At 38.7% G+C, this 126443-nt stretch overlaps 3 protein-coding genes across 4 annotated transcripts; 2 read left to right on the forward strand and 1 right to left on the reverse strand.

Moving 5' to 3' along the window:
- The first annotated feature begins 29341 nt into the window (after positions 1–29341).
- On the forward strand, positions 29342–35313 carry LOC134498370 (galactosylgalactosylxylosylprotein 3-beta-glucuronosyltransferase 1-like). The gene is made up of 4 exons (XM_063304443.1): positions 29342–29481; positions 31752–32287; positions 33015–33311; positions 35207–35313. The coding sequence occupies exons 1-4, from the start codon at positions 29370–29372 to the stop codon at positions 35291–35293; spliced, it is 1032 nt and encodes a 343-aa protein (XP_063160513.1). The 5' UTR covers positions 29342–29369; the 3' UTR covers positions 35294–35313.
- Positions 35314–55919: 20606 nt separating this feature from the next.
- On the forward strand, positions 55920–72394 carry LOC134499122 (beta-1,4-galactosyltransferase 3-like). 2 transcript variants are annotated; one of them, XM_063305685.1, is made up of 8 exons: positions 55933–56006; positions 57015–57232; positions 58567–59044; positions 60717–60952; positions 62416–62606; positions 63560–63682; positions 69150–69254; positions 71198–72394. In XM_063305685.1, exons 3-8 carry the CDS (start codon positions 58798–58800, stop codon positions 71364–71366), a joined length of 1071 nt encoding a protein of 356 aa, XP_063161755.1. In that variant the 5' UTR covers positions 55933–56006; positions 57015–57232; positions 58567–58797; the 3' UTR covers positions 71367–72394. The 2 variants fall into 2 exon arrangements, with proteins under 2 accessions (XP_063161754.1, XP_063161755.1); XM_063305684.1 differs by lacking the exon at positions 57015–57232 and having other exon boundaries at positions 55920–56006.
- A 403-nt stretch (positions 72395–72797) lies between these two features.
- B4GALT4 (beta-1,4-galactosyltransferase 4) lies at positions 72798–103232 on the reverse strand. The gene is made up of 8 exons (XM_063305686.1): positions 103170–103232; positions 96389–96563; positions 93202–93655; positions 90937–91169; positions 86602–86789; positions 80612–80734; positions 73605–73709; positions 72798–73378 (listed from the first exon to the last, which is right to left on the reverse strand). The coding sequence occupies exons 3-8, from the start codon at positions 93470–93472 to the stop codon at positions 73237–73239; spliced, it is 1062 nt and encodes a 353-aa protein (XP_063161756.1). The 5' UTR covers positions 93473–93655; positions 96389–96563; positions 103170–103232; the 3' UTR covers positions 72798–73236.
- Positions 103233–126443: the final 23211 nt, after the last annotated feature.

Below are 126443 nucleotides of genomic sequence, written 5' to 3' on the forward strand. Positions count from 1 at the left end.
AAAAAGAGGTACATGACACAACTTTAAATCATGCAGCTTTTGCATTGCACATAAAGAAAACTGAAAGAAAGGAAGAACAACATCCAGTTCCAGATTAAACATGAATGTTGTGTGAATAATAAATAGTACTTTATTAGAACATTAAATAGGATGATTGTTGAATCACTCTAAATTATAGTGATACAACAGTCCCTTTTTGGCAGCCACCACTGGGATAGTGATTCAGAGCACAGAAGTGTTGACCAGCGGGTGCCTTCCAGATATTTTAGATTTTAACTCTCATGCCTCTGTCTTTCTTTATGTTCACTGGGAATTCTGAAGATGTAACCCAATACACCCAGAGATCATCAGGCTGGGAAGGGCTGTTCTAGAGAGTATGGTATGGGGATGTATAGTGCTCCAGGTGCTGAAGAAGAATTTGATCCCAAGTCAGCCATAGGCCATCTGAGTTAGAAACTTCAAACCTGGGATAGCTTTGTCATCTTAACATATTACCCCTGCTGCTTCTGGCAATGATTGTACTTGGGTTTTTTTTAATTACATTTTTTTTCTCCTGAGATACTTAAAGCAATGCAGATGATTCATCTCCCACTTTATCCTCAAAGCAATTTGCAAGATAAGGATAAACTAAAAGAGGTGGGGATGAACATTACAGTATCTAACCCATGGAAGTTTGGGACCCATGACACCACTAGATGGCATTCACTGACCAAAATCTCACCAAATAAATCTCACAAGATTTCTGTGGTCTGATATGATTTGGGCTGTTTGCTATTATATTTGTGCATTTGACTCAGTCTTAATTCTTGGCAACTACATGGACAAGTCCATGCAGTTTTCTAGACAACATTTTTGGAAGTGGCCTGCAATTACCTTCTTCCTATGACTGAGAGAAAGTGACTGGCTCGAAGTCATCCAGCTGGCTTCCATACCTAAGGCACGACTAGAAGAACTCATGTTTCTGTCTGTCTGTGTGTGTGTGTGTGTGTATGCACACACAAATACATATATAGTTTTTAATATTTTTAATTTCAATATATATTTATATTATTATTGTTAATATTTTAAAGTGTTCATTTTTTGCTGCCATTGTGTGATCTCATGAATCCCACTTCCTGAAAAGGTTGTTGATTCCTGAATTAGAGTCAAACAGATATAGGTTTGTTCAGCCACCATACCACAGTGGCTCCCATTTCTGTTAATTTCATCAGTAGAACCAGAAAAAAAAAATGAGCAGGCCAGCTTAGAAATTGTGGGAAGACAAAAGTGAATGGCATAGGGAATAGGCTACACAGCCATATTATTTCCCTTTCCCATATTTTTTCCCTTTCACGTGCAATGGGTCTTTTCTAGCTAGCAGTTCTTATAAATTGTACCTCTTCCTAGAATTCCATAGAGAATAGCACACACATATTCAGTTCCTTATTTTGCATACCCACAGTTTCATTGAAGTCCAATTCCATTTGTAAAGTTTAAAGAGATTCAGGTATATGACATGAATGATAAGTGTATATGGGATGCAGCCAATAAGGTGGAAATAGAGCAAGGTAGATTGCTGGATTGGTCCGGTATAATAATTTACAAGATTCTATCTTATATCAGTGATAAGCAACTGCTGGTTTAAACAATTATACAGAAAAAAAAACATCCCATGGAAAGTTTCCTGGCAGAACTGCAAGTGGTTGATTATTGTAAAATAAAATTGTAAGTTTCAATCAGTATTATCTGAAAAATAAGCATCATGAAATTAAAAACTGTTTGGGAGAGGAAATCTGCTGTTCACACTGATTGGTATTGGAAATTGCTGATTGTGAAAGTAATACAAATTTAACCAATTTTTGTGGCCACTTGTCATTTCTGCATAGAAACCAAACATATTTACGAAAGCTGTATGCATTCATCTCCAAAAGACACAGGTTTCCTGTAGTTTGAAAGCACAAATACTTGGTTAGAGTGGATTTGTCTGCTGAGGATGTAATTTGCATTGCCAGTGCTGATTTTTTAAAAATTACCTGCAAAGCTCATTTGACACATTATTTCATGAATCACACCAGAATATAAAGACCAGCTATACTCTTTTGCATTGCTATTTTTTAACATATTCAAGTCTTTTCACAGGCACTCTGATTCTATGTGCAATGAAGCATAATGGATTTTTTTTAAAAAAACTCACGTCTATAACATTTAAAAACTTGCTCCATGAGCTGGCTACTGAGCTTGGAGAGACACCAATTACAGAAAGTTAAAAAAAAAAAAGCAAAGCCCATTTTGTTAGGCACTGTAACAATCACAGGCTTTATTTGCATGGATGCATTTCAGTACCACTGCAGAAAATGACTTAACAGTGAGCCCTAATATACCCTAGCGGTGAATATTTCTTAAATGTGTACAGAGATGGTGATTATTACTACAGAGCCTCATGTGGGACACTAGTTTCAACAATATACATGCCATTTTACAGAGTAACGTAACAAAAACGTTCACCTTTTCACCCTGAGGGCCCAGCACTCTGAATTTCAATTCTGTGTACTGTCCAGAAGCATAGAAGATTTTTTGCATTAACTCTTGGGAGTCAGTGCACACAATCTTCTCTGTTTCTGGTAATACATACTAAGAAAACAGTATGAACAAAACCTTTAAACTTTTAGTGTATCCAGTGCATTTTGGGAAAGTGGGGTGAATAGGGCTAATACTGTTACTGAAGTCAAGAGTCAGGTTATTTCGGTCCCTTTTTTGGTAGGTATATACTTTTGCTACTCTTGTTGAACATGCATATTGTCTAACCATCTAATTCATTTCATGGCACTTGCCATGTATGAGATCTCCTTTTTCTAGTCTGGTTTCCATAGGGAAATGACCATTTCCATAAACCAGAATTACATAAGCCAAGCAAATCCTGGGCTTCTTCTTTATGTCTATGCTATAGCCCTATAGAGAGGGCTGTTTACCTCTGCTCAGGTGCCATTGCGTGGATACTAATCCATGTAGGTGTTACTGCATGTGATTTGCATCAACCTGGATGAACAATTTTGGGATGGAAGAATCTGACTATGTGAAGGCTCATATACACATCATGGTTCATTCTACAATGGTTAAACAGTGAATGTGTCATTTCACAGTTCCTGTCCCAAGTTCTATACAACGTAGGTTCCAAATCACTAATTCATGTAAAGTGTGTCACTGGAAAGAATAATGATATGTCTAAACTGACATATTAAATGAACATGAAACTGACATATTAAAATCCATAGATACATTGTGTATCTTATGAGAGCTGGAAGCAGCATGCGGCTTGAATTTGCATGATGCACAAGAACATCGGCAAACCAGATTAATGTCTCAGAGGCCATGATTCTTTGGCTTAAACAAAATTCAGTCACTACATATAGGGCAGGTCACATTCATGGTAAAACATATTATGATTACCACTAGGACTACCGTATCTGGACTGCAGAAAGTCAGATGACTACTAAGGGTACCAAACAATACAGAACAGTCTACTCCCAGCCATCGGCCAAATGAATTTTTGCACCCTAGATCTGTTAACCTAATTCTGAAATGCTAGGAGGATGGCGGGAAGTAACAGCATCCCTCTTGCTATCAAATGAGGAGTTTGTCACTAGCTATGCCTACCATGACAGCTATTTTATAAAAGTCCTTATAAGGTGCTCTCAGTATTCCAATTATGACCTACATTAATAAGCTGTGGTTCTCTAAGGAAGATTCTTTCCAGCTTCTGCATGGACATACCAAGGATTGAACTTGGGATCTTCTTCTACTGAGTTACAGCCACTGCATGATAGATTCAAACCAGGATAGTTAGATGATAGATGATAGATAGATAGATAGATAGATAGATAGATAGATAGATAGATAGATAGATAGATAGATAATAGATAGATACATTTTCCCATGGAGTTTCTCATCCATGCCCTAAGTAACTTATTAGCTTAGCCATATTTTGCCCTTATCATTTCATTCCTTTATTTCCTTTTCTTTGAGGTTTTGGCTGTTGCATCCTGGGCCTTCAAATGATAGCCTTTTTTCATATTAATTAAAAAGGTCTTGGCAGCTGTAAAACCCTAGCTAATATGATTAACAGTGGTGCACCTGCTGCTTAAAAAAGCCAACCAGCCCTGAGACCACTAACTAGAAAGGAGAAGGAGATGAAGTCATTTACTCCATTATGAAAGAGCTCCTTGAGTCAGGGGACAGCATGTGCAACAATATTGTTTTCAACTTGTCCTAGTCTGTGTTTTCAAATGTCTGAGATTTTGCTTAAAGATTTATTTCTGTTCTGTTTATGAATATCCCTGTCTTGCTTAAGATGCTTTCTCTCATTTATTCCCAGAACACAAGGTAGAAAAGACTCAAAGACTGATTGCTGTTTGGGATCCCTCCCCTGAGACTCTTGGAAGCTGTCCCAACTACTGACTCCTTCAGCCTGGCAATATTCCTAGGATGAGACTTCACATTTGCTGGCTGCTTCAAGCCAGAAGTCAATTAGCTAGGAAATTCCTTCTGTTTTCTGGCACTCAGAGAATTGGTGGCCTGTTTCTAACAAATTTTAAGGCAGGAGCAGATGACTTTGGGAGTTGCAAAGGAATTAGAGAAGGATGCCAAATATAGTAGCTAATAACCAGGACTCTCAGATCGGGGAGAGTCTAGATGCAAACATCTAAATGACCACTACATGGCAGCAAAGATCTTGATTTTCTGAGTCTCTTTCCTACCATCATCTAGTGGTCATCAGGACCTTTACAGCCCAAGTCTCAGAGTTCTATCAGAACATTTCTCAAAATTCCAAATCTGCTCAAAAAGGTTGAGGACTTCTGTTATATAGGCACATATGGAAAGAAATGTGGTTTTAGATAACACAAGCTCAACCTTAAAATGGGAGCTACTGAAGTTACTTTAGAATTAGTATGTTTTCTGCAGTCACACTTTGATTACTATTAATTATCATTTCTGAGAACTCTTCAGAGACAGCCTCTTGTAAAACATGTTATTATAATATAACCTGGATACAAGCAAAGCAAGATTTACTTTTTTCTTTCTAGAAAAATAGGACATTCAGGAAGCTGCTGTCCTCAAATGGCAGGTGAGATGAGCTCATGTTTCCACTCCCAACTCTTTTTCTCCCTCTCTGTAGGAAATGGTATAAACTATTATTTTTCCTGTAAAAGGAGAATCACATGGGAAGGAATGCTAGAAAGGAAGGAATAAAGTAGCTTGCATGTTCTCCATTTTAGGACTGTTTTTGTTTATGGAAGAAAAAAGGAGACAAAATCATGTAAGAGATGTAATATTTGAGGGGCTTCACATCTTCCAAGCCCTATAGTAGTTTACTATAGTGGTTCCTTTGTGTTTCTGCTATTGATGAATGTTAGCAGGGAAAGTAATCTCTCACAGCATTGATTTATAAGCACAATACAATGCACAACAAGCTTATCTATGTTTAATTGAAGCATGTTTACCTAACCCAGTTTTTTGAACTCAGATGGCATGCTAGAGGTAAACATAAGTTTACACTGCCTCATAGGTTAAAATGGTGGTCTGTTTTGTGCTCCAGTGTGTCATATTAATTCAATTATAGACTATATTCACACCTAATACTAAACCAGGATTTTTTAAACTCTAATTTCTTGAGCCTGGATAATGGTCTAGTTTGCACATAATGCTGAACCATAGTGGTGGACCTTATATATGACACTAAACAAGCAAAACACATTAAAGTTTAGTGATCCTAGACGTTGAGCAATGTTGGAACTGTACCCATTAAGCAACCATAGCTGGTGGTGGGGTATTAATTGTACCAAGGGCTACAGACCTGGGAGACGTATTGTTCAGATTATAAAAGAGGTTCAACTCGCTTCAGAAAAAGTTGAAGGAAAAGCAAAAATAGTACAGATACTATTTTTATCAAGATTGTGTTTTGGGTGGAAGCAAGATTTTAAGATAAGGCTAAAGTGCTTTGTGCCCAGGTCTGGGGCCCTGAGCGTGGGAACGGCCCCATTTCATGGTTATGTTAACACCATGGCTTTTACATCACTTGGCTTATTTATATTTATTTTTAATTTTTGTTACTGTTTTTATTGTTTTATATCATGACTGTTTTTATTGTTGTTAGCTGCCCAGAGTCACTAGTTTGAGATGGGTGGCGATATAAATTGAATATAAATAAATAAATAAATATCCTTGTTTTGCGCCTTGGATTAGCTTCCTGAGCTACAGTTGATCTCGTTTTCCTTTCTTTTGCTACATCACATCACCCCCTAGCTCTGTTCCCTCATTTTTCCCCACCCCTGCCTTGCTGCACAATCTGCACAAAGGTAATTAGGAAAAAGGAGAGAGTCAGGAATGGCTCTTCTGGTATCTGGTGCTTCTCTCCCCACCTCCAACATGAATAAGTCCCTTCATGTGTTCCTCTGGAAGAAACACTGATGCTTTTGTTTGGAGGATTTGTAGAGTAAGATGGAATTAATAAATCAGAGAGCTGATGTTGTGCTGTTACATTCCTGCAATTTTAAGGCAAGCTCATGAAATTAAAAAGGGGAGGAATTAGACCAAGTTAATTTGTTCTAAGAGGAGCTGCACATCTGCAACCAAATGTTTTATCCACTTTATTTTCTCATTCTATGCTTTTGTTTCCCCTTTTTTCTCCCCCTTCTCCTTTGTGCTGCTTTGCTATACAGTATAGCATTGAAAGTCTTCTGCCACATTATCTACACATTCTGCCACATTATCATCTTTTCCTCCCTCCCTCCTCCTCCTCCCAGCCTTTTATTTCTGAGCAGAATTCTACACTCATGATGATTTATGAAAGCTTATCAGTCTTGAAACCAGGCAGTTGAAAGCAGCATCCTCCATTTGAGCCTGGCTGAGTGACTGAATCTCTGGGAAAAGCCCTGCTTTCGATCTCTCTAGCATTAGAAGGATGTTTGATAAAAGAAAGGAAAGGCCCTTCTCAGTGGTGGCTCTAGTGTTTTGCAACTCCCTGGCAAGGGAATCAGGCTAGCGCCATGTATATCTCCCTTTGATAGGCCTTTGATATTTAAATTGTTTATCTGGAGATTTTATTTTTTTAAAAAAGATGTATATTGTGTCATACATTTTTTCAGAGGTGTCCACGACATTCAGCAGTTTAATCAGAATGACAAAATGAGCATTGTGATGTTGAGATGCAAGCTCTGCCCCTTATGGAGGTATTAGCAATGTCGCGATGCATGTACCAGTGAGACAAAGTTTGTGCTGCAACTTTCCAGTGGATCTTAACAGCCTCCAGGCACTGGTTAAGGGTTTCTACAGTCCCTGGTTCAGCATGAGGTGTCTAAATGCAGTTGAATGTTGTCAGCATACTGCTGATATCTCACCCCAAATAAACAAATGATCATCTCACTTGGCAGCTTCAAATATATGTTAAATAGCATAGGAAAAGAACAGAACCATATGGTAGCCCATACTGGAGCAGCCAAGGATTCGAGCACTGACACCCAATGACTGGAATTATCTGATGAAATAAAAATCAAACCACAGGAAGATAGTGTCCCCAACTCCCAACCCTTGCAGACAGTCCAGCAAGTTACCATAGTTGATGGCATCAAAAACTGTCACATGGTTTAATAGGAGCAAGAGGAATACACTCTTGCCATCCATGTTGATTTTAGAACAGCTTGTTTAGAAATGTGTATATCCTGACCATGTTGGCCAATTTGGTAGCATGTAAGATATCCTTCTGTAGGGGACGCGGTGGCGCTGCGGGTTAAACCGCTGAGCTGTCGATCGGAAGGTCGGCGGTTCGAAACCGCGCGGCGGGGTGAGCTCCCGTTGCTCGTCCCAGCGTCTGCACACCAAGCAGTTCGAAAACATGCAAATGTGAGTAGATTAATTGGTACCGCTTCGGCGGGAAGGTAACGGCGTTCCGAGTCGTCATGCTGGCCACATGACCCGGAAGTGTCTATGACAACGCCGGCTCCAAGGCTTTGAAACGGAGATGAGCACCGCCCCCTAGAGTCGGACACGACTGGACTTTACGTCAAGGGAAACCTTTACCTTTACCTAAGATATCCTTCTACAGTTGTTGCATTCACTTTTGCAAAATTTCCCTTGTTATAGGCCAAGTATAGCAGTATTCTTCCAGTAGCCAGGCACAGATACAGCCTTCATATACATAATAAGTACAGCAACTTCATAAGCAAACCACATCCATACTTTAAAATTTCTCCAGTGACACCATCTATACCTGCCACCTTCCAATTTTTTCAACATTCTTACAGTATTTGTGATATCGTTTTTTTTTCTTGAACACTAACATAACATTCATTTTGATACCACACATCAACATGTTACTGGCATTCCCAAAAGTTCAAATTCTCCTTCCAGCTTTCCCTCACTTTACCAGCATCCCAGATAATTTCATACTTTTTATTCTTAATTAGTCTGCTGAAGGCTTCATGTTTGTCCTCCATCAAAAAATATTTTTATCCAAATCACTACATTTTCTCTGCCATTTTAATCTTCAGTATTCCATGCTCTCTTTGACTGCGTTCTTTATACCTACAGTATATAGCTATGTTAATATTCATTAATTTGCCATGTGTACATATAAATAGATTTATACTTAATCAAAACAAACAAACAGATCTTCTAAGCAGATAGTCACTACTCAATATTTCCATTCATTCTTGGGTCTTTAAATGGCTTAGTCATTTTTACTGTAGTCTCTTATCTGATTTCCACATGTATTATCTAGCAGAATAAGTTATTTTCCCCCCCGATTACATTCTTTGAAAATGTTGCACAATTTTTCTCAAAACTATAACTGGTTCTTCCATGATCCCCATTTGCTGTAAGATAGCATACAACTGTTACCAACCTATGAATTCCAACTTTCATATGCACTCACAATAACATAGATGGTTCCAAGACATACCATCTGACATGCATTTTAGTCTTTTCATTCATAATTAATCCTACAACTTCATTCCCTACATCTATTCATCAACTCCACAAGATCTGAGCACCTCCTTCCAATCTATGATATTCTTTCCTTTTTCTTATTTTTATAGGTACATAACAGATCTATCTTCCTTTTATTTGTTTTATTTATATTCTATATCATTAACTCTTCTTACATCCCAAGGCACAATCTTGCATATGCCATGGATATCCCCAGATGGCCTCAGAATCTACTGACCACTATCTATCATGGCTTATACTATAGCTTTCACATAATGTTCTGTAGTGATATGAAGATGTAGATAAGGGCACCAGCCTTATTGGGACTCCTGCCACATGCAGCATCCCCTGCTATCAGGGTAGTATTTTGGTACATTTTGGCTACTAGCACAACCAGTTTTACTCCAAGCTTGTTAATGCTATTCTGTGCAAGCTAGGATCAGAGACTACTTTATAAGCCAATATATTATAGCATCCATCTCTCCAACTTAGAGATACATGTGCACACTCAGAATGCAAAATATAAAATCTATTGAAGTGAATATGTTCTATTGAAATATTTCCCCGAAAGCTCACCATTTATGTGAGACATTGATCTAAACTGTTCGTTTCAGGGACTTTGAAATTTAAATGGATTTCTATAATGTTGATTTTATTGATGGGAACTACATCTGAGAAACAGTAACTTATCCAAAACTGACTAAGTCCATTGTACAAGCATTCAATCAATGTTGCAGTATCACAATTTCTGCATAAAAATATTGGTATGTTTTATATCTTCGCAGTTTATATCATCTGATGTGGAAAAGTGGGAACTGGCAATACAAAGCAGTGTACCGATGGAGAAAAAGCTCAGAACATTCTGACTGTTCTCATTCCCCAAACGTGACATTTTTCTTTGTCCCTATCAGTAACATAGAATCTTGCTGCCTCTAGTTCCCAAACTGGCAAGTCTACTCCTTGAAATGAAACTAAAAATATGTCCAGGCTTTCCCTTAGTTTACGCAATTTTGTTCAGTCAGCATTACTAAGGGCTCCACATGCTGGAATGCCAGTGAAAGAGAGCTAAGGGAAATTGGGGAAAGACAACCCTCTACAGGATCTAATCAGGTGGAAGCTACACCAGACTGGGTAACATCAGTATATATGCTATGTATCTCTTAGTGTTGTGTCAAAAGATATGCATTCTTTTTTAGCCTACTGGATCATAATTTATTTTTGATATTTATAAAATAAGAACATTTTAGTTAAATTATCCTTGGTGGGATGCAAGATTCAAAGGTTTACCTTAATTATGAGCTAAGCTAGCATGTGTGTTGAGTCTCATTATGGAAGCAACTTGCTGCTGTTCTAGTTTCTCACCCTTCAGTTGAGCCTTCAAGGAAGGCATCATGAGGAATCTAGTATGATGGGGTATTATTGATCAGGAAAGAAGGGCAGCTAGTGAGGATTCAGAGCTCTGCAGTGGAAAACAAAGCAATAGCAATAGCATCCTGCTCCATGTCCCAGCAATTAAGTAATCTCAGAAACATAGCTAAATGAAATGAGAACAACTAGAGAATAAAGTAGAAAAACGAGTTTTTCCCCCCATGGGGAAGAAAGATCGGTGGAAGCCACTGGACAGATTTCAGCATAGTGTTAGTATTTATGCTTATCTCTTTCAATGGGTTTAAAATAATCTGATTGCATTTTTAACTCCCAAGACTAGGGAAGGTACTTTATAGTTTTCTTAATCAGTCTGTGATCTTTTTTTTAAGTCAACATTAAAATAAATAATATTTGCATTTCTCCCAATATATCCCCCCTCCCCCTGTCCCAGGCGCCATGCTGCTGTAACAGTAATTTGAACCATTTCAGAGTCATCAGCAGATGGAAGCCTCTGAGTGAAACTAAGCAGGGTTGGGCCTGATTAGTACCTTGATGGAGAGCTTCAGGGAACAGTAGACCATACTTGGAAGTCAAAAAGATGTCCAGAAGAAGACAATAGCAAACCATTTCTATGATGTTGCCAATAAAACTATTGTTTTTCATGAAGTCACCAGGAGCCCAGACTGACTTGAAGGAGACTTTTCTTAGATAAGTTGTAAAGAAATATGGAATCACAAGGTGTTTTGTTTTGTTTTGTTTTGTTTTGTTTGCAGTAGTAATTTAAATACAGTAATTAAAATACCCTGTGGAGAAGTCTTTCCATCAGGACTGGTTTTTACATTCAGTTAGAAATTGGTAAGGCACTATAATTGCCATGATAGGGAACCAGGGTTAAATGCTTCAGTACAGTAGGATATAAACTTTAAATACTTCAAGCAGCAGTAGTCCTCAGAGCTATTCAAACACATGTTTAGATTTTGTCTGTATGTGCTAAACTTATTCTCAGATACAATTTGCTATTCAAGTTCACTCTGACCTGAAAAAGGTCGTTATCCATGTAACTGTTCCAGTAAACTGAAACCATGTTGGTCTTTTTTGTTACTGTGAAAATTTAATTTAGCTTCTTCTCCAAACGCCAATTCTTCCACAGCATAATACACCAGGAGATGAACCTTGAAGTTGTCACCTTATTTGCACTGTCAGTGTTCATGGTCTTGATAAAGCACAGACCATGCACAGACACCATGCAGTTGAACATGCTCTTGGGCTGCCATGTTTCAAAAGTCCTTATAATTTGGGTGCCAGTGCAGACAAACTTGCTTTCGAGAGGAAACGGTCTGATAGGGTTGTGCAGAAAGTTCCATATACATATTATTCCATGCACAAAACAGCCAGTTTTAGTGGTCTTTGTCTGAACTGAAACATACATGTTTTGTCCAGGCACAGACACAAACAGATTTTCTTGGCAAAGGTGTTTTGAAGTAAGGGGAGCACAAAAGATGTAAAGTGGTGGCAGAGACTAATCAGAGATAAGGAAATGAAGCCATAAGCTATTTGTTTTGTTAAAAATAAAATATCTGTGCTGTGTTCTAGTAAAAGACAATTGGATCTTCTAGAGGCACAGATCCATAGTGAAAGAATCTTAAATGACTATCATAGTCCTTTTCATATCATATGCTCAAGGTACAATATGGAGGAAAAATCTGGATTGTTGTGGGTGATTGATTTACAACCATGACTTCCCAACCTGATATGGACCTCTGTTTTTAGTTGCCTGTGCAAAGCTCCTTTACTTTAAAAAGGTTTTGAAACTCTATATATGTTCTGTGAAGTTTGGAAGATATTCTGTTTAGTTCATAATAACTAGAAATGGCTGTACTACTGATACTTTTAAAATTTACTGTGTTTGATTTTTAAATTTTTAATCTAGGCTACCTTCCCCATTCTGTGGAGATCAGATTAACTAAGTAGGAATAGGTAGACTATTGAAGACTAAGCACTGACACTGTTCCTAACTCCATGCACATTGTGGTCATATGACAATTCCCACCCCCACCCCAACTTCCCCCTTCTTAAAATATGTAGCTTTCATTTTAGACATGATATAAAGCAGAACTCTGTCACGGTACAGATAGTGCAGATCAGTTGTGTAGCCATGCTGAACTATGTCTTAACTTATTTCTGTGCACCTACAGGCAGAAATCAGCATACTAAAGTAATAGTCGCAGGTATGCTTTTTAAGCAGACAGAAATCTGCTTCAAGAGCTATCCTTTGCTATCCATCACATAACGACAGGATAAAAACTGAGTTGTGATTAACCAAACTTCTACTCAGTAGTTTCCTGATTCAATCCCCTTATAATTCTTATAGTGATGCAATATATGCCTGATGACCAACTGCAGTATGAGCCTCCTTCAGCTGGGACCTGTTCCCATTATCAGTAGGCTGATAGGGATGAATCTCAATCCCAAACAATATATTCACCCTATTCTAATAAATCTCAGGTAGCTGATTAGATTCACCTGGATAACAGTGGATCATCTCCTCCATGCATAACTGGGGGCAATGTCTTTATATATATATTGCTTCCCATTGCAAAATATTGTCAGAAAAAAATGTTTTGTGGATTTTTATGTCAATTTGTACCTTCTGGTCCATTGCCTTTCTGAGAATGAATACTGTACTTAAATTTTAATTGCTATGTTCATTTGGGCATCCCCAGTCTAATCAAGAATTCAGAATGTTTGGATATATTCACATACTTTAATTTAATTTATGTATTAAGTTGTCAGAATTAGTATGAATACAATTTCTGTAGTATTATTGCTTATTCAGAAATGTTGAACTGTCTGGACTTGTCAATTAAGCTGCGAAACTGAACCTTCAACTTACACAGTTTGAATTAATTAAAAAACATAATTTTGTATCATGCCACCATCCTCTTTAAAACGTGCTATGAATATGTGATACCTGATAGAAGGGATTCTCAAAACTCCTTTTTCAGCTGGACCTGCCAACCAAGCCTATTCCCACCTATTCCACCTGTAATTCAAAATGCCATCCTGGAGATGCTAGGAAACTTAATTTTTTCTTTTAACTTGCGATTCTGTGGTAAAGGTCTCTGGTATAACAGATACTATAATGTTGCTAGGGAATTTGATACCATTGATCAAAGCATCTTTTGAAGCAACTATCTCATCATAAAGCACATACAAACACTCTATTTTTTTTTCTAGCAGGGCAGACTAGGCTACTTTTGTTCCAGTTTATCCCCTTCAGCTTGCATGGTACCACAACTTCTGTCTAATTCCTTATGCAAACCATTGGCAGTAGTCTCCTGATGGTCTGGGCTAAAGTGTCATCAGAACGAAGATCATGTATAGCATTTCCTCACCCTTTGATCTATTAATTAGAAAGTCACTTTGGAACTTCTGAACAATATCTGGATGTAGTTTTGGGATGGGCTAAACTAAAGCTTAATCCAAGTAAGACAGAGATAACTAGGATGGCCATTGCCCTTCATATATGAGTCTGATTCTGAATGATATTACATCTCTTCTGAAGAACCAAGTTCAAAGCTTCAGGATAGTTCTGGGCTTAGAGGTATCTGTGAAAGCACAGGTGGTGATAATGGTGAGGAGAGCATTTTAGCAGGTTAAACTGATGTGGCATGGTTACTGTCTAGGTCCTTGCTACAGTTCAGGGATTAAACAAGGTAAAACAAAATAGGGATCTAACAGCAACTTTCAGAGGTAAGCAACTGATTAGAATTGATCTAAACATTAATATGAAAACAGCACCTCTGCTTTCACAGATACTATGAAATCCAAAAGCATTATATATTATAATGAAATAACATTATAGTATATCATGTGCTGGCCATATCACTAAGTAAATCTAATTGAACAAATCAATCTTATTATGTAATGGATTTTCTCCCCCTAGTCCTTGTCAGTGATATTTGGTGACAAGAAGAGAGAATCCTCCATATAATTCATAGAATTCTTGTGAGTTTTACATAACAGTATGTCCAAGAGATAAGTTATGAGGATAATAAATTAATTCTCCCTATTGGGATATTATTAATCTGTATGGTGACTGAGGAAGAGAAGCACATGAGCTGTCTAAACGTGATGACTGGGGATTAAGGACCAGTTCATCTGGAGTGAACAGATTCTAGAATGCTTGTCAAGCATCTACAGATTAGTGATCTCTGAACTGTAAAAGCTATTTAATGATATGTATTAATATTCAGGTCCTCTAATTCTGAACAAGCTTTCCCTTCTTATTAGCCAAGGAATGCAGTGATTTACTACCCATGCCATGTGATATAGTGATAAGCATGTTAGACTGGGACTGGAGAGGATAGAGTTGGAAGGGATTTTCAGACTTCTAAATAAGCCCACTGCCCAGGGTAGGAAACTTCATACCATCCCAGAGAAATGGCTGTCCAGCCTTTGCTTGAAAACCTCAGTGATGGAGCAACTAAGACTCCAGGAGGCAGACTGTTGGTGTATGACTATGAAGCCCAGCTGAGGTCAGCCACTATCCCTCAGTCCAATATACATGACAAGTTGTTGTTAAGGTAAAATGAGCTCATTAGAAGGAAGTCAGGATTTTTTATTTCTTTATTTATTTAACAAATGTATATGACTGCCCAACTCACGCATGGTGTAAGAATCTGATACATTTGTCTTAATAATAGTCTGACTCATGCATCAATTGAAATGCAGAATTCAGATTTATTGAAGATGTGTACAGAATAGAGGAAAAAGCCACAATTAAAGATTCCCACTCAAACTACATAATTAAAAGCAAACAGGCAAGCCAGAACCCCACAACACATTCCTTCTCCCCTTGCACCAGCAGTCTGGCATTCCACTTCCAGATGTCTTCAGTGGACACGACCTTGACTTTCAACATTAGCCCAAACACCATTCTTTCACACTCCTGTTGAATCCCCCCTCCCTTCTGGTGCTTGACACGAGTTGGCTCAAAGTGGCAGATGAACATGATCAAACGATCTATCAGTTCTTTGATTGTGGATTCTTACACATGGTGACTCCGAGTAGCTTACAAAATTAAAATCCATAATACAGTTAAGATACACATCTAATTAATAAATAAAATACAAATAAGTTTTACTTTTTTCCCCTAGATTGGACTTCCACATACACCTTCACAAAATTTTAAAAACTTCAAAAAAAAATTGAACCAGTAAAAATAAAGAGAAACAGAAGAAACAGAAAATAAAATAACTAAAACCAATTTAATTTCAGATTTTTAACATTATTTTTAAACTAAGTCAGCAAAACTTTTAGTCTGCTACTAAAGAGAACATGGAGTGGACATCAATCTTACCTACTCAGTTCTTTTTTATTTATTTATTTTTCTTTTCCTGACTTTATATTAATTTGTATTAGTTTTTATCTTCCTTTTTAATTTTTTAAAATAAAATTATATTTTATCTTATCTACTCATAAGTGCATTCTAAAGTTTAGGCATCACCACAGATGCCAATGTACAATGCTCCTCAGGACAGTATTCAGAAAAGGACAGGCTCTGAAAATCTCAGCATGGGCAGGATGGTGCAGGAAGAAGCATTCTTTTACATATCTCAGGCCCCAGATGTTGAGAGCTTTCATAGCAGATATTTCAATGATGTATCATAATCCTTCCCTTGTATTATATGGGAAACAGCAGTAGAGACAAAGCCAGGTCAGTGATAAATCATCCACTGTACCTGCACATATCTATATAACAGGACCATTGCCCTGAGGAATGCAGTTATTATTATTAAGTATTTAATGTACAAAGCAACCACCTTTTTTTTTTTAATCTGAGCCTTTCAAACAGGAAGGCATTCTCCTAAGGTGGAAACAGATACTGCTGAACATTTCAAGTGAGTCCCATGTTTGGCTTCACATCACAGCAGATACCAGTGTTTCTAAGGGGGAAAAAAAAGATTGTGAAGATTTGAGGGAGTTGCAAGCAACTGCAAGGTCCTACTGATTTCAGAGAGCGGGAAGAATGGCTGCAGAATGCCACAGATACCACAGTTGGCATGAATTATGCATCCCTTGTTTAAAGAGAGGTCAGCATCATCAATAATGGAGGGAGGGCTTCTAGCTCTGCCTTCTGCATGTATCTTCCAGTGCCAGCAGTAATTCATGAAATCTGCATGGATTTCGTCAAGATTTTTCAGAACTGGAAAGAAGCTGTAGAACAGAAGGCAACAAGGTCAAGCTGCAGAAAATTCCAGTGCATATTTACTAGGCTCTGAATGAATATGGGATTAATTTGCAAGCATATGATTAGATGCTTTCTGGTACATGCCTGCAAATGCACCCTCTCTTCAAATGCAGCATGCTGCAGCTTGTACAGTGTTGTATAGAATTGTCTGTGAACTAGGCATGAGCACATGACCCATTTTGAGGAGGGCAAGGTGAGAGAGCAGATTCATTGTCTTCCTGATTGTCCTGATATTGTTGAAAAAGAAAAACAGCTGCTCCTAGTGAGTAGACCATAGGAACTGTTGTTTTGTGGTCAGCTTATGAGTTGAATGACTGGGAGTTGGGATTCCATCAAGCTCATGCTCATAACGTAGACTTTTAAGGACATAAAGCTCAAATGAGCCTTGTTTCTTAATCACTTTTTGGATTTTTTTTTTTGTACTGGAAATATTAAGACCCTTCAGATCAGCAAGGTTTTATTGGATTCATCAGGTGAGTTGCCTTCTCCTTGGAGAAAGATGTTTTAAATGTGATTTTAAAAGCTCTGGAAAATACTGTTTTTGGGTTTAAACAGCAAAAGGGTGCTTAGAATATGGATTTTGGAAAGTTAACAATGGATTACTTCAGCAAAGGATTGTTACCTTGTCAGGGTGCTGGAGCTTGAGCACCTCAATGATGCCATGAGCTAAACTGTGAAGGGCCACCCAAGATGGGAAGGTCATGACAGAGAGGTCAGACTAAATGCGATCCCTGGGGAAGGTAATGGCAACCCACTCCAGTATTCTTGCCGTGAAAACTAAATGGATCAGTACAACCAGAGACATGTCAGTATACCATCGGAAGATGAGACCCCCAGGTCGGAAGATGGTCAAAATGCTACTGGGGAGGAACAGAGGATGAGTTCAACTAGCCCCAGACATGATGACGCAGCTAGCTCAAAGCCGAAAGGATGGCTAGCAGCCGACGGTGGTGAATGGCGAATGCGATGTTCTAAGGATCAACACACCATTGGAACCTGGAATGTAAGATCTATGAGCCAGGGCAAATTGGATGTGGTTATTGGTGAGATGTCAAGATTAAAGATAGACATTTTGGGTGTCAGTGAACTGAAATGGACTGGAATGGGCCACTTCACATCAAATGACCACCAGATGTACTACTGTGGACAAGAGGACCGCAGACGGAATGGAGTAGCCTTCATAATTAATAGTAAAGTGGCTAAAGCAGTGCTTGGATACAATCCAAACAACGATAGAATGATCTCAATTCAAATTCAGGGCAAGCCATCTAACATCACAGTGATCCAAATATACGCCCCAACCACAGATGCTGAAGAAGGTAGAGCAGTTCTATGAGCATCTGCAGCACCTACTGGACAACGCGCCTAAAAGAGATGTTATTTTCATCACAGGAGACTGGAATGCTAAGGTGGGCAGTCAAATGACACCTGGAATTACAGATAAGCATGGCCTGGGAGAACAAAACGAAGCAGGACATAGGCTGATAGAATTTTGCCAAGACAACTCACTCAGCATAACAAACACTCTTCCAACAACCTAAGAGACGGCTTTATACATGGACTTCACCAGATGGACAACACCGAAATCAGATTGACTACATCCTTTGCAGCCAACGGTGGCGGACATCTATACAGTCGGTAAAAACAAGACCTGGAGCTGACTGTAGTTCAGATCACGAACTTCTTCTTGCACAATTTAGGATCAGACTAAAGAGATTAGGGAAGATCCACAGATCAGCTAGATATGAGCTCACTAATATTTCTAAGGAATATGCAGTGGAGGTGAAGAATAGATTTAAGGGACTAGATTTAGTAGATAGGGTCCCAGAAGAACTATGGACAGAAGTTTGCAACTGTCCTAACAGTCAGAAATCACGCTGAGATGAGGAGTAGGTCTCTAGTGTTTATTACTGCTACATAAAACAGAATCCTAACAAACCAAAGAAGCGTGGGAAAAACCCAGACAGATAAACCCCAAAAGTTAAGGCGGGTCTGATCTGTGTCTCTTTGAATGGCTGCTTAATTCCTCAGTACTACGCATGCGGTTTCCCCCCTGGATAGAGGCCCCTTCCAGCTCGCCATCAGTACTCATGACAGCAACATTGTTCAGGAGGTGGCAACAAAATACATCCCAAAGAAAGAAAAAACCAAGAAGGCAAAATGGCTGTCTGCTGAGACACTAGAAGTAACCCAAGAAAGAAGGAAAGCAAAAGGCAACAGTGATAGGGGGAAATATGCCCAATTAAATGCAAAATTCCAGAGGTTAGCCAGAAGAGATAAGGAATTATTTTTAAACAAGCAATGCGCGGAAGTGGAAGAAGACAATAGAATAGGAAGGACAAGAGACCTCTTCCAGAAAATTAGAAACATTGGAGGTAAATTCCAGGCAAAAATGGGTATGATCAAAAACGAAGAAGGCAAGGACCTAACAGAAGAAGAAGAGATCAAGAAAAGGTGGCAAGAATATACAGAAGACCTGTATAGAAAGGATAACAATATCGGGGATAGCTTTGACGGTGTGGTCAGTGAGCTAGAGCCAGACATCCTGAAGAGTGAGGTTGAGTGGGCCTTAAGAAGCATTGCTAATAACAAGGCAGCAGGAGACAATGGCATCCCAGCTGAATTGTTCAAAATCTTGCAAGATGATGCTGTCAAGGTAATGTATGCTATATGCCAGCAAATGTGGAAAACACAAGGATGGCCATCAGATTGGAAAAAATCAACTTATATCCCCATACCAAAAAAGGGGAACACTAAAGAATGTTCAAACTATCGAACAGTGGCACTCATTTCACATGCCAGTAAGGTAATGCTCAAGATCCTGCAAGGTAGACTTCAGCAATTCATGGAGCGAGAATTGCCAGATGTACAAGCTGGGTTTAGAAAAGGCAGAGTAACTAGGGACCAAATTGCCAATATCCGATGGATAATGGAAAAAGCCAGAGAGTTTCAGAAAAACATCTATTTCTGTTTGATTGACTATTCTAAAGCCTTTGACTGTGTGGACCATAACAAATTGTGGCAAGTTCTTAGTGGTATGGGGATACCAAGTCATCTTGTATGCCTCCTGAAGAATCTGTATAACGACCAAGTAGCAACGGTAAGAACAGACCACGGAACAACGGACTGGGTTAAGATTGGGAAAGGAGTACGGCAGGGCTGTATACTCTCACCCTACATATTCAACTTGTATGCAGAACACATCATGCAACAAGCTGGGCTTGAGGAATCCAAGGCTGGAGTTAAAATCTCTGGAAGAAACATTAACAATCTCAGATATGCAGATGATACCACTTTGATGGCTGAAAGCGAAGAGGAACTGAGGAGCCTTATGATGAAGGTGAAAGAAAAAAGTGCAAAAGCTGACTTGCAGCTAAACCTCAAAAAAAACCAAGATGATGGCAACCAGCTTGATTGATAACTGGCAAATAGAGGGAGAAAATGTAGAAGCAGTGAAAGACTTTGTATTTCTAGGTGCAAAGATTACTGCAGATGCTGACTGCAGTCATGAAATCAGAAGTCGCTTAATCCTTGGGAGAAGAGCAATGACAAATCTCAATAAAATAGTTAAGAGCAGAGACATCACGCTGACAACAAAGGTCCGCATAGTTAAAGCAATGGTGTTCCCCGTAGTAACGTATGGCTGTGAGAGCTGGACCATAAGGAAGGCTGAGAGAAGGAAGATAGATGCTTTTGAACTGTGGTGTTGGAGGAAAATTCTGAGAGTGCCTTGGACTGCAAGAAGATCAAACCAGTCCATCCTCCAGGAAATAAAGCCAGACTGCTCACTTGAGGGAATGATATTAAAGGCAAAACTGAAATACTTTGGCCACATAATGAGAAGACAGGACATGTCATGTTCACTGTTCTGGTGTTTGTCTACATCGTAACGGTTCGCTTGCCAAGGTGCTGATACGTGTCCGGGCTGGGAGGGTGCTGCTGAGAGCCTTATACAGGAGACATGCTGAACTGTGCCAGGAGGAATGTGTTTAGGCTATCTCTGAAATGTCAAGGTCTTTTTGCCCGTTGATCAGCAGAGCTCATTAGGAGCACCTGGGAATGTGGGGCGAACTGTATGTGAGGGAGGGGGTGGGGTGTTGTTTGCAAAGACGCTATTTAGTTTGAGTTTAGGCGCGCTTTTCTCATTCTCAGCTTTTTACCTGTTTGCACTCTTTTCTAAATAAATCCAGAACCTGAATTGACATTTTGAGTCTGAGAGTTTTATTTAGAGTAAGGCAATCATCACAGGACAGCCTGGAGAAGATGTTGATGCTAGGGAGAGTGGAAGGCAAAAGGAAGAGGGGCCGACCAAAGGCAAGATGGATGGATGATATTCTAGAGGTGATGGATTCATCCCTGGGGGAGCTGGGGGTGTTGACAACCGACAGGAAGCTCTGGCGTGGGCTGGTCCATGAAGTCACGAAGAGTCGTAAGTGACTAAACGAATAAACAACAACAACAATGGATTAAGCGTCTAGATGAACTTGGAATTACAGTTTTAATTAGAAGAATTCTTCCTGTGGGAAATGGCATTTGTTTGGGTTCCTTTAAGAGGAAATATGATGATGGGGCCTTGAAGATTTGACCCTAGAGGGAACAAAAGGACAATAAATTTGTTTAGTTAACGAAGAAATAAAGAATGGAGCAAACAACTTTAATGAACATTTTTGAATATTGGTCTTTAAAGTTACTTGATATGATAAGCAGATTGTATGTCGATGAAGTTACAGAAGAAGATCAAGCTACAATAGATACGTCTGAAATTAATTTGAATGTAGATTTAATTGTGTCAAGCAATGAGAAGGATATGGAGAAGGAGTCACTGGATTTTCAAATGAAACCGATAGATATTTCACTGCTTGAAGGAGATGTTCAATTACCAGACCAGACAAGCAGTTTGGATAACCTTTTCTGACTGGATTTACAAAAATGCTCTGTTAAAAGTCTTGAATGACTTTAGGAGAAGTGATTTAAAAAAGGACAAACTTTACTTACTGGAGGTACAAAAGAGATCCGTTAAAGTTTTGAAAGATTTGTGGTTTAAAGAGAAGATAAACAGAAAACAAGCTCTGGGACTATTTTGGAAGGGGTTGAAAATTAAGATGGTTAAAAAATTAAGGTAAGGAATATAGGTTCAGCTTATTTAATCAAGGTTAAAATAGAAAATTAGTTTTATCCGGTTTCCCTTACTGGACTTTTGCTGATAAAGAACAAATGACAGGGTTTTTGGACTTTTTTAGTTAGGAAATGAGTTATGGGGTGAAGAGAGTATATGTTGTATTAAGAAATGGTGATAAGCTATTAAAATTGTTTTTACTTGCTGGGATGAAGGGGGAAGTTACTTCTTTTTTTCTTTTTTTTTTCTTTTCTACATGTTTTTTCCTTTTTTATATTTTTCTTTTTGTATTCCTATATTTTTTGTAGTTTTTTATACTTTGTATTAGTTTTTATTCTTTCTATTTGTAATTCTTAATAAAATTATTTGAAAAAAATATATATACCTACAAAGATCAGAATCTTTGCAAACCATGGTATTGCCTGTGACACTCTATGGAAGTGAAAGATGGACTTTGAAGAAGCAGGATAGGAAGAGCATTGATGCCTTTAAACTTTAGTGTTGGAGAAGACTCCTGAGAATACTGTGGACAGCCAAGAAGACAAACTTATAGAACATTGGACAAATGAACCCAGAGTTCTCACTTGAGGCACAAATGACCAGGCTCAAATTATTCTACTTCAGACACATTATATGAAGACCTAGCTCTCTGGAAAAGACTCTGATGCTGGGAAAGGTGGAAAGAAAAAAAGAAGAGAATGACCAGCAGCAAGGTGGCTGGACTCAGTTACAGTGGCAATGAATGCACCATTGGGAGACCTGAAAGAACAGGTTAGGGATAGATTGCCATGGAGAAAATCTATCTATGTGGTCACTTAAGAGTCAAAAACAACTCAATGGCACATATTCAAATCAAGTATATTAGACCAAAAACAGAGAGTAAGAATGAAGGAAGGATTGTACATCAGCCCCAACTCAGTCAAGATATAAAGGTATAATAACTGTAATGGGGGTGGGGGGGAGACTAGGGGAAGAAGCATCTTGGATATGCATGTCCATGTAAACATTAATATGCCTCATGACCATAGAACTTACATTTAGCAATCTTATACTGTTCTAACATTTCAGGCCATTTCATGCTTGAGAATAAAAAAAATCACCTTTCAGCTCTTCTTTTTGTGTGGCTATTAATACAAAAGCTTTGGACAACTGTAAACAAATGCATTCCATTCACAATCAGATGTAAATCAACAATAATGAGAACATTTTCTATTACTTGCTTTTCTGAAAAAAATACACATCACAGTCATTGTTGACAAATAGTACTATGGCAAAGGTATTTAAATATGCTGGTAAAGCTAAACAGTGACTGAAACCAATAAATAACCAGGTAATTTTTTTAACCAAACATCTAGCAGATTTCCTATTTGTTTTAACGAGCATAACAAACTTTCATGAAGTTTTTATCAAAACGATTCATTGTCTCGTTTTCTCTTGCACTTTAAGTTTTGGTTACCCTTTAAGAAATATCAAAACCTTAGAAAGGTGAGCCTTCAGTGTATTCTGTTCTGGAGTTCCTGCTAAACAATCATTGAGGAAAATGATCACATATTTTTGCCACACACAAATATGTAGCTTTGGATCAACAAATCTCAAATCTTTATTACAGCATATTATGGTATCACTTGTCTCCCCCTCTGGATGTCATGCCAATACTTAACTGTTCATCATGAACTTGATAAGCTGTCCCATATACCATCATCTGGGACAGCATTTTACATGCTGCAGTTTCATCTTGTGTAATTTAAACATACCCAGTTTTAACTGATACAGATCTGGACTTAATATATATTTTACACCTGGATGATCATATTAAACAAATTTTTAAAAGACCTTATTTTTCAATATTTTCCCCTTACTTTAATCCTTTCTTATGTCTGTTATTAGTGAACACAACATTCTCGTGGATACATATTACCTAGATACATTGGCTGCAGGAGGCTTGGAGTTAAAATGAGGTTTCTGTTCTAAGGCTGAAATTCCAACTTTTAATTATCAAGCTCTGCCATAGAAAGCTCTGTGTAAAATATAATGAAAGATTGATGACTGAAATTAAGTAAGGACATGTTATAATCAGAAATTGGCTCAAGAATATACAACATATTGAAGGCATCCATCATGTGCTGGTGAATGCTATTAAAGGTTCTTAGCCATGAGGGGTGAAGCAACTATTTGTTTTCAGGGTTTTTTAAGAAAAAAAGGAGAAAAAAGGAATACTCAAAAAAGAGAAAAGTTGGTGAAAAGGAAGAAGTATTGGTAGTAACTTGTTTCTGGTTCTACATTTGCAAACCTCATCTAGCATTCAGAGTCTCCACCATCTCTTCCTCCCCTAGATCCATTTCAGTTCCACAATTACATTGATTATTGATCATTCATCTGTTTTTATTATGTATCACTATATTCACTGTTTTTTAAATCGGCTGAAAATAATTGAAACTAAAAGCATAATATAAAAACTTAGAAATGCAATTAAAGTTAGCAAAAACAAATTTAAATCTAATAATTAAAAGTCTGACAAAAAGTCTTTGCAGATTTCCTAAACGCCATTGAGATTGGGGTCTATATTTGCTTCCAAAGGAATTGCATTCTTTCTTCCACATGTTAAATAGATGGGCTTGTGACACCAGGGGTATCTTCGAAAGGTCTACCCTTGCAGCTTTTAAGACTGTACAGCTTCCAGCTGGAAGAGGCAGTCCATTGCTCACTGAGGCCCCAAGGTCATACCTGACCCATTTAATCAGCCACAAAGGGGAAGTAAGCAAGAAAAAGCCCTCATCTTTCCACAGATCCTGTCCACATCCTTGAATTCTACAAGTCCAAAAGAATCAAAACTAATAGGACAACTGATATACCCTAATGCTGGAGTCTCAGTCAAGGCAGATCTGACTGATCCCTATCCACACAGGTTGATGTAAATTGTTTTATAATGATCCCTGAGTGTTCTAGTTCCCTTCCTCTGACATCTTGGCATAAGAGATGGTCTCTTGCAGGAGCTGCATTGGTTGCTGATTTGCTTCCAGGTCCAGTTCAAGGTGCTAGTTATCACCTTTAAAGCCCTACATGGCTTGGGCCCAGGTTATTTGAAGGACTGTCTTTTCCCAGTTACATCTACCCAACCCACCAGATTGGGGAGGTGGGGTATGTTACGGCTCCCCCCCCCCATTAATGAGGTTGATCTAGTAGGACTGAGAAGAAAGGCCTTCTCTGTGGTGGCTCCCTCCCTGTGGAACATCATCCCCACAAAGATAAGATTGCCAAAGATGCCAAAAGGACCTGAAGACATAGTTTTGCAAGTGGGCCTGGGAATCCCAGGTTGATGCGGAGCCCATCAAGTGGTTTGTTTGAATGTATTGTTGCCACCAGGGGGTTGGGGTGTAGTGTGTTTTGTATTTGGGTTTTTATTTTTGTAAGCCACCTGGAGCCACCATGAATGAGTTGGGTAGCCATATAGATCTTTTAATAAATAATAAATAAATAGTGTGGAAAAGTATGAAGAATGTCTATTTGCTTGAAGTTACCAACAAGATCTTCTATAAAGAAAGGCTTGCACCAATAGCTTTACCAGGATACATTCGCCTTTATAAAATTAATATGCATGCACTCCAGAATGAAATACTGTTGTGCCTTTTTCAGGGATGTTGCATTGAAAAAGAAATGGTCTGACTCTTAACTCTAATCAACCCTACAGGATTATCCAAGTGCAAATAAAGGGAGATTTGAGGAAAGTCTATAAAATCATACAGGATGTGAAAAATACGAACAGAAAATTAGATTCCATGATCATCCATTGAAACAAAATGGAATGTACTGGTAGTCCTCACTTAATGATGGTGATTGGGACCGGAATTTCTATCACTAAGTGATGCAGTCATAAAGCACGATGTCATGTGACTGTGCTGCTTAGCAACTGCCGTTCTGGCAGTTCTGGTTGCTGTCATTAAGTGAATCCCATGCTGTCATTAATGGTGACATCACATAGTCGCCATTTGCGACCTCTTGCCGGCTTCTCCATTGACTTTGCTTGTCAGAAGCTGGCAGTGAAGGTCACAAACGGTGATTGCATGACCATGGGATGCTGCGACATTGTAATTACAAGCCAGTTGCCAAGCGCCCAAATCGTGATCACGTGACCATGGTGACACTGTGATGGCCTCAACTATGAGGATTGGCCGTAACTCCCCCTGGTCGTAAGTTTGAACAGTTGCTGAACAAGTGGTCATTAAGTGAGCACTAGCTGTATGTTCTTTTGCAATGCTTTTAATTGCTGAGCATTGTGAACAATCCAGGTTCCCCATTGGCAGAAACACTTCACCCTGCCTCTCAGCTCCTGGACTCAAGGCAACCATTGCTCTGTCCTGACCCCCAATGCCAGCTTCGGCTTAGAACGTATTTCCAGGGAACTTTTATTTCAAGGCACTTGCTGGGAAACAGAAACAGAAACAAAAGCAAGCAGCAACTTGGCACTTTGTATCTGCTGGTTGTCAAAGAAAAGGGGAAAACAAACTGAACTCTTGCTAATTTCACTCCTATGCCAGTTTCTATCATATTGCTGTGACTGGGCTACTACACACCCTTGAAGAGTTGCAAAAAAAGTGCAGGAGGTCAACACAACACAATTCTAGCAGTGTTCTTCCCATTCTTGCCACTGGAACAATGGTTAGACCTATGAAAAGTAGTTGCCAAAAGCCCAGCATGCTATCCTTGTGGCTTTACAATTCACTGGCTTTTTAATGGTAAAAGAAAGAAGAGTATCTTTGCGGTTGGGTGGGTTCCCTACCAAGTTTCCTACTCAGAGAGAATTAGTCCAGGAACTGCAACCATTCAAGGAAGAGGCACCAATCAAATTTGTTATTGTTGTTGTTGTTCGTTTGTTCGTTTGTTTTGTTTTCTGTACTCTTCCATTGATCAGCTGAAAAAAGCACTGAGGGTTTCATGGTGCTGTCAGTTAATCTAGCACAGTGTTTTTCAGACTTGGTAACTTTAAGATATGTGGACTTCAACTCCCAGAATTCTCCAGCCAGCATGGGGAATTCTAGCACAAGGAAATTGTGTTTAATTCATAATGAATGCATGCAGCATTAAGGCATCAGAACTCCATTTTATTTTTATAGCCATGATTTAATGGAGTTTAAAATATGAAATAGAATATGCTCATAGAACTATGAAGAACGCTGAGTTTACCATGTGAAGTTTATAACTAAAAAGATTGGTTTGCTCTGTTGGAAATACTGTGTTATTCCTAGTTTTAAAAAGCCTTCAATTGAAGATATGTGTTCATTCTCTATACAGTATATGAAGCAACTTTTAAATTGACATAGTGGGAAGTGTGATCAATATTACTTTGTGTGGTCAAGGTTTAATTTTGTGTTTAAGAAATGAGCTTTTGGTTTAACTCTTTTATGTGTATTTTTGTAATATTTTTTGTTTTCTTTCTTCCAGTTTATTTTGTGAGTGTATGTATGTATGTGTATATATATGTGTGTGTGTGTGTGTACAGTGTGTTTAGTTAATGCCTTTTTTTCCTGTGCTTCCATTTTAAAACAATAAAAATTGCATTTTCATCAGGGCTAGCAAATCATGTTTCTGTGTATATGATTATGCTCTTTTTTATTTCTGTTTTAGTCTATAATATCAAGAATGTTAAGTATTAATTAGTAATGGGTGAAGTAGCACACAAGAGAAATGTTAGCTGGGGCTTCACAATTGAAGTAATAGGCATGAAAGAGAACAATCATAATCTCATTAAATTCAGGTTCTAAGATTAACTAGCTGCCCCACAGAATGTAGAAAGCACTTTAATAGCAACTGTTTTCCTTTCTTTTACTAGAGTAGAATAGACTCTATTGTTCTGTAGGCTTTCACGGCTATAAAGCAGACCACCAGGAAGAAATACAGTAAATTTATGAATCTGCTGGAGAGAAATCAGCTGCAATATCCATAGTTTTGCACTTTGTGTAGGATGTCCGTATTTCTTCTAAGCATGATGAAAATTTTATTCTCTAGCTCATAAGAACTATGATTGCAGCCAGATTAACTCGGTTGAATTTATACAGAGGATTGTACTGTGTGTCTCTGTAGGCTTCCAGAAGCACAGCCTCTACTTGACAGGAATGTGGAAGACAGGCTGCAAAGAAGTTGCTAAATGTACATACTCAGCACCTGAGGAGATTCTCAGGGAACCTCAAATCCAAGGTGATTCGAAGAAAGCCAAGGGACTAAGTAACTGCCAGCCCCTCCTTGTTTCCCAGAGCAATTGGTGCCCTTTGCTGTGACAGATTATTGGTGAGTGTCAGTCGCAACAACACAGCACAGATGTGCTTGCCTTGCAAGGGGGAGAATGCTGTGGTTATGAATCAGATATTTTGCACATGGATTAAAGTTTAGTAGAATTACCAGGTTCTTCATCCCCATGCATTCACCCTGCATCTGGTATCATCTGCCCAACAGGAGAAACCGCCTGCCCCCCAAACACATTAAGCTTTTTGCTCATATAGCTTTTCAGCCAGAGGTATCCACAAAATCTGACGGTTTCATCAGAAACATAAGTGCACTTGATGTCACAATGCATTTACAAAATGGACAGAACTTGTATCACAATGTCACAATGCTCATTTTATCATTTTCCTCCCTTGCCTGCTTTTCATGCCCATGCTTTCAGAATTGGGAAAACACTGCATGAACCTAGGCCCCTTGGTCCAACACCTGAACCGCTATACCAGACTGTCTCTCTTAGTTTTTCAAAAAAAAAGGTGTGGTGGATTAACAACTTAAAATATTACTGCTATTATGCTACAGGCTCAAATCAAGTCACTGATTTTGTGGGGGAAGTGAGAATATATGTTCTGAGTGGGATGCAGAACAAATTATTTTAATTGAGTATCAACAGTGACTATTACTTTGGACATCCAGTTACTCAAGCATTTTTTTGATCCACCAACCCAAAATAATATCTTAATTCCAGGCATTGTTACTGTGATACAAAGCATACATACACAGAGTAGAGATGGGTGGAAAAGCTTTAATGTATACTACAAGGAATGATGGGAATGGGACTAAAACCTTTCATCTTCTCTTGGTTTTCCTACCTTCCATTGCTTTAGTATGTTTTCTGCCTGCCACTTCCATTCTGGTCTTGGAGCAGGGTTGAAAAAGATTATTTGAGACAATGGTTATTGCTCATAAAACAAGGCTGTTCATTTGCTCATTACTCCTGTATTACTTTTAAGCTATATTTATGCATAGTATTAAAGCTAGATGTTTTAAACTATGGCTTGTTTATACATCAAGCTAAGCCAAAAATACCTCAACCATATTTTGGCTTAATCTTATATATGTACCATGCAAAACCTGAATGCCACTTTATAGCTAAACCATTAGCATGTTTAAAATTATGTTTATTACTTTATTTTACTTTTTTACATTACTGTATTTTTTACTATTTTGATTAATTCAAAAGAAAACAAAAGTAGCATGTTGGATCATGATCATAGCAAAATCAAGTGCTTTGAGAAACCAGGGGCAAACTTGCAAATTCTGCTGTAGATCCTATTGGCCCAACCCAGTGAAAATTCTGTTTCATTTTGTATATTTTGTAATTATCTCACTTTTAAAAACCAAACCCTACTTTGCTCTGGAAGGTAGGGAAATGCCCGATCAGTGGAAGTTCTCTGCAGCATGCTGAGGAGACGTAACCTTCTCACCACCCTTCTGATTGCTTTGCCATGGGGACTTCTCCTAACTTTGTGGCATCAATATCCAACCACCCGCTATCTCAGCCTTCTAAGAAGTAAGTATACAAACCCTGGCTTGCAAAAGGTTTTGCAACATTCTTTCATAACAAATCTTTTGCAAAAAAAAAAAAAGTACGCAATTACATAAAAGTCAGGATATTTTAAAAATAACATTCATATAATTCTCTAAAAATTAAGACTTCATTGAGTCAGGCACAAGTCATAAGTGATTTGTGTTGGAGATATGAATTCAGGAGCCCTTGTTAGAGAATATGTCCCTTAACACAACCAGAGTGTTGAAAGAATACTGAGTAATTAAGTAGTAGAACATCCCATTTTTAAAAAATGCTCATAACCAGAAAAAGGGAATAGTTGTCTTAGAGGTAGAGTATAGCCCAGCTTCCAGTAAATATTAACAGATATTCATTGTATTTATATAAAAGCTAGATTTATTAAGAAGTACATGAAAATAGAAAATACAGTATATACTTTTATCTAAATTATATCTTGAAGACAGGGAAGGCTATGATTAAGTATGAAGCACAAAAGAAAGAGAAGAAGATTCCTTATCTCTTAAAAACAGAGATTCTTTTAATGCTAGTCTGGGTAAGAAACAGCACAGAGACCATTTTTCTCATCTATTTCTTGCCCTTTGCTCTAGGGGTGAGATAGGCTCATGAGGCCCTCATTGGGTGTGTTTTTGTTACTTTTGTTTTTGTCTATATATAGTGACCAGATCCCGTTCTGTTTTGGTTTGTATTGGATTTTTATGGGAATATATTGTAAACAGCCCAGAGTCAATTGGAGTTGGATAGAACCTAAATTGAATTAGACAGAGAGGCATACAGACAGACAGATGCAGAGAGATGATGCCATCTCCAACAGTTTGTTATTACCTTATTCCTGGATTCTTCTTTTTTTCTGCTTCCCAGGCTAGCTAAAAGTTTTGGAGTTTCTTAGCTGTCTTCACTCTAGGTACTAACTAGATTCGCCCCGCCTAACTTTTCTGAGATCAGCCAAGTTCAACTAGGTGTTGTTGCCTGCTCAGGTCTAATTCACGATTAGTCTGTAATATATAGCTATGGTAAGACCTCTTTTCTTTTTGATCATGTGTAGCCCATGCTCAGTGATAATTCATGGGCAATTTATACTAATCCAGGGCCGCAACTGGGGGGGGGGGCAAGCGGGGCATGTGCCCCGGGCACCATGCTGGGCAGTACCAAAATGAGCACTGGGGGGGCACCAAAATGGGCGTGGAATCCATGTTTGCCCCAGGTGACACAGACCCTAGTTGTGGGCCTGTACTAATCAACTTGTTTTCACTTCCTCAAAGGTTCTACCCCTTTTCACTTTTTGTTTCTAGACTATTATTTACTTTCCCTTCTACAGGCAAGTCCCCAGTTTAAATGACTGTTCCATATCTGAACCATTTGCACAAGTTGACTTCCATGTAGGTCAGTTGGCTCTTTTGCACATGCACAAACAGCTGGCCAATGTGTTTGGCTGTCCATAAACTCCAGGTCACTTGACACATTGGATAGGGAGGAAGAGGGAGAAGAGTGATGTCCATATTTAGGACATTACTCTTCTCCCTCTTCCTCCCTGTCCAATAAACTGGAGGCAGAGTTGGCTCTTGCCAGACATCTGAGCTGATCACATGAAGTGATCTTTTTTAGACTGAGAGCCAAGCTGCAATCCAGCTATATTTTTAATCTCTAATTTTCCTACAGCAGAGGAATACATAGCCAATGCCAGAGCCCAGCTTTTGGTTAGATTCTATTCCCATCACCCTATCCAGCACCGAATGTTGTGTGGGTGTTTTGCTTTCAAAGGTGAAAGCAGGATGAATCTTTGGACCTAAGAAGAAACTAAATTGGAATTATAAAGGTAGCAAGAACGCCCACAGCAGCAGGAGGGCCCAAAAGATTTCTGGGTTGCATAATGGCAACATTAATATATTATAACTCATCAGTGTTCAGAATATCTTCCTCCCATACACAACAGTCACTGTGACCTCACAGTGCACCCACTGAAAGAAAATTAAGCACTCTCCTGGATATTGTTTCCATGATTCATAGTTGCAAACTCTTAACAAGGATATTGTTATTACAATAAATACTTGGGCATGATGCAAACCCAATTTTTAATTTCTTGGGGTGTTCTCTTTTTTATTTAGCTTTTCCTTTATATTTTTTTAAAAGATGGTCCAAGTTCTAAGGATAGGGAAATAGAATGCCAGTATAAAATAAGAAACAGATGATATAAACTCAGAGAAGTACGTTAATGATTGCTTATACTTTATTCTCTTTTTTTTCTTTTGCCTTAGAGGAAACAGATGAAAATGGTACAGCCAAATCGCTCTTCAATGGCACATCTCTAGTGAGGGAGGATGGGGCTGCATCATGCACTCGGCAGCCAGCCGTTGGGACAGCTCCCAAAATAATCCGGAGCTATGTGTACTCCAGGCCTCCCCCATGGTCAGACACACTGCCTGCCATATTTGTGATCACACCTACCTACACTCGACCAGTACAGAAGGCTGAACTGACACGACTGGCCAATACTTTTCTTCACGTACAGAACCTCCACTGGGTAGTAGTAGAGGACTCTCCTAGAAGAACCAATCTAGTGTCCAATCTGCTGGAGAAAGCAGGGATTCATTTTACTCACCTGAATATTGAGTCTCCTAAGAGCCTGAAAGTAGGTTTGTCCTGGATCCCATCTCACACTCCCAGGGGCACATTCCAGAGGAACCTTGGACTGCATTGGCTGAGGGAAAGTTTTAGCACCGCACCGCCACCCGAAGGTGTAGTATACTTTGCAGATGATGATAACACCTATAGCCTGGAGCTGTTTGAAGAGGTGCGTTACTCAAGGTTGTGATGACTTCACTTTTGATCCATGATTCAGGCACATTCATTATTACATTCTGCTATCCTTTATTCTTTTGATATATAACATTTTGGTGGGTGGCTAGGGAGGTATACCAAGAAGGGATAAAGGTCAGTGGAAATGTTTATGCTTTGCATACAAAATATCACTGTTTCAGTCTCTGTTATTTTAGATAAGGTTGGAAAAGGTTTCTCAGTGAAACCCCGAGTAGCTATTGTACTAAATGTAGATTAGCCTTTCCCAGCCAGGTGCCCTGTACTTGTGCTGGACTATGATTGCCAGAGTTCCCAGCCAGTATGATAGGTGATTTGGTTAACTGCCACTACAACCTACCAGTAACTACAGCTAGATGAGTGAGAGTGTGAGAATGATGGTTGGGGTTGTAGTTGTGGCTCTGAAACAGGGAGAGGAGTTTTTGGAGACAAACAGGATATTTGCCTGGCATATCTAAAATTACCCCTGTTGCTGCATACCTCCTATCTGTACAGCAAATACTCTCTCAGGAAAGGTTGCCCAGAAGGGCAAGGTAGAAAGTAAGGCAGAAAGTTTGGCATGGAAGGGTAAAAATAGAACGAAAACAATGAACATAAGGGTACATGTAGAGAAAGAGAAATCCCAGGAGGGGCCCATAGTATATAATAAAAAGATCGGACATACTCATGTATTCATGTATGCTTGTTTTCTCTCTGACAAGCAGATGCGCTACACAAAGAAGGTATCTGTCTGGCCAGTTGCTTTTGTTGGTGGTCTCAGGTATGAATCCCCCAAAGTGAGCCCAACAGGCAAAGTTGTAGGTTGGAAGACTGTGTTTGATCCTAACCGGCCTTTTGCCATCGACATGGCTGGCTTTGCCATCAGCATCAAACTGATTTTGGAGAAACCCCAGGCCAGTTTCAAGTTGGATGGAGTGAAAGGAGGCTACCAAGAAACTAGTTTATTGAAGGATCTGGTGACAATGGATGGACTAGAGCCGAAAGCTGCCAACTGCACAAAGGTTAGCAAGGCTGGAAAAAATTCACAATAATCTCCCCCACCCAATCTCCCCATTACTGCCATGCTTATCTTGCATAATTATATGCACATACTGTATATATGTATGTGTACTCTACTGTTTTACAGCTAAGAACAGCAGATGGTTTAATCAAGTACTGGACATCATGAATTTTGCTGGAAAAAGAGTTCTGAAACTAAGGGGTAAAGGTAGAATAAGGAATAAATGAACCACCTTTTGTCACATTTATCCTTTTAGGGGTTCAGAGTTAAATCTTAGGACATTTACATCTACCTAGGCAACAACTGTATATGAGCATCTGCAGGGAGAGGGCAAATGATGACATGCTGGATGATGTTATCACATAAATGCCCTGACATATGCCTTGTGTCAGATGTGACACATGGTTATAACTGCAGTGTTTGCATGATGTCACACCCCTGTGATTTTGACGTCACGGTTTGTTACAGACATCACTGTTATAACTGTAGTTTCAGGAGCAAAAAGAAATCAAATATGTATCCGGATCAGCCTCTCTAGATTAAGCCAGAGGCTGGATTATCCCCACATTAAGCCTTCTTCAGTCCAACTATACAAAATCACAAATGTTCTACTGGCAGAGAGTAGGTGCCTTGAGAAACAATGCCCTGTATATAATATTAGATTATTCAAGTAAGTGTTAACAGTAACAAGCACCAGTGGAAGGTCATAAGAGAAAGACAGATAGACATAAAAACTACAAGCCTTATTTGAAGAAAGCTGCTTCTTTTCTCCATCCACCTAGATCAGATAGATATCAAATCATTGGGTTAATTCCAATACTGATTCCTCAGCTATGGTTGTACTACAAAGCTCATATTCCTTGACTATTGGATTTTCTTTCTGAAGATAATAGAATTTGTAGTCTGACAATGATGACAATCCCAAAGTCAAGACTGACTGACGTAAAAGAAAATGAGAACTGGAGGAAGAAAAGAATAAATAAAAATAAATAATAGTCCCATCTATGGAGATGGGGAGCCAAATGACCAGATCTAGATATGTTAAAATATTGGAGCTTTCTAATGATTTATATAAACAGCTATCACTTTTGTCCTTACGTAGAAAGAGAAGCAACCAATGAAGAGAGAGATGTAGTTCTTTAGTACACATGCAATTAAAATATAAAACACAAAAATATGTGTGCAGCTATCTTAGGGTGTATTTTTTTTAAAAAAAAAGAAATTATAATTTAGTGTATGGCTATGAGATCTTGGGTACAAAAATCCAGATGACTTCTCTGAATCTATTTGCTGCCATCTAAAGTTCATGCAGATTTTTGCAGCCCACACTTGGTTGCCTTCTATGGGGCCATTGGCAGATTTTTTTTTCAAGATAGCTAGATAGACAGATGATCGATCATAGCAAAAGAAATATTGTATTCTTGATCCAGAACAAATACCTTTCTGCATTTAAATTGACTGTTGCAAATGACACATGCGGTTAGACCAATGTGAACCTATGTGTTCAATTTCCACTCTCTTCCCTAACCCCATCTGTACCTTCTCCTCTATCTCAATTAGCCATTCTTACCTATTTTGAAGACCCCTGAATATAATGCAGCCTCATTCCCCCCTCCTCTTCCTCATTCAATGTAGGAATAAATGTTTTTGTTGTTTTTATAGCATACTGCTGTATCTATAATGAGTCTAAAAATAAACCAGGTGTCTGATTTTGTAAATAGATTTGGTGTCATATTGTGTATATATACCCTTTCAAGAAGGCTTAAAACTTCTTTTGAGTCCTATTCAGAGATTTCATATGCATAAACATATGTGTACTTATGCATCAGGCAGGTTTGCTGGTACCTACTACCTGCTCATTATATAATTTTAATAAAATGCACATTGTCTTGATAGATTTTGGTCTGGCACACAAGGACGGAAAGGCCAACACTGGTTAACGAAGGCAAACGTGGATTCACAGACCTTAGGGTAGAGGTGTAGATAACATGCTTTTTGCTGTAAGTACAAGATTTTTGCTGTCTCCCAAGATTTTTCTATAATCTTGCAAGTAGCTCTTCAAAAATCTTAAATGTAGGGTGCATCTAATATGCATCAAGGATGGTTTCTTTGTCTTTGATAAATGTATGAATGGTTCACTGGCTCAAGTTACAGTCCTGGTCTGCCTGTGATACTATATGAATGCTATCAAATTGCACTCCTGAATCCCACTCCTAGAGTCAGAGTTCAGGGCCAGGCATGGAACAGAAACTGCAGCTGCCATGCTGGTTGAACCTTTGTTGGGACTTGGATGTTAGATCTCTTGGCTGCCTTCAATACAATTGACTCTGGTAACTTCCTGGATGACTGTGGGAATTGAAGGTCAGGGGCACTGTGTTTCAGTGGCTCTACTTCTTCCTCAGTGGATATTTCTAATCAGTGGTTATAGGGTAGGAGAGATTTTGGATGTTGAGTCCACAGGGCTCAGCTCTTTTTCCCTTACTTTGCAATATCTACATGAAGTCCCTGGGAGAGGTCATCCATCAGTTTGGAGTTTATCAGTTTATTAATATCATGATAATACCAAACAAGCTTTTGAAGTCTTGTCTCAGTGAATGAAGACTGTTGGGGTCTGGCTGGGAAGAAAAAGGCTGTAACTAAACCCAAGCAAGACAGTTTGTTTGTTTGTTTAATCACATTTGTATAGCTGCCCATCTCACATAGTGACTCTGGGTGGTATACATAATAATAATCAAAATACATAAAACCATTAAAACAACCAGGTTAAATTAAAAATAAAAATAAGTAAAAAACAATGGTGGCAAAAAAATCCATTAATTGTTATACAGCCCTCTAGCAGGCTTCACTCTATCATGGGATCCCCAAGCTAGTTGACAGAGTTTTTGTTTGTTTGTTTCGTCAATTTATATAGACATCCATCTCACTTTTATGTGACTCTGTTTGTTGATATTTGTCCACTGAAGTTTTCTATGAACTCAGTGTTGTCTATCTAGCACTGGCACTGCCTCTGAAGAGCAGACCTATGACTTGAGGGTCCTTCTGGTCTCATGGCTATTGCTTAATGGGCAAGTAGAAGCCATAGCCAAGAAGTGCTTTGCCCAGCTATAACTGGCCCACCAGTTGCAGCCTCACTGGGAGGTTCAGCCTCACCCTCAACAGGAGGGTCTTACAGTAGTGATACTCTTATCACTACCCAGCTAGACCTCTGCAGTTTGCTCCAAAGGGATTTCTAGATTAGGGTTTTGTTTTCTGCTTGAATGTTTGCCTGGTGTTAATCCCTGCTTCTCTGGGTCTTGGCTGCTGGAGGGGATGTGCTCTGGTCTTTTGGTTTCCTTCTTAGCTTTTATATTGTCTCTTTTGAATGATTTGTAAATGTTGTTATTTCTATGTGTGTGTTGATGACTGATTTGTCTGAATGCCAAGCTTCCAGGAATTCCCTAGCGTTTTTGGATTTAGCTTGATCTAGGATGCTCACAGTTTCCCAGTTGAAACTATGGTTGAGTCTGTCCATGTGTTGTGTGATAAGGAGTTTAGAGGGACCAGGAGTTTCCTAGAGAGAAAACCAGTTTTCCTAGAGGGATCAATATTTGATTCAGCAGTCTTTAATTTGCAGCTGGCTATTTATACTGCAGATCACCCCATCACTGACTGTCAAATACTTCCAATGGCAAGTTCTGCTATTGGTGTCGTGGCTTATTAGATTCTGTACAAAAAAAAATAATATCTTAATGTGATACTTGTTGTAGGGTGACAAGTTAATTGGACTTACTTAGATTTCTAAAAAAAACTATCCTTCTCTGAAAGTGGTCAGGATCATATACAATACTTAACTACATGGTTTGCTTGCCATGTTTTTGGCTTAGTGTGCTTTTTTTTATCGTATGGCATAGCAGTTTGGTGTTCATGCTGCTTTTTTTTTTCTTGCTGGGAAATCCTTGTGAGGTCCAGCAGCCAGATGTGTAGACTATTTAGCCGTGACAAGTCACATTGCCCGGGATGCACCACGAGGAGGCTAGTCTACATTGCACCAAGCTGGGCTGAGAGAAAGTGACTGACCTAAGGTCACCCAGCCGGCTTTCATGCCTAAGGCGGGACTAGGACTCACAGGCTCCTGGTTTCTAGCCCAGCACCTTAGCCACTAGATCAAACTGGCTCTCAGTTTGGCTAAGATCTAGCGTAGTGTAGTGTGCCATGTGATTTCAGCCATTATCTACATTGCTTCTTGGCCTTTGGCTAAGATCAAGCGTGTGCATGTGTGTGTATACTGACTGAGTTACCAAGAGTCAACAGACTGCAGCAGATATAAATGCAATAAAGAAAAAGATTAAGCAGAGAGCTACAATCGACCATTTTTATTTCTTAAAAAAAGTTTAGGGGGGTTATGTGGAGGCTGGGGGGGGGCTCTCTAGAAAATAAAAATAATGATGAAGCCCGTACCTTACTTCACTTCATGCAGGTTCTCATTTTTTTAGTTACTATGAATGAAATCTAATGTTTCTAAAAACAAAATAATTTGGGACATAGAGCCTGGCAGGCATGCAGGAGGACCACACTTGGAGATCTAGTGTTTTTTCTATCACCAAGTTGTCTTCAGCATGCATTAGAATGCATTGAAGAATACCAAAATACCCTGAAGTACATTATTAATCTAGTTCCTCAGTTCACAGCTTGTTACTATAAGTTTTTCTTCAATTCTTTTAAAAATAGCCCTCTGATAAAAAAAAAAAGTGAATGTCTGATAGAGATGCTTAAAATGTTAAGGACAAGGGATAGCTAATGTGGAGTCAGGATACTTTCCAGTTAACATCCCTTAGTTAATCTAGCCTAATGTCTGTGCTGCCCACAATTTTTCTTGCAGCCCTTTATATCCTCTAACAGAAGGAGTCAATGGAGGGACACTAAAGGTAAAAAAGGGAATTGCTTTATTTTCTTTAATAGTCAAACCTATCTAAAACCCAGAATTTGAAACCACTTACCTGTGGCAGTACAACACAAGTGGTCTTTTGTTTTCCAGAATATTAGGTTTATTTTTCTTTCCTTTAAAAAAAAAATTAAAAAGAGGATTTGTGGAGAAAACCTGTATTTCAGTCTTTGAAAACTGAGCCAATAAAGCTCTGTTAGTCTGTATATTGCCAGGTTTGTTCTCCTTGGGCAATCTCATTGCTTGATGGAAGTAATTGATTATTAAGTTGAGCCTGACTCAGCACAATTTCAATGTTACAGAAAGGATATATTGCAAGCTTTAGGAATAACTTTAAAAGATTCAGGGAGTAGTTATTGGCTGGGAGCTCCAAAAACTAAGATGTCTTTCTGTTGAGAAAGATTTAAGGGGCTAAGGGTTCTGTTCTAGTTAATTGCAATAGGTATTGGTAATGCAATATTCTAAATGTGTGCAAAATAAAAATGGGTTGTGTTTATCTGCTCAACATGGGCTGTAGAATAGAGTGAAAGCAGCCTAAAACAATAACCCAAACCTATTAATGCCAAACATGGATCTTATCAAATAGACTTTTATCAAATGAAACTACTTGATCATCCAGCCCAGAATTATGTATTCTAGTTAGCGTAGTTAACAAGGACTCTCTGGCAGAATTCTTACTTATTACCTGTTGCTTTTAACTGAGATGCTAAAGAAAGTGCCTGAATTATCTGCATGCAGACCACATCCCGAGCTACTGAGCTATGGCTCCTCCATGAAAAGATTTGTCATGAGTTTAGTTCCTCTCCTGCTGGCTAAGCAGACAAAACTAAGAGAACATGCACAGTAACTCCCAATATGCCAGGCTTTACAGATGGAGAGGGAAAACTGCTTTTTCCAATAGCAGATATACAGTACAGTATGTCTGATATAACATCTCATTTGGCCCTGACTCAACTCAGTGTCTTTATGACTTGAAGTTATTTGAGATGTAATATGTAGCTTGAAATACTTATCCAGCTTTATTTACTTCATTAGTTGCATTTTTAGTCCCCCCCAAAACTAAAATTCTAAGGGTGGTGTATAGATAAACTAGTTCAAAGAATATTGCAGTAGGATGATGGAACAAAAGACATTTTTAGAATTGAACAGCTTCAGGTTTGCCTATGGCTGCTGTTTCTTAAACTACAGCTGGCACACGTGACTGTTCAATATTGTCCACCACACTGATGGGCACAAAAATTGGGTGAATGATTTCTTCCTCCCATGGGAGGGAGAAATTTTCCAACGATTTGTTAAGGAGAAGGCTCCCCCAAGTAATGAGAGATGAACCCACTACTAAAAAAGCTCTGTGGAAGAATTCCTCATTATGTCCTTACTTGTACTATCCTCTTTCTTCAGCAGTTTGAAGCCTACTTGGCAACAGATTGCTGGAGAGAAAGGATTGTACAATGAAAAACAGAACATTCACACATGACACTTGATTACTTCATACCTTAACAAATGCAAAAACACCATACATCAGCCTTGCAGATTTTTCCAGGAAGTCTCTTCACCTTTAAATGAATTTATAAAATGAATTCTCATTCATCAAATGAGAAGAAAGAAATAGAATAACTTTTCTGCTTGATCCTACATAAAACAATGGGATTATTAGCAGCTATTGTCCTAACAGTCAGGAACCATGCTGAGACAAGGAATAGGTCTCTAGTGTTTATTACTGCTACATTAAACAGAATCCTAACAAACTGAAGAAGCGTGGGAAAAACCCAGACAGATAAACCCCAAAGTCAAGGCGGGTCTGATCTGTGTCTCTTTGAATGGCTGCTTAACTCCTCAGTACTACGCATGCATTTTCCCCCCTGGATAGGGGTCCCCTCCTGCTCGCCATCAGCACTCATGACAGCTATCCTTTAAGGCCACTAGCACCTAAGCACTGCATAGATACATCTTGGCAAAACCCATTTTTCTGCATGCTGGAGGGGAGAAAAACTGGTTAATGGTAGGAACAACAACCTCATGGAAGTTACTATTCCTAACTGAGCTTTTTAAAAAATGAAATAAAACTTTGGTTACTGGGGAGGTTTTCTCTCTAGAATTCAAAGCAGAAATGGGCAGGGAGGCACATAGCCCAACGGACAGATGGGAGAGAGCAGTCTTGCAGCATACCAAGTAGAGCTGTCTAGATCACTAACCTCCCTCAGGCTCCTCCTCCATTCGAACCAGAATATTCACATAGGAAATTCCATAATGTTTTCTAATGGAAAGCACCTATTTCCTATCAGATCAGTTTGATCTTGCACCAGCCTGCCAAAGTGACAGGATGACACCATGCTGGAGGTTCAGCTCTGAAGACATGTTCTCAAAACCAGCTAACTCCATCTCCATCCCTCTTCTCACATTTTCCCCAGTTTCCTTAACTGACCCATACAGATACCTTAAGTAGAAAGGATATTTTCTCTATTCAACACTGAGTGAGTTGTCTTTTCTCAGTTTTGAAGGAGCAGAAACACTTCATCTTTGGAGCCACTATAAGCACTTGAGGGGAAAAAAGTCAATTTTAGATCTGCACCAAATCAGAGTAAACTTCTTGAGCAAGGGGAAAGGGGTGGGTTGAGAGCAAGAGCAAGCTTGGTAAGAAAGAAACAATCTGGATGGATCATATTTTATCTGCTCCCTGAACATCCAGAGTAAAACCTAATTCCAATTCCTCAAGTATTTTGGATGTAGTATCTGCTCCATTATAAAGGAACCTGCATTCCGTCGAAGGACGGTACTGTTTCAAAACCACTTCTAGATGAGGGAATGTCAGAAGCCCAGGAAGAGAGCTGCGATTGGCTACACGGTAACCTTGGACAAATTTCTCTCATTTCAATTATGCTGACTGAAAGTTTTGTTGTAATGATTTTTTTTAAAAAAAATGGATGTGCATAACCCTATGCTTCTTGGAAGAAGGGTGGGATTAAAATCTAATGATTAATATAACATCAGAAAAATTGTTGCAAATCAGCTTCAAACTTGCTCTCTGTTTTGTGTCAGGAAGAGGTTTGTGGTTTGGATGAAGACTGTACTGTTCTAGTGCAAGTCCTGGCATGAGCCCTATATAGTTCTTTGGACTCCAAATTTTGCTGAATCTGTCCAAGAATATATTGTATACTTTCATATGCTCTTTAAAAACTCCCTTTTTGTTGTTGTTTACTTTGCAGATAGTAACTTTTTGCACATCTGCCTATGATCAGCAGAATACTGATGCAACAATCAAGATTAACATCCACAGTTGTGTTTGCATTTACCAGCTTATAAGTTCCCTAAAATCAGGGAAGAAAGAAACAGAGTTAATATCATATCCAAGGCTATTTGTTCTATATTCTAGTCATTCACCACACAACTAAGAGGACCTGTTTTTTCATTGTTATTTATGTGTTGGAGGACATTTTCAAGAATCGAAGCATTTCTGTAACCATATCCAATTTGGGATACTGTTAAGAAAAGCCAAGTTGGAATAAGGGGCAACATTTCTTTTTGCTAGTCCACACTTTTGAAGCTTTGTTTTGCAATAAGCATTAAGACATCAGCTTCTGCAAATGTACTCCGAGGTATGGCAGTTCAAAATGAACAAAATCCTGCATATTATCAATGAAATATTTCACACTCTTTCAAGGAAGAGAGAGTTGCTCTCATAATTGCTTAAAACTTTATTTAGACTTAAGAGTTCTTGTTTGAAAGAATGTGGGTAGGCAATTCTTGCTTGGAAGATCATAAATAACCTTTTGGAGAGTGAGATCTGCACCAGTTCTTTTTAATATCCAAAAATGGAAGCAAAGACCAACTCTAGTTCCTCTTGTATCTGAAAGGCAAACTGAAGTAGGAAGTTTGAGAACTTCAGCATCAGCAACTCAACATCATGTCCTATGGTTTTGTAGATAAGCCTTTGTCATCAGAAATAGAGACAATATAAAGCCTTCAACTACTTAGTTCTTCTCAGTTTGTAGGCAATATATAGAACAAGAACTAGTTATGGTTTCACTTTTGGAACTAGGACACCTCACTTAATGAGAATTTCTTTGGTCCAGTCCAGCAGGATTTTCATTTAGTCTTTGTAGCTTTGTAGATATTTTGCATAGTCCTAAACTGTCAGTGCAGCTGCATGATCAATTTCAGCTCTACCTACGTGGAATGATCCAGACTCCAACCAAACCATGCTTGGAGTGAATAGACAATGTTTACCTATACTGAGCCATGGACTCCTACCTTAATACATGTGATGATAGCAAAAATAAAAGTGAAACTAAAAAGCAAACATTCACAAACAGTAGGGAAGAGTTACTACCCTAACCCCTAATTTTTGATTGCAAATATATTCATCAATTGTGAGCATCAGTTGGCAACAAAAGCGCTTATTAGCAATCAACAGTGATATCTGTGGATAACTAAGTATTGTTAGGTGATCAGCAAGTGTGGATTCAAATGGGAAAGGGGGTGGCGAGATTTATGGCCAAAAATGTAATGGCTGGTAAAAGCACAAATATTTGTTTTTATTAAGGTGGGCTATGCTCACTTTAAAAAAAGCATACTTCTGATGTTTTCTGATCTGTTAAGTTCTTGCAATTGAGGAAACTGAAGGAGAACATTTTCTAGCAACTGGGCCAATTCTGAGTATGATTCTGAGATGTGGCAGAACACATCTTTGTTTCTTGGCTTATTTATAACATAGGTCTTTCCTGCCTATTTCATTTGTATTAACCTGGATTGTCTGCTATTTTTATGGAGAATATTTTTATTTCCCTTCCACCCTGTGTTCTTCTGAAACTCAACAGGGAATTACAATTTTTCTACTCACTGCCGAAATGCCATATATATTTCATGCTCACTGCATAATGTGGGGAAGTGACTGGTGTCTTAAATTAGAAAAATAATTAGAAGCATAATAACAAGAAAAATGTGTAATTTAAAGGAGAAAGAGACTATGTGGGAGTTAAAGTTGGCAGAAACAGTTTGTCAAGCTTTTCAATTTTCTTATCATTTGCTTCCTTGAGGGAAACCAAGGATGTCATTTCATAATAGAACACAGTACCCAGTAGAATCCTCAGAAGCTTCTGAAAACATTATATGTTTTAAAGAAAAATAGTTGAAGACTAAAGATTAGATCCCACCTTGCACCTATTTATGTTGATAGTAAAAAATAAATAAAGTAAAAAATCAGTACTTCCAGAAAGGAAGCAGTTGGCCATTATCTTCTTCTGGGGTGTTTTGTTTTGTTTTTTACTTCTACTTAGCATAAAATGCCTTTATTTATTACTTGGTAAAAATTGCTAAATGACAGATTTACCTGAAGCAATATAACCACACCTGACAATGAAATATAAACTGTCAAAGACAGGAAGATCTTTTCAAGAACAATTTTAGCACCAAGTTGAAGCTGCCAGAACAGGCCAGCAATTTCAACCTACCCTGTTGGTGATATTAATACCTCACCTCTATGCACCCAACCTTCTGTGGATGCAAATATGTATACTAAAATCCAGTCCCTGACCAGAAGAAAGTTGTCCACCCTGATGATATAATCATGGTCTATATAGGCTAATGGTTTAATCTGGTATGTCCTTACTTTGAAGGGTTTAGGTTTGCCCAGAGAGCCCAGATATAGAAAGGCAGAATGTAAAACATTGAGAGGACAATGTGAAGGGAGTGAGATGGAGATACCATGAAGGCTAAGATTGGTGGAAGTCTTCTGCTGAGCCTCAGAGAAAAAGGAGCAGAACTTGAGAACAGAGCTTCCAGTCTTGTAGCTGGGTAAATACATCTCAAATTCCCAAAATTTATTTCTATCCTGCCCCTCCTTTCTGCATGCTGAGAGATTAGCCAGCTGGTACAAAATGAAAAATATGAATCCTGCAGCTGAGGACAAAACCCTCTTCACTTCTGTTACAACAAGAGAGCAAATGGGTTTGGTGCAGCGAGCAGAAAGTTACTGGAAGCCTGAGCTGTGGGATGCATGACTCCAGCAGCCACTGAAGAAGTATTTGGAAGGGTGTTTGTAGAATTGCCTGAGAAATGTGATGTAAGCGAATCAAGCTGTTTAACACGTACTGTACAGAAAAGCTCTGGGGTATCTCATGGGGCCAGTGTTCTGATCCCTGAGTTTCATGAATTGTTAATTCTCTGTACTGTCATAGCAAAAACACAACACAAAAAGCCCACAACATCAACTAAAATAAGAAAGAGTGTTACAAAGTCACTTTAATGCTTATTTATGTTGGCTATTGTTAAATATAGAATGAAAACATCACATGAAGATAATTGGTGTCTTGCATCTGTTTTTCTCACTACAACCCCCTGTCCCATTTGGCTTCTAAAAGGGAAATATATTGGTATTCCTCATTTCCAATAGTTCCAAGAACTATGTTTCACAAATAGTTTGTTGGAATACTGGAGACATGCACTGACTCCGTAATCATAGAGGTGGAAGGGGCCAGATAAGACATTAGGCTCAACCTTCTGCTCAACACAGGAATCCAAATTCAGGCATCACTGATGAATGTCTGTGGAAGCCTCAACACTTCCAGCAAAGGGGAGCTCACCATCACCCTTGGAAATTGGTTCTACTACGAAATTACTCTTATAGTTAAGAGGTTTTCCCCACTATTGAAATGGAATCTGCCTTTCGGTAACCTAAAGCCATTATTCCATGGTTTTGCACTCTGTGAAAGTACAAAACAGGGTTGGCCTTCTGTGTGCACTCTTTCAAGTATTTGAAGCATGCTCTCTCTCTCTCTCTCTCTCACACACACACACACTCTTCAATAAAAATCGTTTTTTTTACAGCGCTAAAGCTTCAAAATGCACATATATGCAGGCACAACACAGTTCTTCAAAAAAATCCTACTGCTTCTGCCCTACTGCTTCCAATGTCTTTTAGAACTACCTCTATCATGAGAGCTATATTACCACAACAGCTGTAACTCTTACCTTGAAAATAAAAGGTTGTGGTTTGACACCAAACCCAACCTTTTCTCTTTAAGTTTCCTACTTTTCTCTGTACTTTTTTTTTTATCCAGCAGTCAACATTTTTCCAATCACCTAAGGATTTAATCCTAGCTCTTAAATAGCTATTGGAAGTTGAGGATAAAACCCTTCTACTTTCAGTGATTGGAAGAATGATGAAACTGTATCACTGGACTTATTAAAAATTCACAGGGAAAAGTAGGAAACCTAGGGAAAGCAAAGAAATAATAATAATAATAATAATAATAATAATAATAATAATAATAATAATAGAAGATTCTTCCAGGTTTCATACCAGCAACCTGTTATTCATAATGCACATTGTGCTATTATAGCATTTAGCAGGAGAAAAGTAGTCCTAAAAGCTATCAGTGAGCATTATAAGCTTTGACTCAGTTGAAGGAGAAGCCCTGCCTTTGCAAGGTAGCCATTGAACTGCTGGGGTTAGCTTACAATAAATCAAAATACAATATTTATTATTTATTAGTATTTTTATTATTATTTGGTGGATTAAGATGGCTGCCCATCACAATATATGACTCTGGGCAGCTAACAATATAAAAAATAATAAAAATATATTTAAAAAGTAAATAAAAACCATAGCAGCTGGAAAAAAAGTATAATGCCACAATGGATCATTCAACATAAGCAAGAAACAGGCTTTGTTCCCCACCTGGGGCACCAGGCTCAATCACAGAGCCAAGTGAAGCAGAAAAACACATTTTGACAATGAGGGGGGATAATAGGGATTTTGCCCTTCAGAAATGGTTGCCAGACCATTCTGATGATAGGGCAACTGGACAATGTGAATAAGGTCTCAATCTCCTCTGGGGTCATGTTTAAGTCATCTGGGGTCAAGTTTGGGGAAGGTCATCTGTAAATGATGACCTTCCCCAACCTTAGCTGGAAAAATGTTGAATTCATTGAAGTTTGATGAGTCATACATTCCAAAACTTGGCATGTAGATTCCCAGGTTCAGAACATCTCCCATTCTCAGGTGGGCATAATGCAGCATCAACAACTCATTTTGGGCTATTAGCCAGCAATTAGCATAATACACAAATGGTGAACATAATGAAAAAATATTCACAGGATCTCTCTTATTTTCCATTTTTGACTGCTAGAAAGAAATATGTGAGTAATCAGATGGAAGGCCGGCTCTTTCTTCTCTTCAATGAAACCTGAATCTGCTGAATTTAGAAGTGGAACTCATTAGCATTATTTAACCCATTAGCTCATGTGTATATGACTTTCTAGTAGGCAGATAGCTGCTTCTCTGTGACAGGAATGGATGTTCTCTACATACCATATCCATTTCAAAATGATACTCCTTTATGATCATTTGCAATCTACCCTTTTCACCAAATAACTCCTGCTATGCTTTCCCAAGTCTGAGAACTCTTGCTGTTAAAAGAGGCTGATTATGCTTCACGTCAAAAATATGTTTGTGTGAGTTTGATAAAAAAGCAGCTGTAAGTGGAATTTGCAAAGAAAAATAATAGAGAGGAAGTAGTCTGTTTCCATTTGTGTATCCGTGTCAAATTACTTGTGTGTGTGTGTATGTATGTGGGGGGAGTACAGTATTTGTGTATATATTAACACAGATACATACACACACATATATACATACACAAATATTTATGGCTTAGTGTATTGTGCAAATACAGCTAATTGTGGTTTATTCATTAAGTTATGGTTAATCAAATTATAGGATGATGTGTAGGCAAGGACTTTGTCTTATTTTTGAAGTTTTATGAAGTAGATTTGTAGTTGCTTTATCTTCTAATTTGGGAACTGAGATTCTGGACAAGCAAGTGACTCTTACTGATGTTGGGTTAGAGAGTATTCAGCCGCCTTAGCCCATGAATTCTCTGCTCTGGGAAAGAAAGAATAGATTCTCTGTAGTTTTTTCTCACATTCATTTTACAAAACCATCTTTTAGACCTATATCTCTAGTTTAATTTTTCAGAGCTATGCCCTGTTTGGAAAAAAAAATGCAGGTTGAAGATAGGCTCATTTGAATACAGGGAGCATAGAAAGTAGAAATTTGTTACCAACGTTTGTTAGAGATTAGTAGCATTTACTTCTAAAATGTTTTGCCTTTACCTTCCTCCCTGCTTTACTTTCCTCCTGAGTCCCCAGGGGTGGCCTTGCTGAGAGACATATAAGGGAAAAAATACCAATGAAACAAAAATAAGTTTGTGTTGTAAAATATTTTTTTTAAAAAGCCATCACACCTATCTGAAAAAACCGTGTTTACAAATATCGAAAAATAAATGCCATATTGCAAGATAGATATGCAATCTTCTTGTTTTCTGTTCATGAAAATATGTGTATTCATTAAAAAAGAAAGAAAGAAAGAAAGGAATCCAGTTCCAATCATGCATACATCTGTGGATTCAAAGATTCTTCGTGAATAACAAATTCATTTCTTTCTCTGCCAGTCTTATTCTCAAAATATCAGAAATGAAATTGTATTATAGGGACACAGTTTTGTACCTTAGATGTTCAAATAAATCTTTGGAGCCAAAACATGTAGGAAAGACATTCTGGCAAACTCATTCTCACATAGTCACAAAAGCAAAGGCTGTTTTAGAGAATCATTTCAATGAGATTATTTGTTCAAATCACAACTGCTACAACAAAGGAAGCTGGAGAAAGAAGAAGCATCCTTCACCTAGATGAAAACTCTTTCAGTGGTTTGGATACCATGTTGCCAAAATGCATTATCTCATGAAAAGAATTCAGTATTTAGAGATGGAACAAAATGAGATCAATGGTAAGAGTCATACTCATTTTTAAAAATAAATCATAGTGGTGATAACATCATTTGGGGGACTGTTATTTACAACAAGAAAGATAGCAACATACATAAGGATATCGCCACATAACTGCATTATATATTATATATAAAATATGACAAGCTCATGATGAAAAGCAGTCACTTGAAAACAAGAAAGCAATTTCTTTCTGATTCTTCTCCACTTGTGTAATGAATAAGACCTCATAGATATATCCCCTTAAAAGATTGAGGAGTGGAGATCTGCAACAAAATACTCCAGAGCATCCCCAATTTCTAACATTCTTTGAAGCTATAGGAAAAGTGGAATTTCTGTCTCCAGAAAATGGACTGTGTTATTTTAATATCTCATAACTCTGAAAATTCAATAGTCATCAGCATTCCAAGTTGGAAACTCACAAGAAATTAGGATTTTTAAAAAATGTTTTTATTTATATTTACTTCTGTCTTCCTTAAGAAAATATACAACTACAATCTTATTTCCCCTCCAAACAGTACCTGGGCTTAAAACTAAAGATGTCAGTCACATGTATCTACCCTGCTTCAATCATAAACACACATTTCATTCTTACGTACCAATGTAAACACATTCTGAATTGCATATCTGCTTATCTCGCATTCTTCACACACCCGTCAGTATATTTATTTCCTTATTAACATTTTCTTTTTTAATTATTCTATTGATATGGCAATAGAATATGTATAAATAAACGTGCATAAGATACAAAATAATATTTAATCTTATTTATTTAGGCTAAATAATGAATTATGTATTTGAACCAAGGCTGTCTGAATTGCTCCTTCTCCCTTTCTGCCTGCCTTTAGCTAGCCACAATCGGTCAACAGGGGTCAGTGACAGGCAGCTGTGAAACTTGCTTATGAAGGGCTCCTTTTACTAGAAAGCACTGTTGACTGGTGAAGAGAGAGACTATTACCATATGCTTGTTTTTGCATGCACAGATGTTATCCAGATGTCAATATATGTTGCAGAATTCTAAGCCCTCAGGCTGAAGCATAATGGCAAAATATTAGCTGCATATTGATGCTGGATCAGGGACTAGCACTAATAAAGTGCTTTAAAAATCCCCCCCTCCTCCACTGGTATTGTTCATGCACTCTATGCTTTTTTTCCTCAAACTGTTCATTGAATATCTCTGTGGTTTTGAGTAATTTTTTAAAAACTTTCTCACATATATACAAAACATTGAATTAACTAGCAATAGTGTTCTTATTATAAATTATTGTGTCCAGTTCTGGGCAACACATCTGAGGAAGGATTGAGACATAGTGGAGCAGGTTCCAAGTAGGACAATAATCAGAAGACTAGAACTAGAAACTCAATTATATGAAGAGAGATGGAAGGAACAGGGTGTATTTAGCCTTAAAAGAAAACTGAGGAGGAATATCATAGCACACTTCAAATACCTGAAAGGATGTGACAGAAGAAGTCAAGACTTCCTCTCCATTCTCCCAGGGTGCAGGACATAGAATAATGGATTCAAATCACAGAGAGATCAATCAAAAAACCTTCCTAACAATGACAACAGTAGAACCATTAACCATTACTGGGCTCCCCATCACTGGATGTGTTCAAGTTGAGGCCAATCAGTCATCTGTCAGGGATACTTTAATTCGTATTCCTGCCCTTATCAGGAGCTTGGACTTGATGACCTAAATAGCCCTTTCTAACTCTTAAACCTATGATTAGGAGAGGAATCTATGATGTGAAAGGGGGAAAAAGTGCTCTTGCTTCTGTTGTAAGTGCTCATTTGTCTCTTCAGCATCTTTATTATAATTAGCATTTATTACTCCAGAATACAGAAAAGGCTGTTGAGGAGTTTTCTTTGGCAATGAAAAAAATATGTCTTTCTACCAAAACAGGTGTTATAGTCGCTTTCTGTTGCACTGCTATTTTGGTCCATGGAATCTGATTCCTATGTTTTACTGCAGACAAATTCTGAAGTCAGAGCGGTTGGGAATGTATATTGACTGGCTGCAAATTGTTTTCCAAGACTGTATTGAACAATCGGATCTAATATTTGGAGAGAGACTCTCCCTTTGTCACAGAATATTATTGAGAATATAAACAGGGAACACTCACTGAACAAGAGAAAGGTGTCAGAATGTTATTGACATGGTCAGATAAAAATGGTTGGGATAGGCAGAAGTACAGTACTTAAAAAAAAAATTCCAAAGGAGTAGAACAGCCTAATGAGAGCAGAGACTGAATTCCCCTGCTGAATTCTCATCCCCATGTCTGTATAGTAGCATTCAAGGAACTTGCAGCTTTGGTTAGAATGACTAAGGCAGTGTTGTAACATCGCCACACAAACTCTACCCCTTTTGGTGTGCATATGTACAACGCCACAGCATTGCTGATATCAGTCTGACCCCCTTCCTTGTCCCCCCCACAGACCCCACTACCTTTGTATTGTTAGAGCCACCAAAATATCATTTTATGCTTGTGCCATAATGGAAAATGTTCTTGGATGTTTTTCGACCAGCCTTCATTCAATTAGATGAAAGAGAATTCTCTTTTAGAATCTCTTTCAAAGAAGAAAATTTCAGGGACATTCTCATAAATTGGAAGATGGTGGTATTTAGCTACAATGTGGCTAATGATGGTGTGTTTAAAGTTTGTACCATAATCTCTCCAGTGGTGTCCCAGGCTTCTCACACTTAAATTAAATCCTAATGGAAGGAATCTTGTGTGAACTCCTCTACTGGTCCTTCTTAGACTGAGAAGTTAGGGCAGCTAGAGAAGCCTCTGAGAGACGTGTAACAGAAGCCATCAAAGCCAGCAGGTGCACGCTTTACCACTTGCAAGAATAAAGTAAGCTCAAAGACCTCACCATCAGGACAAAATTTGGAAATTCTTTGGTACCCTGAAAATAAAGTAGCAAAACAATTCTTATTGCAGAGGAAGAAGAAACAGCATGAGAAATTGCAGAACAGATTTCAGCCCAGCATTCCTATCTCCTTTTGCATTTGACATTGGGGAGTGAGGATATAGGATTGACATATACCTGATTAAATAGAATAAGGTATTTTTATTGTTGCTTCTTTCACCCAGTTCCAATCTGATTCAAAGGCAAATTATATTTGAAGGCTATATTTGGGAAACAGAAGCTGTCACCTTCCTCAGATATCTACAGTCCTTTGCACAAACTTAATTTCAAGCTCTGTTGAAGATCATATTTAGCTCCATTTCTTTACAAAAATGCATCACCTTAATTTCTGAGGCAGATGCATAAAAATGAGAAAGACAGATTTTTGGCTAGGAAGATAGCCTCTTGTTTGGTGCTTAAAATTTTGGGCTAATGTTGTTCCCTTTCTGCCTCTTCCCCCTCTAAAAACCACAGTGGATGTGCAGAATAGCAACTATATCCTTCACATGCTTCAGTGGAGACAGTTAATTTTTTTAAAAAATCAACTTTTAATTCAAAAAGACTGAAATTCATACATAGAGAAGTATCTGTATCCACCCAGAGGCATGAATTTGATATGGAAGGCCATATAATCAATCAATCAATCAATCAATCAAATGATTCTTTTATCATTGGGATCTGGGAGAATGCAAAAGATTAAAATTTCCTGTAAAATAATCCAATTAAGGCTAACTCTTCTTCTTTTAGTTCCTTTTCCTAGTGGAGGTTGGCAACCATCAATGCTATTTGTCTTTTGATATTAATGTCCAAAACAAAGGCTACATTTTGGCCAAACCATGCATGCAGATTTTTCAGCCAAAATACAGTATATATTGTCATCCAGTACTGCATTTCTCTTGAATTTTTCCTCATATAATTAATTGAAGTTGATATTCATTGTTTATCATGTGACCCAACTATTCCAATTTCCTTTTTTTAATGTTATTCATGATTTCCCCATCTTTGCCTATTTTTTTGAAGACCATCTCATTTTGTACCCATTCAACCCATTTCAAAGGCTTCTATTCTCCTGATTGTCATATGGGTCATTGTCCATGCTTCTACTCCATTCAAAAGAACTGGCAAGACATAAATACATATTCTATGAGTGATAATTTATGGATACCAATAAAGAAAGGTTTTGCTTGCAAATTAATATTCAGATATGTTTTGATATTTAATATAGGCTGTATTTGCATAACGGTCTGAATTACAAACTATCAACCCCTTTTTAGCTTAATATACTGGCAAACTCAGCTCAGCTTTATAGTTTGGTGTTATGCAAATCCACTAATATAAATGAGTAAACCATGAATAGGAGAGCCAGTTTAGGAGAGCCAGTTTGGTGTAGTGGTTAAGATACCAGGCTAGAAACATGGAGACTATGAGCTCTAGTCCTGCCTCAGGCACAAAGCCAGTTGGGCTAGTCACTCTCTTTCAGCCCTACGAAGCTGGCAATGTCAAGCCACTTCTGAAATCTTGCCAAGAAAACTGCAGGGACTTGTCCAGGCAGTCACCAGGGGTCAACACTGACTCAAAGGCACCAAAAAAAGAGTAAGTTAACCATGGGAACAGAACCATAGCTAAAAGTTGGAGGATAGGAGAATAGGTTTTTCAGTGTAGAAGGACATCTGGAGAACTGTGGATTAAAATTAAGTGTAAACATTTAACATCTAGGAATTGTACTTTGTATAACATTAATTACAGAGATTCTATTGGTTTCTATTTGGTTTTCCTTGAGAGAAATGTTCTGGGTTTGACATGCACCCATAAAATAAAGATAATTCAAGGTTACAAGTCAGATTAGCAGTGTAACTGCCAAGCAATATTTTTTTTTAAAGAAGAATGCAATGGAGAAGCCCCATGCAATGCTATCATAATACTGTACAGTAATATAATTAGGGCTACAGTATGTAGGGTGCAAAATCAAAATGACCACAAGATGGCAACAAAGAGGCACAGAAAAATCTAAAAAGGTCGTGCCATCTAGCGGTCATCCAATTTTTGCAGCCCTAGTAGAATTCATCATGGAGAAAATCTATGAGGAAAATGATTTGATGGCACAATCAATCAATCATAACTGAATATTTGAAATAATCAGATGAATCAACATTTTTCATTCAAGGCTGAAATACAAATCAGTTAAAATTTAATTGCAAGAGTTATTTCAGATTTTCCCATTCATGTCCAATTTTATTTTATTTTATTTTATTTTATTTTATTTTATTTATTTGATTTCTATAGCCACCCATCTCAGGGAGTAACTCTGGGTGGCTTACAACAATAAAACTATTTAAAAAATTTAAAAATTACAATTAAAACAGTTAAAATATAAAATAAATACAAAATAAATATACATGGCTGCCAAGTGAGCAATGCATGGATGTTAATACAGCCAAGAGATGGGACCATCCACACGCTCGAGGCCCCAGGCCGGGGCACAAAGCCAAGTCTTCACGGCCTTAAGAGAGGCCAACAGGGTCAGGGACATCCTAATTTCTGGAGGGAGGATGTTCCAGAGGGCAGACACTAGGGAAGAGAAGGCACGCCAACCAATACTCCCTGGCTGACGGGACCCGCAGCATACCCAACCTACTAGATTGAATTGGACAGGCAGAAACAACTGAGAGAAGGCGGTCCCTTAGGTAACCCGGCCGCAAGCCATGAAGAGCTTTAAAGGTGACAATCAGCACCCTGAATTGCACCCGGAAGCACACCGGCAACCAATGCAGCTCACATAGCAGTGGTGTTACATGTGTCGAGTACCCGACACCATTTACTATCTGTGCAGCTGCATTCTGCACCAGTTGAAGCTTCCGAATGCTCTTCAAGGGCAGCCCCATGTAAAGCGCATTACAGTAGTCCAGATGGGAGGTCAAAAGGGCATGAGTGACTGTGAGCAAAGCCTCTCAGTCTAGGAATGGGTGCAGCTGGCGCACAACCCGAAGGTGTGCAAAGGCCCTCCTAGCCATGGCTGCCACCTCTTCGAGCAGGAGCCGTGAGTCTACGAGGACCGCCAGATTGTGCACCAGGTCTGTCTGGGGCAGTGCAACTCCATCCAAGACCAAAGGTGGAAAAAACCTTAGCACCGGGAGGCCCACAAACCCAAAGCCACTCAGTCTTGCTTGGGTTGAGTCGAAGCCCATTGCACCCCATCCAGGCCCTTACAGCCTCCAGGCACCGGGTCAGGACATCCACAGCATCACTGAGGCGGTCTGGGGTAGAGATATAAAACTGAGTATCATCAGCATATTGATAGTATCTTACCCCAAACCATTGGATCACCTCCCCCAACGGTCTCATGTAGATGTTAAATAGAAGAGGGGAGAGAACCGAGCCCTGAGGCACCCTACAGAGTAGGGGACATGGGCTGGACCTCTTCCCCCCCGATCAACACCGACTGGAACCAACCCCGGAGGAAGGAGGAGAACCAGCACAACACTGTGCCGCCCACCCCCAACTCCTGAAGCCAGTCCAGAAGGATACCATGATCGATGGTATCGAAGGCCTCTGAGAGGTCAAGAAGAGCAAGGATGGTTGCACTGCCCCCATCCCACTCCCACCAGAGGTCATCTAAGAGTGCGATCAATGCCGTCTCAGTCCCATAACCCGGCCTGAACCCTGACTGAAAAGGGTCCAGATAATCCGCTTCATCCAGGGTCCTCTGCAGCTGCCACGCGACCACTCTCTCCATAACCTTCCCCAAAAAGGGGAGGTTGGACAAAAACTGCTCAGGCTGGTTGGGTCAAGCAATGGCCCCTTGAAGAGAGGACGCACCAGTGCCTCCTTAAGAGCCGGCGGGAGCACCCCCTCTCCCAAAGAGGAATTAACCACCGCCCAGACCCAATCACGTGCCTCTTCCCAGGCAGCCTTGACCAACCAGGAAGGGCACAGATCTAATACAGAAGTGGCAGAACTAGTAGCTGCGAGGGCCTTGTTCACTTCCTCAGGTGCAACGGGATCAAACTCCCCCCAGATAACCATGCCAGACTTTGCCCCCATATCCTCCACTGGCCCCGCCTTAAAGCTGGAGTCCAATGTAGAGCAACTTTATCCTCTAGATGCACAGCATATTCCTCACAGCAACCCTGAAGGTGAAGCTCGGTATTGTTCCCTCCAAGGAGGGACCGAGTCACCCAATTCTTAGACCATTGACTTAAGTGAACAAAAATAAAATAAAATTGCATTGATGTAGGATGCAATAAGAAGCAAGTGGAAGAGGAGAGGGATCAAATGAGAATTCAGTTCCCTGCTCCCAGAAGCCTCTTACAGTCTTGAAAAGTTCTATAACAACTGTACAGTACCCTCACTCTAGTCCTAAAAATAAAGAATTATGTATCTTCTTCATTGGTGAAAAAATACTATTTTGAGGATTGCATAGTTTGTAAAAATTTTGACATACTGTCTCATTCACATTTCCCATTCACTATAAGCCCCACAGATTTTAAAGCAGCTTTCTCTAAAGTGCGTATTTGAAGTTCAGTGGGGTTTACAGTACTTCAACAAAGTCATACTTTGGCTTTACACATACTTTACACATGGTAAGCCATAATGCGGTTTGCTTGGTTTTACCTTGCGGGGATATGGACTTTACCAATTGTTGTTCTACAACCATGTTTAAACAAACCATGGCAACTTGAATCTCTATATATGATGCTATTTATATAACGAAGGAAAAAAGACACGTGTATCTCATTAAAAAAACCCATCTAACGGAAAGCAAAAGTCTGTAACACCACTTTGCATCACATATCTCTCAACACAAACCTCCCTCGGAAAACCCTTATATAAAGCGCTTACTTCCAGTCTCCGATTCCCAGCATACCATGCTTTACTCGGGGAGGCCTAGACGTTGCATTGCATCTTGGTACATGTAGTCCTAAATCCCTCTTTACTGTATTTAAAGTATCATGAAGAGAAAGGGGGCGTGGCTCTACTCCGGCCGCCTCTAGGAAATGCCTCGTGCGCAGTCGTTCCATGGTGGTCAAGTGGGTACCTTCGTTTCCCCGCTTCGCAAGCTCTCCGTCGGCGTGGCTGCTGAGGCGGGTGAGTCTGGGACCAGGAAGGAAAAGTTGGGCTTTACGGGAGTTTCTTCTAGAACTGGAAGAGGGTGGGCTCGGACGGCGAAAGCGATGCCTAATTAGGCTTCCCTCGTAAATTTACCGATTGGACTCGAGCTAGGATGCAGGGAGGGGAGTGTACTGGAGTGTGGGAGAACTGATGGAATTGGTAGCTTAATTCACAAGACAGCCAAAAGCCACACCGCAAAAAGTAGCTAACTTTTTGTACCTCAGGCCTGGATTCCGCCGAAAGCGTTGAGAAAGTTAAGGCACAGACTCTTGCCCCAAAAATTCTTGGGGGAAGTTTCTGAGTTAAATTGACGGGTGATTTTGGGCCGGGGGGGGGAGTATTGTTACGAGGTTTATTATTCTGCTTGGGGAGAGGGGAGCTGCTAAGGCGGTTTTGCCTTCCTCGGCACTGATCGATCACCTTGATAACTCTTGCTTTCCTCTGACTCTCACGTGGTTGCCTTTCCCTGACGAATAAAAGAAAAATTGCTGGAATAATATTATGTATTATTTCCTCTCAGAACCTTCTCCCTCCTCCCTGTTTGTGCATTTAATGTTAGGCAACCCTGCCAGTCTATTGTAGATTATTTTCTGTCAGTTATACCCTCTCCCCAGCCTGCAATTAAATGTTCAAAGACACTTATTCTCCCCCACAACAAATAATAAGACTGAAAAAGTTGTGAAGAAAGGATTTCTGTGAGGAAAACATGGACACAAATGTTCAGCTAATGATAATATTTGAGGGTTTGTTTTTTTTTAGTATATTTCTCTTTCAGATACATTGAACAACATTTTATGGGAATCAGATATAGCAATGAATATGCCATGCTAATCTACTGAGAGGACGTGAGCCTCTCTCTGGTATTTCAAATTACTATTTTGTCAACTTTGGAATCAAGGACCATTTGGCATTAAATGTGTAGAAGAGAGAAGACTACTGGCTAGCAGCAGATTCCAAAACTATGTTCAATTTTTTTATCCTTAGGGAAGAAGCATGTGTTTTCAGATGCATGGGGAAGATAATATAAAGAGCACTAAACTAGATTTATTCTATCCTTATAATTTATATTGCCAAGTTAACATTTGAACCTGAAGCTCAAAATGAGGAACTGCAAAGATTGGAGATGTTTGAGTTAATGTAATCAAAACAGCATCCCCAAAAAGTACTGAAGAAAAATTCTTGAGTAGTAAAAACAGAAAACAGTAAGTATATAAATGAGATTGGTTTACTGGGAAAGCCTGTAGTTCTGCATACAATCTACTCAGAAAATGAGCGGATTTCAAACTAGGAAGTCAGTGAGATTGTGCTGACAGAGTAATAGAAGAAAGTTTGGAGAGAAGGCAGGGAATGAGAGTGAATGAGTAAGAGAAAACTAGGGAACATACAAGAATGGCATAGGATGAGGTGCAGAGATGCGTGTGTGTTTTAAGGCATTTCTCCAAATAATTTTAAAAAACTATCTTTTGCAGAATGCCTTAGAATTGCCAGTCTCAGTAAGAACAACTATAGGAATTCTTGTAATATTTTAGCATTCATTAATACCAGGTACACATAACTATTTTGGTATATAATTCTCTTATGATAACATTGAGTAAATTCTTGGGTGAGATGCAGAGATTTGAATTGAATTGAATTGATTATAAGGCATCACCTGATACTTGCGGGAGGGCAGAGGTTGAAATGGAAAACACAGGGTTGAGGAAGAGAATACATTAGAATGGAGTATTTAGAAAGAAATCAGATGTTGCTGGTTGGATTTCTGGGCTGAGGGTGCTCCATATAATATTTTATGTAAAAACTCTACTGGTGTATTTATCTTTTAAAATAGGAACTTTTAAAATAGTAATTGGAAATAAACTTAATTGGTTGTAGACCTATACCATCATTTCATTTAGTCTATGGAAGTTTGCATTTAAACCATATCAGAACTGCTTTAAATTAAAGTATCAGCTTGTATAAACTTCTTATCCTTGCAAGAGAATGAAAATGGACTGAATTAATAGTATCTGAACTAAAAAAGTTTGACCACTTGGTTGCTTTCATATCAGCAGTAAGTTTAAGTTGATACATTTATATTAAACATATTGCTGATTTTTGTATTACTTTTTCCCTTGAGGGAGTCCAGAGCAATATACCAAAAAAGCAACAATAAACTTCTATTTTAAAATAAAAGAATAAAAACAATGAATACATCAGCTAACATTTCTTTAAAAGGCAATCTGACTAGAGATTCAGTTCACCAATTGGATTTACAAGGATCTTTTGTTTTTACCTTTTTCCTGTCCATCTGGACAGACCATCTAATCTTGATGGGCAGCATTTCTTTATGGCCCGAGGCAGAGATCTTTTGCAGGCATATTAAGATCTTTTAACAGAAGACTCCAGGGACAACCTAGGACCACCTAATACAGGTTGGATCTATTGTCTAGTTTAAATTAATGTACTTGAAATACTATTACATATAATTGGAAGAGTTAGTTGTAATTAAGCTTATATCATTAGCACATTTTTATTACTTTTCCCATATTAATTGCAGATTGAATAATGGAAGAATGGATTCACCAAAGATGGTTAAAATATAAAACATTTGATCTAGAATACCCTGTGAGTTGCAAGAAATCATGCTGAGAATCTAGAATACTTCCCAAAAATGAAAATCTCCGTACTCCGTTACTTCAAAGAGTCATTTACTGAAGCTTTAACTACTGTACCTGTGAAGTTAAAACACTGGAATGTCCTGAAGAACTAAATAAGAATTAAATTCTTTATGAAGAAAATGAATCTTTCTCGAACTGAAAATCCTTGCTTTCTGCTTCTCTTGGTAATCTTTCAAGTTATATTCATCTTGATACTTTACCGAGGCAGCAGTTCAGTTTTATTTCAGGGTTATTTAGAAGTACCCAAGTCATTGGACTATTCAAAATCAAAGGATGTCTATATAAATCTTAGTTTGTTTACTCCTGCTCCTGATAAGGCCACTATGCAGACTTGTACACCACAGTCAGACATAATTGGTATGTATAAAATGATTTGCACAATACAGGTTAAGGTTTTTTTTCTGTTTCATTATTAATAAGCTGATCTGGGTCAGTGTAGCCTCATAATTTGAATACCATTTGAAAACTATACATGAAGGTTATTTTTGTTTTCCGTGACAACTCCTGCCTATCAGTGGAGATTAGAAGAGTTCCAAGTTGTACAAAATCCTAAGACGTAATAGACAATTATTCTATGGATCCCTCATCCTGGTCATTTTCTGGAGGTAGTTTGCAGAGCATGTTGTTGTGAATATGACTACTACTATGCATTAATAGCTGATGTTACTGTTGCTGCAAGGTACGTCAAAATTATACAAACTAGTTTTGCAAAATGACGAGTTTATTCATTTGACTAGGCTTATATGTCATTCCAATCATGCCTGATCCTGGGTGGCTTTCAAATATTCCCAAACAGTAATAAGATTAAAACTAAAACATAATAACAGTATAATGTAGTAGAATAACAATGTAAGTTGCTTTCCCTTCCCATTTCTGCCAAAATGGTGAGTACAAAACTAAGAAGTCTTTTTATTGTGGTATAAAAAATGCAAATTTTGGGGAGGGGAGTCAATAATGCAGTGTTTTACTTACACTAATGCATCAGGGAGAGAACTGGATGAATACTTCTGTGGTCTACATTTTTATTTTGATTTCAATAGTTGTCTATAGTTTGCTGTTTTGTCTAAATGCAAAGTAGAGATATTAATATGGTAGGGTAAAGTAGGAGGCAAGGAAACTGTGATATAATATATCCTCTACTCTATTTTACAAAGCTTGTCCAACTCATTTTGATCAGCAGTTAACACATGTGCCAACCAGGCCAACTACTGCTTCCTGAATTTTATTCTTGTTTGAAAGCATACATTTCAATGACTATGAATTTCCAATCCAAAATCCAAGAAATGTAATATGACTTGATCTGAATGGTTTAGTTGGAATGAGAGATTGTATTCTTTGTATTTATATGCATTATGATTTCACTGACCTAGAAAGATGTATACACCTTACAACTCTTAATTATTTAAACGCAAGTTAAAATCTGATTCCATAATTCTATTCTACTTTAAAGAAATATAGATTAAAAATGATAGAACTGAAAATCCACATACATTTTGTACGAAAGCTGTTGACTAACTTTTTTTTGAGTATCTATGCAGATTTTCTTATAGTAAAAATCATGTCAGTGGGACATGGGTTAGTGTTTAAAAGAATAAGGGTTTGCACTTTTTTACCATCTCCCTTTTCTGATGTGACTAAGAGACTTCAGAAAATCTTTCATTTTATATTAACTGCTGCTTGGCATAATGTTCTAACCTAGACAAATTGCTGTTATTCACTAAAAGAAGTCAAATTGTATTCTCTGATGCTGGCTTACTTGAGTAACTCATACTTAAGCAGAAATTTTCAGAGCTATGCTGAAGGGTAGGAGTGTGGAAGCCCAAGGTTCACATGGGCTCCTTGTTGTAATGCTAAAACATTTAAAGAAATATCCAAACGTAGCCAGTATTTTCCATGTGAGTTCATTTAGAAATACTGTCTAGAGATTAAATAGTCAAAATCACCTGTTTTTTTCAGAAGTGCTAATTTTAAAATTTGCACAAGTTTTTAATAATTTTCTTTCTCATTTGCTAACCCATATTTTATACAGTTGGATTCTTAAGTATCACCTTTGATACACTACACAGTGAAAGAACAATTATCCGCAAAAATCCGTATGTCCGCTCAGGTGGCTGCTATAGCCCACCTCATTGTCTAGCCCGTTACAAAACTGCTATCATTGTACCATGCAGAAATTGTGAGAAGCAGTTGCACCACTTTCTTTATTACCTTCATCCCTTTCTCCAACGTCAGCAGCTTAGCTACTGTATCTACTTGATTCATCAGGTAAGCCAAACTATTAAACAAGTCTCTAGTTGAGCACAGATGGTATCTGATACTGGAAATAGTTACATGTAGTTCTTTTGACTATCTCAGCAGGCCTAGACAGGCCTTCCTCAACTTTGTATTCTGGGTCAATGTTATTTGGGAATTCTGAGAAGCCCAAACATATCTGGAAGTGAAGGCTGCCTTAAAGTCCTCATAAAGGCAGAAACTGCTCTATTTGCTATAGAGAAAAGATGAGATGTCAAGAGTGTTAACGCTTCCCAAAATGCACATGGTTCCTATTCCAATAAATTAATCAGCTTCTATGCCAGTCTGGGAAAAACTATGATTACAATCTTACCCAAATCATTGTATTGATCCTTTGAAATAATGTTCCATTCATATTTTCTGTTAATGTGTAATTTGTTGGAAATGATTAGAAACCACAGGAGAATATTGAAGAGAAGAGCCCATTTGGAGTCTGTTAATTTTAGGGCATTTGGGGGAGTGCCTAATTGAAAATCAAACTTGTACATTAGATATATTGAATCAAACGTGATAATTCTGTATATTACTAAGGAATCTAATTCAATTTCATGCATAGCTTTAGTGCAGTACTAGATCTGAAATCCAGATGGCCCCCCTCTGCTGTTTAGAAGAGCCATGAAGACCTGGCTCTTCACTCACACATTCAGCGAGGGAGAGTGAGACCCCTCATTTTATCGTGCTTGCCATCTTTTAAAAATTTTTAAAAATATTTTATTGTAATTTCTTTGATTGTTGTGAGCCGTCCAGAGTCATCAAGAGTCAGGTGGCATACAAGTTTAATACGTTACTATTAACATGAAATCACAGCTGGCAGTTCTTTAGCTGGTGGCCTTCATTCGCGTCAAGTTCATCATCATCATCATCATCATTATTCCTGAAGATACTGGGAATCTTGTCTGAGTATTTGATGATTGCCCCTTCATTGTCTCAAACTGTGTGCCCTTTGCTGCATTTGTGAACTTGCATTACCACTTATTTTCCTTCCTGTTCCTATTTTATCTGCTCATTGTTCAGCCCCTTTATCTCGCATCTGAAAGAGTCTGGTAGAGTGCTTGTAGTGAAGTGAGCTGCAGCTTGTGAAAGCTTATACACTTTAATGAAATTGTTAGTCAGAAAAAGTGCTACTAGACACCTCCTGATTTTTTGCTACCTTAGATTAACACAGGTCTCCTACTTTGTCTCTCATCCCTAGCTTTTTTCCCAATGTTCAGCCTGTTTGTTAATCCCAGCTAAACTGTTAATTTAATCTTTTATGAGCATGGGACTACAAATTATCCAGTTTTCACAACAGCTGATCACCCAATACCAACACAACAGCTCAATCATATCAGAAGCTTGTTGTAAAAGCAGTACGATATAGAGAATATGAACAGTCATTGTTGTCTGTTCAACTTCAGTGTTATGTTACTTGATTGAGTGGCATGTTTTCTTTCCAGGCTGGAAGTGGTCCGTTTAACAGAGCAAAGCTCCTTAATGTTGGCGTCCGTGAGGCCCTGAAAGATAATGATTGGGACTGTCTGCTTCTACATAATGTGGATCTTGTTCCAGAAAATGATTATAATCTTTATGTCTGTGATGAATATTATCCCAAACACCTGTCCACTGCTATTGACAAGTTAAATTACCGGTAATATCTGAGAGTATGATAGTAAATATCTTCATTTATTAAGGAACTGTGTGTTTTGTGAAATAAAATAATCTGGGCAAACATGGTTTACTAAATATATTTACTAGTTCAGTATTTGGGTAATGTACAATGAAAATATGTACATAGATTTGATATGTACTCACTTTTTATTAATGCCAGAACCTTTTTGTGTTCAGTCCAGGACATTTATTCTCATTTGGATTGAATCTATCCATTTTTCCTAATAACATTTTAAGTATATAAGAATTATACTTAAGCATGACAGCCCATAGGTATCTTATTTTTAAAAAGTTACTCCATGAGCACATTTTACTTGAAACTCAATGATTTTCAGAAATCATAGCCACTTTCTAATTTGTGATACGGGTAAATTTAGATGCTGAAATACTTTCCCAATTGAATCTTAAACTTTGATAACTAAATTTGATTATTCAGAAGTCAACCCTATATATCTAAAAGGATTTATATCTAATTATTCCTGAATTATATATAGGGTTTGCTTTTAAATGTATTGAAGTTCTAAAGTTTCCATACATAATTCTATCACAATTTAATTATTGCAGACCTACCTTTCCTCTTTGGGTTCTGGGTCTCTCCTGTTGTATTGTCTTAACTACAACAGCCCTGTAAAGTAGATCTGGCTTAGGGTGGTAACTGACCTGAAGTCACCTGGTAAGGATTTAAACATGTGTTTCTCTGGCCCTGGTTCAGAATTTTAACTGCTATAGCACATTGTTGTACAAAATAGAAATGAACATAGGAAAGTCAAACAGCCTCAACAGTGGAATTCACATTAATGCAATATATTGTACATGGATGGGAGGAAAGAAAAAAACATCGTATCTAAATGCATTTGCTTATATGGTGAATCCATGTGATCTCTGCTTATAAAACCACTTATAAATTACCTTAAATTTATTTTTTCTGTATAGCCTGCCATATTCATCCTTTTTTGGTGGTGTTACTGCTTTGACCCCAGACCACTACATGAAGATAAATGGGTTTCCAAACACATACTGGGAGCGTCTTGGTGAAGATGATGACATTGCAAAAAGGTACTATTTATTGAAAATTTACAATATGTTCAAGCATTAAAAGTCTTAAGCAAGACAAATGTTGTGGGCATTAAACAAAAGCAACAAAAGAGACCCCTTTTCATCAGCTGTTGATAATGAATACTTATGTATGCAGAAGCTATCCCACAATCAGACAATGCCATTTACACCTCTTCCCAAAACATTGTTTGAAGAAAAATGAAGCTAAGGCCAAAGATTATATTCTGTACTTGCAACATATTAGAGACACTAGCATTATATAATATATAAATATAACTACGTTATGTATCAGTTATGGCAAAGTACAAAATTTTATATAAGTTCTTGCGCAAATATTTGTGGGATGATGCTACTGTTTTTTCTTTTTTTCACTTCTGATTTTTGGATCCAACTCCGAGTGCTAACACATTTCCATTGAATTGAAACTATAGGGGCTGGTATTACAGAAAAAATATATTGTCTCCAGAAATTGATCAGCTAGAGGTTAATTGATTTTAAGGTTGAAATGCATCTGAGTATCATCACATATTACTGTCTTGCTTATCTTAGCATCTTTTTTAGCTAACTTCCTAATTCCATATCAGATAGATTATAACAGACTAGTAAATAGCTATTCAGTTGGAACTGTGTAAGAATTACTTCTAGTTTACTAGGAAATTATTGGAATTCTTAAACAGCTTTTGCTTGTTTTCCCAAAACACTCATTTGTATTCCAAACCCTTTGTGTCTGTGTGTTTTTAACCAACCATTAGTTAAATAAGCTTAACCAAGCCATGTTGGTATTTCATCAGCAAGCTTTTCCTTATGTATTGCAGTATACATTTTGAAAAACTAGTTTCAGTGCCAAATTCTAAGATTCTCCTGATTTTATCACAGTCCATACTCTAAATTACAAGGTAGATACTGTGCTACTTTAATTCTATAGGCTCATAGTACAATAACCTCTCTTAGTGACAGGGAATTACACGCTGAATCTCTCAACTACGATTTTTAACTGAAGAAAGTTTTTTAAGTCTAATTTAAGAGCTTCTCCAAATTGGGATCAATAAATCTGGAATTTCCAAGACTGGTTACAATCCAGTATATAGAAATGCTTAATTTTGTTGTGGTAGTAAGCACTTAAGTCCTTGGAGAATTTTAAATCATGCAAATGATTTGACTTCCCTCCTGCATGTCATACAGCCACATACCTAAAACTAAAACATTCTCCCCTTGCTTCTTAATATTTTGGGACAAGCACAATTTTAGCAAATGCTTCTCAGAAGTTAGTAGGCTGTATTTTGTCATTCCTCCGTGCCTTTCAGAAGAAACTGCAATCCTAGCATAATTCTAGCAAGCATATTCTGACATTCCTGCTGTATACCAGCTACTGCCAAGTTATTTATTTTTATTTATTTATCACATTTCTTCACTGCCCATCTCGGCAAGCAACTCTCATTATGCCTGTCATAATATTTTCATTATTATTAATCAGTTTTGAGGATTATTAGATTCTAAGCAGATCTAATACTTGTCCACTCAGTATTTTAACTACTTTTCGTAGTATATCAAATTGTTTTGCCTCTACTAGTTCACAATTTGTGATTTAGATTGTCATCTAATGGAATTAAAATATGCACTGTATAAGTAGGTTAACAAATCAAGTAACAGAGAGAAGGCCACTGAAGGTTTGCTGCGTTTTATTTCAGATGACTGCTTTAGACCATTTCTCAAAATAATAAAAACCACAATATCTTCCAAAGCCTTTGAAGAAGGCCTCAGAATGGCTAGTCTCAGTAAGAGCTTTATGACCAAGGAATATTAACTGTGATTAATACCAGACATCATAAGTATTTTGGTATATCATTTTCTTATAATAATGTGGAGTAAAACAATGGGATGATTTCAAATTCAAAAAGCTTGATATAGGTACCCTGACAAAATTCTTGACCACATCTGCTATAGCAGTCACAGCACCCCCATACCACAAGGCAATTAAAGCTTTGGGCTGCAACCAACTATTGTTTTCTAAGGATGTTTGTGGGACCAACTTAGGCCCAAAAACTATGTTGGAAATAAAGACTATACTGGAGACTAGGCCTTAAAAACATTTTTTTTTTAAAGCAAAGTTAAATTAGGGCAGGGGCATAGCAAGCACCAAGGAACATGTTGGTGAACACAATACATGTTAACAATCTGAAAGGATATCCTCATGAAATTTCTCTGCTAAAACACACTGTGACTGAGTTTTTTTCCTGCCATACATTGCATGACTTTTTACCCCGAGAGCTACATTTTGAGTTCTATTCACAGGACTTCTATATTCTTTAATTGCAGTCCTTTGCACCCTTTCCTTCATCTAAACTGGGAAAGTCAAGCTCCATGACAAATTGGCCAACATCACCACAGAAAGTAAGAATTTGTACACACTGGATTACAGCCGAAGTATTGGTGATACACTCCTGTATTATAAGTCCATCTATTTTCCATCTTTAATAAACATTCTACCAAGCTATGTAAGAAATCATTTATTAGCTTTAGTTTTTCATCCTTTATGTATCATTCCATTTTTCCTTTCAAAATCAACTAACCTTTGTCTTTGAAACATTAATTTTCAGATCCATATTCCTTTTTGCATCCTATAACCTGATGTTTACTGCAAATCATTTGGATTCTCATCTTATGGCATCATCTGTAAACAAAAGAACACATACTGTATACTCACATCCCCGCCGCCGCAAATGTTCCATATACATTTTTCCATAAATACGTAAACGACCAAGGGGACATTGTACAAGCTTCTCTGACTTTCTGCTCAATGTTTATATTCACAAATTTATATTCACACATGCTTTACTTGCATCATACACAACTCTTACCTCATTTAGCCACCAAACTTTAACTTCATACTCATGAAAAACCTCCCATAATTCAGATCTACTAGTTTTATCATATTTCTAAAACTAACAAACATACAATAAGCTTTCTTTCTCACATTCATATGTATCTTAGTGACCTGCTGAAGGCACAATTATCTTCTGTATACTTCCTGGCACTACACTTCCCAAATTTTGCATTTTACTTCTCATACCATCCCAGCCAAAACTTACCACCTTCCAAGATGAACTTAAGAACTAGTCTTACTTGTAGTTTTTGCAGTCCCTTTTGCAAAATTTCCCTTTGTACAGGGGAAAATTAACAGCATTCTTTCAATTACCTACAGCAGGGTTTCTCAACCAGGGTTCCGTGGAGCCCTAGGGTCCTGTGAGAGGTCACTAGGGGTTCCCTGGGAGATCACAATTTATTTAAAAAATTATTTCACATTCGGGCAACTTCACATTAAAGAGAAGTTTCATTCTTTATTTTCAGTTTAAGAACATATACAGGTTTTCGAAATACTCATTCCAGTAGTCACTCACTTCAGTTTCATCCCTTATCTTTTTATCATTTTTATTCGAAATTCTGTTTGTCCTGCTTGGGGAGCCTTACTTAGCCTTCTTCCTCCACTTCTAAAACTGTTCCATTTCCATCAAAATTGCTCTATGTTTTCTCTGCTTGTTTTAATCTTAACCATTCCTTGCTCTGACTACATTATTTCGCTTTTTTTGTCTATGCATAGTACATGGTATCTTTCTCATGTCCTTATTTTTTGCATCAGTCAATATCTTGGATCCATTTTTTCTCATCCACAGCTTGTTTTTTTCACTTTCACTCTACCAAGCATCCTTTTTCATACTTCTCTTTAGTTTCCATAGCGCTGGGTTCCAAATAGCTTCCACATCCTCTTTATGTACACTTGCCATTCATTCTGCTGAAAATAATTTATCTTGCAATGTTTTTTCACATAGGACTTTTCCCGTAGTTGTTTTACTGTTTTACTTGGACTCCAATTTTTTCACTACTTTTCTTGAATTTCCATTTTTTCTTAAGAACTACTTTTGATACTACCAAATAATTTGCCCTCATCATTTTTATATCCACAAATTATCTGTTTTTCCTCATGAAAAATCAAATCAATTGTGCTTTCATATTTACATTAATCGCCTTGCCATGTATACATATGAATAGGTAGATTCTTTAAAACAGACTTTTCCCCCCATAGTTATCCTCCTCATTCCTTCTTGGTTCTCTGAATGACACAATTACCATTTTTTTGTACTCTCTCCTCTCATTCTCACCCATTCACTGTTGTCACCTAGCAAAATAGATTTCTGATGTACATTTTAGCCCTGTATTTATAATTAAAAGAATACTTTCATTTCCTTGTACATATTCATCATCTCTACTCCACAAGATCACACCATCCTCAGATCTATTACATCCTTAGTTTTACAGACCTACAACATAATTATTTTAATTCATTTTTTTAAGATTTCTCGATCTTCCATGTGTCATGTTCGTCACTGAATGGGCCCAAACATATTGAGCTTGATTGCTCAACAAGTATGAGCTCAAATGGAAAGATTCGGCATTACCCACTATGGAAGAATGGTTGGTGAAATTAACAGAACTTGCTGAAATGGACAAACTGACTTCTTTGATTAGAGAAATGTCATTATTGGCATTCATCAGTGACTGGAAACCCCTTAGGACTTTTGCGTAAGAAAGAAAATAATTTGTGACTTACGGTTTTGATGATTAGTAAGAATTGGTGATAAAAAGAAGGGAATTAGGAAATCTTAGAGCAAGAGGTTTGATTAGAATTGTATGTGTAACTGCCAAGAGGAAGATCGGAAGCCACTTTTTATTTATTTTTATTTATATTTATATATATATATATATATATATATATATATATACACACACATATATACACATACATACATACATATACACACACGTTTTTTTTGTTTTTATATCTTTTCTGTCTTTTTTTTCTTCACATTTACTATTTTTTTTCTTTCTTCGTATTATGTATGTAAAATCTTTTAATAAAAACTATTTAAAAAAAGTATGAGCTGAACAAGGGTTTTGTACTACAGACAAGATGTAGACTAGATTACCATCCTTAGTCTTATCCATACTACAGGGAACATTCCTTGACAGTCAGTTTGGGCACATTTTATTATTTCATTCAAAAGATCCTGCTTGCTCAGATAAAATGCAGGATGTGCTCCTTTATTTTAAATCTTTTAAATCTTCCATGATAGGAGTGGGGTTTCTACTGATGGAAATGGAAACCCACATGAAACCCAGTTGCAGCAAAGAATTTCTACTCAAAGACTGCTCTAAAATGAAAGTGATCAACGCTGTAAGGAATACTTAATAATTGTTTCTGCAAAACATATTCTGTAGGCAGGCTATTTAATCTTGAATTTTATTTACTTTCAACTTTGTCTCTGTGGCAGAAAACTTTTTAGCCAGAAAGGGCAGAAACTGTATTTACTGTCTTAGAAAGTAGTTGCCATACCTTTTTCAATTGTCATTTGTTTTCTTGAGGAAAGTCTGTTCTGAAATGATTTTTCCTACCACGTTTTATTTCGAAAAGGATCCATATAGTCGGAATGAAAATAACTCGGGTTCCTTTTCGTGTTGGACGTTACAAAATGATGGATTATGGACAAGCAACTAGCCCTTTACTGAACCTGGAAAGGTGATTGCATTTATTTTTGTTTTGTTTGCTGGTCAAGTTCAATCACAATTTTCTCCCCTGTATGTGAAGGATAGTTCACATATAACACTGCAGATCAGATTCCTATCTGCCACATACCTATCTTAAATCAAAGTGTGACTGTTTTATGCCGTTGGTCCAGAACACAGTGGCACACATGCTCAGTAGTCAGTCATGATCCTACTACACTGCATCAGTGCTGCAGGAGCTGCTCTGGTTATCAGTAAATTTATCAGTACAGTGCAGGATGGTTACTACAGGTAGTCCTTGCTTAGTGACCATAATTGGGACCAGCAACTCCATTGTTAAGCAACATGGTCACTAAGCAAAACATCACATGACCACAATGGGCTTATGACCTCACTTACACTATGGTCATAAAGTGAATCACCATGGTCATTAAGCGAGACATCACGTGACTGCAACTTGCAATTTTACTGCAGGCTTTTCCATTGATTCTGCTCATCAGAAGCCAGCTGTGAAGTACTTGAATGGCGATCACATGACTGCTGGGACACTGGGACAATCGTAAATGCGAGAATTGGTTGTAAAGTTACTTTTACAGCACTTCGAACAGTTGCTAAACAGGGCAGTCATTAAGCAAGATCTACTTGTACCTGTGAAGTCCCAAATGGCTCTGAGTATCTTAGAAACCACCTTTCCCCAATACTTTCTGCCCATACTCACTGAAAAACTAGGGAGGGCCAGCTAAGAGTCCCCATCTACCAGGAAGTTCAACAAGAATGGGCCTGATGAAAGGTGTTCTCTGTAGCAATTCCCATCCTTTGGAATAGCTTGCCCTCTCAGACAAGGATGACCCCCACCTTCATGGCCTTCCAGAAGCAGGTGAAAACATGGTTCTTCTGGAAGGCCTTCAGAAATTAATTTTAAACAGCAATGTTATATTCAATAAATGTTAACCTATTTTTGATATTTCAATTAAATTAAAACAATATAATTAATTAAAATAGTAATATAATTGACTTGTATGTAAGTTCTGTAGGCCACATAAGCTCCTTTTGGTTTTAGGCAACGGCTGAAACCGAATGACATGAATGAATGATGAAGCCTTTGGCAATGCTGAATATTTTTAACTAATATTAGCAGACGAGCAAATGTTTTTAAGTACACTATCAGTAAAATGTATCTTAGAAGTTCTGGAACTGTGGCTTTCAGCCTTATTGGAACTGCTAAAAAGAAGTGCAATGGTGCTTAGAAATTGCATCATCCGACCTAGAAACTCTTTTCCATCTTATTTGTCATAAACTGCTTATTACTGGAAGATAATCTATAGAACCTATGTTCGCATGTCAAAAACGGTTTCCAACATTCAAAAGTAAACATTCTGTTAAAGGCAAAAGTACGCAAAACACCAATCACATGGTTTAAAGTAAACTGTTATAGCCAATTTAGTTAGAGAAGGCTGGCTTAACCCCTCCTCCCACCCACCACCGTCTCAAAGTGTGTGGCCACTGTACAGTACTTGGTGTTTGGCATGATAAATTTCAGCATGGGAGCATGTTCCCAGTTCAAGTTGCATCCACAATGTCTGTCGGGATAAGAATTTTTCATCCAAAGCAGGTTCCTCTGGCTATAATTTACTTTTTTTTAATTAGCCCAAATTGCTGTATATGATTGGGGTATCACCTAGTTTACTTCTTAAACTCTGACAGTGGATTTTTGCATAATGGATGTTCTGTTTGTGAAGAACTTGACTTAAGTCTTTAATAATACCCTTTTTTCCTCTTACAAGAATCCTTCCTCTTGAAAACCTTACATTAAAAAGAATTCCCTTTTGCCTATTCTTGTTTTGTAATACAAGAAACAAATTCCTTGTGTCTTTCTAAAAGGTTAGTAATGAAACACTGTTTGATTTGCATATCTATGCAAAATATTCCTGGCTTATCTAAGCTTGCTTTCCCTAGGCCTGCTGAATTGCGTACTTCCCAAACATGGAAAGATGATGGAACAAATTCCCTTGTCTTCGAGCTCTGGGAAAAGAAGAAAAAACATCTTTATACTTACATTATAGTAGACATTGGAGATATACCAGCGCTACCATCTCCAAGCAAAAGAGAAAGGAACAACATTTGACTTTGGTATCATCTGAAGCTTTCAAATCTTGGAGCTATTTACAAACTAAACTCACCAGGAAAGCAAGGAGGGAAAAGGCATTTAAGAGTACATTCCTTCAGAGTGCATTTGACCAAATAAAGCAGCAGCCTAATACAGGGTACTGAAGAAGCCATGTCTGGGGTTGTGTGGTTTCTCCTCGTTGACATTAGCAACACAGACAATACATACCCTGTCTTGTTCTGCAGTAAACACTTAGGAGCTAGAAAGTGGCAGTAGTTCTGCTATAGGACTTGCCAAGTACCAGCAACTGATTACCCTATAAACAATTGCAACATATCCACTGAACCCTGTGCGCTCTTTTCTAACTGGCACAAGTCTGCATAGCAAACGTTCATCCAAAAAACGTTACATTAATGTGGATATTTGTTATTACTACTGTTTTTAGTAATTATCTGAATACAAATTTGGAGTTTACCTACAGATCTCCTTTTGAAAGGTTCTTCACTAGAAATTCAGTTTTCTATACCCATATTTTAAGACAGCTATTTTAAATTATACTTCAAGAGTGTTACTTTTAAAATAGCATTTTAGCGAATTTTAATAAACATTAATTAATAGCATTAGTAAATATTTATCTTATGTAAGTATTCAGATGAACTGATTGCCTGCTTTTCTAGTCAACACGTTTCACTGGGGTCTCATGTTATTTAGAAGAGTTTGATGTTTGCAGAGATTCAAACTGATGAGATAGAGCAGCTGTTTATGTATTTGCCATATTGTAAATCTGGAAGTGAATGGATGTGGAGACTTACCCTGTGCTATATCCCACATATACAGCTCACTGAATCATCACAGCAGACTTCCTATGGAAAGGCAGAGTAGTAAATCTAAATATTTAAGCAAGACTGCTGTTTGTTAAAAGCAACAAAGCACCAATCTTGAATCTATTCCCCTCTGCCCATTTGTAAATCAGTGGGGAAAATAAGCAGAGTTGTTTGCCTTGCACATCTATGATGTGGCTTACTGGTAGCCACCTTGAAAATAAATCATTTCACTTTGAATAGCTATAACAATTTATTTTCCTGGTTCATGTTTTTTTAAATAATATTGAAGTTTTACATTTCTCCACAGGACTGCCTGTATATTTAGTACTAAGATTTTAAATTCATTAGCTACACTAATAATCTCCAACTTTCTTCGCCCTCCTGAAGCAGCAGCACTGTATTTTCAGACCTTCCTGGATTCTTACCTTGCAAAGGTGTATGCTATCATTTTAGTAACAATTTATCTACTGGTGTACTCTATGCAAAAAAGTTTGGCTGTTCTCCTTTGAAAAATAAAATGAAAACCACACTCTGATCAATTTCTTTTAGTAGTAAATTCTCATACATTCTTAAACTAACACAGATATTGGGATAAATAAGATAACAAGATCAACAGCTGTTACATTTTATTCAAAGTTTTATTTTTTCCTTGTTCTAAGAAAAGGGAATTATGTGCCATCCCTCTTCAAAATATGATGAGCACTTGTTCAACTGACTGGAGAAAAAAAAGGCATTTTAAAAAGTTGGGTACTGAAAAAAAAAGTTGCTTCTTTGACAAGGTAACAGTTAAATTGTTCTTACATCTCTTCACTTCACAAAATTGCTTACTATTCTTTACAAAGGATTACTTTTATCCCAAGTCAGTCTTCAATTTCCAGCTAATCGGTATTGTCCTGTAGTTCAAAAGGAAATAACTAGCAAATCTATTACAGTTTAAAAAACATTCCCTTTGTAAGGAACTTGTTGAAAATCTACCAACAGAAAATGGAGTATTTCACTGATGTAGCTCTGTGATCACTTTTTTTTGGTCCATTCTAATAAAATTTACTAGGCAAAAGAAATGTTTATGAAAACTTAGCTTGCCTTCCAAAATCCACTGTAATATTGGTATATAAAGGATTGTATTCTTTTGAAAGCAGTTTATAAGAGCATGAATTGAGCCCATCGGTCTTCCATACTCGGGATACCTGACGCAAGAGATTCATTCTGAAGAGATTTTAAAGTAGGAGGAAAAGAGAAGACAGGTTGGATTATAAAGTCATATATTACAATGCAGCTCAAGAAGCTATATGATATTAAACAATCTTGTTTTCATACCATCCATTCTCAGATGTGCACAGTGTCTCCCAAACATTAGCAGGAACAGAGTTTCCCATCACCTATTTATGCTCTCCAATGGAATATGCTTCACAGACGTGTTTTCTTAACTCACCTCTGGCCATTTGCCTCATTGCCTTGGTCTCTAGTGTGAAAGATCATAGTGTATTTGGCTATATCAGGGGAAGGCCGGATTATCTTCATTTTCTGCATTTCAACCCTGAAGGCAAGAATGTGATTTGTGAGTAATGACAGGTTGTGGAGTACAAGCATCCTGGTAGATTAGAGGTGGTGAGGTTGAGCCACCTGGCCATTTTGCTTGCTGGTAATTATTGACAAGTCAAGCACATTTGAAAGCACCTTTGACATGATCTCAACATTCCAGTCCTGAAAGGATAACCTTTAGAATAAAGGCTGCTTTCCCAAATCACACATTTCACTTCTCTTAAATCTAAGTATAATGCTTCACGAATGAATGCAGCAGCACAGAATGAGGGCTACATACACAGGCACCAAAAAGCAGAAATAACACAATTTTTGTGAATCCCACTTCCTCCCCTCCAAAAGCCCCATGTTAAAGGCAGAAAGGTCCTCAAAATATTTCAGCACAGCTCTAAAATTCAACTTGCATTGCAAAGTATGGCGCGCTCCTGGATTAATGGGTGAAAACACCACCTTAAGATTTTGCTTTAAGGAAGGACACGCTCTTAGTACAAACTGCAAACTACATGCAACTGCATCTTAAGACTGTAGTGCTACACATTCAGTTTGAAAGAGGTGTATAAGAACACACTGCAACAGCACCTAGCTGTAATTCATTGAAATAAACATGCCTTTTTCTGGAATCACGCTGCTTTGGGGAAGTGTTCATAGCAGCCATGTGATCCCGGAAACATACAGCTGCTTCAATGGGTTGTAGATGATGCATTTGTGTTCCAAAGCACCTCTGCTGAATCAAATCCCAAACTTTGCACAGCTGTACTATGTACAGCAAATGCATACTGGTGAAGAAGTGGATAGGATGAACGTTTTCTCCCTTCCTCAGTACATTCCAACTGATGGACTTTCAATGAAGCTAAATAGTGGGAAATTTGCAAAGGTATGTAGATTACCTGGTAACCTGTGGAATATATTGCTAGAAGTAGTAGTGATGACCATTAAAACAGAGTTTTAACAACATTAAAGTGAAGGAGGATAAGGCTATTGATCACAACAACTAATCAGGTTCTCAACACCAATCACCAAGATATATAAGAAGGATAATGCAACTACCTACATACTGATCCACTGTGGAAATAAACTCCTGAACTAGGTGAGTTTTTGACCTATTTCAGAACTGCCTTTCTTAATCTTAATTCTCCAGCTGCTGCTGCCTCTAAAGTAAAAGCTTGAGTGGGATGTGAAATAGAGAAAACTGCCTATCAATTTGTTCCTGCAACTTCACTCTGCAGTTTTCTGTTTTCAGAATTCCAGATGAGCTTTTATTCTTACAAAATGGAAGAAGAGCCCTGCAAAGAATGGAAAACAGAGCAGGGGAAAATTGTTCACATACATGTTGCTTTTCTGCCTTCTAAATTTGCCTTTGAAGCTGCTTTTCGCTAGAAGTAGCAACCATGCATAAGGTGTGTAATACTGCCAATAGTGAGCAGAATACTTCACGTTACATTGTGATGTAGTGAGATGGGTACTGAACTAGGATCTAGGAGATCCAGGTTCAAGTCTAGGTTTAACCATGGAAACTCACTGGGTCACTCTAAGCCCTGTCACTACCTCTCAGTCCATCTCACTCCACAGGGCTACTGTAAGAACTGGAGGCAGGAATGCTGTGTAGGCCACCTTCAGATCCTAGAGGAAAGGCAGGATAGATCTAACATATAAACAAATTATTAATCACTGAAATTGTTCCCACACATGGTATCTACCACGGCCAGTGAGTCCTAAGACCTGGGCAACCTCATGCTTTCTTAGCTCTTTGGAAGTGACTAGGATTTGTTTCCAGTTCTAGATGTGATTTACCTGTCATCCACTCTGCTGCCTAGAGCAATGGCAAAAAAACAAGCAAGCAAGCAATTTAACTAATCGTAAGTACAAGCCCGTATTCAAGCCTATACTGTGGCAATAAGGGTGGTGAAAAGTCTGTGGTTGGGGCTCAGCTGCAGAGGTCCTTGAAAGCAGCAGATGATCTGCATCCCTGTCAATCTGAGTTCACGCTTAGGCATCATATATAAACTGCACTGGCTGCTGTTGTGGATGACCCGGATGGGGAAGTGCAGCCCTTCTGGTCCTATCAGACCTCACAGTGGCTTTTGACATCATTAACCATGGGATTCACCCTGTGCCATCTACAAGAGTTAGGGGTTGCAGACACTGTTTTATAGTGCTTCTCTTCCTTTGTAAGTGGTCAGTTCTAGTGATAATGATCTAAGAAAAGAGATCAAGGCCCTGACCACTCCAATATGAGGCACATCAGGTCTTAGTTCTCTCCCCCGCCTATGCCTATGTATACAATCCACTGGGAGATCTGTTTGGTATGCTGATAATGTTCAGCTGTATACATCAACCCTGGGCTGAACAGAAGATGCAGTGGATGTCCTGACCCAGTGCCTGGAGACTAAAAGGAACCAGATGGATCAAAACAGGCTCAGGATGAAAACATGCAAAACCAAACATATGGCTCCTTGGCTCTAAGTGTGATTGAGCTCTCTCAGAAAAAGGAGGTCTGCAATCTGGGAATTTTCATGGACTCATGATTCCTGATAGAAGAGCAGGTGGAAACTGTTAAGAGAATCTTTGTCCAGGCTCATCTGCTGCATCAGATTAGACTGTTCCTGGAACTGGGTGGGTTGGCAACAATGACTTACTGTATGCCCTCATTACCTCGCACTTGGACTACAGCAGTGCATTTACTTGGGGCTGCCTTTGAAGTCAATTTGAAAACTTAAGCTAACAGAGAATGTGGTGGCCCATGTGCTGACTCATGCAAACCTGTTTAGCAATAGAACACCTTTCCTCTGGCAATAGCACTGGCTACCTGCAAGGTTTCTGGATACAAATCAAAATCCTGCGTATTACCCTAAAAGGCCTTCATGGTTGGGTTCTGGTTACCTAAGCACACTCTTCTCCTAGTAGAATTTGTAGAGTTCTTGGTGCTCTCTGAGCTTGGTTGTTTGCTTGCAAGCAAACAAGCAAGCTCAGAGAGCACCAAGAACTCTACAGTTCAACCCTAAGCTACATATATTTTCTTCTATTGGTACCTAGTAGAATTTGCACAACTTACACACCTGAGTGAGCAAAATATGCTATCCATTTCCACTTCTAGTGAATGAAAATGACCTGTTGATGCTCGTATCTTATTTATTTATTTATAAATTTATTCACCGCCCAACTCCACCTCATGGGGGACTCTGGGCAGTTTACAATAAAACAAGGTTAAGATTTAAAACCATTCAATACAGCAATACAATACAATAAAAATATAATAAAATCTAAATGGCGAAAGGTCTTAATCAGTCCATGAGTGTAATAGGCCCCTCAAAATCACTTAGGGCACTAGCCATCCCCAGGTATAACTATTCCCCCTCCCATTGCAAGCCTGCTGACAAACCAGGTCTTTAGTCTTTTTCAGAAGTCCAGGAGCGAAGGGGCCTGTCTCACCTCTGAAGGGAGGATGTTCCAAAGGGCGGGAGCTACAGCAGAGAAGGCACACTTCCGAGACCCTGCTAGGTGAAATTCTTTTATAGATGGGGTCCATAATATGCCCTCCCTGCATGACCGGGTGGGGCAGGTCGATGTAATAGGGATGAGACGGTCCCTCAGATATCCTGGTCCCATGCCATGTAGGGCTTTAAAGGTAATGACCAACATCTTGAATTGGACCTGGAAGCAAACTGGGACCCAGTGCAGCTCACACAACAAAGGTGTTACGTGTGCAAATCTTGGAATGCCCAAGATAGTCCGCGCGGCTGCATTCTGGACCAGCTGAAGTCTGGATATTCTTCAAGGGTAGCCCCATGTAGAGCGCATTACAATAGTCTATATGGGAGATTACCAGGACATGGGTGACCATTCGAAGGGCCTCTTGGTCCAGGAAAGGGCGTAACTGGTGCACAACCCGAAGTTGCGCAAAGGCCCTCCTGGCCACGACTGCCACCTGCTCTTCGAGCAGGAATCGTGAGTCCCAGAGGACCACCAAGTTACACACCAGGTCTGTCTGGGGCAGTGCAACCCCATCTAGCACTACAGATGACAAATTCCTGGCACCCGAGGTACAGTTAATCCACAGCCACTCCATCTTACTAGGGTTCAGTCGAAGGCTGTTGTTCTCCATCCAGGCCCCCACAGCCCCCAGGTACTCGGAAAGGGTGGTCACGGCATCACTTACTTCACCTGGGATGGAAATATACAATTGAGTATCATCAGCATACTGATGATACCTCATCCCGTGGTGACGGATGATCTTGCCCAGCGGTTTCATGTAGATGTTAAAAAGGAGAGGGGAGAGTACTGATCCCTGAGGCACCCCACAAAGAAGGGGCCGTGGGGCCGACCTCTCCTCCCCTATCAACACCGACTGGGACCGGCCCTGGAGGAAGGAGGTGAACCAGCGTAGAACCACGCTGCCCACCCCCAACTCCCTGAGTTGACCCAAAAGGATACTATGGTCGATGGTATTGAAAGCCGCTGAGAGCTCAAGAAGAGCCAGGATGGATGCACTCCCTCCATCCCGCTCCCACCAGAGATCATCCATAAGTGTGACCAATGCCGTTTCTGACCCATAACCGGGCCTGAAACCTGACTGGAAGGGGTCTAGATAATCCATTTCATCCAGGATCCTCTGGAGTTGCAGCGCCACCACTTTCTCAACCACTTTCCCCAAAAAGGGGAGGTGGGAGACTGGGCGAAAGTTGTCCAGTATGCTGGGGTCCAGCAATGGTTTCTTGAGGAGGGGGTGCACCAATGCCTCTTTGAAGGCTGCCAGGAATACCCTCTCTCTCAAGGAAGTATTTACCATCACTTGGACCCAGCCACACATCCCATCCCAAGTTGCCTTCAGCAGCCAGGAGAGGCATGGGTCTAGTTGACAAGTGGTGGCGTTTACAGTCCAGAGGATCCTGTCCACTTCCTTGGGCTCAAGAGGCTCAAACCATTCCCAGATAACAGAGTAAGAACGTCCTCCGGGCATCTCCACAGACAGGCTTATGGGAACACTTATGGAGTGGTTTCCCCGAGGTAGAAATGGTCCCCTAAATTCAAAAGAATTTTCTTCCACCAGGCTTTTAAAGCTTGATGTATCTAGGTTTTTCAGATTTTATTGGCTGGGTTTACATAATAATTTCATCAATTTGTTGGAATTAGGAGTTTTATGGTATTTTGTGTTTATTTGTTGTAACTCACCCAGAGTTACCTGATTGGGGTGACACAGAAATAATGTAAATAGATATAAATAGATTCCAGGCTTGGAATGGGAGGGGGAATAGTTATACCTGGGGATGGCTAGTGCCCTAAGTGATTTTGAGGGGCTTGCTACACTCACGGACTGATTAAAATCTCTTGCCACTTAGATTTTACTACATTCTTATTTTATTGTGTGGTTGTACTGAAATGGTTTTAAGTTTTAACTGAAATGGTTTTAAGTTTTAACTGCATTTTATTGTAAACCGCCCAGAATCCCCCATGAGGGGGAGATGGGCAGTGAATACATTTATAAATAAATAAATAAATAAATAAATAAATAAAAGGGCTTCATAAAAACGAGGCACCATTTCATCGGATTGCTTCATCTTATTAGTGGAGGGTGATGGAAGTTCCCTTATCTATTCCACTCTTCGCTGGACAAGTGCTGCCCAGATGTGTTGAGACAATTCTAGGAGTTATAATTCCAAAACATATGCAAAGCACCAGATTGGGGGAGGCTGGCATAATAATTTCTAGAATGAAAAACAAACAAAAGCAGACAAAGCATGATCCAAGCTTCTTGATTCTAGCGCAGCACTTTTTAGCATTCTTCCTTTTAAAAAATAAGGACTGTATTATCCTTCCCTCTGAACACTAAGTATTTATCTTCTTGCAAAATGCAGTTCTGTTGACCTTTAGGGAGAAAGGCAAACAGAATGAACAAATTCTAAAGGCTACATTTGCTGAAAGGCAGAGCCAACGAAATCAGAAAAAAACATCAGAAATTTCACTGACAGGAATTTTTTAATTGAATTTATTTTACTGGAACTCTATGTTGTTTGGTTTTTTTTCATCTAGGTCAGCAAGATCCTTCTGGTTGGACCACTAGTTCTCAGCCACTTCAGAAGTGCACAACTGCTCTGAAGCCTGCCTCTTGTCATCTCCCCATGCTCATGCTCATCTGAAGCACGTGCACAAACAGCCGGAGACAGCCTTCAAAGCAGTCATACAAATCTTCTAAAAGATGCTACCGCTTTAATGCTTCAAGGAGTGTTTAACATTTGCACTAACATACTTTGTGAACCATCCCTTCTGAACACTTGGCACAACTTTTCTATCTAACTTTGGCATGATGGCGGCTGAATTCTTTTTTAAAAAATAAATTGGAGGTATTTTGTCTGTCTGTTCGTTTGAAGATTCCTCTAACTGCATTGTTGCCTCCCAAAGCAGCTACGTTGCAGTTGTTTTGTTCTGCAAAAGGCAATTATGGCAGTGTGCAAATAGATACTAGAAGGAACCTAAGGCATCAACCTAACATTGTATTTAGGTTCCCATACATCTGCACCATTTTGAATGATTTAATTATTGTTTATCTGTTGCTGAACTACCCCATTTTGCACTGAAGAGGGCAGCATTATTCACTGCTTCATAGAAGAGGAAACATGAAGTAATCCAGATGCAAGGGGGTGATTAAAACAGGTAACAAGAAGATAGTTTGTGGTTATGCCAAGCAGTTTTAAGAAAATCATATCATGTAAACGCAGTCAATCCTAGTTAGTGACTAGACTTCCAGATTTTAAAGAATCAAGACTGTTTCGTATTTCTGATTACTCTTCTTGCAAGCCAACTCTGATCTTGGTTTGCAGACTCCCTTAGGATAATTATGAGTCATACAAGAGGAAAGATTCCTATCACCCACAGTCCATGCCACCCACTTTGCAAATTTACCTGATCCGCAGATCATCGTCCTCTCCTCCCCAGCCCCAGTAGTTGTTTGAAAATCCATTCACCTTCAGAAATTGCTCCCTTGTCAGAGCAGTTACACCGCCAAAGTATCCTTGGTAACGCAACCTATGAACACATATGCGGGGGCAGGAAAGTTATTTTTAAAAAATGGCATTTACATATTTATCAGAAAGTTTGCATAATTTCAAGTTTCCTAAAACAAACACAAAAAGAAGCAGTAATAAACAGCAATCCATTTTCATAAGTTTTCCCAAGGAAGGTACCCCAAGGGTTTTAGGCCTTTACTGTATCAACTAGCACTGCACAATGTCAATTTTGTCAATGCATGACAAACCTCTTCACTACCCATTGGAATTATGATGAACCCATTTATTCTGAAACAGTGGATTAATCTCATAAAGTATGCACCTGCATCTAACTTATCTCCCATTTGAGGAATCTGGGGAAAAGGGGTCCTCTGAACCCCCTTGATTCATTAATTCCATATACACATTCACTAAATCACAGGATCAAGGAGATGGTTCATCGATTTGATTCAGTTTATTCACTCCCCCTACCCTGAAAAAAAAGTTATGCTTATACTCCTTGGCTTAGAATAACGGATAGTCCAATGGAGAACCATGTAAGTCAAGGTGTAGGTATTATGCATCTTCACCTACTTCAGTGGCAAGTAGATCAGAATAAAAAAGTAAAGGAGTTGATACAGTTTGGGCTTTCTTTTAAAGTCAGCAGGTAATGACAAGTTATCGTAATCCATTTTAGCAATGTGCAGGCCCAGTGTGGCTGGTTCTGACTATAGTGAGTGCACCTTTCCCAAACTAGGCACAAGACAGAACATTCCTCTAAAGTCCTGTTTCTGCCTCCTCTTTGGCTCCTCTTATCCTCATATTGTAACAGCGATATCATTGTTGTATTTTATGTACATCTACGCAGATCAAGAGAAAAGTACCAGCTTTAGACAGCTAACCCTTGTTAGAAGTTATAAAAGTGGATGGGAACTGTAGTGCTTCAGAGCAGTCGTGCAAAATGAGGTACTGTATACTACAGTTTCTTGCCTAGCTTCTTCTACAACTTCAACCTAGCCTGGCTGGGTTTAGACATTGTTCTGAGTCTCTGGATAAATAAGGACTACTACTAACTGGCAGGATTATACAGAAGCCCTTTAATATGGTCCATGCGACCCTCTTGTGATCCCATTCCAATATTCCTTCCTCTCCTCAATTCTGCTCATTGTTCCTCTGGTGAATTTTATCTCACCAAGTGATTTATGCCTCTGCCACAGTGACTATCCCTAGGCTGCACTTTTAAGTCCCACTAGTCCCGCTTTCTGAAATGGGATATTCTTTTCCCTTCCCACTTGCACTGTCTCTACCAACCAAGCCCTTTTTGCCCTCCCAGCCTTTACATCATGAGTGGGCAACCTACAGTCATCAGAGGAGTCATTCTGCTTTTGCCACTATATGCAGATTGTCCCCATGTGGTTGCTTTCAAATGGGCCATCTCCGCAGCGGCTCTCTGGAAAGCTCTCCTTATTGCCTTTTTTTGAAGACTTCTCTTTACCAAGCTTCCTGTGTTTGCCTGTTATGAAATTCCCCTATTTTTAATGTATATGCTTTTGCATCAATTGTTCTGAATGCTTTGGAATGCTGTTTGTTGAGTTTTAATCCTTTTATTTGTATTATCTGTACAATGCTTCACCATGTTTACTTAGGAAGGAGTATTAAATGTATAAAACAGACAAACGTTTTGGGAGAGGATAAGAGCCACAGAAGAAGCCAGACTAACATCTCACAAGGATTTTGCTGCACATTCCATATTGGCCTAGATGAGCCTTGTATCCCTGCCATATCCATATTCTATGACAGAACGTGGAAATGTTGCAAAGCTGAAAACTACTATGCTGGTAGAGCAACCATATTCATCTTCTAGTAAATGAGTGTTTTATGAACGATGGTGGTCATAATAACAACCATTTTGTGAGTGCTCCCACCAAATTTCAAATATGCCCCCAAAATTGTTCCTTACCCCAATCTAGAAAAATTCAAACATTACACTTACAACAATGTTGCTTAGAGCAATGACAAGTAACAGGTGGACAAGGGATTATTCCAATTTGCCAGTGAACCTGAGGCAAACCTATTCACCAATGCAACGAAGAGTTTTCTAGCCCAATTCATACTTGAATTCTGAAGCATAAATATATTTCTTAGAGCCCTACTGTACAGGTCCAGACTGGCCATAAATGAAATAGGGCAGTGAAAAATCAAAGTACAAGAGGAGGGATGTGAGTTCTATCCATAATCCTGCTCTGGCCAATCTAGTTGCCAACCCCTGCTTTAAAAAAGAACTGCTGTTTGTTTTTGTTTTAAAATCATATTAACTTTTGCCAACAAAAAAAAACATGTGCTAGTTCAATTATGAGTCTACCTTCTCTGTGCCTAATGGTGGAGATTTATGTAAGTCTTGCTCAGTTTCACATTTCACCATATCCATGATTCTTCAAAACAACAAAGCTGATTACACTTTAGCAATGGAAAGTGAAATTGGGCAACATTACCTTGCCTGTGTATTCTTTTAAAACAAACAAGAACAAGTAAAAATGTAAAACATACTTGATTACAAACACCAGGATAGAACAGTAGGTGGCAGCAGCTGCTTGGAAGATGGGATGCACAGTTGACTTGGCACTTCCCCCACCATGCCAGAGAAGCTGCTGTAAATACTACCTTCCATCTGGAAAATAAAACCAGGAGAAAGAAAGGAGGTCTGCTTAATTTCTGCCACCTTCTAGAAAGTAGTTAGCACTTACTATCCAACTGTAAAATCCAGAATAAATATTTTTTCCTGGATTCTGAAGGAAAAAATATTTATTCTGGATTTCATGGTTAGATAGTAAGTGCTGACCACTTTCTCCAGGAAATAAAGCCAGACTGCTCACTTGAGGGAATGATATTCAAGGCAACTGAAATACTTTGGCCACATAATGAGAAGACAGGACACCCTGGAGAAGATGCTGATGCTAGGGAGAGTGGAAGGCAAAAGGAAGAGGGGCCGACCAAGGGCAAGATGGATGGATGATATTCTAGAGGTGACGGACTCGTCCCTGGGGGAGCTGGGGGTGTTGACGACCGACAGGAAGCTCTGGCATGGGCTGGTCCATGAAGTCACGAAGAGTCGGAAGCGACTAAACGAATAAACAACAACCACTTTCTAGAAGGTGGCAGAAATTAAGCAGACCTCCTTTCTTCTCCTGGTGAGTTGAGCTGCCCATTCAAATTTGCCCTTATACCACTTCTGGAAAATTCATATTTAACTGTCTGGAACAATCAAAAGGAATAATGTTTAAAATGTTGAAACCTATACATAGGTTAGGAAGCCACAGTCTGGAGAGAACATGGTGAAACAGACCGGTTCCAGGTTGGCAAAGGAGTGAGACAAGACTGTATACTCTCCACTTATTTATTCAGCCTAAATGCTGAACATATATTAAGGGAAGCTGGATTGGAAGAAGACACATGTGTTTTTAAAATTGGAGGAAGACACATCAATAACCTTCATTATTCTGATACTACTCTGATAGCTGAAAATGCAAGGATCTGCAAGCTGTTATTACTAGAGTCAAGGAGCACAGTGAAAAAAATGGGACTAAAATTAAAAAGACCAAATAACAACCGGTCTTATAATTGACTATGAAGATACTGAAGTGATAGATACCATAGCTTCTGCCTTTTAGGATCAACTATCAACAGTAAAGGAACAAGCAGTCAAGAAACATGCCACAGGCTAGCACTTGGTAGAGCAGCCATGAAGGCCCTGGAAAAGATATTCAGACGCTCTGATGTGTCTACACTTAACAAAGATCAGAATAGTGCAAGCAATTATATTCCTGGTGACACTGTATGGAAGTGGAAGTTGGACTTTGAAGAAGCAGGTGTCATGTTCGCCGTTTCAATGTGTTTGATACATCGTAACGTTTCGCATGTCATTAGCTGGATGCGTGTTTCATCTTTGACGGGAGGATGGTTCCTGTTGGGAGTGGTTTATCTCTTGGCTGTGAACTTGGAATGTATTTGGGTTATCTCCTGTGTTCAAGGTTACTTTCCCAGGCTAGGAGATCTGACGGTTGCCAGCACCTGGGACGGGCGGCTCTGCTGGTAGGGAGGCGGGGTTACGTTTGCAACGAGGGTTTTAAGTTTGTATTTGGCGCGCTTTCTGTCATTCTCAGCTTTCTCTGTATTTGTCCTAAGTTCCCTAATAAATCAGATTTCATTTAGCAACCTCTTGTGAGTCTGAGTATTTGGGCTGGGCAACCATTACAGCAGGATACAAAAGCGCATTGATGCTTCTGAACTTTGGTGATGGAGAAGACTCCTGAGAAAACCATTGCAGGCAAGAAAACAAACAAATGGATCATCGAATAAGCGCAGAGTTCACACTTGGGGCTCAAATGACCAGGCTCAAATTACCCTACTTAAGACACATTATGCATAGACCTAGATCTCTGGAGAAGGCTGTGATGCTGAGAAAGGTGGAAGGAAAGTGAAGAGGACAACTAGCAGCACACTGGATAGACTCAGTTACAGTGGTGATGGGGGTGCCTTGGAAGAGCTAAACCAAGTTAGGGACAGATTATCATATAGAAAATCTATCTATGTGGTTTCTAAGAGTCCACACTGACTTAATGGTACAAAATCAATCACTGCAATTAGAAATATGAATCCAGCCCTAGGCTTAAAGGAAGCTTGGGTTACTGATTTTGGAAAAGCTACAGAGGAGACAAAACAGCAGACATTATGGAAACCAAGTGGATTCACCTCTACTTCCAGGAAAGAGTTTCAGTGGAAGATCATACTTTGCTGGGATTTTACTTTGGTTAGATTACTGTATGTATATCACAATTATTCTTCTAAGTGCTAGAGAGGATAATTACAAAAGAAGTCTTTCTTTCATTTGTGGTGGTCATGATAAAGCTATATTCTTCAACTGTAAAATCTTCAGCAAGATAGGTGTCATTACTAAAAATGAATTGAATGTACTGCACTTATTTATGTGATTCAACCTTGAAGTAAAAATTAAAGAACTTATTGTTTACTTAACTACAACAGTTAAAATAACAATAGAAAACCTTACACATTAACAATTGAGATAGGCTTCTTCAACTGCCCTGCTAGAAAAGGTTACAGATAAAGTCAGAATAATGAAACATCAGAGGCAGGAACCAAAATTTTGCCAGTTTGGGCAGATTTCATGCATTATCTTAACCATAACAGACCTGCTATCAGTAAAGCTCTTGATGTATGGCAAATATAAAGGAGTTCGTTATCTATTTTTCTCTGTTATTTTTTGCAAAACATTTTTTTACCCAACATAATACAGATTTATATTATTCATTACTTCTAAATATTTATTAACTGCTGTTCATTTTTTTTAAAAAAAACTAAAAAATAGGGAGTCAATGAAATTGTCAGACCTTCAGGATAGTCCAAACCAGAAAACCAAAAATACTAACCACTAATACTACCTTTATTGTAATGTTACGTAACAGAATCTTGCAAGTCTGAAAGCACTTCCCCCCTCCCCTGCCTTTATGTTCCAGAGGACAAGGCTCATTCAGAGATGCTTTCTCCACCCTCATTCCTGCTTTGGACTCAGACTTCTTATCAGACCACTGCCTAGGTTGTGGTTCTTCCTCCTATCTCTCAAGGTTATTCTCACAGCCCATTACATCAAGATACAGTTTGACCAGGGGCACCTAAACATTTGCATGAAATTGGAGAATCCCTATTCTAGGTCACTAATTTCTACTTTATTCACCTTGGATATGCTGATAACTCAGAAAATTAGCAACAGGTACTTAATTTAGCTGCAGCAAGATTTGTCACTTTCAAAGTCAAGCAAACAAAGGCCAAAATTATAACTCATTGGTATGTTAAATTACATAAAAACACATCTTGTAACACATTATTTCTTACCTGTAACCTGTGCTATTTCTACCCACTACCAAGTGCTTTGGCTGACTGCCACATACATAAATGTTGAAGTCATTCTCTGGCACCAAGTCCACATCATGGAAAATAAAACAATCCCAGTTCTCTTCCTTCAGCGCCTCCAGGTATCCCACATTTAGCAGTTTTGCTCTGTTAAACTTGGCACTGCCAGCCTACAAACAAGAAATATACATCAGATCTATTAAACTGCAAGCTAAGCTTTCCAACAGGATTATTCTATCCATGTCAAGCACTCTCAGAATGTCCTTCAAAAGTCAAGGCAATTTACCACACAATCAACGCCCCGTACAGATATAGCATCTTCTTATCAAGTCGTCTATTCCTCCTGGCTGCCTCAGAAAGACCCAGGGCAGCAGGACCTACTTCTGTTTGGCTCCTCCTCTCAAGTCTACCAGGATGACTCCTTGCCTCTGAGGTTGCAATGAATGAGTCAGATTGGCCCTGACCCTCTTGGCCTTTCATAAGGCCTCGAAGACATCACCAGGCATGGGGGTTGGAATGTGTGGCAGAGCACATGAGATGGTTATGTTGATGGGGGTTTGTAGTTTTATCTCGGCCTATTATGTACTATGTGGTGTTTATTTTCTTGGTTTTCAACTGCGTTTAGCTGCCAACAGTCATCACGAAGAGATGGATAACCGTATAAATTGAAATAAACAATACTAATGATAAATCTGTCATGAGCACTGATGGTGAGCAGGAGGGGGCCCCTATCCAGCGGGGAAAATGCATGCGTAGTACTGAGGAGTTAAGCAGCCATTCAAAGAGACACAGATCAGACCCGCCTTAACCTTTGGGGTTTATCTGTCTGGGTTTTTCCCACGCTTCTTCAGTTTGTTAGGATTTTCTGTCTAATGTAGCAGTAATAAAACACTAGAGACCTATTCCTTGTCTCAGCGTGGTTCCTGGCTGTTAGGACAAAATCTATCAGATAAGGTTGTAGTGATTGATACAACCCCAATTCAAAGGAGTCAGAGAACTCACCCATAGCCAAGGTCCAAGGGGCAAGCAGACCTGGGACAAATAAGGGTGAGTTCCAAGCAGGCTGCATAGGTAGGAGCTACAGTAGATATGAGGTAGACCAGATTAAACTGTAACAGCAGTCAAGGGATTCCTTAAATACAGAAATCTCCCAGCCTCAGCACTGCGATAAGTTCCTGTACCAGATATTTCTGAATAAAGCCATACCTTTCTCCACTTCCATCTTCTCTGAGTCCCTGCTGAAGATAGCAGCTCTCCCAAAGTCTGGGGACCTGGAACTCAGGTTCCCAGTCTTAATCAACTGGGCTAAGATCCGAAGGGCTTGAGGCTGGCCAGTTTCTGTCTGGCTCCCTGACATGACAAGAAAATTGAATTTGTCTATTTTCTTTTCCTCTTCCCTCCTTGCTCCTTTTTCTTCTTTTGTGCCATGCCTCTTAGATTACAATCCATTATTTCAGATTGTGAAATAATTTGTAAGCTTGGTAGAAAAACTGTATATATAAAATCAGTAAACAAACATATTATTATGCATGCTTCCATCTACTTAATTCAGGGAGATGGGTATCCCTCAGATCAGATGCACGCATAAACTTTAACACCTTGTCTAATCCAGTACCTGCAGATGTGTTCAATTCCTCCCAGAATTCCCAGCCAACATGGCCAGTAGCCATATACCAGCACATATGGAGAACCCCACAGTGGAAAGGCTGAATTACACCCATAAGACTTCACTGATGGACCAGTTAATTTGTCAATTAAATCTTTTACCGCCATTATCAATTGATATCCTCCTGAACGTCTAAATTTAAGTCTAAATTTAAGACCAGTACCTGATACTAGCAATTCCAAGATTACCTAATGCTATAAAAATGTTTTACCTAGAAATTACATCCTCATCCCAGTATCATCAACAATGGAAATGGTAGGATAGTATAATTATTTGACATTTGTAAAATATGCATTTATGACCAATATTACTATTTCAATTCCAAATTAATGTTTAAGAATGAACATTAACTCTCTTTCCTGAATGGTAATACTTATCCAGAAGTTAATTCCACCATGTCAACTGGAGTTATTCATTAGTATTTAGAACTGCAGAATCAACCTTCTAATTTAAATGTTAAAAACAACCTATGTTAGTTTTCCTTTCCTTTACAATTAAATTGTAGATGTAAATTTCAAAAACACCTAAGCTGATGCTATATGGTTGTGCCACTCTTAGTTTTCTGTAACTATTATTTTCAAAATGCAGTTTTACCTTATTTTTTAAAAAACAGTCAGAAACTCCATTCTCAACTTGAATGCCTGCAGCTCTGGCAAGCACCCAAATATTCTTATGGAGAACCCGGAAACTCAGAACAGAATTCAGAACCTTTTGGGACAGCCATCCACAAGCAAACAGGAAATGAAGAAAGATGAAAAGTCTCCTCAAACTTTTTTACAGGCAATTGATTTTATAAAATCAAGTTATGGTGCATTAATGCCATATTGCCAGCTGCTTTCATTTCTTTAAAAAAGAAGCCCAGCTCCCATTTTCATCTCCCTGGACGCAGCGCTCGAGCATCATGCTCCACAGATGATGCTGCAAACCCAGGAAAATAACTGCAAATGCTGACGCAGAGAGTTGTTTTCTCTATCCGCAACAGCAGATGGGAACAGGAGAGCAATCCCCAAAGGAAAGATTCAGGCAGAATTGTGAAAGTAATTGTTGCCCTAGGCCAGTTTTGGCAGATGTTTTGGCAACAATTCTGACACCCTAGCTGTGAATGATGGGAGCTGTAGCTGGAAAGCTCCAAGTTGCCTTAGGAACAGCAGCTAGCAGGCAAAGTCTCTTCCTAACCTTACCTGGGGGATGCCAGGGACTGATCCTAGTTCTTGTTCATACTAAGCATGTGCTTTCCTCCTTAACTACAGGACCTACTTCATTAGTCATTGGCGATAAAGATACAACATTTCATGTATCTCTATCAGGCAATGGCACTTGGCAGATCCAAAACAGGAACTGTCTTCCTTTGTACCAACAATAATCATTCTCTTCCTCCAAAATGACTTGGAGGACACTGTGCTTCATAGCATCTCAATCCAACCATGCCCTCTGCTTCAGACTTTCCAGCTGAATAGCTTCATAGAGGATAAACACAGAGCAACAGGGCTTGATTGCCAAGGTCTGTTTGGTATCAATTTACAACACAAGTTGGTGCCAATTCTGGTTTTCCAAGAACCAGTAAGTGAACTGGTGTGTATTGCTTGATCACTGCTCCTCTTCCAGTAAGAAGGACTGAACAAAGAAAGCTCAGCTGATGCTTTCTTTCTGTATTATACTTTTATGCCATCCAGTGGGAAGAGCTGTTCTTGTAAGCCTAGGGGGCAAGTCATGATCCCTGATTGATTTATCTCTTGCTATATTATAAAAAAGGGCTTGCTTTTAGCAAACCGCGTATGATGGTAAGAAATAAAATGTTCCATCTCTAGGTTCTATTTTAATACTTTTTAATTGAACAAATAGCTCCTTATTTATTAATGACAGATAGACTCCTGCAACAGCAAAACTCTGGTCCTAAATGCATTAATTAATGTACTTATTGCTTCTTGTGCTGCAGTGCTTTTGCTTCCATAGAATTAAAGGCCAAGAACTTTTATTTCAGATGAAAAAAGTCTCAGTCTCTTAAAAAAAGTGAGTGCAAAAAGTGACAGCTACAGGACGAGAAGCCAGACACCAACCCATGAGCTAAGCTGCAGGGTGCAAACAGGCAATGAAGACAACATGGATTTCAGGACTTGCAACTTAGAAAACAATAATACTTTACTAAAAGTGCATAACATTAATTTGTCACCCACTCTGTTTAATCTGTTCAATCTGCTTTAAGCTCTTGCAACAAAAAACTAAGAAACTCATTAATATTGACACAAAGACACCTGAGAACGGGTTACACCCTGGGTTGGCTTTGTAATGGAGCTGCAGAAATAATCTTTGACTCCCCTGAGCCAATGTATTACCCACCGATTGAAAAAACTACACAATCAAAAGCAATAAGCAAAGGGCACAGAAAAATATTTCAGGGCATTAGCAGCATTTAGTTCTTGGTTGACCAAGCAAGGTCAGACCTACTTAGTATTGGATGGGAGACCACCAGAAAGTAACTACAAGTTAGCCTAGAAAATCAAACAATAAAAAATAAAAGTTTAAAAAAAATCCCAGAATGCAAATCACTTCCATATTGTTGCCAAACAAACTGCCTGCACATGTTCATGAAGTCACCAGAAGTGACTTGATCTGAGGAAGCTTTTTCCTTTTCTCATGCTATATGCATTCACCTGGTGGATGACATAAAGGCCATAATCCAGCTGCTGCCGCTGCAAGAATGGATGAAGGTGATCCAACAGATACAGCAGATGCTTCTCTCGATTGCGGTGTGGAATCAATATAGCCACTCGTTGCTGAGCTGTGCAGTCTTTCGGGCTATGGCGCCCCTTTGCTACTGAAGGATTCTCTTTCTGCACCTCTTCCAGGGTGAGAGATGCTCTGAAAGTAAGCTTGCTAGGCCCCCCTATAGGAAAAGGCAAGCCTTATGTTCACAACTCTCACTACAGTAAGACTTCAGAGCTCAGGGAAGTGACTGAGGATTATAGAATTAGACTTTAAGGGGTGGAAGGGACCTTGGAGATCATCTACTGCAGTGTTTATCAACCTTGTCAGCTTGAAGATGTGTGGACTTCAACTCCCAGAATTCAAGCTGCCAAGGCTGAGAAACACTGATCTAGTCCAATACTTTGCCCAATATTACTACCTGACAAATGGCTATCCAACCTCGTTTAAACTCCTCCTGTGAAGGAAAGTCCACCACCTCCCAAGATAGTTTGGCCCATTGCTGATCAGCTCTTACAGTTATAGAATCATAAAAGGGTCAGGAAGAGATTTGCAGTTTTCAGTCTTGAAATTCTGTTCTGTACAGTAGATGTCACATAAACAATTGGCACTGCTGCCAAGCCATCCATAATTTTGCTGGGGACAGAATGGGGTAGGCAATAACTGGTTTTACATTTTTGCTGGAACTTCACTTCTTTTGGCCATAGCTTGTTGAACAAATCATAGTACCCTGGTAATACTAAAAATATAAACCTGGTTTAAAACCATAATGGCTGGATTTAACAAATGTCATTGTCTAGGTTGACCAATTGCATTAATGTTCTTCATACAATATCTTCCCCAGTGCAGCATCATGAGAGCTAATATTCTGTAGTGGTTAAGTTACTGGACTTGGACTAGCAAGACAAATCTTCTCATTTGACCACAAAGCACATTGACTTGGGGCCATCTTCTCTCAGTCTACTTACAGGGATGTTTTTGAGCGTATAAATTAGGAGAGACTGATGCATGCTGTTTTAGGCTCTTTGAATAAATGTGAGATATAAATGGAAACTAACAACAGGCTCCCAATCAAGCAGAAGGTGGACCAGGGAGGCTTTTGCTCAGATTCAGATGGTGTGCCAATTAAAACTCCAGCTGGGCCAGAATACTCTGGCAATCGTAATTCACGCCCTGATCATCACTTGGCTGGCTACTGCAACACAGTTTACGTGGGTCAAGGAGCACAAAACAGAGCAGCCAGACTGCTGGTAGAACAACGTTGCCACTACAGAGCAACACCAATGTGAGAGGTGCAGGGCAATAGGCTTTCCCTGTGGTACTGCCACATACTTTGGTACATGGTTCCTGCAGGGGTACATTTGGTCCTATTCCTTCTTGCTCTTCACTAGCTGGTAAATCTGTATTTTTCAATGGTTGTAGATATCGCTCACATGCATTTTTATGATTGGACGGTATTGTTTTTATTGTTGCTCTATTTGTGTCATTGTGCTTTGTGGTTCATTGCCCAGAGTCTGTCAGAACTGAGGCAGGCTACAAACTCTGCTACATAAATAAATAATACTAGCTCCAATATGATATTTCCATTCCTATTTTGCTTCTTAATTCCCACTATTACCCTTAAAAATGGGGCACAAACTTAATTCCAAATTAGTATTTCCTAACTGCAAATTCAAAAGAGGAAACTGAAAAAGAGAATATGTGAACTTTATAATTCTTCATTAAAGCTATATCTATACATTGCTAAATTAGAACAGTTGCTTTTCGATGGGTGGATCCCATCAGTGGATCTTATTCTTTGATAATATTATGTAGGACGTCTATAGGAGTTGGACAGCTAATAAATTCAAATAAATAGTTTTTAAAAAAATGTCTCAATCATGGAAGAAAGGTCTGAATTGACTGACATGTTACAAGGAGTAACACAAATATTAAAAACTCCCAGAATTGACTTGGGTCATATTATCAAATTTAAGATCCAAAAATAGCACCTTTGCTATATGATGCAAGTATTCAAATGGTTCTTAAGAAACCTTCCATCAGACACAGGAATATAATACCAGCAGATGTAGAAGGAATAAAATGTTTGAAAGAAATTGGATTTTAGTTTTTTCATCAAACACTAAACCATGGTTTTCTTGGGTTTTTTAGCTCAAGTCCTTAACTCCCCCCTGCTTTTTTTTTCAGGAAGAAGAAAATGTGAATTGACTTACGCAGATAGGGAGACAGAGAGGGACAGGGGGAGTTTGCTATGGGTAGTTTCCCAGTTTTCCTCTCTGAATTCTCCTTTTGTTCCTGCATAATAGTGGTTGGCTTCCTGAAACTTCCAACCATTCCTTTTGCTGCTGGAGTTTCATGTAAAGTATCCACCAGGTAAGTGGAGGTGGCCCAGCCTATCACTAAGACACAGAGGGTAATGAGCATCAATAGCTTGAGCTTGTAGGAGAGGTGAAGGCTGGCAGAGCAAAAGCCCATGGCCTCCATAGATTAGAAGCTTCTCCTTTGATACTGTTCTTGATGGAGTCCTGCCACAGCGCAGGAAAGCAGGAAGATCAAATTGAAGAAAGGAGTTCTGTGATGCTGCATTCTGACAAATTTCCTCTGGCTTTTGAACTCATAAGTCTCCAACCAAATGAGCAGTGGTAGGTAAACCTCAAATGGATCGACCTGTTCAGAATGAGACAGAAATAAAATATTATACACTATCATTCAATCACGTTTAAAGCCAGCATCTTCCCCAATGCAGACACACCCCAGACATATGGATTTTAACTCTTAGGATCCAATATCACCATTGCTAAGAATTCAGGGAATTGAAGTCTGCACATCCAGAGAGCATACAGACAGCAAAAGGTTGGTCAAATACCTGAACTACAAGAAAAGAACATTCTTCCTTATTCTGTAATACAGCAAATTCTAAATATTCTCAGGTTCATAGACATACCATTCCTCAGTCTCTCATAAAAGGTTGTATTCTACAAGAAGCTGGCAAAAAAGAAAAGAAAGCAAGCAGACTCTAGCTTCATGCATCAATTCATCCTACGAAAGTAACAAATTTACCCAAAAATAACTAATTGTTATTTTGACTGTGTATGTCTTTTAAGTCTAATATTTTGTCTCTGATATTTTTTGTCTCTATACTAGTTCAATAACTCTGTGTTTTTGCAACTTGAAACTTCTTTACAGCCAAGTTGCTTCTAAATAGGAGCAGACTGCGGGGGCGGCAGAGTGCAGGGTGGCCAAATGGGCAGAGATGGGGGGGTGGTAGATAGGTGAGTGGGGGGAGTTGAAGCAGACGCAAGCATGCAGGACAGGAGAAGTGTGAGGTCCTCACCTAACAACTGCAACCAGGATTCCAAAACTGTCATCACTAAGCAGTGCAGTCATATGATGTTTCCTGTAACAACCAAATCATTTAGCGATGGAGATTCTGGTCTCAATTAGGGTCATTAAGCGAGGACTACCTGTATAGGACATTATCCTAGGATGACCAAGTAGCATTACTTTTGCTCCTTTTTCCAGTATCAACTGGTTGCTCTTACAGGTATCGCTCCAGCTGTACTAACAAGGTAGCCAAAGAAATGCAATACAGAAGGGGCGGAAATGGGCTTATTAAAAGCCAAATTCAAAGAGAGAAAGGCTTGCAACTTCCATTTTCACAGCTCAGTCTCGGGAGCAAGAAGATATGCAAAAAGGTAGGAAGGCACACATAATATACACTTTGATGACAAATAGATAGGAAAGCTACACAGCTATGAGGAATGCAGCTATGCCATTAGTGGTCCAAGCATCTGTTTAATAGCAGACAAGTAGAAAAAAGGAAGTTACTCCAGAATTACCAAGTGTTCAGCTGAAAAATGTAGGAAAGCACAAAACTTAATTAATTGCATTGACATACTAGCTCCATTGAGGTCTAAGCAGTCAGAATTGCTGGGTTTGCATGGTTTCCACTCATGAACAGCCACTTTTTTCCAACCTACCACCTTCTAGATTTGTTGGACTTCACTTCCCACAATTACAAACCAGTATTGTCAAGGCCCAATATTACTGAAAGATACCAAGTTGTACAAGGTTGTACAGTTTGAATAATCAATATCCATAGAAGGTTGACAGGCAATTAAAATAATTAACCAAATACATGTTTTTACCAGGGAATTGTAAAATGTGCAAAGTTCAAGATATAAGAACTGTAAATTTCATAGCAGAACAGTGGGAGAACAGAACATCAGCTTTAAACATACCATCTACAGTGAAAATCCAAATAATCATTAATTTATGTTAAAGATTATTTAATTTAGTTTAATTGTTCAGGACAATTTACTGTTCTTTCATTTCCTTTTGATTATCTTCCTGATTATGTGAAATGTGTAACTAAGAGCTGATGTTTAACCATAGATAACATTTATACAACTTACAGAAATGAAATTATTTCATTTCACAATCAAAGTAAATAAGCCTTAGAGTGAGAAAGCTGCAGAGTATTGCTGGATCAGCATTAAGACAAACCAGTTTTGCAATGCGAGTACAGTATATCTGAATGGCATTTCTTCAACATTCGGACCATGAGAGTGTGTGTGTGTTCTGAGAAAGACAACAGAAGACAGCAAGGATCTATATTGGCTTGGCAACATAAGCCTGTCTTGTGCTTCACCAACACTTAATGGCCTATTTACACAGGGCATGCTCCAGCATTTAAAAGTCAGTAAATAATGTTTTATGTAGCAGGAGAGCTGTGGAGACATAAGCCAATACAAGGTGAAGTGGAAGAAAAACATTATAGAGTAGCTGATTCTCTGAAGTAGCCATTTCTTTCTCAATTACCCCAATGTCAGAACAACATATTGACCGCTGCTGCCAAGGACATCTCTGTCTCCTGAAACCTATCACAGGACATCCAAAAAATCAGGAATCCAGTAACATCTTTTCCAACAAATTTTATTAACTGGAAAAGGTGCTACCAGGTTCCTGATTTTTTTGCCACCACCAACTAATAGAGTTCTCCTCCTAGGAGGACATCCGAAAGGAAGCATGGTTAGTGTTAGGAATGGCATCAAGAGTTGTTTCAACTGATTATCAGAGACACTGGAGCAGCACAGACTGTACAGTATATTCAGCCCATTTCAAGTGGCAGTACAACTGTTACACAAACCTCCAGTTGCAAATTCTAGAGACTACAGACTTAACCCTTGAGCAGGGAAGGCTATTTCATACCACAAGCAAGATGAACAAAAAAGAGATTAGCTGAAAACACAAAAAAATCCCAGTGCATGGCTGAAGGAACAGAGTTCTAGAAAATTCAAGCAAGCATCCATTCACTCTGCCCCAGTTGCAACTCAAATCAAGGATGTAGCTTGGTCCCATTATCTTCTTGTTTGAGCCAAGAGGAAGCAAGAGACTTACCTGGTCTTGTACTCGCTGCTCTCTCTCTCCTTCGGTGAAGATTTTTCTTACAGCGGCTAAAATATCTTTCCTGTGCCAAGGAAAGTTTTAAATCATGAAATCCCACACCATAAAGAGTCCTCTGTTGAGTCTCACAGATTCAGGAGTAAAAGTTTGTTCAAAAATGCAGGAATCACTGAAGAAAAAAAGAAGGCAACACTTTCTGTCTTCTTGTTACAAAAGCCATCCCCCTTTGCTTCCCCTGCTTTCAGTTTCCTCCACGTCTTTTCTGCCCTATCAAGAAATATAAAAAAGCTACATGAGGAAAACAGAGAGAGCAGGAAGCACAGAAACACAGAGTCTGACAAAACAAAGTTTTGCATAACTTTTCCACTGGATCTGTTATCAAACTTCATGTGGAGCCTCAAGGAGTGTACACCAAACAATACCAAAGCTTGGGACTTGTTTATTTCAGGCACAAGGTTATCTAACATCCAGTGTGCTAGTGTGGAAAAGTAATCACCCCCTAGTTCAATCACTTGATTTAAAGGGATATCTATAGCCTGCTGTAGGACTATGCCATTAAACAACAGGGGGTGATTTTGCCTTACAGCCCTGCCTCTATAAATCTCACAAGTTTTGGCTTCCCTTGTTGCAGTGAAATTTCTGCAGATTCCAGAGACATATCATGCCCGTCTCAAAACAAAAGGAGAGATCAAAAAAGTCACACACCAGGCATTTCTATAAAAATAAATTTATTTACAGAAAGCACAAAAACATTTCGAAAGCCTCCATATAAAAGTCACTGATGCCTACTAGTCTGGAAAAGATTACAAAACTATTTCTGAAGCTCTGGAGCTCCACTGATCCATGGTCAGAGACACAGTCTTGAAATGGCAAACTTTGGGGTAGAACAATTATCTTCCCAGCGGTGAGCATCTTGTCAAACCACTTGAATCATGCAGGAAGTCACAAAAAACCCTTACACCCAGAGATCTGTAGACCTCTATCATCTTGCTGAAAGTCAGTGTTAATAACTCCAACATCGAAAAAATACCAGGGAAAATTGGAATTCATGGAAGAGTATTGAGGCAAAATCGATTGCTTATTAAGTAGATATTTATCTCAGGTTTTCCAAAAAGTTCCTGGATAATTCACCAGAGTTCTAGAGGACTGTTTTATGGAAACATAAATAAAAAATGGAACTTCTGGAGCTATGATGCTTTTATGTTTGGCAGAAACCAAGCTGCCAAAACTGCAAGTTTTGTGGAACAGCATTCTATAAAAACACATACACAGGTTGGGAAATGGGAAAAGTGTTTTGTTTCAAGCATACAGTGGCTCCAAACTTCAGTGAAACTCTTCCAAGCATCTAAAGGTTCTTCCAAACTGAAACCCAGAACAATTTTGGTTATCCTGTGGCAAATTCCTGAGAAGTCTTACTGGTAAGCAGGAATATTCAACTGGCCCACCCAAGTGCCAGGAAAATCAGGCAAGGGGCAGGTGGGCTAGTAGGAAATGCCATTTTTGAATTCAAGGGTGACAGCAGCCTGCCCACATTACCACTGTTCTTCTTAGCACTTTCCTTTCCCTACCTTCCCATAGCCATCACTGCAAAACACTGCTAGTTTTAGCAGTGTCTTTTTTTCTACTTGGCCTATCCCAAAACAATTTTGTGTAGTACATACATATTTTAGGTCTGCATCCTGACCAAACTAGCGTGTTTCTATCTGGATACGGATCATCCAAAACTTCCATTCATGGAAGAGTTCGTGCATAAAATATCTTGCATAATTGTAATTCCAACTGCTGAGCATTAATGTGGTAGTGTCATACTTTAAGGATGTTTTCCTGCTTCAGAACTTGCATCGCTTGTTGAAAGCAACATGAATTTTGCTTAATGCTAGGTAATTCCATAGGATATTATTAGGCCATCAGCTGAACCTGAGCCACAAATGGATCACACAGCAAGACAATGATCCCAAACATACAACCATGTTTATTACATAATGGATGAAGAACAAATGTATTGTTTCGGAATGACCAAGTAAAGACATCTGTGAAGACTTTTTTAAAAAAATAATAAAAAGCTACTTCATAAAACAAACCAAGCCACATTCAGTCCTGCCATCAGAGCACAGCAAGTTACTGTATGCTTTACATCAGCCAAACAAATCCTAGATAAACTATGTCCTTGGCTTGTTTGGCATATCATCTGAACAGTGACTATGGCTTGTTCCTCTTGGACAAATTAAGCCAGATAAGGAAGCCAGCATTTCTAGTACTATATGAAAGTGGTGATTGACTCTTACTTTCATTTTATTGCTGGGCTCACATTTGTGCCCAACTATGCACAGTTGCTCTGGCATACCAGCAGTAAGAGGGAACAGACAGAATTCCCAATTCCTGCTAGATGTGAAGTGTGCCTGAAGCAACTTAATGGGTAATACATCATAAGTAAGTAGTCACTTTAAACTAAAGAAGGTTTAAGGAAGTAATGAGCAAGGTTGTCCTGTTAATATTGAACAGGTTAGTAACTTATTACAGGCACAATTAAGTGTAATTGTCTGAAAGGTGCAGGTAAAGCAACTTCTCTGGGTCAAGCTTAATCACATTTTAAGTGAGAGCACAGCTGTACTAAAAATAAAGAAGAAATAGCTGGAAGTACAGAGGGATCAGATGAGGACACTCTATGGCAGAATTTGCATATCAAACGTACTTAAGAATTCAACTATATCTGCTCACAGTCAGTTATACCCTAGTCACCTTCCGATTGAGCTGCTGTAATGTGCTCTATGTGGGCCTGCCCTTGAAGAATATCTGGAAGCTTCAGCTGGTGCAAAATGCAGTGGTGTGGACAGTTATGTGTGCCTCTAGAGCAGCATACATTACACCTCTGCTCCGCGAGCTGCACTAGTTGCCAGTCTGCTTCTGGATCCAATTCAAGGTGCTGGTTGTAGACCATTAAAGCCCTCCATGGCATGAGGCCAGGTTATTTGAGGGACTGCCTCTCCCCAGTTATACTAAAACCTAACCCAAGAATGCAATGTCAACAATCTCCACTCTTGGCTGTGTTCACATGTATACTAGGTTTGGACAATGGGGCACACTAATATCTTACCACTCATCACATGCTGTGCTATCCATCAAACTTTAGCTTGGCTGAACCTGAACCTGAAATGGCTGCCACTTGAAGTTTCTGGAGAACAGGATTTGTAACCTTTAACAATCTTGGTTACAAATCCCTGTTTATGGAAAACTATAAGGATGACTGTTTCAGGTTAGACAAATGGTATGTCCCAAAGTTTGGTTGAAGCACTGCACACAATAGGAAGATCATGGGGCATACATTCATGGCAAAGTGAATATTTCTATTTAATATGCTATGTGGACAGAGCCTTCAAATAAAAATTATAGGATATCTTTGCATGATCACCAATACTGTAATCACAAGCTGTTTCAGGAATGTAAGTCACCTCATTTCATCTGGCCAGTTGCAACCTCCAGTACAGTAGCCACTGTTGGCAGAGTGCTAGAAAGCCTTTGGCCCAGGAGAGATCAGAAAAGCCACACACCAGGCATTTCTATAAAAATAAATTTATTTACAGAAAGCACAAAAACATATTTACAGGCTTTGTGCTAAGAGGAGAGATCTCAGCTGAATACTCTCTGCAAGCCTAAAAAGAAGGAACTAAGTAACAAGCAAACTACCCTCGCTTCAGGCTATGCAACTACTAACACCGAAAAAGAAGACAATTAAATTCAACCTCTTCACCTGGCCAAAATGATTAGTTACCATAGTAACCTTAATCTGTAGCAGAAAACAATATACCAATAGTCACTTGTTCTAGCCATGCTTCTAAGATAGACTTCATACCACTACCTGGCAGATGAACTCAACAAAAGTGCTAATAAGAAGTGCAAACAGGACTGACTAGTTTTGTTACCCAAGGACAGCTCACAACTTGCCACAACTGGCTCTTGCTATTAATTCTAGAGCTTTATCATAGATCACCAGCAGCTCAGTAAAACTTAAATAAGCTATTTAAAATATATGGGTATTATGTACATTTGGATTTAACTCAGCTTTGGCTTTACAGGATAGCCTTTTCCCACAATTAATGTGTAAAATCTAGATTTTATTGTTACAACTTATCTGAAATTTTATTTTCTTCCTTAGAAAAAGTGCATTTCCACACATGCTCATTTATTCTTTATACATCTATCCAGTACTAAGTTTTTCTGAGTTTTTATGATTCATCTATTTTAAAAAAGCCAAAATACTCTTCCAGATTATTTATCTTTCACCAGCAGTTAGTCATCCAAAACAAAAATAAACAGGAAGGAAGGATGAGCAACAAGGTTTTTAGATTTCAGAAAGAAAATTAGAGGGGAGAAAGAGTTAATCGGAATAAATACTGACTTTTAAAAATAACAGCATTTCAATTTGCAGGACAGGTTAAAAAAAAAACTGAATACAGTACAGGGCTTCCAAATATCAGTTGCAAAAATCTGGATGGCCACTCAATGGCAGGAAAGAGCTGGGGCTTCATCTCTTTGCTGCCCCTGAATGGTCTTTTGAATTTCTGTAACTGAGATCTAGTAGCTCTACAGAATACAATGATTAAATGTATCTTTTCAGAGTGAACTTTCTGAAGTATCAACTATTGGGATTATACTTACTCCTAATGGAATTGTACTTAATATAATATGCAAATGCATTTGTAGAAATTGGACTTAAATATTAAATGCAATTCTCCAAAGCCCACAATTATTTGAATTGCCCTTATTGCTATATGTTTTATATTTATTAATGCTAATCAGCACACCAATCACTAGACATTTTTTACTGAAAAAATAAAACAATTAAAAAAGAGACATCACTGACAGTAAAATATTAAAAAACTAATCTACTTAGTGAGAGCCAGTTTGGTGTAGTGGGTAAAGGCATCAAGATAGAAACAAGAAGACTGAGTTCTAGTCCTTCCTTTGGCACAAATCAGTTGTGTGACTGAGTCAGTAATTTTCTCTCAGCCCTAGGAAAAAGGTACTAGCAAACTACTTCTGAAAATATTGTCAAGAAAACTGCATGGATTTTTCTAGGCACTCACCTGGAATGGAGACTGACTTGAAGGTACCAAAAATATATCTTCCTAAATTAAAATGATTGTGCTCAGGTACTTTTTGAACAAAGCATTCTATTTAATTGCAGAAAGAAGAGCAAATCCAAGACTGACAAAAATTTTGAATAGCAAGGGTTCACATCCAACTGTGTATGAACATGCACCCTATTAGACCCTGTTTGCTCCTCACAAAAACCAGAAGTGATTTTATAAGTGTAGAGGCAACATTTTGTACTCTTCCAGATATCACCAAACTACAATTTCCAAAAACCTTCACCATGAGTTACACTAGCTATGTATGTTGCAAATATCTGGAGGGCCACAGGATACATATTCCTATGTTGCCTGAAACCAGAATCCTAGCATGATGCTCCCTTTCCTACTAGGATCATGAATCAGAATTGCTATTGTTTACCAATCCTGGCTTGTAAAAGGGAGCAGCAAGCTAGAGTAACTATTTCAGAGAGCACGTTTATTTCTTTAACTTGTCACATTAAAGGACAAAATCAAGCAGGATCAAATGAGTTGTAAATGCCGCAACCAATGTGACTACCCAAGATTTACTTAACTAGACATTCAAAATAGAAATGCATTAGAATACCAGTAATCAAATATGAACAGAAATATGAAGTCAAAGAGATTCTTGCACATTTCCCCCCAATATGTACATATGCATATTCCCCAAATGTACATATACTGTTCAGATATATAAAAACCATTTTGTTTATACAGATCCCAAGTATAAAACAAAACAGAACCAGGGCATACAACAGAGTCATTAAGGGCAGTATTTTTTTTTTTAAAAAGCTATGTCCCACTCCAGTCCCTAAATGCCTTGTGTCATAGAAAGTTCAGCTAGATCACTTCTACAAAATTCCAGAAAGGTGCATTTCTTTTTTAAAAGCTTTAAACTTTTTTCTTACAGCTTAAAATTATCTAAGGTTATAAAATCATCTATGTATGCCAATAGAGAAAGTATAAGAGTTTGTTTTGTGCAGCACTAAAGGATACCCCCTGCCCCGCTGTTTTATTGTGAACCAGTGAGATGCCCATTACAAAGCTAAATATCTGACAACATATTCGCCTCTTAAATTGGGCACTTAATCATCTGGTAACAGCTCACAGAATAAGTTGCTGAAATGTACGGGGGGGTGGGGTGGGGTGGGGAGGTGGTATCTGTTCCCGTTGATTTCAATGGTTAGTGGCTTTTGCCTGGCACTGCACAGCATGCATTAACACATCTCTATCTGAAAACAACAAACTTGGTGTTTATACTCTAGTTCTACGCTCAGAACCAATTTCCACCTCTCTCAGCGAATTCGCTTCCAGATCAACATGCACGAAACTGACTCCAATGCACTCAGGCGTAAGTCCATCATGTTCAGTAGGACACAGAGAAACATTAGGTGCAACCTCATGCATGGCTACTCCGAAATGTGTCCCTCTGAATGTAATAAGGTTTACTACGGAAAAACGGATCAAGAGCTGCAGCTGTAGCAGATTCTCTCCTTATTTATCTATAATTCAGGGTTCCCCACCCATGAAACATTCCTAAAATCCCATTACAGCACAATATTTCCCGAGCGGTCCGCACGGCTCCAGGAGGAAAGCGAGCTAGGTGTTAAGCACCCCGATATCCAGCCCTCCTCCTCTTCCTCCCTCGCCTGCTCCGTACTCACGCGTTACTAGACCAGGCGCTCCTTCCCATTCCATCGCCCCCTCCTAAGCCCCGGGTGTCAACCCAAACGCCCCGCCAACCACGGAGAGGAAGGCAGAACGGCCACCTTTGACAACCATAGAGGTTCTTCCCTGCAAGTAGAGCGTCACGGGTCTTGGCCCCGCTGTGGTTGCCTAGAAACGAGGCCTGGCGAGAGATAATTATCCAGCCTACCGCTTTCTAGTCGACGCTTCTCCTTCCGTTTTCAGAGACTTTCTCCCTAATTACTCTTCGTAGCATGACACGGGGGCTTCCCGTGCCGAAAATTACATTATTTATCGTTATCTTCATTTTCGTCCAACACTCGCATTTCACGCTGTTCTCAGAACCGCTCGTTCAAAAGCGCTCCTCCGTCCCGTTATTTCTTGGCGTAAGGAGGCAATCATAGAAAAGCGCCACCTGAGGCTGTTCAGGCTCTCGTAATTGACGGTAATTAAGTGTTGCATGGGGCAAAAAAAAAAGTCTAAAATTGCTGCCTGGTGCTTCACTCAGTCCTCAGCCTCTGTTCTCAGCCTCTGTTCTCAGGCGGATTTTAAATTGCAAACCTAAAGACGGTAAGATCTGACTTGTTTCCCCCATTCCTTGTTATTTGTATTTGAAGAATTCTGGAGAATTTAAAAGCTCATAAATGTTACGGAATGTAATGATAGAGTTTGAAGGGGTCATTTCGGTCATCTTCAACCCTTTATTCAGTGCACAAATCCTATGTATTTATTAATTACTTTTGTATACCCCACCACGGCAATCAGCTCTGAGTGGAGCGCAGCAAAAATAAGTCTTAAAAACAGAAAGCAGTATAAACCATAATGTTGCAATCCAGGGAGCAGATACCAATTTTTCTTTGTATACATTATCTATTAGACAGGCAGTTGTCTACCCTATATCAGAATATATTCTGTGAAGAAAGCCTACCATCTCCACTGTCAAACTGCTCAGTTAGAAAGTTTCTTGTTTCTAATATTCAAATAGAATTAGTCTTTCTGTAATATAAATCCATTATTATGTGTCCTTCACTCTGAAATGACAGAGAAAGGATATCTGTGGTGTTTGAAGCGTGCTTATCTCAAGATAAGCATTCCCAGTTCATTCAATCATTCAGTCAATTTATGTTCTGATTACCCTTTATATTCTAATTACCCTTCTTTGATGCCACATCATGTCAAGTCTGCCTGGCATGCTGCCTTCACTAAGGTTCTGAATAGAATTAACAATTTCATTGTTTTATCCCTTCTCTGAATTTGTCTAGTTTATCCAAATCCATCTAAAACTGCCATGTCAGGAAGTGGATAGAGTCCTTGAGGTGGGCTTTTACAGAATAAAAGGGAACTGTTACTTCCTGTAAATTTGTGAACAATGCTTTTGTTGATATAGCTTAAAGCTGCAACTGCCTTTTTAGGAGCCAGATTTCACTGCTGACTCATATTAGTTTGCAATCAATGACTATTGTTTGCAACAGTATCTGTGGGACTCAGCACTTTGTCTAAATGACAAAGCTGTGTTCTGCTGTTGCAGTGCAAGCTTTGCCCCTTTCATATACGTGTGCAATGTCATGCTGCGTATACAAAAGGAGCTTATGTCACATTGACATGATTATTAATTATTAATTATTTGTCCCCCCCTTGACCCTCCCAGCCAATGCTCCTGTGGTACTATTACCAAGCCAAGTATCTCTTATTCTGGTGCTTGAATTGTTTCCCAAGTAAAGAACTTTGCATTTGTCCATGTTAAATTTCATATCATGGAAACCTGAATCTTGTGACACACTAGATTGTGTGATTCCTTATTCCAATTTGATGAAAATTATTTATGAATAGGATTTGGAGATCAGCTGAGTAACCACAGTCATGCCATCCAGCTCACACTTAACTAGCTTAATAATATTGTGGAGGTTTTGTCAAATGCTTTGCTGAAATCAGGAAATAAATTCATAGCATTCCCTCAATAAACTAAGGAAATTGCCATCAGAAAATAAGGTAAGGTTGTCTAGCAAACTTGTTCATGACAAATCCATGCTGAGATTTAGTATGTAATGCACTGTTTTATAGGCACTTACAAACTGATCTGTTTATGATTGGCTTTAGAACCTTCCTGGGTATCAGTTGTAGTCTAAGTGGTTTACAGTACCTCAGATTCCCTCTTTTGAAAACAGTGACTTTTGCCTTCCTGCAGTCTGGCACTTCATCTTTTTTCTGAGATTTCCCCTATAATAAAGACTAGACCAGACCATAGGCTACTTCTACTTTTTTTAAAAAAATAAATTTTATTAAAAGTTCTAAAGAGAACATAAAAACTAACACAAACTAATACAGGATAAGAAAGGGAAGGAAGGAAGGAAGGAAAAGTACAGTGAAATAGAATAGAATAGAAGAAGCTTCCCATTTCCTCTGCAGCAAATACAAGTATGATTATAAAGTTATCTCTTAGCCTATGATTACAAAAAAAGCACACTTTTTTCTATTATCCATTTTTTTTCTAATCATCATAGGCTACTTTTTCAATGTGTTCAGATGCAATTCATGTGGGCCTAGAGATTTAATTCAGTGAGAATAAATGGATATTCTCTGACCATGTTTCTGTATAAGTTTCATTTCATCACCTAGATGCTAGTCTTCACAGTTTCCTAATGGAACACACATATTTTGTTAGAGACAGCCAACCTAAAGAGTTTTCTTTGTTACTCTTAGCATTTTTCTATCATTATTGAGCAGCTGGTGTCATTGTTCTTTTCTCTTCCATTTATTTTGAATATACCTGACAAAGTCCTTTTAATTCATAGCATTGTTACTCTGAGCTTTAGTTTTTTGCAACAGTTTTACAATTCCAGGCTTCCTATATTATACCCTTCCTTAGTTCCCTACCCTTCTTACCAACTTCTTATATGTTTGTTTATTACAGTATTTTCAGATCTTCACTAGGGTTTGTTTTTTTTCCCTCTCAGGTATACGGGCTTTATTTGGTCCTAGTTGTAATGTATATAAAGTAAATGCAATTCTAACTGCTTTGACTGAAGTCAGTGAGCTGTGTGCTTCTGTGTAATAGCAGTAATGTACAGATTTTGTTGAGGTTTTTCACCCTGAGTTGTAATAAGCATTGCTTTTTCCCTACAAGATTAAAAATCCTTACTTTGTTAAAGCTCTTGCCTGGCTATGGACTGTGTATTTTTTGTTGAAGAGATGCAAAGAATAGTAACTTCATCTATATTCAGCAGATAAAGTATGTTCGGGGGGGGGGGGATTCCAACAAAATTCTAAATAGAGGCTTTGATGTTTAAGCCATTAGACATGCTTTAAAGGCCATCAAGCTAAAAGTATGTCTCCTTAAAAAAATAAGCAACATGTAGCAGTTTGCTACCACCTTGTGGTCATCCATGCATTTTGTTGATACTGTCAAACCAGAAAGAATTGGATCTCCCCTTTCTCCTTTTATAAAATTATTATGTGTATCACTTTCATGCATAAATTATATTAAATTATTTAAAGCAGAGCACATAAATTTAATCTGAATTCAGAAATTTGTGATTATACAAGCTCCGTTCAGCAATGTTAATAATTTTCTTGTTAAATGGATGCTATTGCAAGCAACAAAGATATGGGAAAAAATTATCATTAAAATTGTAGAAACTTCAGGTAGGATTTTTGATTCTACCTAAAAAGACTTTACTTTCTTTTTGGCAGCACTCTTGCATAAAAACAAAGGGTAAATTTCCACTGCCACCATGATAGAAGTATCTAGAAGTAGTCAATATGCAAAACTTTTACAATATGCAAAATGCCTAACTTGCTTGTTATCTGAAATAGTTTATTGCTAATAATTATAACTGTTTTCTATAATATATCATCCCTTGCCTCTCTCACTACTCATGCTTAATATGAAATTTGTTAATGCAAGACATACAGCAGAAATGAGTTTGAATGTACATTATAACAATCTATTTTTAATTATATAATTATAGGCAAAGTTAAACATACTTAATGTCTGAACATTTGCCAGAAACAGAGTTGGGCTTGGTAGCAGGGATATCTGTTTGGGGAATTTCTTCTAACTCATAGCGTAACTTTTAGGAAATAGAGTGCTTTAAGAGGAATCATGTAATATTTGCTTCTATACAGTATACATATGTATACTGTATAGAAGCATATATATATATATATTAAACACATAAATTTGTAGTATGCTTGCCATGTTGATACTATGAATAACATGTGGTGAAAGAGATCATAGTGTGATCTTGGGCAGGTAGTAGTTGGTGTGAGGATTGGTTAAAATCTTACCAAACCACATGCATAATATTACCGATCAAACACTAGGTGGTGCTAATTGATTTAAATAATGGTTTCCAGTACTATCTGAGGTCAATTTGGAAAGACCTGCCAGAGTTAAGCTGGGGGAAGGCATGACTAAGTACCATAGTCAAGAGAACTACATGGAATATTAGCAAATAAGCTTTCTTTGGAGACTTTAACTTTTCTTCCTAATTGAAACACCTATAGAAATTTATACATCTGGAGGTGTAGATCTGGAAGACAAATTGAGGAATGCAACAGTATTCTATTAGAGAATACTGTTCTAATAATTTTCGTTCTAATAATGTTGCCTTTTTCCAATACCAAAATAGATAGCAAATATTAGAAAATATATACAAGAAAAAGGCAATTGCAAAGATCCAAAAAATGCATTTTCCCGTTAAGTTCTAATTGTCCTCCTTTCTTGTGATTTAGCAAATGTAGCTATCTAAGAGGTCATCAGTTCAACCCTGTATATTTCTCCATTAAGTGCCATTGAGCAAGGCTTCCTAGGGTATAGGATTGCAGCTTCTGAATAACAGACAGTCATTTAAATAATGAGCAATTTGCATCAAATTAGTAATATTGGCATAGGTTTCATCAGGAAAACTTCAAAATTAAGCAAATTTGAATGTTAGTTATATATAGGAATATGCTGAATAGCTATTTAAACTGTTTACCTCTATCTATTACATCATAATTTTCCAATTCACTGCAAATTTGTCAGTATAATTTTATCACTTTATCATCCATAACTTAATGTTTTGCAACTAATATCACTTTAATCCAATAATATTGTTTTTAATGTATTTACCTCAACAATTCTCCAAAGTAGAGGGAAGGACATGAGCATCTATAATCAAATATTTGTGCAAAGTCTTCAGTTAATGGGAAAGTTGATCAAATGATCATCACTTCCACAAAATGAAATTGAACTGAATTAAATATTGCATATTTAAATCATCACCAATCAAACATTAGTTATTCTCCATGTACCTGAATTTATATGCATGAACAACAACAACAACAACAACAGCAACAAAGATGTACTCTTCTTTCACTTCTCTTCCAGACCCAGGCCCTGGTCAGCAGACCCATAGGGGCCCTGGTCTCCGGCTGTTGCTACTTAATGCCAGGTCTGTTAACAACAAAGCCCCCCTCATAAGTGACTTGATCACTGAGGAGGGGGCAGACCTGGCATGTATTAGTGAAACCTGGCTGGGCCCCGAAGGGGGGGTGCCCCTTTTGGAAATGTGCCCGGCCAGGTTTACAGTATGGCACCGTAAGACTCCAGGGCAGGGGGAAGGGGTGGCAGTTGTCATCCAGGAGTCTGGCCCTGCCCCACAAGTGGCCGGTTGTGAAACCCTGTTCTTCAAGTTGGGTGCACGAGAGCAGCTGGAAGTGTTGCTGCTGTACCAGCCTCACTGCTGCATGGCAACCTCCCTGCCTGAGCTGCTGGAGGCCATCTCAGGGTTGGCAGTGGAGTTCCCCAGGCTTATGGTTCTGGGGGACTTCAACCTACCTTCCCTGGGGCGGGCCTCTGAGGCAGCTCATGAATTCATGGCTACCATGGCAGCCATGGGCCTGACTCAGATTATTCACGACCCAACTCGAGACAGTGGCCTCACCCCGGATTTAGTTTTCTTGTCGAAGCAGTGGCAATGTGACCTGAGGGGAGAGTTACAGCTATCCCCATTGTCATGGTCAGATCACACCCTGGTGGCCTTGAGATTCTCTTACCCCCCCACCCCCTCTGCAGGGAGGCAGGACCCATTCGATTGGTCTGCCCCCAGTGATTGATGGACCCTGTAGGATTTCAGAGGGAGCTGGGGGTTATACCCGGGGATCTGCACGGTCCAGCGGAGGCCCTGGCCACCGCCTGGAATAGGGAGGTGGCTGGGGCCTTGGACAGGATCGCGCCTGTGTGACCTCTCTTGCCTCATCATACTCGATGCTCCCTGTGGTTTACGGAGGAGCTGAGGGTTTTGAAGAGGATTAAGAGACGTATAGAGCACTGCTGGAGGAAGACAAAGACCGAATCCGACCGAACACTGGTTAGAGCTGCTATTAAGGCCAACCTGGTGGCAATAAAAGCGGCGAAGCCTCAATACTTCTCTGCTCTTAGTGCATCTGCAGAATGCCACCCAATGGCCCTGTTCAAAATCACTCAATCCCTTTTGGGGAAGGTGGGTGCAGTGACCCATCTACAGGGCCGTGCAAAGGAGTTTTTGGAGCATCTGCAAGACAAAATTGCTCAGATCCGCTCCACACTAGACTCCAAGCATGAGGCAGGGTCTGTGGAGATACCAAGGGATTGTACTTACCATGTTATCTGGGAACAGTTTGATCCTGTTGGACCTGAGGAAGTGGACAGGATCCTCCAGACAGTAAATGCCACCACTTGCCAATTAGATCCATGTCCCTCCTGGCTGGTGAAAGCAGCTCAGGAGGTGACATGTGATTGGGTCCAGGCAATGGTTAATATATCCTTGGGGGAGGGGGTGTTTCCAGCTGCCTTTAGGAGGCGCTGGTACAACCCCTCCTCAAGAAGCCATCATTGGACCCTACTGTACTGGATAATTTTCGTCCAGTCTTCCACCTCCCCTTTTTGGGGAAAGTGGTTGAGAAAGTAGTGGCATTACAACTCCAGAGGATTCTGGAGGAAACGGATTATCTAGACCCCTTTCAGTCAGGTTTCAGGCCTGGATATGGGACAGAAACTGCATTGGTTGCACTTACGGATGATCTCTGGCGGGAGCGGGAGCAGGGTAGTGTATCCATCCTTGCTCTTGACATCTCAGTGGCTTTCAATACCATTGACCATGGTATCCTTTTGGGTTGGCTCAGGGAGTTGGGGGTGGGCGGCGTAGTTTTGCGCTGGTTCACCTCCCTCCTCCCAGTTGGTGGTGATAGTGGGGGAGAGATCTGACCCTCGATCTTTCCTTTGTGGGGTGCCGCAGAGTTCGGTTCTCTCTCCTCTCCTATTTAACACCTACATGAAACTGCTGGGCGAGATCATCCATCACCATGGGATGAGGTATCATCAGTATGCCGATGATACTCAATTGATATCTCCATCCCGGGTGAGGTAAGTGATGCTGTGACTGCCCTCTTTCGGTGCCTGGGGGCTGTAGGGTTCTGAATGGGGAACAACAGGCTTTGTCTGAACCCTGGTAAGACGGCATGGCTGTGGGTTAAGGGTTCCTCTGTATCCGGGACTTCGTCATCTTTAGTTCTGGATGGGGTTACACTGCCCCAGACAGACCCAGTGCATAATCTGGGGGTCCTCGTGGACTCACGGCTCCTGCTCAAAGAGCAGGTGGCAGCTGTGGCCAGAAGGGCCTTTGCACAGCTTCATGTTGTGCACCAGTTGTGCCCTTTCCTGGATTGGGAAGCCCTTCGGACAGTCACTCATGCCCTTGTTATCTCCCATATAGACTACTGCAATGCGCTCTACATGGGGCTACCCTTGAAGAGTATCCGGAAGCTTCAGCTGGTCCAGAATGCAGCCATGTGGGCTATTTTTGGCGCCCCTAGAAGGGCGCACATAACACCTTTGCTACGTGAGCTGCATTGGATACCAGTTTGCTTCCGGGTCCAATTCAAGATGTTGGTTATCACCTTTAAAGCCCTACATGGCGTGGGACCGGGTTACCTGAGGGACTGCCTCTTCCCCATATCATCAGCCCATCCCACCTGCTCATGCAGAGAGGGCATGCTGCGGACCCCATCAATAAGAGAATTCCATCTGGTGGCGTCCAGGAGGCGGGCCTTCTCGGCAGTAGCGCCCGCCCTGGAACATCTTGCCCCCAGAGGTGAGATTAGCCCCATCGCTCCTAGCCTTCTGGAGGAAGTTGAAGACCTGGCTCTGCCACCGGGCTTGGGGCAGGGAGGAGAATCGACATACTTGGGGTTGGCTAGTGCCTTAAAGTGCCCCTCCTACATAATGATTGAAGAGATCCTAGCCATCTGGATTTTATGAGCTGGGGTAGTTAAGAAATTGTTTTAGTTTTAGTTTTAATGGGATTTTATTAGAATTTTATTGTATATTTATTAGAATTTTATTGTATATTTATTCTGTATTGTAAACCACCCAGAGTCCCTCCGGTCGGAGGAGATGGGCGGTGACAAATTTGATAGATAGACAGACAGACAGACAGACAGATAAGGCACTCTTGGGGAGCAATAGCAGTAGCTATGATTTGGAGTGCTTCCTTGGGGTTATAGTGGCATGGATAGATGGCATTAGGGCTACTAATTCTGGATTGCAAAAATCAGGACAACCACTAGATGGAAGAAAAGAGTATCTGTATCTCTGCTGGAATGGCCTGCTTCTGCTTGCCATTCGCCCAAATTCCTTTAAAGATGCATGTAAGCCCTGCAACAGATCACAACTAGGTTTGCTTTTTAAAGGGTGGAAGCCCAATCAGGTCCCCTGTTCCTGTGGGCCTCAAGGTAAGTGCTACCCCTGCCTTGACTGTATGCCACTGCCCTACATGTAGGCTGTATTCTGCTCCTAGAATTACAGTCCCTGAAACATTTTGGGATGGCAGAAGAACCTACTGAATCCAAACTTCCTTTTTTAATGAAAAACAATTCCTGTTTGAATTAATACAAGAGATTAGCAGCTGTTGATCAGACAGTGCTTGATCATGTTCTTCAAATAGAAAATGAAATGATCTTTAGCATAAATTAAAGAGAAAGATGGGATGCAACTGAATAGGAAAAGGTTTAGAAGTGCTCATTCTGGGCAACAGATCTTCATGCTTAGTTCCTTACGAAAAGGAAGCTGAAATCTGTAAGTGGAGTGGTGGTCTTTTATCTTCAGTATGTTAAAATACTGATAACAAGCAAATGAGTTTCCAGTTTTAATAATAAAAACATGAAACTAAAAGCAATACTGAGACCAGAAACGTAATGTGGATAATACCACAGCTGAACCTTTAGCAAAGAATCCTGGATTCCAATCCTTCATTAGCCATTAACTTCAGTTGGGTGGCTTTAGATCATTCCTATGCTATGGGTTTTCTATGATAAATTAATTACCCCATTTATGAAGAAGAATGAGATAGAAATTAGTAAATATGAACCCTTTCCCCCAAACTCTAATGTAGGTGTCTGTTTCAGAATAAATATATAGCAAACTTCTGTAATGACTGCATGAATGGGAAAAGGGGTAGTATCTCCCAGTCATAAGTACATAAGCATACAATATTTTTATTATAAAACAGATCAGTTCACCTCTCTCTCAAAATGAATGTTTAATTCACCCTTTCCCAACCCAGTGTAATCTAGAAGCTTTGGACCAATTCCTGTTATTCCCATCCGGCTTTTTGTATTTCTCATTTGGTCAGCCCAATTTATCTCTTAACTGGACCTGCTGTGTATTTGGCCTTTTAGGATGAATAGTCTAATGGTCTCTGGCAATAATCTCATATTTCCTGTTTAAGAGTTCATTAAATTACTTTCCTTTTTAAAGCCCTAGAAGAGTAATAATGATTAGCAAGGGAAGATCAGAATCTATGAGCTTTAGATGTTATTCTTGGTGGTTCAGTAATATAATTCACTGGTCATCTCTACAGTTTAGAGAGTTTAAATTCAAGACAAAACAAGGAATGGGGGGCAGGTTATGTTAAAGGACTGCAAATTCAGTTCCGGCCTTAAGTCCATGTGACATTCTAAGCCAATATTTCATGGTTATCTACAGATTTTAGGATTATCAGAGTAAACCCTATAAGTTTATGTTGCTTTAAATCATGACAATGATTTAAACACTTCTGGTTTAAATCATGACAATTATTACCCATCAATTGAAGTACGGTAGTCCCCATTTAGCAACTGCCTCAGACAGTGACCATTCACAGTTAAGACAGTGATGAAAAAGTAGCTTTTGCGACCAATGCCCACATTTATGACCTTCACAGAGTCTGTCTCTCTGTCAAGCACCATTACAGTCAGTCAGTACATATTGTCCTGTGCCTGATACATTATTACCTTCCCCCACCCCCACCCCACCCCGCCCCGCCCCCAGAGTGGAGAAGCCACCTAAACAAGCTGTCTTTTCCTGAGCTGCTTTTCTCCACAGTGCAGTGCATCCCTAAAAGTGCTAGCTGCAAGTAAAGCTCAGCTTTGTGCCCTTAAGGAGTCAATTACAACCCTCCTGGCTGCAGCTGCTTCCTGAAATTGACAAGACCGTAATCAGTTCCACACTAAAAGCTCCAGAGCACTCTTTTCTATGTGTATTCCCCCTTGTCTGCCTGCTGACTCTCTTGTGCTCCCTTCCTTCCCAATGAATGTAAACACAGACATCAGTTCCCTTCTTGCTAATTATTCCAGTGCTGGGGTGAGCATTCCAAAGGGTGGGGGAGTGGGGGAAAAGGGCTGTAAGGTTTGCCCTTTTACCTGGCTTCCTCATGAATCAAGTTCCAGAAACCTTCCCTACCTTTTGAGCTCACCCAGCTGCTTGGGGTTGTATCTTTCTGATGCTGTAAAGCAAAGGAAAGCGGCAGTAACGTCATAAGCACAGTTGGTCACATGATTTTCAGTTAGCAACCACTTCACTTAACAACCAAGTTGCCTGTCCCAACTTGTCATTAAATGAGGACTACCTGTAAGGTGACATGATCAGAGCTTCTGCATGGGTAATTATATTTCCAATTGTTTGGATTCAGAAAATAAAAGTCTAGTAGAAAAAGATCAAATATAATGAAATTTTAAAAAATATAATCAGAATAAAAAATCAAACCATATTAAAATCAAATATGATATAATTGTTATGGTTCTGAAGTATAAACATACACAGAGAGGTTTATACTATGCTATGATTTTTATTGTCTGTACAGTGCTTAAGTATAAGCACATATAAAACATGTGGTTGGCAAATCCCTTATTTTGCACCCCTTTTGTCCCATTCAATCACAACTGAATTTTACCACAAGATGTGGTGCTGGCTACCAGCTTGGCTGGCTTCAGAAAAGCCAGTTGGACTTACCCACAACAGAGGAATGGATTGTGAAGATGCCAGAACTTGCAGAAATTGCTAAATTAACTTGTTTGATTAGGAAGGGAACAACAACTACTTTCATAAAAGACTGGAAATCTTTATGGACTTTTTGCTGGAAATGGATAAAAATGAACTGGTGACTTCTGGATTTACCAATTAATAAGAGTTGAATATGGGGAGAAAGGAACTATGTTATGTAATTTAGAAGGGGGTGGGGAACAGTTTCAAGTATGTCTGTAACTGCTGAAAAGAAGATTGGAAGTCGCTTCTTTAAGTATCTTCTTATTTTTGTTTTTCTTCATTTTCTATTGTTTTCAACACCTTTTTCTTTATCTTTCTTCCTTTCTTCCTTTTGTTCTATATTGTTTCATGTTTATCTTCTAATGTCATAAAAATAATAAAAATTATATTTAAAAAAACCCCAATTGGACTAATTCATGGAAGTCATGAGGATCAGTGGCTATTAGCCTTGATGGCAGTGTGACTGCCTCTGAAGGCATTTCTCTGCTGGGGGACTAGTGGACTTCCTTGTGCAGCTGGTCAGCCATTGTAAGACTGCTGGACTAGATGGGCCAGGGGTCTGATCCCTCAGGACAGTGCCTATGTTCTTACGCTATTTTGAGAGAAGCTACACATGAAAACTGAAGTGTAAGATCTGAAGGAAAAGAAAGGAGTCATCAAAAGTTTGTTCAGCTGCAGCCACCACTGCTCTAGCTGAAATAAGCAGTAAAAGACCTGATGTTGGGAGTAACTAGAGATAATCTTGGATCTGCTGGATCCAAGGTTCCTTGGTTCTCCTTGTTCTCCTCCTTCCCTCAGTTTTTTTTTTTTTTAAACCAGCCCTGCTGCAGGTAACTTTATGGCATTGTGCTCCTATCTATTTGGAAGGCACCAGATTAGGGAAACATGATCTACACCATCTTTAAATTACTGGCCAGGCCAAAAAATGGTATTATGACATTAACACATTGATTCTGTGCCCATTGTTTTCACTGGATCAAAATAGCCTTCGGTACTTTAACCTTTGTTGAACTGTCAGAGGCCTGAAGGCTGTTAGCTTTGCTAACTAATTTGATGAGAACAAGGATAAAGAATTTTTTGGAAAAAGAAAAAAAAAATCCAGAAAAAACACAATGCTTCTGCCAGAGTTTACTGGTATAAATTCAACAGTTGTTTGACTTACATGCTTGACAATTCTGGGATGAAAAACCTCATTGAAATATTAAGTACTACTAATCTGAGCTACATGTCCCTTATTAGCATCCCCCATTCCTGTCCTAGTACAGCAAACAAACCAGCACTCTGCCCTCATCTTTGCCCTGATATAAGCCTAAATAAGACACATGGTTGTCTTTCATATAGACAAGCTGAAGCTCGAACAGGATGCTATAACATTCAGAACTATGGAATTTTGAAAGCTGTGCTTCACTAGGTTTTTTTATGGTTTTATTATTCTATTTGTAAACCCTTTGGGGGTTAGAAAGCCCTATGGCTCCCAATAGTTTCTGCCCATTCTAGCCAAACAACTAGGGAGCACCTGCCAAGGGTCCCCACCTGCTGAGGAGGTACAGGGGAAGCAGGCCAAATGAAGGGCATTCTCTGTAATAGGTCCCTCCTTTGGAATAGCTGCCCCCAAACAAAAGCAACCCCACCCCAGGAGCCGTCCAGGAGCAGGTGAAACCGTGCCTCTTCCAGAGGGCCTTTGGGGATTAACTATAAAGAGTAGCACCATTTTATATAATTCCATAATCTTAGTCTTTTACTTCTAGTTGCTATTTTAATTAAGTGTATTCTAATTCTGTATTCAGTTTTTACTTTGTAAATTCTGTTAAGATGCCTAGAGTCCGGATGGTTTCACCCAGTCATATAAATTTCATAAAACCATCAATCGATCAATCAATCAGCAAGCACACATGCAATTTGGCTCAAGTACCAACACAGCTGTTTGGGTATTTTTGAATGATTTCTTTTCTTTAAATCAAGCAATAACAATAACTTGCTCACAGAAATTTACAGATGCCAAGATGTTGCCTCTTCCCTGCCTGTCTTTTCCCATCACTTTTGATGGCATTTTTTATTAGGAATAGCTAAATAGTCCTTTTTAAATTGGTAACCCTGGGAGCTGTGTGACCAGAAACATCTTTGATCTGGGAAGCTGATGTGTTGGACTTCTGTTCTAAACCAGCTTTCCTTAATCTGATGTCTTCTAAATGTATTGGACTTTAATTCCCAGAACTGGGAATTGGCCATACTAGCTCAGAATTTTTTGAGCAGAAAATTAACACATCTAAAAGATAAGTGAAGGTTGGGGTATATAATGAAAAGGATCACAGAGATATTTCTGGATGTCCAAGCACGTGTAATTTCAAAAACATCAGGAATCAATGCTACTGATAGGATTTACAGTCCCCAGATTTGCAAGCAGTGTAGTCCTACACATGCTGAATCAGAAGTAAGCTCTATATATAGAATTGTATAGGCAACAGTCCTTTTCATCTACAGTACATAAAAATTCACATACATGCTGAGTTCATGAAAGTTATCAGATGGGCCACTAGATGAAGATACAGAGTTCAGTATGTGGGGGTCTTTTTGTTATCTAGATTGTTGCAGCCAAGATCTGGTTACCCTAGATTTCATGTTAAACCACAATTTTAAGTGTGATTTACTGAATGAAACACAATTTTCTGAATACATTTGTATTAAGCCATAACTCATGGTTTATAAACAACAGTTGTTGGACTCACATATCACAGTAACTATGACTACCAGATCTGGCCTGCAAAAATCCTTACAATCATTAGATGGCACCAGAGAGTTACAGTCTTCTGCATCTCACTGCTACCATCTGGTGGACATTCTGATGCCAGCCAATATCTAGTACCCTTATATTAACTATATTACAGCTTAGTACAATATGTCCATGCATTGCCCTCACACAGAGTTCCACTGTCAACACCAGCTACTTTCTGATAAGCTGTAGAGAATTCAAGCATTTAGAAAACCTCATTTTTAAGAAACAGTGAGAATCACTCAAGCAGAGAGTTCACAGAGGCTGAGAAAAATAGTTTAACTGGCTTTGAGTCTTTTGGCACTTTAACCATTAGGCTGGTCCTTTTCCAACCATTTCCAAAGGAGTCTCTAGGAAACTAGGAAAATGGAAAAGGAGAACGTTTCTTCTTTGGGGCTAAAGAACTGCCAAAAGCAGAAAGTGCTACAATATTGCATTGAAGAACATAGCTAGAGAGGACTCACTGACTGTCATTGGAAATAAAGCAAATGTAACTTTCTTTTTAAAACTGTTCTGATTAGCTCATTTACATTTACTATCTTGTTTTGCAGAGGCACCTATATTTCAAGCATTAAAAATTGCAATGGTTGGCAGAAAATGGGGATTCAAGTGTCTCCTGCCTAAACAAACCATCTTGGTCTGCATCATTATTCTGCTAATAAGCCAGAGCCATTAGGCCAGGGACCCTATGAGCTTTCAACTGCTGAAACTATGTACTTTTTACTCTTTTAGCATGCTCTCCCTGCAAGGAGCATCAGCCTCACAACAGCCCTGTGTGATTGTTAGGTCAAGGAATTTGAGAAAACTTTGTGGGCTGAATGGGAATTTGAACCTGCATCTCTATAGTCATAATTTGACAAGTCTAAACAGTCCATCCCAAGATGATCTCCAACTGTGTTATGTTTCTTTCTACTGTTCTAGTTATATATGGATCTCACCTTCTCTTGTCATGGGTGACAATCATGGCTGGCTGGGGAATTCTGGGACTTGAAGTCCACTCTTCAATTCTGGGAGTTGAAGTCTTAAAGTTGCCAAGGTTGAGAAACTCTGTCCTAGAGAAAAGACAAATCCAAAGAACAACAGCAACCATGCAACCATGGTTCATACGACATTCTAAGTAAATTATATTGTGAATCTGTGTGCTGTGTGAATCAAGACCCTGAAACACACACTGTATTCAGAAAGTTCAAGGAAACTTTCATCCAATGCTTATTGAAAATATATATGGTTGTGCCCATTCATTTGTTGCTTATTGTTAATCGGACTAAATCTTGAATTTTGTGGCAGTGTGGATATTTCTGTATATATTTTACTTCACTGTTACCTCCATGGTTTATTGTTTGCTTCTTTCACTTTTCTTTCACATAACATGTCTTCTTCTGTAGACTTTTACAAACTGGCACGTTTATTTTAAAGTGTATGTGTTCTAAATATTTGGAATGAACGTTTTTTTTAGACGTTTCTCCAATGCCATTTTCAGAGACCAGCCAAACACTGCTTCTCTGATTGATGCCAAACCTTCCCGTTTTAATTTACTTGTTTCAATAATAATGGGGGAACAGCAGGGATTCCTCTTTCCCCTCAAAACAGAACTTTGTCTGGCTAAAAGATTATAAGTTGAAGGGTGAAGAATCTATCAGCAATATTTGCATGTCCACTTCTATAAACCTGTCTCTGGAATAACCAAGGATGTCTTCATTCTGTATTCTGGTGTTATTACAGTAGTTATTTTAATCAAATCTCCAGCTATTATATTAGAGTATACCCATATAGAGTTCTCTCCGTTGGAGAAAAAAAAATGGAATAGATTATGGTGCCTTAGTCTTGTCAAAGAATCAGACAAAGTAGATACTGGATCTCCCTACTCTTATTCCAATTGGATGAAACTATGGTGTCTGAAACTGAGTTTTCTCCTTGAGGGTCAAATTCATAATATAGTAATGGGAGATGCAGTTGGATTGGAAAAGTCTAGATACAGTCACGTTCTCCCTAATAGCAAATGCATAATTAGGGATTACTCCTGTATGTATCATACTTGCAAACTTTTAAAATTAGAGCTTAACACGTTAAAAACAATTACAAATTGTCGGGCAAAGAAGCTAGATGAAGTACTGTAGGGAACAGAGAGATTCTCTAACAATTTCTCAAAGTCACGAGTTCCTCCTTGGAGTGACAATAGTGCCATGACTGAAAAGCTCAATGGGAAAAGGACCCTTGGAATTAAAGTGAAGCTTGAGAAGCCAGAAAGGTTGCAGATAATTCTGCTGTGAAAGAAAATGTAGAATGTTGTACATATGTTGTAACTATATGAGTGCAAGATTATCATACTCCACCCACCAAAGTATTTCTAAAGCAAAATTTATTTCATTAAACTGATTGACAAATGGTAGGAAAAAATGTAAATTTTCTCTGCCTGACAATATTCCAAGTGGTAAGTAACTCATCATCATTGTATCCCATGCTGAAAACTAGAAATATGTCCATTTATGCCTGAATATAACATTATACATTTACTTTTTTCAGATTTCAAACTCTCTACAAATCAGACTATAAGCAAAATACTGTGCAGTAGCAGTGAAAATGTGGCACTAACTGATGAAAAGTCTCCCATAGTTATACTTACTTGCTTACCATCTTGATATTATTAAATGTCTTAATAAATGTCTTGATATTACTAATTTTTAAAAAAATTTATTGCCTGAAATAGTATTTTATTTTTCTGACTTTTGGTTGTAATAAATGTGTGTGTGAGTGTGTGTTCATACTAATTGGTGTGAGTAGGTGTTATCACACAAGCTAAGATATAGTTTGCTTCAATTATGGAATAAACCATACTGACTGAATTCAAAAATCATAATGCCATAAATAAAATTATAAATAATTTACAAATTAAACTGGCTGGTTTCATATAACACGCTAAGACAAAACCAAACAAATTATATTAATGGATTAATGAAGCATGTGCAATGAAAGACTTGCCAAGTATGCACACAGCACTAAGCCATAGTTTGTTCTTTCCTTCAGACAGCAAAGCATCTTAAGTCAGCCCTCATGTTCTATGGTTTTAGAAGAATAACATTTTAGGATAGATAGACAATTCTAGGTAGGCCTGAAGTGGCAGCACCTTTTCTAAGATGATATTCAACTTTTGGCAATTACCTTTTTTGGAGAGAAAGATGATGTGCTTTTTAAACAAAACAAAACAAAACAATAAAGCATTGCCAGTTTAACTGAATGTGACTTTTCAGTCAAGTGGACATTATTGACTAAATGTTGCAGTCCTTATTTGTAATGTTTAATTTAGAAACATTGAATTATTTTATCATCTATGAACATTTTGGCTTTTGTCAGTAGTGGTGTATGTATGTGTGTACACACACACACACACTTCCCAACTTGTGATAGTTTTCTTGATCTTTATATTCATGTATGAGCCAATACAGACCATATTTTTACAGTAGACGAGGGCAGTGATAGGCAACCCATAGCCCTCAGCAGTTCCTGACCTGTTTCCGCCCTCTGGATTGCATTGCCAAAATTCAATGGCAAATTGCCAGATAACAAAGGACCTAATTTTCAACCACTTTTGGATGGCGAACAAAAGAATAAGGTGCCTTAAGTCTTTTTATTTATTGAAATTGGATTTCTTCCATTGGATTTGAAATAATTATTTTCCTTTTTTAATTATGTCATAAGTCACCATATGGAATCTTTTCTTGAAAGGTGGTTTATAGTACTTTAAACAAGCATGAAAAGCAATAGTAGTTATCTAGCTCCACCAAAAATCCTCAAAGTTTGTGATCCCTTATTAGGATCAACTAAAATGACACAAAAGAATGTACAAGCTTTCACACTCCCTGGAATCAGGCAGGAAATTTAAAAAATGGTATGGCGAAGATGCAAGAAAATCCAAACATTTAGCTAAATGTTACAGCTATGAGATCTGTGGTTTAAACTCAGTCTCTAACAGGTGGTGTTTAAAAAATTAATACATTTATCAGTAGTAAATGCCACCCTGATCTCATGTATCACCTAGCATCCAATAACAAAACAAATACAGAAACATAGTCCCAAGTATATTTCTTACAAGACAGCACTTCCACAGAAGTAGTTGCATTGGTTTGAAAGCAGCTCTGGATCTGTGTGTCCCCATGTCACCACTGTTGGAGAGCTGAGCTGATTTATCTGGCTCAACTGAGGTACAGTTTAAACCTTCATGTAGTTGAACAAATTTAAAAACAACAAAAATGGTTCAGCTGTTTTCCAATTGCAGTGAACTCTTGTTTTGCTCTTTGTCTTCATGAAGAAGCTCTTCATCCTGAGTTTCTTAGCCTCTGAGGAAAAAGCTGGCTTTGCAGTTCTTGCTCAGAGTAGCCAAGACAAAAAAAAAAGCTGGTGTGAAGTATTTTGTCCATTTCTCCCATGTCTTCAAGTAGGGATGAAATAGATAATTGTGTGGGAGAGAAGGCATATGGTTTTGTCGTCTTTGCCTTTTTCTCTTTTGTGTGAAGTGGCAATGAGGAATTTTTATTGCTGCAGGATCCATAGTGGTTCAGAGTGAAATAAGCAAAATAAACAAAACCATTTCAGACTGAAATAGCAACTGAAAACAATAATGCTAATTAAAGCCACAATAGAGTGATTTGAACGGAAAGGGCTGGAAGAAATCCAAGAATCACTACTGTACTCTCTGTTCTATAATTCAGATGAATATATGCCAGAATGAAAAACAGTCATACCCATAGAAAAAGTAGGGCTTACAAAATAAATAAAATAAAATACCTGATTATGAGACCCTGTGAAACCCACATCTGTGGAATAGCTATTGGAGGCTTGAGGTCCCAAAACATAAATCCTTCCTGAGATAGATAATTGAAGGATACCAGTGTTTCAAAAATGTGCACAAATTTTGTTCCTCTGCATGTATTGTTCCTTTCTCTCTGTCACACTGATGACAGGGTGAGAGGAAAGAATTAGGCATGCAGAATACTGCGCCAATGCAAGTGGGCATTGCATGAGAAGCCTGACACCATCTCCTGGCATTTGTAATGATCCCCATCCTGGCCTATTTAAATGAGCCTTTAAGATTTGGCTCAATCCCCAGACCCTGGGTTGGGGTCAGTGATGGATTCCTTGTATGGGGTTCTGCTTTTTCAAAATGATTGTTAGGGTGGGGTGTTTTTTTTTTTACTTATTTTTGGTTTTTTAAAGTAATTTTATCATATTTTGTAAGCCACCCAGATTTGTAACAGATTGGGGTGCCTAATAAATTTCATTAAATAATAATAGGGGACTGTAATCTCAAAGCAGATAGAAGATGCCTGATTGAGGAAGTCTGCTGGTGAATAACAATAAAAATGGGGGCTGGATGTGACAACTCCTCAAAATTCAATACCTTTCAAGATACTCTGTAAAAGCCTTTACATAATTCCACATACAGCAGAACACAAACACTCTTGTCACAGTCTAATGCTCCAATGCTCTCTTCAATCAAACTGAAGTGGCTAACCAAACTGAGTCAACCTCTTCTACTCAGCATTCTGGTCTAGATCAAGTCATGTCATAATGGAATTATTTATTAAAAGAAAAATAACCTCTTATTATTCCTAAAAATATTAACTCTTTTAAGTTTTCTAATTCCTTGAACACATTTCCAGGATACATGCCTAGATCTCCTCTTTCATAATCCATCTGAGGTCTGTAAGTCACCTGGAACAATGCAGAGCCCTGTGTTTAAGTCTTTTTTCATTACTCAAAGCAATACAACATTCACTTAAATTATATGAGTTTTGCTAAAGTTTCTCATTTCTAAGTATGATTAATAAGATTTGGTTGCTCAAATGCCAATCTAGTCCATATTTATTAAGGACTAGAGCTGTAGTACAAGATATTTTGCACTAACCAAAAGGGGATACATGTTACTTATATATCTATTCTTCATCTAAATCGGTGGTGTACTGGATCCATGGTAATCTGCCACCCACATAACACACACCAGGGATGTATTATATGGTTACTAATTCAACATGGTATAGCATCACCCTCTTTTAGTTCTTTATCTAGCTGATAATGGACCAAATTTGACTGTGAAAGTATTGTTGGGCTAGTTGTAATATCTGAAAATGGTCTCTGTAGACTTGACAATCATTCTTCCTTGTTTATAAATTAGGATTGTTAGGATTGATACAGGTATTGCTTTTGAACCTTATCTCACAATTAGTCATTTGCTTTGATTTTGTTCAGCTTCTTCAATGAGGATCAAGGACAGAAAAAGCTTCACAGTGTCACTGGCAAATAAGATAAGCAAGGGAAGCCTGCAGGAGCTAAATTTTTGACACCCCTCCCTCCACATTATGGTGACATTTACCAGATCTCTGTAGAAGAACTTTTATTTCCATTAAGATACACAAGTTACATTTTGAAAGACGTCAAAAGTGACTCACAGCTTTAGAATTTACAAACACATGGCAGCACAAATGACTTAAATCTACTATTGTTCAACCTTAGAAGAATGTATGAGGTATACAGTATCACTATTTTAAGGAGCACCTATTCAACAATGCAGTCTGAATGAAATTGCATTTCACTGGACACAATCCGTCTGAAAGTTCTTTTGTTCAAGTCCCATTAAAATGAGCAGGAGTTAACAAAGGTGCAGCTATGATTTTGTATAATTATTTATGTTGTTGATGTTAGACCTAAAGATGTCTCTAATGCAATGTTTCTCAACCTTGGCAACTTTAAGATGTGTGGACTTCAACTCCCAGAATTCCACAGTCAGTGAGCTGGCTGGAGAATTCTGGGAGTTAAAGTCCACATATCTTATAGTTGCCAAGGTTGAGAAACACTCTCTAATGACACTAGTCATTCTAATAACAAGAACCAGGTTGGTGTAGTGGTTAAAGTGCTGGACTAGAAGTGCATTTCAGTCCTCCCTTAGGGACAGAAGCCAGCTCAGTGACTTTGAGCCAATACCTCTCTCGGAAAAACCCACTTCACAGATTGTTGTGAGGAAAATAGAAGGAGAGAACATTATGTATACCACCTTTATAAAAATAAAGGCAAGATATAAATCTGAATAATACAACAACAACAACAACATCAATTTGTTTTATTTTCCAAAGTCAAATAAAGTTCTGAATAACAAAGTGCAGAAACTGATGGAAAGTATCAACTCAAAGAAGTATCCTAACTAATCTCATATATATCTAAGGCTGTATTTATATAACACACTTAACCAAGTTATTGAGTGTACTCATCTTCTGGATTTGTACAATACCCTGAGCTACTAACTAACCAAAAAGGTCAGGTCTGCATTACATGTTAAGTTACCAAAAACAAACCAAGTTTAATACCAACCAAGCTTCGCATGTTGTGTGAATACAGATTTGTAACTGACCTGACTATTGTGCAAACATAGCCCATATATACTTGTATCACATCCACAAACTATTGTTAATGGTGACTGATAATCATGAAATTATCTCAGTCTCTCTCTTCCAGGTTTCACTTCCTTTTGACCTGTTTGCAACTTTTCCCAAATTATGGGTGCATACAAAGGTGTTGTGAATTCTGCCTGCGTACCAGATTGCAGATGACAGACTCCCTGTCTACATTCCCATGAGGAAGAGATGGTTCGCTTATCCCCTCCCTTTGATGGAGCTGAAGTTTATGTAAGCACTTTTGCATTCCTTCTTCAAGGTTATTTCTGTACTCCTCTAAAGAGAGGTGGTAGTAGCAGGAGGGAGGATGGGACGTGGACAAAGGGGCTTTTGGAGAGGAGATATTTGACCTCTCATCTACCCTGTGGGCCCCAGCATCACTACAAAGGGATATGCAAAACATTCCATGATGGAACTCTCCATTCCCAGAATGGCCCTTTCCAAGTGTTGTATGATTTCATCTTGATTTGCCAATGATCAAACCTGTGATTGTCCATATGCTAAGTATGTGCTGTGCTATGGCCTCTCAGTAATGATTCTACCGTAGTTTATGTCTCCATTTCAGGATGATGAAAAGACAGGATTCTGCTGTTGTGACCTGAAATGCTTGTGCCATGCTTGTGTTCCTGCCCAAAACAATTTGGCATATATTTGCAGCAAGTCTAAACTTGTGGTGGTCCTTGAAGAAAAACAAAATCAAAGGATAGGAGCAAAGAGTGGCCACACTTCAGCTGATGAGAGAGGCTAGAGATTTATTAGATCAAAGAAAGAATGCTCCACAACAGAAACCAACAAAGAAAACAATTCTTCCTAAGGAAGTGAATCAGACAAAAAAGCATGCTGCGATAGATGGGAGTGACTGCCAGAAGCAAGAAACATAGGATGTACGTTATATGATCAAAACTCAGGAACAGCTTTCAGGCTCTTGAAGCTAAGAGTTATCAAATCCATTGATAATTATTTCTTCTTACTATCCATGCATACATGGGAATCCTTGGAGGAACAAGGAAGACAAAAGACCTCATGTGCATCACAATGTCACACGGAAACGACATGAATTATATACATCAATTGCATCATAGTGCAACTAAAGCAAATTACATAATTTGCATTATTTGTATGATGATGTTATCATGGCACCAGAAGTCTTTTTTTAATAATTATTGAAGAAGCTTTTCAACAGAATTAAAAACAGTACATATTTTGATTAAAGAAGAATAAAGAAAATAAGAAAGTAAAAAAGAAATATAGAAAAAGAAATAGAAAAGGAAAAAAAGGAAAGATTCTAAAGAAGTGACTTTTGATCTTCTTGACAGTGTTATTGATACATTTATATTTCAGCCTCTTTCTCTTAGGTTGCATCATAATTTCTTTCTTTCCATAAGCTACCCTTTCTAATTTTCAAACACACAAATCACAAGTTCATTTTTCTCTTTTTTCAGCAAAAAGTCCGTAAGGGGTTTCCAGTCACTAATAAACGTAGTTATTAATCTTCTCTGATCAAACAAGTTAATTTTGCCATCTCTGCTAGTTCTATCATCTTCACCAGGCTTATACGAGATGTCTATGCAGGTATGGACAAATAATACTGCAAAGAACAGATACAATTGTATCCCTGTGGACTTTGAAGCCTTAGGAAAGAAGCTTAAGACCCTGTGGACTTAGATGGCATTTCTTATCTTACCCATCCTTCCATAGAAAAGGATCAGAAAATAAA

The sequence above is a fragment of the Candoia aspera genome, chromosome 5, assembly GCF_035149785.1.
Source record: "Candoia aspera isolate rCanAsp1 chromosome 5, rCanAsp1.hap2, whole genome shotgun sequence".
Lineage (NCBI taxonomy): Eukaryota > Metazoa > Chordata > Lepidosauria > Squamata > Boidae > Candoia > Candoia aspera.

Excerpts from the sequence above, each read along its gene's own strand:
- B4GALT4 (XM_063305686.1), bottom strand. The coding sequence starts at position 93,472 with ATGGAGGCCATGGGCTTTTGCTCTGCCAGCCTTCACCTCTCCTACAAG. Across the intron at positions 91,170-93,201 it reads CTCTCTGTCTCCCTATCTGC|GGGGGCCTAGCAAGCTTACT; the intron begins GTAAGTCAATTC and ends CTTTTCCTATAG. Across the intron at positions 73,710-80,611 it reads GACGATGATCTGCGGATCAG|GGTTGAAATGCAGAAAATGA; the intron begins GTAAATTTGCAA and ends TCTTGCCTTCAG.
- LOC134498370 (XM_063304443.1), top strand. The coding sequence starts at position 29,370 with ATGCTGAGGAGACGTAACCTTCTCACCACCCTTCTGATTGCTTTGCCA. Across the intron at positions 29,482-31,751 it reads CTATCTCAGCCTTCTAAGAA|AGGAAACAGATGAAAATGGT; the intron begins GTAAGTATACAA and ends CTTTTGCCTTAG. Across the intron at positions 33,312-35,206 it reads AAGCTGCCAACTGCACAAAG|ATTTTGGTCTGGCACACAAG; the intron begins GTTAGCAAGGCT and ends TTGTCTTGATAG.
- LOC134499122 (XM_063305684.1), top strand. The coding sequence starts at position 58,798 with ATGAAGAAAATGAATCTTTCTCGAACTGAAAATCCTTGCTTTCTGCTT. Across the intron at positions 59,045-60,716 it reads ACCACAGTCAGACATAATTG|TTGGATTCTTAAGTATCACC; the intron begins GTATGTATAAAA and ends TATTTTATACAG. Across the intron at positions 63,683-69,149 it reads GATGATGACATTGCAAAAAG|GATCCATATAGTCGGAATGA; the intron begins GTACTATTTATT and ends TATTTCGAAAAG.